Source organism: Sciurus carolinensis, chromosome 2 (genome assembly GCF_902686445.1).
Source record: "Sciurus carolinensis chromosome 2, mSciCar1.2, whole genome shotgun sequence".
NCBI classification, from domain to species: Eukaryota; Metazoa; Chordata; class Mammalia; order Rodentia; family Sciuridae; genus Sciurus; species Sciurus carolinensis.
Window position 1 is genome coordinate 27,080,430 of NC_062214.1, and position 127,890 is coordinate 27,208,319.

At 43.4% G+C, this 127,890-nt stretch overlaps 2 protein-coding genes and 1 pseudogene across 2 annotated transcripts; all 3 read right to left on the reverse strand.

Moving 5' to 3' along the window:
- Positions 1 to 4,690: 4,690 nt before the first annotated feature.
- On the reverse strand, positions 4,691 to 24,327 carry LOC124976915 (signal-regulatory protein beta-1-like). The gene is made up of 6 exons (XM_047539993.1): positions 24,258 to 24,327; positions 19,056 to 19,409; positions 7,376 to 7,696; positions 6,559 to 6,894; positions 6,032 to 6,145; positions 4,691 to 5,211 (listed from the first exon to the last, which is right to left on the reverse strand). Coding segments are annotated over exons 1-6 (1,197 nt in total). The 3' UTR covers positions 4,691 to 5,209.
- A 32,582-nt stretch (positions 24,328 to 56,909) lies between these two features.
- LOC124976912 (signal-regulatory protein beta-1-like) lies at positions 56,910 to 68,536 on the reverse strand (annotated as a pseudogene).
- On the reverse strand, positions 56,942 to 109,872 carry LOC124976914 (signal-regulatory protein beta-1-like). Its single transcript, XM_047539992.1, has 6 exons — positions 109,796 to 109,872; positions 104,556 to 104,909; positions 100,502 to 100,822; positions 99,685 to 100,020; positions 99,157 to 99,271; positions 56,942 to 57,040 (listed from the first exon to the last, which is right to left on the reverse strand). The coding sequence occupies exons 1-5, from the start codon at positions 109,866 to 109,868 to the stop codon at positions 99,159 to 99,161; spliced, it is 1,197 nt and encodes a 398-aa protein (XP_047395948.1). The 5' UTR covers positions 109,869 to 109,872; the 3' UTR covers positions 56,942 to 57,040; positions 99,157 to 99,158.
- Between the last annotated feature and the right edge of the window lie 18,018 nt (positions 109,873 to 127,890).

Here is a 127,890-nt window from a genome sequence, read left to right on the forward strand (position 1 = left end):
TGGGGTCTCAGGAGTTATCAGGATAAACATTGATCCTTCTGGAAAGGCATTTTGTGAGCTGAAATATTATAATAGGCAAGTATTTTTTGTCACTGATGTTTGAAGCATCAGCTGATGTGATGCCTCTGGTCCCAGCTGCAGGAGATGCATCCCAGACAATGCTCAGGACCCTTGGTCTGGGCTCCACATAATGCCCTGTGCTTGCCATTGCTGGCTGAGCCTGGGTTTCTCCTGAGCCCTTGGGAGTCCAAGGGCAGTGCTGTCTCAGGGTCAGGACAGAGGATTGTCCCAGACCATGCTCATTCACCTGGGAGTCCCAGCAGGAGGGTCAGCAGCAGGACACAAGGATGCTGGGACCAGGAAGCAGGAACAGACAGCATGGAGCCCAAAGGACCTGCTCTGTCCCAGTGTCTGTGCCGGGGAGATGCCAGAACTGACACCTGCCTCCCTTGTTGCAGGAGGAAGTGACTGTGACGGAGTGTTGAGCAATTCCTTCAAGACTGTGAAGCAGAAACCAGGGAGCACAGGCAGCGAAGGTGAGGAGTTGCTCATGCTGCTCCTCAGGAGGAACTGGATGGGCCTCCTTCCCCTGGACTGCACTGGTCCATTGGGGCCTGGTGGTTTCCTGGGCCTTAGTGAGTGTCTGTTTGGGAGTCAAAGGACAAGGAGGATGTGCCCCAGACTCCTGACCCTGAGACCATGGGAGTGGCTGGCTTTCACCTCACTCTGCAGCAGCCTCACTAAGAGCCACTCAGCAGAGGGAGAGGAGGGCTCCTGAGGCTGCTTAGTGTTGGGGGAGCTGGTCATTTCCTGCCAGGGCCGCCCGTTACGAATCTTTTTTTTTTTTTTTTTTTACTTTAAAAGAGTAAGTTACGCATAATATCTGAGTTCATTCTGATAAATCGTACGTGCGTGGAATTTGGATTCCTTTCCCCCTCCCCTCGTTTCCCTCTGGTCTTCGCGCCACGCCCTGCTGCTCCGTCCCTGTCTCACCTAGATCCTTGCTCATCTCTTTTTTGATTTTTGATTGGTTCTCTTAATTTATACCTGAAGGTTAAACTCCCTGTGGTGTGTTTATGTTTGTGTTATGGGGCGCAACTTAAGAACAGACCGATTACCACTGAGAAGTCCAAATTTGAGAGTCTTTATTAAGCTGGCCGGCTGACTGTCTCACACAATGCCCCAAGAAATGGCTATTGGGAGAACAGCCCCGACCACAGGGTTGTAGGTGTTCTTATACCAAAAATCATATTAATCATAAGTGTCTGTTGCTATGATTCGAAATTACACATTAACATCATGAGATCATCGACAGAGGGGGAAGTGGGTCAAAATGACCCTTACCTAGGTACAAACTAAAGAATGGTTACTAACATCCACACAATTACTGTCCACATGGTACATTATTTAGGAGCAATAGGAATCAAAAGAGAGCAATTCTTTACTACATAGGAATTGCCATTGTATATTATTAAACATGTCACACCAAGTAACTGATGATGGGCACAGAGGCGGGGTGTTCCCATGGGAGAAGCTTATTTCCTACATAACATGGAGTCTCAGAGAAAAATGGAGTCTGTTTAGTCATTTCCCTTAGAGTCTGGCCTACAACATTCTCACGGAGTCAGATCTGTCAGCCCATCACATTTGCATATGACATGATTTTAAGAATTCATCCTGCATTTCCTCACCTTTTCTGTTCCTCCTCTCTGACTCTTGATCCTTCTATTCTACTGACCTTTCCGCTATCTTAGTTACATACTATCCTCCACTCCTTCTTTCCTTTATTGAACTGTGGTTTCCACAGATGGGAGAAAACATTTTTTTTCTTTTTTTGTTTTTTTAAATAATCTATTTATTATTTATTTTTAATAATTTATTTATGATTCATTGTAAACAAATGGGGTACAACTCATTTCTCTGGTTGTACATGAAGTAGAGTCATACGATTTGTGTAATCATACATAGGGAAATGATGTTTGTCTCATTCTGTTATTTTTCCTCCCCCCACCCCTCCCACCACTCTTTTCCCTCTATATAATCCATCCTCCCCCATTCTTGCCTCCCTACCACCCCCCATTATGTATCATCATCCACTTACCAGAGAGATCATTCATCCTTTGGTTTTTTGGGATTGGCTTATCTCATTTAGGATGATATTCTCCAAGTTCATCCATTTGCCTGCAAATGCCACAATTTTATTCTTATTTATGGCTGAGTAATATTCCATTGTGTATATATATCACAGTTTCTTTATCCATTCATCAATTGAAGGGCATCTGGATGATTCCACAATCTAGCTATTGTGAATTGAGCAGCTATGAACAGTGATGTGGCTGTATCTCTGTAGTATGCTGATTTTAAGTCCTTTGGATATAGGTCAAGGAGTGGGATAACTGGGTCAAATGGTGGTTCCATTCCAAGTTTTCTAAGGAGTCTCCACACTGCTTTCCAGAGTGGCTGCACTAATTTGCAACCCCACCAGCAATGTATGAGTGTACCTTTTTCTCCACATTCTCACCAACACCTATTGTTGCTTGTATTCTTGATAATCACCATTCTAATTGGGGTGAGATGGAATCTTAGGATGGTTTTGATTTGCAATTCTCTTATTATTAAAGATGGTGAACATTTTTTCGTATGTTTGTTGATTGAGTGTAGATCTTCTTCTGTGAAGTGTCTGTTCATATCCTTAGCCCATTTGTTGATTGGTTTATTTGTATTCTTGGTGTTAAGGTTTTTTGAGTTCTTTATAGATTCTGGAGATTAGAGCTTTATCTGAAGTATGAGTGGCAAAGATTTTCTCCCACTCTGTAGGCTCTCTCTTCACATTGCTGATCGTTTCCTTTGCTGAGAGAAAGCTTTTTAGTTTGAATCTATCCCAATTATTGATTCTGGCTTTTATTTTTTGTGCTTTGGGAGTCATGTTAAGGAAGTCTGATCCTAAGCTGACATGATGAAGATTTGGACATAATTTTTCTTGTATAAGGTCCAGGCTCTCTGGTCTGATTCCAAGGTCCTTGATCCATTTTGAGAACACTAAAGAAAGAAATTAAGGAAAACCTTAGGAGATGGAAAGATCTCTCAATTCTTGGATAGGCAGAATTAATATTGTTAAAATGGCCATACTACCAAAAGTGCCATAGAAATTCAGTGCAATTTCAATTAAAATCCCAATGACCTACCACATAGAGATAGAGCAAGTAACGTGAAATTCATTTGGAAGAATAAGAGACCCAGAATAGCTAAAGCAATCCTTAGCAGGAAGAGTGAAGCACGGGTATCACAATACCACAACTTCAACTATACTACAGAGCAATAGTAACAAAAATGGTATGGTATTGGCACCAAAATAGACAGGTAGATTAATGGTACAGAATAGAGGACACAGGGACAAACCCAAATAAATACAGTTTCCTCATACTACACAAAGGTGCCAAAAATATACAATGGAGAAAAAATAGCCTCTTCAACAAATGGTACTGGGAAAACTGGAAATCTATATGCAGCAGAATGAAACTAAACCCTTATCTCTCACTCTGAAAAAATTCAACTCAAAAGGGAGAAAACTTTTGACCTTTGATTTTCTGAGTTAGCTTATTTCACTTAGCATGATGCTCTCCATTTATTTTTTTGAGAGTGGGATGGTTGGCTGATTTCTCCCTTGACTGAATCCGTGTTGGAGTATAGGAAAGCAATTGATTTATGGTTGTAGATCTTGTGTCCCATTCCTTTGCTGAACTGATTTATAATCTCTAGAAATCTCTGTTGAAGAGTTTTGGGACTTCTAGTTATAGGATCATGTCATTTGCAAGCAGATGACTTCTTTTCCTGTTTGTAGCCCTTAATTTCCATGTCTTGCTTGATAGCTCTGACTAGTGTTTCAAGAAGTATACTGCACAGGAGAGGTGCGAGTGGACAACCTTGATTGTACTTTGATAGAGAGTGCATTTGATTTTTCTCCACTCAGTATGATGCCAGCTGTGACTTTGTCATTCACAGCTTTTATAATGCTGAGGTCAGGTTCTTCCATCTGAAGCTCCTCCAGCATTTTTAACCTGAATGGATGCAGGAGTTTATGAAAGGCCTTTTCTGCACATATTGAGAAGTTCCTGGGATTCCTGTCCCTGATTCTAAGTGGTGAATAACATTTATTGATTTGTGACTGCTGAACCAACTTAGCATTCCTGGGATAAAACCCACTTGATCGTGGTGTATTACCACCTTGATGAGTTTTTCATGCAGTTTGGAAAAATTTCATCAAGTATTTTTGCATCTATGTCCATCAGGGCCATTGACCTGAAGTTTCATTACTTGCTGTGTATTTTTCTGGTTTTGGCAGAAGGATTATACCGGTTTCATGGAATATGTTAGGGAGTGTTCCCTCCCTTTCAATTTCATGGTGTATATAGAGAAAGACTGGTGATAGTTCTTCTGTAAATGTTGGTAGAAACCATGATGTTACCCACATACCCCAGGGGCATGGTAGTGCCCAGAGGGTGATGGTATGAAAGGGGGCTGAGCCTTCACCAAGGTAGAAAGGATGTTTGCTCCACATCTTCCGTTAATAAGACCTAGATCCATGTGTTTCAGACGCCTCTGGATAAGATTTTGCAAAGCAATAAAACACTAATGCTCGGTGTTTCCAGTGGTTCAAATCACTGTGCACTAAGCACTCATTTTATTATAGTTTATGTTTCCCTATATATTTAAACTGACATTTAACAGATCCATGGAGTGTTTTTAATATTTTGACAGACACTGAAGAGGTGGAAGAACGATCATTTATTTTCATGATCACCATGGAGATGGCATCCCAGGGTTTCAGTTTGCAGGTCATTTTACAGTTTTGCTCTTCCGTGGCGAGCGATGACTGTCTTTATGCAGGACAATACTGATGTTTGTAAGTGCTAAGGAGAAAATCATTCAGGTTAGGGGAACCTTATGTTTTTTTTCTGGGTTTGAGGCATTGGACACTTAGGTAAAGAAAAACGAGAATAATTCTTCTTATTCAAACAGAATGAGTTCCTTTTGAGATCCTCAGAAGGCAGGGGAGGAGGGATAGGCAACAAAAAAGGCAGAGGACATGGGGTGCTTGATGGCCACCCAAAGGCAGTGGAGGAGAGCCATCCTGACGTGTTCAGTTTTGCTTCTTCATCACCTTCTGAGGAGGGGTCAGGAGCTGCTGCCCAGAGGCAGGTCCCAGGGCTCCTGCCCAGGAAGTGAGTGCAGACTCAACCGTGGGACATCAAGGACTGGCCAGAGGAGCAACAGGGGCCTGTGGGCTGTGGGTGTCCTGGGAGGGAGGCATTAGGAGCAGAGTCTACAGAGGCTTGTCCACAACTTCTTCTCTCAGGCTGAGCACCAAGGAACAGGAAGAAGGTGGCAGAGACTGAGGGTCACAGGTAGCAGGGAGTGAGGAAGGATCTGTGGGAAACACGTCCTCATTCAATTATCTGCTCTCCATTCATGACACGTCTCCTCAGAGCTATGAGGCACTGGTGTGGCCATCCTGGGGTGCCCGTCGTGAGTGGACCAACATCCCCAAGCCAGGGCTCTGAGCTCAGCCTCTCCTGTGTCCTGACTCCCCTTCCCTCTCCCTTCAGCTTGACCACACTGAGGGTCAGAGTGGAGCAGCCCTAAGAGCAGCCCACCTAGCCCTTCTCAACATTGCTGGACACCATGGAATCTTCTGGACTATGGAGGCCTAGCAGTGGACTAATGTAGAGGTGGCCTCCAAGGGACACACTCAATCTGTTTCCCCTTGTGGCACCCCTGGCTCTTCATCTCTGGAGCTCCTTGGACTCACTGGACACCCATTAGCAGCCCTTGACCAACTTATCTCCTGACTACCCACACAATTCCTGAGAATGGGGATCACACTGACGTTGCTTGAGAACCTGAGGGTGCTCAGGGATGTGTGCCTGCTGTCTAGACCCCACTGACTTCTGCTGTGCCCAGGTGGCTGGCCCCCCACTGGCCCTGCCCCTCTGCAGCAGCCTGCTGCCCACCCTCCCCCCTCAGGACTTACAGTCAGACTTCTGCTTCCTGTGGATGTAGATGGCAGAGATACCAACTGCCAGTAGGATCTTGGGGCCCAGGAACAGGGCTATGAGATATGAAGCAAGTGTAGACTTCACTGTTCCTGAGAATCAAGGGACAGGAGGAGATATTAGAGGGACTCCTAAGAGTCCATTTCTGGCAGCCTGCACTTGCTCCAGCTGAGGCTACTGGGGCTCAAAAAAGTTGTGAAGCTTTTCAACACACACCCTGTCCTGGCTGCCCTAGGCAAGCGTGAGGCTGACATCAGGGTCTAGAGATCCCTTATTCCCAGCCTCAGGCCCCACCATGTCCTCGCTGAGGGAAGGTGAAACGTGTGCTGCGTGCACACTGCCCACCCAACCATGGTGGTTCCCTGGGAGCAGCTGACTTCAGGACGCTGTGCTGCAGGCCTCTGGACTGCCCCCGAGAAGGAGGGGTCACGCTGTTAACATCACAACAGAGAAAAAACCAAGATCAAGTTCAAAAGCACTCGGTCAGCCAGGGTGGAGGCCTCACCAGAGGGGGCGTGGTCCAGGCCATGCTCCTTGGAGCCTGCAGAGACCTGCAGGGTGCAGTTTCTGGTGGTGGCCGGCTGCCCATCATGCTCCACCCGGCAGGTGAAGGTCACGTCCTCCCTGTGCACAGACGGGTTCACCAGCAGCCAGCTGATCAGGTTGTAGGTCCCGTCCTTGTTCTCTGAGAGGGTCGAGGCCGTTTCTGTCCGGGACACGTTTCCATTCTCCACCCAGGTCAGCTGTAGGCTCCGGGGGTAGAACTTCTTCACCTGGCAGGTGACGTTCACCTGATTCCCTGCCATTGTGGGCAGTGGGGTGACCTCCACAGTGGGTGGAACTGAAACAGCACAGGCAGAAGCTGTGACCTTATGGCACAGAGAGCTGAGCTCCTGCCAGCTCAGCAAGGGCCTCCCTCAGGACAGGGCCAGGCATGCAGCAGGAGCTCAAACATTGAGGGTTCACAGAGCCTGCCACACCCTAGGGGTCAGTGACCAGTGACTCCCCTTGGGGTAAAAGTGAGTGAACTGACCAGTCCAACTCCTGGCCTGCAGAAAGTTTAGCAAAGTACCTGGACCCACCCCGCTACCCTGGCACGCTGATGCTCGGCTCTGGTAGGAGCTCAGCAGGGGTAGTTGCTGCTGGCCAATGAAGTGAAGCCACAGCACATGCCGGCCACAGGGCAGGAGTCCCCATGTGCATGGCAGGTGGGCAGCCCTGCTGGGAAGTAGAGCCCAGGCCAGTGAGGTCCTGAGCAAAGGCCCCTGGGGAGCAGGCTGGGTGGCCAGCTGTGGGCTGGGGCGGGGATCAGGGTCCTGTACCTCGGATGGTGTCAGACAAGTTGGCAGTCCCACGAAGAGGAGGCCCCCCCTGCAGGGTGACGTGGGCCACCTCGCAGATGACCTGAGAGTGGACGTCCCCGGGGGCCAGGGTCACCTGGGCTGTGCTGGACACCCTGTAGGACACGCTTTCTCCTGCGGGGTCCACGCTGGTCTGGATGTGGGAGAGCTCGTTCCCATTTTTGAACCACTTCAGGGTGATGCTGCGGGGGGAGAAGCCGTGGGACTCGCAGGTGAAGCTCACTGTCTGCCCAGGTGTGGCCCTGGTCGCAGGACCCGACACCTCGGGGGGAGAAGGTCTGGCTGTGAGGGAGCAGTGACAGACAATCAGGTGATGGAGCCCACCTCCGACCACGCCCAGTGACACTGAAGAACCGTCCTACAGGTTGTTGTTGTTATTTGCTGTGCTGGCGACGACCTAGCTGCAGGCCAAGCACATGCTCTGTCACTGGGTTGCACCCTAAACCAGGACAATCTGGACTCAGGGAGGAACTTGCAGACCTGCCTCACTCTTTTTAATATTTTTCTGCTCACTGACCTGCCAACCTTGCCTCCAAGGTAACTATTTAGAAGACGATGCAGGGATACCCAGCACCAATACACCTAACTGAACAGGGAGCAAGGGTTCTCATTTCATACACAGGTATGAAACCCGTTGCTCGGCACCTTCTTCCCAGGCCACACTGAGCACAGCTGGCTGTGGATTCACAGAGCTGCTGCTGGACACTCAGCAAGCAGCTGGGCGTGTTGCTCATGCCTATGATCCTAGCCATTGGGGAGGCTGAGGCAGGAGGACCGCAATTTCAAGGCTAGGCTGGGAAGCTTAGCAACATCCTGCCTCAAAATAAAAAAGAACAAGAGCTGGGGTGGTAGCTCGGTGGTTAAGTGCCCCTGCCGCTGGGTTGAATCCCCAGAACTAAAAAGAACAAAAACATAAAACACACCCGACCACACCCGGCAAACCCAGGTCCATCCACGTCACAGACTTTATTCTGTGCAGACTCTTCCACAGGTATTATGAATTCGTGCCAATTTTCTTCTTTCCACAAACATGCCCTAGATCCTGGGCCAAGGCCTGAATTTGAGAGGAAGTGGATGAAGGGCCCTTTTCTGAATCTGGGCTTCCCTGGGTCACTTTTGCTTTGGAGTCACAGGTCACTGATTGCTGAGCAAGCCACAGGGCTAGTGCATAACTTACAGCTCGTTCCAATAGATGCAAACCCAGGCCCCTTAGCTGGTCCTGAGGACACAGGTGAGGGGATCAGGGGGCCGGGTGCCTGTGGACGGGTCCTCAGAGGGTCCTTTGGTGTCTACACATTGCTCCTCAGCACCCAGCACCTTCTAGGACAGTCGCCAGGCAGCAAATACCATGAGTGTTTGTAGGAGCAAATACTGACCTCACTGCCTGACCCAGATCCAACACTCAGAGGCCACACGATGGAGGGTGTCACTGAAGAAGTGGAGTCACCCAGACCCCAGCAGCCTGGAAGTCCCTACAGGGGTTAGGGTCTCTGATCAGTGGCCACATGTCAAGAGCTGCTCAGTGTCCTGACCCTGGTCTGAGCTCTCAGAAGCCCTCAGCTCTTGAATCCCCACTTGCCCCATGAGGGGGTCCTAGTGAGAGCCCCTTGTGGGATAAGGCTCAGAGAGGGGCGTGGCCGGGCAAGGGCACAGGCTGGGGGGGAGGGGAGGAGAGCAGACTCCACTCATCTGCACAGGACCATTAATGTTACCCCTGCTCCTTCTCTGCTGAGCCTCAGTGTCCCCTTCTGTAGAGAGTGATTGAGATCACCACCCTGCAGGATGAGGGGGAGGGCAAGGCACAGGCTGGCATGCAGTAGGAGCCTAATAAATGACTCCGGTGCCTGCTAGTGTCACTCCTTCTGAAACCACACATTCGTTCTTTAGTAACCAGAAGGAGCAACAAATGCAGTGGGGACCCAGGAACAGCCTCCGTCCTGCTCCTGCAGCTGCCAGAACCCCAGTGAGAGGAGGAGCAGAAATCCCCAGATGAGGCTCCGCCGGTTTCCTGCCCCAGCCAGGTACTGAGAATCTCACCCAGGGCCTGAGGCAGCTGGGCAGGCGTCCCCCACTGAGCTGCACGCTGGCCCTCCCCTTGTTTTCTTAATAATCCCCACTGGAAACAAGGTGGCCACGGGCTTCTCACACCATGAACAGCATTGCAGGGGTCTCCTGCAGACATGTCTCAAGACAGTGGGGCTCTGTGAAGGGACAAGGACAGATTCCTGAGTGCCAATGGCAGGGAGGGCTGTGTGCGGAAGAGCCAGGCCTCGGTGGCTCTCCCTCCTGTTCAGAGGCAGATACGTATCAGATGGGGTCTTGGGCTGGCTCTGGATCTGAGCGGGCGCTGTTGGGAGACCCCTCCATGGGTCCCAGGGAGCTGAGCCCAGCACAGGCTGTTCTGAAAAGTCCACACCCTAAATGGCTCCCATGCTCTCTTCATTGCCAGATGAAACCCCCAACTTCCCTCTGTGTCTTCAGGACCTCTACCTCACAGGATGTCAGCCCTAGAGGTGTGCCAGAATCTTCTGGAATAAGTAAAAACTTCACAGGCCCTGATCCATGTCAGACCTATTAAAGCAAAATTTCTAGGTGGACTCTGGGTCTGGAAGGTGATGTCTTCAGCTTCCCACGTGAATTCGATGCCCAGCCAGTGAGGACCTCCCGACTCCATCCACCACAACAGTAAGAACAACTGTACCATTATGATAGGAAGAGCATTTTGCCCTTGTTTAAAAAGCAAAGCAGCTCTGTGTGTCTTTTCTTTTCTTTTTTTTTTTTTTCTTTTTTTTTTTTTTTTGCTATTTCTGTTCCCTATTCTCTCCTCCTGATTGGTAGTTTACTGTTGGCTTCATGCAGCCCCCAATTTCCCACAGCACCCAGATTTCTTGTAGCCCTATCCCCTACAGTTCTTTTTTTTTTAAATTCATTTTTATTGTAAACAAAAGGGATTCATCTTGTTTCTCTGTTTGTACATGAAGTAAAGGCATAACATTTGTGAAATCATACATCTACACAGGGTAATGGTGTTTGATTCATTCTGTTATTTTTTCCTTCCCCCCACTCCTCCCACCCCTCTTTTCCCTCTATACAGTCCCTCCTTCCTCCATTCTTAACCCCTCCCACCCCCATTATGTGTCATCATCCACTTATCAGAGAAATCATTCGTCCTTTGGTTTTTTGAGATTGGCTCATCTCACATAGCAAGATATTCTCCAATTTCATCCATTTGCCTGCAAATGTCATAGTTTTATTCTTCTTTATAGTTGAGTAATATTCCATTGTATATATATACCACAGTTTCTTTATCCATTCATCAATTGAAGGGCATCTACGTTGGTTCCACAGTCTGGCTACTGTGAATTGAGCAGCTATGAACATTGATATGGCTGCATATCTGTAGTATGCTGATTTTAAGTCCTTTGGGTACAGGCCGAGGAGTTGGATAGCTGGGTCAAATGGGGGGTCTATTCCAAGCTTTCTGAGGAATCTCCACACCGCTTTCCAGAGTGGCTGCATGCGGGGGTGTCTGGAATTCCATCCAGTGCTTGACAAAGATCCTCTGGAGGATGTTTGCAAAGGCTCATCCTAAAAGGAATTGCCGGAGCATGGTGTTTTTTCTGCTGTGTTTTCTGATAATATATTACTCATTTCAGTCTGAACGGATTGCTTAAGGGGATGAGGGGAATACAACAAAAATTCCAGAAAATATTACCTACAATCTGAAAAACAATGGGTCTTTACCACTAACAAAATTAAAAATAATTTTACAACTGTGCAATGAGTCCCTGAAAGCCTCTGGAGAAAATAGTTATACATCTGCCTTTGTCTCCAACAGGCTGGTTAAATTCTAACAATGGTGGTGGGGTAAAAGAATAAGGTTTCACAACATTCCTTCCTTCCTACAAAGAATAGGTCACCCCTATAATAAATGTTGGTGCACAATGCCCTGTTCTGGAAAAAAAGAGCCACATAAGACAAGGTAATCTATTCAGAAAAAAAAACTTGGCCACGAGAACCAATGCGACCGCTGCCCTCCTGTAGCCCTTAACTCAGCAATTTAGATATTAACCAGATGGACCTAGTAGAGATGGTCACATGAGATTACTTGTCTATCGCTTTAACCGCGAGAATAATAAGAATAGTCTTAGGTCACATAGAGTTTAGATATTAAGGAAATAAACATTGTATTAACTCATCGACGTAGTTAGATATTCTTAAAATAATTGTGATTAGGTAGGGATAATCTGTAAGGTTACTGTTTTCTCATAATTTTTCTGTTCCTTGTTAAAAACAATTTCTGCCTATGCTTTGGAAACTTCTTTAATATTAACCACAAGACTGCCATTATAGCCTGAAGAAAAATGTATATAAACCCAGCCTTCCCCAGAATAAAGTGGGATTGATTGCACCAGAACTAGAGTCTGTGTCTTTCAATCTCCATCCATCGCCGACGCTGTCTCCCCGCACCCCGTTTACCTGTGTGGAAACCATGGACTCCTGCTAGGGCTGGACCCCGGGAGCTGCACTAATTTGCAACCCCACCAGCAATGTATGAGTGTACCTTTTTCCCCACATCCTCGCCAACACCTATTGTTGCTTGTATTCTTGATAATCGCCATTCTAATTGGGGTGAGAAGGAAGCTTAGGGTAGTTTTGATTTGCATTTCTCTTATTACTAGAGATGTTGAACATTTTTTCATGTCTGATGATTGCTTGTAGATCTTCCTCTGTGAAGGGTCTGTTCATTTCCTTAGCCCAATTGTTGATTGGATTATTTGTATTACTGGTGTAGAGTTTTTTGAGTTCTTTGTATATTCTGGAAATTAGTGCTTTATCTGAAGTATGCATGGCAAAGATTTTCTTCAACTCTGTAGGTTCTCTCTTCACATTGCTGATAGTTTCCTTTGTTGAGAAAAAGCTTTTTAGTTTGAATCTATCCCAGTTATTGATTCTTGCTTTTATTTCTTGTGCTATGGGAGTCCTGTTAAGGAAGTCTGATCCTAAGCTGACATGTTGAAGATTTGGACCTTCTTTTTCTTGTATACGATGAAGGGTCTCTGGTCTGATTTCAAGGTCCTTGATCCATTTTGAGTTGAGTTTTGTGCAGGGTGAGAGATAGGGGTTTAGTTTCATTCTGCTGCATATGGATTTCCAGTTTTCCCAGCACCATTTGTTGAAAAGGATATCTTTTCTCCATTGCATATTTTTGGCACCTTTGCCTAGTATGGGAAAATTGTATTTATTTGGGTTTGTGCCTGTGTCCTCTATTCTGTACCATTGATCTACCTGTCTATATTGGTACCAATACCATTCCATTTTTGTTACTATTACTTTGTAGTATAGTTGAAGTTCTGGTATTGCAATACCCCCTGTTTCATTCTTCCTGCTAAGGATTGCTTTAGCTATTCTGGGTTTCCTATTCCTCCAGATGAATTTCATGATTGCTTGCTCTATTTCTGTACGGTACATCATTGGGATTTTTATTGGAATTGCATTGAATCTGTATAGCACTTTTGGTAGTATGGCCATTATGACAATATTAATTCTGCCTATCCAAGAACATGGGAGATCTTTCCATCTTCTAAGGTCTTCCTCAATTTCTTTCTTCAATGTTTTGTAGTTTTCATTGTAGAGATCTTTTACCTCTTTGGTTAGATTGATTCCCAAGTATTTTATTTTTTGAGGCTATTGCAAATGGAGTTGTTTTCCTCATTTCCCTTTCAGATGTTTCATCGCTTGTGTACAAAAATGCTTTAGATTTATGCATGTTGATTTTATAGCCTGCTATTTTGCTGAATTCATTGATGAGGTCTAGAAGTTTTCTGGAGGAGTTTTTGGATCCTCTAAATATAGAATCATGTCATCTGCAAATAGTGACAGCTTAAGTTCCTCTTTTCCTATTCGTATCCCTTTAATTTCTTTGGTCTGCCTAATTGCTCTGGCTAGAGTTTCGAGGACAATTTTGAATAGAAGTGGTGAAAGAGGACATCCCTGTCTTGTTCCTGTTTTTAAAGGGAATGGTTTCAGTTTTCCTCCATTAAGAATGATGTTTGCCATGGGCTTAGCATAAATAGCCTTTACAATGTTCAGGTATGTTCCTACTATCCCTATTTTTTCTAGTGTTTTGAGCATGAAGCGGTGTTGTATTTTGTCAAACACTTTTTCCGCATCAATGGAAATAACCATATGATTCTTATCCTTAAGTCTATTGACATGATGGATTATGTTTATTGATTTATGGATATTAAACCATCCTTGCATTCCAGGGATGAACCCCACTTGAATGTTGTGCACAATTTTCTTAATATGCTTTTGGATACGCTTTGCCAGTATTTTGTTAAGGATCTTTGCATCTATATTCATCAAGGATATTGGTCTAAAATTTTCTTTCCTTGATGTGTCTTTGCCTGGTTTGGGTATGAGGGTGATATTAGCTTCATAGAATGAGTTTGGTAGGGTACCCTCCTTTTCTATTTCCTGGAATACTTTGAGAAGTATTGGAATGAGTTCTTCTTTGAAGGTCTTATAGAACTTGGCTGAGAATCCGTCTGGTCCTGGGCTTTTCTTGGATGGTAGGATTTTAATGGCTTCTTCAATTTCATTGCTTGATATTGATCTGTTTAAATTGTGTATGTCCTCCTGGTTCAGCTTGGGAGGAGCATATGTCTCTAGAAATTTGTCAATGTCTTCGGTAGTTTCTATTTTGTTGGAATACAGATTTTCAAAGTAGCGTCTCATTATGTTCTGTATCTCAGTGGTGTCTGTCGTGATATTTCCTTTTGCATCATGTATTTTAGTAATTTGAGTTTTCTCTCTCCATCTCTTTGTTAGTGTGGCTAAGGGTTTGTCTATTTTGTGTACTTTCTCAAAGAACCAACTTTTTGTTTTGTCAATTTTTTGAATAGTTTCTTTTGTTTCCATTTCATTGATTTCAGCTCTGATTTTAATTATTTCCTGTCTTCTACTACTTTTGCTGTTATTCTGTTCTTCTTTTTCTAGGGCTTTGAGCTTAATGTTAGGTCATTTAGTTGTTGACTTTTCATTCTTTTCTTAAATGTGCTTCATGCAATGAATTTTCCTCTTGGTACTGCTGTCACAGTGTCCCAGAGATTTTGATATGTAGTATCATCGTTCTCATTGACCTCTAAGAATTTTTTTATCTCCTCCCTGATGTTTTTTGTTATTCATGTTTCATTCAATAGCATATTATTTAGTCTCCAGGTGTTGGAGTAATTTTTGTTCTTTATTTTGTCATTGATTTCTACTCTCAGTCCATTATGATATGATAGAACACAAGGCAGTATCTCTATTTTTTTGCATTTCCTAAGGGCTGCTTTGTGGCATAACATCTCGTTTATTTTTGAGAAGTTTCCATGTGCTGCTGAGAAGAAAGTGAATCCACTAATTGATGGATGGAATATTCTATATATGTCTATTAAGTCTAGGTTATTGATTGTGTTATTGAGTTCTATGGTTTCTTTGTTTGGTTTTATTTGGAAGATCTATCCAGGGGTGACAGCAGTGTTAAAGTCACCCAGAATTATTGTGTTGTGGTCTATTTGATTCCTGAAATTGAGAAGGATTTGTTTGATGTACAGGGATGCACCATTGTTTGGGCATAAATATTTACTATTGTTATGTGTTCCTGATTTATGGTTCCCTTAAGCAGTATGAAATGTCCTTCTTTATCCCTTCTGACTAACATTGGCTTGAAGTCCACTTTATCTGATATAAGAATGGAAACCCCCGCTATTTTTCATGTGCGTGGTAGGTTTTTTCCCATCCTTTCACCTTTAGTCTGTGGATGTCTTTTTCTATGAGATGAGTGTCTTGCAGGCAGCATATTGTTGGGTCTTTCTTTTTAATCCATTCTGCCAGTCTATGTCTTTTTGATTGATGAGTTTAGACCATTAACGATCAGAATTATTATTGAGTTAAGATTTTTATTCCCAGTTATTTGGGCTTATTTTTGGTTTTTAACTTAGCTTGGTTTCTCCTTTGAGTGGATTTTTCTCTAATGTAGTTCCTCTCTTTGCTGACCTCCATTGTTGTTTTTCATTTCCTCCTCATGGAATATTTTCTTGAGAATATTCTGTAGTGCAGATTTTCTATTTGTAAATTCTTTTAATTTTTGTTTATCAGGGAAGGACTTTATTTCATCTTCAAATCTGAAGGTTAGTTTTGCTGGGTATAGGATTCTTGGATGGCAACCATGTTCTTTCAGTGCTTGAAATATGTTGTTCCAAGCCCTTCTAGCTTTTAGAGTCTGGGTTAAGAAGTCTGCCGCTATCTGTATTAGTTTCCCCCTATAGTAATCTGATGCTTTTCTCTTGCAGCCTTCAAAATCCTATCTTTATTTTGAATGTTAGGCATTTTCATTATAATGTGCCTTGGTGTGGATCTGTTGTGATTTTGTGCATCTGGTGTTCTGTAAGCCTCTTGTATTTGATTTTCCATTTCATTCTTCAGATTTGGGAAATTTTCTGATATTATTTCATTGAATAGGTTGTTCATTCCTTTGGTTGGTATCTCTGTGCCTTCCTCAATCCCAGTAATTCTTAAATTTGGTCTTTTCATGATGTCCCATAGTTCTTGGAGATTCTGTTCATGATTTCTTACCATCTTCTCTGTTTGGTCAACTTTATTTTCAAGATTAAATATTTTGTCCTCATTGTCTGAGGTTCTGTTTTCCAAGTGGTCTAGTCTTTTGGTGATGCTTACCATTGAGTTTTTTATTTGGTTTATTGTTTCCTTCATTTCAAGGATTTCCATTTGGTTTTTTTTTTTTTTTTTTGATAATCTCTATCTCTTTGTTGAAATGATCTTTTGCTTCCTGCAGTTGCTCTTTCAACTGCTTATTGGTATTATCATTCATTGCCTGCATTTGCTCTCTTATCTCATCCTTTGCTTCGTGAATCATCTTAATCATGTATAATCCAAAGTCCTTTTCTGACATTTCCTCTACCATACTGTCATTGGATTGTATTAATATAGAATCTAGATTTGTTTGGATCATTTTCTTCCCTTGTTTTTTCATGTTGTTCATGTATCTTCCCCTGTAGCAGTGAAGATCTGGGGTATTGCAGATTCCCCCCTATAGGCTTATAGTGGCCCTATAGGTTTCCAAAACCCTTTCTTTAAGGGGAGATCAATATTAGCAGAGCCCAATTCAGACACTATGCAATCCTAGACCAAATAGCCTGTAGAGAACATTAACAATATTGTCATAATAAACAGAATGAGTTCAAACATTATCTTCAGTATAAAAAACAGATTTGCAATAACATTTGCAGTTTCTAATGGAAGACAAAGAGGATGTAGAGGGAAGTAGGATGTAGTTATTAGTGGGACAAAAAAAGAATATATAGAAGTTCTAGATAATAGAAAGTGTGAGAGTATAATTAAAAGAAATTGGAAGTTAGCATGCAAAAAGGGAGAAAGAGACTCTGAGGGAACAAGTAAACAAAAGGAAAAGAGAGCAAGAAAAGTAAAGAAATAAAAATTAAAAATTTTCAATACAGAGAAAAAAGAAAATCTACACTATAAAAATCATATAGTAATAAAAATCCCAGTCTTCAGTAGCCTGATGCATGAGAGGTACCTGACAATGAGCTCAGGTCTCCAGCAGGCGTCTCAGGATGGGATTTGCCAACCTAAAGATCAGAGCTACAGCTTCCAGGATTATCCAAGATGGCTGCTCTGGCTTCCAAATGTGTTGGCAAATGGAGAGCTGCAGCTCAGGGTGTGGACTTGTTCGGTTGGAGGTCCTGGCAGTGGGGTGTGGTTGGTCAGGCAGGGGTCCTAGGGATTGGGTGTGTTTTGTGTGTTTGCAGGATCCTGGAGGTCGGGTGCAATCTATTGTTCTAGGGTCCTGGTGATAGGGCGCAGTCAGTCGGTCTGGGGTCCTGAAGGGAGCAGTCAGTCAATGTGAGGGCCCCGAAGGCAGGGAGTGATCAGTTAGACTGAGGGATCCTGGAGACGGGGCTCAGTCAGTCGGGCCCGGGGTCCTATGGGGTCCAGCTGTTGTCTTAAAATGGTGGCAGCCACGTGTAACCAAACCTGCAGGTACTGTAACAGTGAACTTCTAGGCAACAGCAGGCAGTGGTTGCTCCACTGGTGGTCAGCGATCAGTTTGCTGACTGTTGTTGGACGATTGGGAGGTGAATCTCACGTGGTGGGTGATGGATAGGTGTAAGGCAGGCAATGGACAGGCAAGAGGCAGGCAAATGGCAGATGATAGGCGCCAGACAGTGAGCAATCTGCACTCAAAAATAGCGTCAATATGCTGGCAGACTGCAGGTGGTCACAGTAGACAAATGGGGTAAACAGCAGGGGATTGACAAGCAGCAAAAACTGCCTCACCAAGAAACATATCCTCTGCTTGAAACCAGAGTTACGGAGCGTCAAGGAACGCAGCCTCCCTCTAGTCCGCCATCTTGGATCTCCTCAGCTTTGTGTGTCTTGATGTGGAATCTTCCTATGGAAGGTGATTGTGGCTGACGTTTGAGAGAGGTTTTTCATTCACTAATGGGATTCAGGGTATGAATGTGATGGCTTCCTGAACTTGTGGGAGACAGATGAGGAGCAGAAACACTGGATCACTGCTCAGCAGTTCAGGCCAGGATCTTTACTGAGCACCTACTGTGCCCTGCCATTCCCAGGGCAGCAAGAAGCCTGTGCTGGACTTGGATCTGGGCTCTGTTCCCCATGCTGGCATTAATGAGCTGTGTGCAAGAGGCCTGCCTGGTCCTCTGCTCCCCAGGAGTCAACAGGGCTGGGCAGGTGTGAAGATGCACAGTGTGCTGAGGACCTCAGACTCATGCCTTAGGAAGAGCATGCAGGCCTCATGAGGAAACACCATGAGCACCCGTGCTTCCTGACCTGGAACCCTATGTCACCCACAGGGGAGTGCTCCAGGGTGAGTGACCCAGCTCTCCTCCTACCCCGCACTGCCCGGGAGGGCTAGTTCATGAGACACAGGGATTTTCAGCAGGCCTAGGAGAAGAGCCCAAACTCATGGCAGCCTGTCTACCAGGACCTCCAGTTCTACAGGGAAGCGGAGCCTCTCATAATCCTCTCAGCGTGCTTCTGGAGAATAGGGAGTGAGGAAAGCATGCCCTGCCCCCTCCTGCTCAGGAGCACCTGGTTGATAGGGGAGGCACAGGGACATTATCTTGTTGGGAGAAGAACCTTAGCCTGCGCTGCCCCTGCTGTTTCCAGAGCATCCAGAGTGCAGGTTGGAACTCAGTAGGCCCCAGGTGCCTGTGACACAGGGAGAAGACTCACCACAGGGGGACGTGCTCTCTGAAGCCAGCAGACTTGGTCTGGCTCTGTGACTGGCAAGTCCCTCAAACCCTCAGAGCCCTCAGCTATGGAGCCACAGGGCTGGGCCAGACTGGAAAAGGTCAGAGCTGAGGAGCAGGCAGGTGAGGGGTGCAGATGGCCCCCATTTACCAGCCGTGGAGCCTGGATGAAGGAGCATGGCCTTCATCGGCCTCCCTGACCTGCAGAACGGGTGACAGCAGATCATGACAGGAGCACCCAGTGCAGGTCTTACTACTTCGTGTGGCTCCCAGAATGGAAGGTGTTACCCTGAACTCTTGTCATACTCCAGGGATGAGGAGTCAGCTGTACTCACCTCGCACAGACAGTTCGGTGCCTGGTCCAGACTGAACCTCCTTGTTTTCATTGCTGGTTTTCTGGAACTTCACACAGTAGTAGGTGCCAGCATCTGCTGGGGTGACGTTCCTGATGCAGATGGAAAAGTCCCTGTTTTCCCTCAGTGTGATATCTGAGACTTTTGTGACTCGGGGGAAGTGGCCTTGTTTGAACTTGTAGATTGTCTCCCGGTCTGGTCCTGACCCCTTAAACCACTCAATGGGCCCCACGGGGAGCAGGGAGGTCACAGTGCAGTGCAGAGTGGCCGACTCTCCAGCAGCGACAGACACTGACGTCTCAGGCTGAATCACCTGCAGCTCTGGTTCAGCTGCTCCTGGAGGGAGACACAGGGTGGTCACTGTTCATCCTCGTGGGAGCTTTTGGTTTATCACGTGTCATCAGCAGTGCCTGTCACTGACAGTGCTCACAGAGTGGCCGTGGGCTCAGCACAGGCATGTGTCCTCACACTGAGCACCACCATGGCCTGCTCCTCCCACTGTGAAGCACCTGCTCTTGAGCCCAGAGCCCTGAGCAAGCTGGAGGGAGGGACTGAGGGCCTGAGCCTCCCCTGACTCTCAGGTGTCTCCAACTATTTGTTCCTCTTCCCTTTCTGACCACAAGGTGTCTGGCTCTTCATGGACATGACATTGGGAGGGTCATGTGGCTCTTGAGACTCCTGAGCTGTGGGGAGTGGTGGGTGCAGTTAGTGGGACACACATTGGACTCTGAGTCTCTGGCTCAGCCTCCCTGTTCCACGAGACCCCAGCTCATGATGGGTTCCCTCCCTCAGCCTGGAGAGGTCATGGTGCACACGACAGTGAGCGAGCAGCTCAGATAAGAAACGAAACATGCTGAGACTCCAGCGTATTCCCACAGTATGATCACTTTGTTACAGTTTTCTAATGCTGCTGTGACAAATGACTGCAAGCCTAGTGCCCAAAACACCAGAAATCCATCATGTTATGTTGTGAACATCAGAAGCCCAATGTGCCGTCACTGGCGTCCTCCTAGGGTCGTGGGAATTGGTGCATGAGGAGGCTCTGTGCCTGGCTCTGCACATCCAGGGGCTCCTAAGCTGCTTCCTCTTGTTTCCTGTCCCCCTCTTACTCCACCCTCCTGCCTCCCCATCCCACGTCCTCCTGCCTCCTTCTCTTCAGGACCCTAATGATCTACTGGGTCCAACCTGACAAGAGACCAGCACTGTGAAGCAGCTGCCTCAACCACATGCCAGGATAAAAGTAGCAAAGGAAATATGGAATGTGGTATTCAAATTGAGAACATCAACAGAGAGAGAGAAAGAGAGAGAGAGAGAGAGAGGGAAAGGATATAAGGAACTAAAGAGGAATTTGTGTGTTGATAAACTGTATTAATTCAGATGTACACTGTGGATTCCGTGAACGGTTTGGACAGACAGCTAAAAATATCAGAAAATGTAGAGCAGGAACCGTCCACATAGCTGAGTCTACAATTCAGAACAACAAAAAAAGAAAAAAAATGATCCACATAGCTGAATCTACAATACAGAACAACAAAAAAAGAAAAAAATGATCTAAAAAGAACCTAAAGACCATTCAGAATACCAGCAAGTTCATTGACACATATATGAGAACCCCAGAAGAGGAGAAAGAAAAAGAAAGGCAAAAGTTTATTTGAACAAGAAATGTGCTCCACAATCCTGAATGTGGTAGGCGTATGAATGTGTGAATTCAAGATGCTCAACACACTCCTGGTATCATCTACTGGAGCAGAGCCACCCTGAGCCACCTTGTAACCAACCTGCTAAAGCTGAAGTAAGAGAGACAAAGCTGAAGCAGACAATGAGGCATGTTCAGCATATTCAGCAGATCCTCCTATAGGGTTTATCAAGTTCTTAATGATGGAAACCAGAGGCCGAATGATGATTTCTCTAAGTGCTGAAAGGAGAAAAATAAAATCCAAGAATTCTATTCCTGGCACATCTGTCCTTCCAACCTGAATGAGAAATGAAGATTTTCCAAGATAATCAAAAACCAAGCAGGTCCCTCCCTTGGACTTTGAAGTGCTGCTATCTTCAGCAGGATAAGCATCTCTTCCTTACATTTAAATGTTCACAAATAAAGAATTTAAAAGACACAATTGAGACAACTACTGCTCCACTGGATGATGACCTCAGCCCCTCTCCATTAGTCAAGTTTGCATTGCTGTGATCAAACACCTGACAAGAACAACTTAGAGGAGGAAAGCTTATTTCAGGCTCTCAGTTTCAAATGTCAGTCCACTGTCATCTGGCACCAAGGAGGGTTTCTGGTGGACAGCTAGCTGCTCAGTTCATGGCAATCAGCACCAGGAACCAGAGAGATGGGGTAAGAGGGAGAGAGAGAAAGAGGGAGCAGTGGATGGAGGGTTAGGGAGAGAGAGAGAGGGAGAGAGAGAGGGGATGGGAGAGAGGTGGAGTTGGTGGGAAGAGCAAGAGCACATGAGGATCCAGGGACACAATGCTATCCTCAGGGACAGGCCAAGTGACCTGTTTCCTTCAACCTGCGCACACCTGCCTATAGTTACCAACACATTTGAACCCATCTCATTCCCATCTGAATAGAATAGGAATAGACGTTCCTTGGATTTGACAAAGAGGAAGGGAGACTGACAGAATGAATCGGACATAACCCTCCAATATTCATATAAGAATACATGACCAGAGTAACTCCACAGCATGTACAACCACAAGAATGGGAAGTTATCCTCCATGCATGTATAACATGTCAAATACACTCTACTGTCATGTCTATCTAAAAAGAACAAATAAAAAAATTGAAAAATTCCAAACAGACACCACTGATATTTCCTTCTATCAATAAAAACCAAATTCCTCATGGAGTGTCTAGACCACTCACAAAAACCATAAACTGTCCCATGGGTTCAGGCCAACATCTGCCCCTCATGGCCTGTCCACATGTAACAAAAGCAGAAGATGCCTGGTGACCCCTTGGCTCTCTAGGACTTAGATGCACTGTGGACACTGATCACCTCAATGGCTCTCCAAGCTACCACAGCATCATCAGGACAGAACAGAGCACACCCAGACCCCTGGAGTGTCCCACCTGCAAGATGGCATGGCTTCCCCATGCTTCACCCCTTAGACGAAGCTGGGTATCTGAGGGGTCACCTCCCTCCTGGCCCCTTGACTGGCTGGAACCCTCAGCATTAAACTAGTGAGCAGTAATGGAGTCTGGGGACTGTAGGAAAGGCACAGCCACCCATCAGGCACCCTGGACTCCATGGGACCTGCCTGCCTTCCACCCTTAACCTGAATCTCCCTTTGAACCATGGGAACCAAGGAAAACACCCCTTGCCAACGCCCAGGCAGTCTCCTGAGCCCAGGGTCACCTCTCTGTTCCAAGCCTGGGAGTGGCTCCATTTCCATCATAGTGAGAGGAACACCCTTAACACAGCAGGGACAGCCACTGTCGTGGCCTTTGCACATGCAGAGTCCCTGTCCTGAAGTGTTGCTGCCAGAGGACCTCATGGCTACTCCTGCACCTCCCCTTCATCTGTGCTCAGATCCCTTCTCAGGGAGGCCCACCCAGACACCCCATTATCAGAACCTCTCTCCCCCAGGTTCTCCAGCTCCCTTATCCAGCTGATGGTTTCCACTTCACACTGGTCACTGTTCAATGTGTAATATGACCTCTTTGGCTGGGTGTTGACCACCGTACTTGTCCCTAGAATGATCTTAGTTAAACAGAGTCGCTTCTTTTCCTCTTTTATACTCAAAGCAATGTAAGTTCCTGTGACAGTTCCTGGCACACAGTAGGTGTCCAGTAATGTGTGCCTAATGTGTGAATTGCTCAGTGCAAAACCCGTTGTATTACAGAAGTGTATTTGAAGTGGAGAAATTTGGCAAAAATTGTCACAAGTTGATTTCCCACAGAGAGTACTTTGCTGAACAAGAGCTATTTGCCAAATACAGGCAGGAAGCAGAAGCGCCCTGGAGAAGAACACCACACACCCTCTTCCCCTTCCTCCACCATTCTCTACACCCATTGGCAGAAGCTGCAGAAAGCTCATAAATCAGGCAACACATTCCTCATTTACTAATTTCACATACAAATGAGGACCAGGCGCAGTTTTATTACCTTCCCAGAGAAATGAAAAAAAAAAAAAAAAGATGAAAATTGAAATCCTGGAGTCTCTAGACCCTCATGATAATCATATGATCCCCCAGGGCTCTGAGGGAAAAACCTGCCCCCCATGGTCTTGTGCTACACACCATTAAAACAGACGTCTCTTCAAAATAGAATCAGGGCCACAATTTCATGAGAAGAGTGGTTGAGCCAGAAGCTCCCATCAGACCCTCTGCATTTCTCCAGAGCCCTGGCACTGCCATTGGTCGACCCCGGGGCTCTTGGTACTTCTATTTTCTCATCTGTAACATGGGATGGCCAGAGTGCTTTGGGCATCATGATCACATAATGAGAGCTCTACAGTCTTTCAAGCAGGGTCGAGCCCCTGGTGAGTGTTCAAGAAATTCCAAGTTTTGCTCAGTATATTTCCTGAAGCCTGGAACCTTCAAGCACTGGCATCTGTGATGGAGATGAGGGTGTGGTCATCATCAAAGCTTGTGTCAGTCATTTTTTCATTACTGCAAGAAATACCTGAGACAAATCCACTTATGAAGAGAAAAGGATGATGACAGCTCAGAGTTTTAGAGGTTTCAGTCCAGCATTGATTGGCCCCATGGTTATTGGGTCTGCGGAAGGCAGGAAATCATGGTGGGGAAGGCAAGATGGAACAAAGCCATGTACCTCAAGGCCAGAGTATGAGAGAAAGAAAGAGAAGGGGGAGTGGAGAGAGAGAGAAGAGCTCCCTCCATGGCCCTGAGGAGAATGCCTCACTTCTTGGGTTCCCAGGATTTACCAGGATGTGAACACTGATCCTTTTAAAAAGATTTTTTGTGCACTAAAATGTACAATATGCAACTAATTCTTCCTATCGTTTCAAGCCTCAGATGTGATGCCTCTGACCCCAGCTACAGGGGATGCATCCCAAAGACAGTGCCCAGGACCCTTGGCCTGGCATCCACATAATGCCCTGTCCTGGCACTGCTGGCTGAGCCTGTGTGTGTCGTCAGTCTCTGGGCATCCAAGGGCAGAACTGACCCAGGACCCAGGACAGAGGATTCTCCCAGACAATGCTCACTCACCTGCGAGTCCCAGCAGGAGGGTCAGCAGCAGGACACAAGGATACTGGGACCAGGAGGTAGAAACAGACATCATGGAGCCCAAAAGACCCACTCTGTCCTGTGTCTGTGCCGGGGAGATGCCAGACTCTGTGGAGAGAACTGACACCCTGCCTCCCTTGTTGCAAGAGGAAGTGACTATGACGGAGTGACGAGCAATTTCCTTCAAGAGTGTGAAGCAGAAACCAGGGAGCACAGGCAGTGACGGTGAGGAGTTGCTCATGCTGCTCCTCAGGAGGAATTGGAGAGACCTCGAGGAACAGGACAAGCCTCCTTCCCCTGGGTCTGTGGTGGTCCACTGGGCCCCTGGTGGTTTCCTGGGACTCAATGACTATGTATCTGGGAGTCCCAGGACAAGGAGGATGTTCCTGAGTCTCGTGACCCTGAGACCCATGGTGTGGCTGGCTTTGGCCTCATCTGCAGCAGCCTCACGAAGAGCCACTCAGCAGAGGGAGAGGAGGGCTTCTGAGGCTGCTCAGTGTTGGGGGGGATCTGGTCATTTCCTGCAAGAACCACGCATTACAAATCATTTTTTCCTTCAGAGGATTATAGTTAGTGATAATAGTTGGTTCATCCTGACAAAACCAGACATGCGAGGAATTTGGTTTCAGTTTTGGATCTCCCTTTCCTCACCCCGTACCTCCTACTTCTGCATCTCAACTAGATCTCCTTTTGCACATCTCTGTAATGATTTTTGATTGGTTGTTTTGATTCATACATACATTTGACATTCCCTCTGCACTTAACAAGATTTTCTAAGAATTTCTTCTGCATTCCCTCCTCTATCCCTCCCTCCTCTCTGACTCTTGGTCTCCTTCTATTCCACCAACCTTTCCTGAATCTCCATTATACACAGCCCTCCTCACCTTCTTTCCTGTATTTAACTCTAGCCTCCACAGGTGAGAGAAAACATTCCAATTTTCACTTTCTGAGTCTGGCTTATTTCACTTAACATGATATTCTCCATTTCCATCCATTTACCAGCAGTTGCCATAACGTCATTCTTCTTTTTGCATGAGGAGGATTCCTTCATTTGTAGAAAACAGTTTCTTAATCCATTCATCTATTGTCAGTCTCCTGGTTTGATTCCATAATCTAGATATTGTGCATTGTTCTGCTATAAAACTTTAGGGGGTTGCATCTCTGTAGTATACTGATCTTAGATCTTTTGGAAAAATATCAAGGAGTGGGATAGTTGGGTCATGTGGTGGTTCCATTCCTGGTTCTTTGTGGATTCTCCTGCTGCCTTCCAGAGTGGCTGACCTCATTTGTAGTCCCAGCAAAAATATATGAGTGTACATTTCCCCACATGCTTACCATGCTTATTATTTGTGATCTTGGCATTTTTCCTCTGATTCGAATGAGATGAAATCTTGGGGTGGTTTTGATTTGCATTTCCCTGAGTTTGAGGAGTGATGACAATTTTTTCATAGACATATTGACCCTCTGTGTTTCCTCTTTTGAGAAGTTTCTGTTTCGTTTTCTTGCCCATTTATTAGTTGGGTTATTATTATGGTTATTTTTTTTGTTTGAGTTTATTTAACTTCTTTGCATATACTGAGTACTAATCCCCTGTAGGAGTGACTGGCGATGATCTTGGCCCCCTTTTTTTAAGATCTGTCTTCATTCCTGTAATCATTTCCTTCCTGTGCACAAGATTTTAGCTGATGGCATCCTACTTATTTATTCTTGGTTTTCTCTCTTGCCCTTTGGAGGTTTTATTAGGGAAGTTGTCACCAGCATTTACATGATAGAGTGTTGGCCCTCGGTTTTCTTCTAGTGGTTGTAATCTTTTTGAATTAATTCTTGTGTCTTTGATCCATTTTGATTTGACTTTTGTGCAGGATAACAGATATGGATCTAGTTTCATTTTCCTACAGATAGCTAGCTGCCCAGTTTTCCCAGCACCATTTGGTGAAGAGGCTGTCTTTTTTCCAAAGTGTATTTTCAGCACTCTTGGTCAAATATCAGGTAGCTGTGAGTATGTGGGTTTGTCCCATGTCTTCTGTCCTTTTCCATGGGTCTTCATGTCTTTTGTTGTCAATACCATCTTGTTTTTCTTACTATAGATCTCTAGCATAATTTCAGATCATATGGATGTCCCCTGCATCATTTTCTCTTTCAGTACCGATTTATCTCTACTGGGATTTGATTCTTGCAAATGAATTTAAGAATTGCTATTAATTCTGTGAAGAATTCTATTGTCATTTGGATGGTGCGTGCATTGAATCTGCATATTGCTTTTGGTAGTATGACCTTTTGGATAATGTTAATTCTGCCTATGCAAGAACATGGATGTCATTCCATCTTCTACCGTTTTCTTCCATTTTCCAGTGTCTTCTAGATTTTCCAGTATTTTTTAATCAAAATTTGCAAGATAGATTCCAATGTTCCTCTGGATTTTGGAAGAGTCTGCAGTAGTATTTCCTTTTCATCGCTAATTTGATTGACTTGGTCTTCTCCTCTTTCTTTTGGTTATTTGACTGAGTGTTTTTAATTTTATTTATCTTTTAAAAGAATTACCTCTTCCTTGCATTGATCCTCTATATCATTTTCATTCTCAATTTCATTAATTTTCTACTCTGATCTTAGTTATTCCCTATATTCTACTGTTTTTGGAATTAGATTTTCTTAATTTTCCAAGTCCTTGAGGTGCAGCATAAACTTATTTCTTTGAGAGCTCTTCATTATTTGAAGGTAGGCACTCGATGCTATAGAAGTTCCTTAGAACTGCTTTCATAGTGTCCCAGAGATTTAGATATGTTGTATGTGTGTTCTCATTTGCTTGGAAGAGTTTCTTGACTTCTACTCTAATCCTCTTTGATCTATTCCAATATTTTAAGAATAGGCCACAGGGATAAGAGCTGTGAAGACAGGAGAGGGGACAATGCTGGAAGTGAGATCAGACTGGACACAAGTGGGTCAGAACAGAAGAAACTACCCATGGTGTGTCATCATGGATCCCATGTGGGGACTTTTTTCTGGAAGACAGAGGAACCTGGTGAAAGAGAAATTACCCGCATATCCAAGTAGCCTGGTGGTGCCCTGTAGGGTGATGGTGTCAAAGGGGGCTGAGCTTCACCAAGGCAGAAAGGAGAGTTGTTCTGCATCTTCAGTTAATGTGAAGAAGTTCAACAGGATTCAGGCACCTCAGCGTAAGTTTTTACAAAGGAATAAAACACAAACCCTTGGTGTTTCTAATATTTCAAATCACTATGCACAAAGTACACATTTTATTATTGTTTACATTTCTTTAAATGTTCAAAATGACATTTAACTGATACATTGAGTGTTTTTAATATTTTGACAGACACTGTAAAGGTGGAAGAATGATCATTATTTTCTTTTCTTTTTTCTTCTTTTTTATTGTAAACAAATGGGATACATGTTGTTTCTCTGTTTGTACATGGCGTAAAGGCATACCATTTGTGTAATCATAAATTTACATAGGGTAATGTTGTTTGATTCATTCTGTTATTTTTTCCCTTCCCCCCACCCCTCCCACTCCTCTTTTCCCTCTAAACAGTCCTTCCTTCCTCCATTCTGGCCCCCCTCCCTAACCCTAACTCTAACCCTAATACTAACCCCTCCCACCCCCATTATGTGTCATCATCCACTTATTAGCGATATCATTTGTCCTTTGGTTTTTTTGAGATTGGCTTATCTCACTTAGCTTGATATTCTCCAATTTCACTCATTTGCTGCAAATGCCATAATTTTATCATTCTTTATGGCTGAGTAATATTCCATTGTATATATATATACACCACAGTTTCTTTATCCATTCATCAATTGAAGGACATCTAGGTTGGTTCCACAATCTGGCTATTGTGAACTGAGCAGCTATGAACATTGACGTGGCTGTATCTCTGTAGTATGCTGATTTTAAGTCCTTTGGGTATAGGCCAAGGAGTGGGATAGCTGGGTCAAACGGTGGTTCCATTCCAAGTTTTCTAAGGAATCTCCACACTGCTTTCAGAGTGGCTGCACTAATTTGCAGTCCCACCAGCAATGTATGAGTGTACCTTTTCCCGCACATCCCCTCCAACACCTGTTGTTGCTTGTATTCTTGATAATCGCCATTCTAATTGGGGTGAGATGGAATCTTAGGGTGGTTTTGATTTGCATTTCTCTTATTACTAGAGATGTTGAACATTTTTCCATATGTTTGTTGATTGCTTGTAGATCTTCTTCTGTGAAGTGTCTCTTCATTTCCTTAACCCATTTGTCGATTGGATTATTTGCATTCTTGGTGTAGAGATTTTTGAGTTCTTTATAGACTCTGGAGATTAGTGCTCTATCTGAAGTATGATTGGCAAAGATTTTCTCATACTCTGTAGGCTCTTTCTTCGCATTGCTGATAGTTTCTTTTGCTGAGAGAAAGCTATATAGTTTGAATCTATCCCAGTTATTGATTCTTGCTTTTATTTCTTGTGCTATGGGAGTCCTGTTAAGGAAGTCTGGTCCTAAGCCGACATGTTGAAGATTTGGACCTTCTTTTTCTTCTATAAGATGAAGGGTCTCTGGTCTGATTCCGAGGTCCTTAATCCATTTTGAGTTTAGTTTTCGTGCATGGTGAGAGATAGGGGTTTAGTTTCATTCTGTTGCATATGGATTTCCAATTCTCCCAGCACCATTTGTTGAAGAGGCTATCTTTTCTCCATTGCATATTTTTGGCACCTTTGTCTAGTATGAGAAAATTGTATTTATTTGGGTTTGTGTCCATTTCCTCTATTCTGTACCATTGATCTACCTGTCGATTTTGGTACCAATACCATTCTATTTTTGTTACTATTGCTTTGTAATATAGTTGAAGTTCTGGTATTGCGATACCCCCTGCTTCACTCTTCCTGCTAAGGATTGCTTTAGTTATTCTGGGTTTCTTATTCTTCCAGATGAATTTCATGATTGCTTGCTCTTTTTCTGTAAGGTACGTCATTGGGATTTTAATTGGAATTGCATTGAATCTGTATAGCACTTTTGGTAGTATGGCCATTATGACAATATTAATTCTTCCTATCCAAGAACATGGGAGATCTTTCCATCTTCTAAGGTTTTATTTAGTGTTCTGTAGTTCTCATTGTAGATGTCTTTCAGCTCTTTTGTGAGATTCATTCCCAAGTATTTTATTTTTTCGAGGCTATTGTGAATGGGGTAGTTTTCCTAATTATTCTTTCCAAAGATTCATCACTTATGTATAAAAATGCATTAGATTTATGTGCATTGATCTTATATTCGCTACTTTTCTGAATTCACTTATGAGTTCTAAAAGTTTTCTGGTGGAATTTCCTGGTTCCTCTAAGTATATAATCATATCATCAGCAAATAGGGATAGTTTGAGTTCTTCTTTTCCTATTCGTATCCCTTTAATTTCTTTGCTAGAGTTTCAAGGATGATATTGAATAGAAGTGGTGAAAGAGGGCATCCCTGCCTTGTTCCAGTTTTTGGGGGGAATGCTTTCAGTTTTTCACCATTTAGAATGATATTAGCCATGGGCTTAGCATAGATGGCCTTTATAATGTCATGGAATATTCCCAATATCTTCTATTTTTTCTAGTGTTTTGAGCATGAAGGGGTGCTGTATTTTATCAAATGCTTTTTCTGCATCTATTGAAATAATCATGTGATTCTTGACTTTAAGTCTATTGATATGGTGATTACATTTATTGATTTCCTGATGTTGAACCAACCTTGCACCTCTGGGATGAAACCCACTTGATCGTGGTGCACTATCTTTTTAAATATTTTTGTATGCGATTTGCTAAAATTTTGTTGAGAATTTTTGCGTCGATAGTTCATTAAGGATATTGGTCTGAAATTTTCTTTCCTCGATGTGTCTGTCTGGTTTAGGTATCAGGGTAATATTGGCTTCATAGAATGAGTTTGGGAAGGTTCCCTCCGCTTCTATTTTATGGAATACTTTGAGAAGTATTGGAATGAGCTCTTCTTTAAAGGTTTTATAGAACTCGGCTGAGAACCCATCTGGTCCCAGACTTTTCTTTGTTGGTAGGCTTTTGATGACTTCTTCTATTTCATTACTTGAAATTGGTCTATTTAAATTGTGTATGTCCTCGTTCAGTTTAGGCAATTCATATGTCTCTAGAAACCTGTTGATGTCTTCGAAATTTTCTATTTTGTTGGAGTATAGATTTTCAAAATAGCTCCTAATTATGTTTTGTATTTCAATCGTGTCTGTTGTGATATTTCCTTGTTCATTCCGATTTTAGTGATTTGGGTTTTCTCTGGTCTTCTCTTTGTAAGTGTGGCTAAAGGTTTATCAATTTTGTTTATTTTTTCAAAGAACCAACTATTTATTTTGTCAATTTTTTGTATTGTTTCTTTTGTTTCAATTTCGTTGATTTCAGCTCTGAGTTTAACTATTTCCTGTCTTCTACTACTTTTGGTGTTGATCTGTTCTTTTTCTAGGGCTTTGAGCTGTAGTGTTAGGTCATTTATTCGTTGAGTTTTACTTCTTTTATTGAATGCACTCCATGAAATAAATTTTCCTCTAAGTACTGCTTTTATAGTGTCCCAGAGATTTTGATATGATGTTTCTTTGTTCTCATTTACCTCTAAGAATTTTTTAATTTCCTTCCTAATATCTTCTGTTATCCATTCATCATATAATAGCATATTGTTTAATCTCCAGGTGTGGGAGTAATTTCTGTTTTTCACTCTTTCATTTATTTCTAACTTCAATCCATTATGATCTGATAGAATACAAGGTAGTGTCTCTATCTTCTTGTATTTGCTAACATTAGTTTTGTGGCATAATATATGGTCTATTTTAGAGAAGGATCCATGTGCTGCTGAGAAGAAAGTGTATTCGCTCTTGGTTGGTTGGTATATTCTATAAATGTCTGTTAAGTCTAAATTATTGATTGTGTTATTGAGATCTATGGTTTCTTTGTTCAATTTTTGATTGGAAGATCTGTCCAGTGGTGAGAGAGGGGTGTTAAAATCACCTAGTATTATTGTGTTATGGTCTATTTGGTTTCTGAAATTGAGAAGGATTTGTTTGACATACATGGATGAGCCACTGTTTGGGGCATAGATGTTTATGATTGTTATGTCTTGCTGATTTATGCTTCCCTTAAGCAGTATGAAATGTCCTTCTTTATCCCTTCTGACTAACTTTGGCTTGAAGTCCACATTATCTGAAATGAGCATGGATACTCCGGCTTTTTTGCTGAGTCCATGTTCATGGTATGTTTTTCCCCATCCTTTCACCTTTAGTCTATGGGTATCTCTTTCTATGAGGTGAGTCTCTTGCAGGCAGCATATTGTTGGATATTTCTTTTTAATCCAATCTGCCAGTCTGTGTCTTTTGATTGATGAATTCAGGCCATTAACATTCAGGGTTATTATTGAGATATGATTTGTATTCCTGGCCATTTGGTTCATTTTTTAAATTTTATTTATTTATTTATTTTTTTGACACGACTTGGTTCCTCCTTTATTTGACAATTCCTTTAGGGTAATTCCTCCCTTTGCTGATTTGCTTCTTTGTTTTTCATCTCTTCCTCATGGAATATTTTGATGAGAATGTTCTGTAATGTTGGCTTTCTTTTTGTACATTCTTTTTAGCTTTTGTTTATCATGGAATGATTTTATTTCATCGTCAAATTTGAAGGTAAGTTTTGCTGGGTATAAGATTCTTGGTTGGCATCTATTTTCTTTCAGAGCTTGAAAAATGTTGTTCCAGGCCCTTCTAGTTTTTAGGGTCTGGATTGAAAAATCTGCTGATATCCGTATTGGTTTCCCCCTGAATGTAATTTGGTTCTTTTCTCTCACAGCCTTTAAAATTCTGTCTTTATTTTGTATGTTAGGTATTTTCATTATAATGTGCCTTGGTGTGGGTCTGTTGTAACTTTGTGTATTTGGAGTCCTATAAGCCTCTTGAAATTGATTTTCCATTTCATTCTTCAGATTTGGGAAATTTTCTGATATTATTTCTTCAAATAGATTGTTCATTCCTTTGGTTTATTTCTCTAAGCCTTCCTCATTCCCAATAATTCTTAAATTTGGCCTTTTCATGATATCCCATAGTTCTTGGAGATTCTGTTCATGATTTCTTACCATCTTCTCTGTTTGTTCAACTTTGTTTTCAAGGTTAAATATTTTGTCTTCAATATCTGAGGTTCTGTCTTCCAGGTGTTCTATCCTATTGGTTGTGCTTTCTATGGAGTTCTTAATTTGGTTTATTGTTTCCTTCATTTCAAGGATTTCTGTTTGATTTTCTTTCAATATCTCTAACTCTTTATTGAAATGATCTTTTGTTTCCTGTATTTGCTCTTTTAACTGTCGATTGGTATGATCATTCAATGCCTGCCTCCTAGGTCCTGGGACCCTGCTCTGCACCTAATTCCCTGGTTATGCGGCCCCTCCTCTGAGCAGCCACCTGGAGCTCCGTACAGTCGCTCCGAGTCCCAGCGACCCACCGCACGCCTCTTCCTCCGGACAGCCGCACGGTTTTCCGGTGTGGTCACTAGTAGTCCAGGCAACTCACTGTGTGCCTCCTCCTCCTGCCAACCGCCTGTAGCTCAGGGCAGTCACTCCGAGTCCAATTGACCCACTCTGTTCCTCCTCCTCTTCTGGGCAGCCCCCTTGGGTGTTCAGGAGCAGTCGCTCTGAGTCCAAACAACTCACCACTCACCTCCTCTGATCAGCCGCCTGGAGCTCTGATGCAGTCACTCCGTGTCCAAGCGACCCGCCGCACTCCTCCTCCTCCTCTGGGCAGCCCCCCCGGTGTTCAGGAGCAGTTACTCCGAGTCCAAACAGCTCGCTGTGCAGCTCCTCCTCTGGCAACCACCTGTAGCTTTGGTGCAGTCACTCCGAGTCCAAGCAACCCGCCGTGCCCCTCCTCCTCCTCCGGCAGCCCCCCAGTGTTCATGAGTGGTCGCTCTGAGTCCAAGTAGCCTGCCGCGCAGCTCCTCCTCTGGGCAGCCGCACGGAGCCCCAGTGGTTGCTCCGAGTCCAAGCGCTGTGCTGAGCAGCCTCCTCTATGATGCTTCCAGTTGTCCGAGTTCACTGCTCCAGTGAGGGGAGGGGTGTCTCGGTCAACTCTACTTCACAAAATTCCTTGCGTTCCGGGACTACTGCCCCATCTGGGATGCCTCCCCAATGGGAGAGACTCACCTGGCAGCTTTGAGTTGGTCCCAAGTCTCTCAATATCTCCTCTTTTGAATCCTGAGTCCTGGAGCAACATGAAATGCAGCCACCCCCTAGTCCGCCATCTTGAAAAACCCCGATCATTGTTTTTCATGAACACTATGGAGATGGTATTTCAGGGTTTCAGTTTGGAGGGTCATTTTTACAATCCTGCTATTCTATGGAGATGAATGGCTACCTATATCCAGGACAGTACTGATGTTTGTAAATGCCAAGTAAGAAAATCACTCATTTTTTTTTGTTTCATTTGAGTCATAGAATAGTTATGTAAAGAGAAATGAGAATAATTATTCTTATTAAACCAGATTGAGTTTCATTTGAGAACTTCAAGATGGCTGGGGAGGAGAGGTAGGCAGGAGAAAGAAGGCAGGATGACCCTTGAGAGTGAGGACATGGGGTGCTTGATGGCCACCCCAAGGCAGTGGAGGAGAGCCATCTTGACATGTTCAAAGGGGCTGGTCATCACATTCTGAGGGAGGGTCATGAGTTGCTGTCCAGAGGCAGGTCCTAGGGCCCCAGCCCAGAAAATGAGTACAGACTCAGTCTTGGGGCATCAAGGACTGGCCAGAGGAGCAACAGGAGCTTGTTGGCTGTGGGTGTCCACGGAGGGAGGCATTTGGAACAGAGTCTACAGAGGCTTCTTGAAGGCTCTTTCTCTCAGGCTGAGCACCAAGGAGCAGGAAGAAGGTGGCAGAGACTGAGGGTCACAGGTAGCAGGGAGTGAGGAAGGATCTATGGGAAGCCTGTCCCCATGCAATAATCTGCTCAACATTCATGACACATTTCCTGAGAGCTATGAAGTCCTGGTGTGGCCATCCTGGGGTGCCCATCATGAGTGGACCAACAAGCCCGAGACAGAGCACTGAGCTCGGCCTCTCCTGTGTCCTGACTCCCCTTCCCTCTCCCTTCAGATTGGCCACACTGAGTGTCAGAGGGGAGCAGCCCTGAGAAGAACCAACCTAGAGCTTCTCAACATTGCTTGATACCATGGAATCTTGAGGACTATGGAGGCCTAGCAGTGGACTAACCTGGAGACACACTCAATCTACTGCCCTTCATCACACCCCCTGGATCTGTCATCTCTGGAGCCCTTAGGCCTCAGTGCACACCCATTGCAAACCCTTGACCTGCTCATCTCCTGCACACCCCACACACTTCCTAAGAACTGGGGACACCACAGAAGTTGCATGAGAACCTGAGAGTGCCGAGGATTGTGTGCCTGTTCTCCAGACTCTACTGACTCTGCTGCTATGCCCAGGTGGGCTGGCCTCCCACTGACCCTGCCCCTCTGCAGCAGTCTGTGTCCCACCCTCCCTCCTCAGGACTTATGGTCAGGACTTCTGCTTCCTGTGAATGAGGATGGCAGAGACACCGACTGCCAGTAAAATCTTGGGGTCAAGGAACACACAACGCAAGTGTAGACTTCACTGCTCCTGAAAATCAAGGGACAGGAGGAGCCATTAGAAGGGCTCCCAGGGACACACACCTTGTCCTGGCTGCCCTGGTCAAGTCTGAGGTAGAAGCCAGGGTCAAGAGATTCCGTATTCCCACTCACCCAGCCTCAGGTCCCAGGGTGTCCTCACTGGGTAACTTGAAAATGTGTGTCCATGTATGTTGTCTAGTCAGTCATGCTGGGTCCCTACTTGATCCTCACCATCCCATGTAGCCACATTATAATCATGTCCTGCTAGGGAAACAGATCTGAAGAATTTAAGGGGGTCACAGCTTAGTGGAATCCTAACCCAGACAAGTTCCTCCCTGGAGTCCTATATGGTGATTCCTGAGACCACGGATTTGGACCAAGACAATGATCCAAGAATTCTATTCCTGGCACATCTGTCCTTCCAACATGAATGAGAAATGAAGATATTCCCAGAAAAACAAAAAACCAAGCAGGTCACTACCTCTAGAAATGTTCTCCATGAAAGTCTAAAGGAGGCCATGAGGTTGAAATGAAAGGAGGATGTTAGATAATAAAGCCAAGGTGTACCAGGCAAAAAAGATCTATTGTGTCACAAGTGTTCCAAACTTCCTGAAGCCTCAATCCCCACAGCTTAGGTGAACACACCATTCAGTCAACAGGTGTCAATGCAATAGACTGCTCTTGGCCTCGTGTTATTCTGATTATTCTGGGCTCACAGTTTCAGAGGTCAGTCCACTGTCAACTGGCACCAAGGAGGGCTTGTGGTGGACAGCTGCTCAGTCCATCACAATCAGCACCAGGAACCAGAGAAAGAAGAAAAGAGGGAGAGAGAGAAAGAGGGAAGGAAGGGGAGACAGGGAGAAGGAGAGGGAGAGAAAGAGAGAATGGAAGACAGGCAGTTTTATTGGGAAGAGTGAGTGCACACAAGGATCCATGGACACAATGCCATCCTCAGGGACGGGGCTCCGTGACCTGCTTCCCTCCTGCCTACAGTTTCCACCTAATGCTGATTCCATCTCACTTCCATCAGAATGGCAACCATCAAGAATGCAGACTCTATCTAAATGGTGATGAGGATGTGGGGAAAAGGGAACTCTCACTCACTGTTAGAGAAAATGTCCCTTAGGAAACCCACTATGGAAATCAGGGTGGAGGTTCCTCAGGAAACTAAAAATAGAACTGCTGTGTGATCAATTCTACCACTGCTTGGCATTTATCTTAAAGAATTAAAGTCAAGTGTACAGTAGAGAACTGCAGAGGTACCTGCATACCTATTGTTATGGTTCAGACATGAGGTGTCCCTCACAAGCTCATGCAAGGAATTTTATGGTAAAATGATTGGGTGTGAGAGCCTTAGCCTAATCAGTGTCTTAATTCCCTAATAGGGATTAACTCAGTAGTGATACTAGACAGGTTCGGTGTGGATGGAAGAGATGGGCCCGTGGAGGCGTGCCTTTGGGGTCTATATTTGTTCAGAGAAGGGAGCTTTCTCTCCCCTCCTCCCTTTCTCTCACTTTCTCTCTGCTTCCTGGTGACCATTTTCTGAGGGGCTTATTCTGCCCCACATTTCTGTTATGAGGAAGGGAGTCTGTGGACTGAGACCTCTGACACTGTGAGCCCTCCTAATTAATCTTTTCCTACTCTAATTACTTTTGTCATCATTTTGGGTCACAGCAGAAAAAAGATAACTAAAACACCCATGTTTATAACGGCACAATAACCAAGCTGTGGAATCACCTAAGTGTCCCCCAACAGATGAACGAATAAGAAAATGTGCTCTGTGTACACAATGGAATTTTACTCCACCATAAAGAAAAAGGAAATGACAACATTTTCAGGCATATCATCGTATCAAGCAAAATAGGACCAACTCAGAGAGACAAGCATAGTTTTCTTCTGTATGTGGAAGATAGAAGAGGAAAACCAGAGTATCATGAAAGCAGAAGGGAGGAAGGGGAACCAGGGAGGAGGGAAGGAGGGGCAGAGAGGCATGAGGGGACCAGGAAGGGAATTTGGTCATATTACGGTCTATGCATGTGCGACTAGGCCACAAGGAAATCCATTACTGTAAAACTCCTATGTCCTCCCACCACCATGAAAAGAAAACAGTAAAGGAGAAAGAGGAAGGAAGCCCCCTGGCCTCGTCCAGGCTGCCTCCAGGCAGAGGAGGTGGGACTCCCTTTGCAGAGCAGTGGTGAGGGAAGGTCCAAGCTAGGTCAGCACCATGGCCCCTGGAAAGCCTCACAGTCCACACAGGCTTGCAGCCAGTTAGGGAGCAGCCCAGAGTGTCCACAGTAGCTGTGTCTTGGAAGAGGATCTCAGGTCACCTCCCTACACACCCCAGAGCCCAGGCTGCTGGAGCTGGTGCCATCTTAAGGAGCGAGGTACCGTCTGAGTTTGTACTGCTAAAGGGATCAAAACCCACTGTCTGTCCCCACTCTGGTACCCCACAGCTGACAACGTAATACTGGAATGTAATTGGAAATCAATGTAAAATAAAATATAGAAGCTTCACTAACACCCGGAGAATGAATAATACATTATTGAATGACAAATGATATTTTAAAAATCATTTTTACAGACTGCATTTTGATTCATTGTACACAAATGGGATGCAACTGTTCATTTCTATTGTTGTGCACAATGTAGATTCACACCATTCATGTAGTCATACATGTACATAGGGTAATGATCTTTGTGTCAGTCCACTATCTTTTATACCCCTGTCCTTTCCTCCCTCTCATTTCTCTCTACATAATCCAAAGTTTCTCCATTCTTCTCTTACCCCCCACACTCCCACTATGAATCATCATCCACTTATCAGGGGAAACATTTGGCCTTTGGTGTTTTTGATTGGCTTATTTCACTTAGCATGATATTCTCCAATTCCATCCAATTATCTGCAAATGCCATAATATTATTCTCCTTTATGGCTGAAAAATATTCAATTGTGTATTTGTAGAAGAAATCAGGAATAAAATAAAAAAATACATAGGGGTAAATGAAAATAGTGCTACAACATATTATAATCTCTGAGACACTACAAAGCCGATTCTAAGAGGAAGTTCATTGCATTGAGTTCATTGTTTTTTAATTTTTATTTTATTTGTTTTAATTAATTGTACATGACAGTAGAATGCATTATACAATTTGATAGCTCCTATATAAATAGAGTGTGATCTCTGACTTGTGTGATTATACATATTGCAGGATCACATCAGTACTGCAGTCATACACGTACATGAGGTTGTAATGTTTAAAAGAAGGGAAAGTCACAGAAAATAACCTGATTACTCTCAAAGCCCTAGAAAAAGAAGAACAAATCGACATCAAAAGCAGTAGGAGATAGCAAATATTTAATATCAGAACTGAGATCAATAAAATTGAAACAAACACACAAAAAAAGTGAAGCACAAAGTTGGTTCTTTGAAAAAAAAAATAGAAATGAAATGGATAAACCACTATCCAAGCTAACAAAGACAAAGAGAGAGAACACTCGAATAACTAAAAACTGTGATGAAAGAAAATCATCACCATGGACACGATCAAAATACCAAAGATATTCAGAAACTATTTTTTTAATCTTTTTTTTTGTAAACAAATGGGATACATGTTGTTTATGTTGTTTCTCTGTTCGTACATGGCGTAAAGGCATACCATTTGTGTAATCATAAATTTACATAGGGTAATGTTGTTTGATTCATTCTGTTATTTTTTCCCTTCCCCCCACCCCTCCCACTCCTCCTTTTCCCTCTATACAGTCCTTTCTTCCTCCATTCTTGCCTCCCTCCTTAACCCTAACACTAACTCTAACCCTAACACTAAGCCCTCCCAACCCCCATTATGTGTCATCATCCACTTATTAGCGATATCATTCATCCTTTGGTTTTTTGAGATTGGTTTATCTCACTTAGCACAGAAACTATTTTGAATATTTATACTCAAATAGAAAACCTTGAAGACAATGGCAAATTTCTAGAGACATATGACCTACTCAAGTTAATCATGAGGACATAGAAAATTTAAAAATATGTAGTTAAGCAAGGAAATTGAAGATGTCATCTAAAGCCTACCAAGAAAGGAAGGTCCAGGACCAGATGGATTTTCAGCCAAGATCTACCAGATCTTCAAAGAAAAACTAACACCAACCCTCCCAAAATTATTCCATGAAATAGAAAAAGAAGGAACCCTTCCAAATTCATTGCATGAAGCTACTACCACCCTGACACCAAAACCAGACAAAGGACACATCAAGGAAAGAAAACTTCAGCCCATATCCCTCAGCAACACAGGTGCAAAATACTTAATAAAATTCTGGTAAATCACATGCAAAAACATATGAAAAACATAGTGAACCACAGTCAAGTGGGGTTCATCTCAGCATTGCAAGTTGATTCAATATATGGAAATCAATATATGTAATTCATCACATCAGTAGACTTAAAGAAGAAACACAGAATTATCTCAATAGACGCAGAAAAAGCCTTTGGGAAATTTTAGCATCCATCGATGCTCAAAACACTAGGAAAACTAGGGATAGTAAGAACATACCTCAACATTGCAAAAGCTATAGATGTTAAATCCCAGGGTAACATCATTCTATATAGAGAAAAATGGAGAGCTTTCCCTCTAAAAATGGGGCAAGACAGGGATGTTCTGTTTCACCACTTCTGTTCAACATAGTCCAGGAAATGCTTGCCATGGCAATTAGACAAAAGAAAGAAATTTAAGGGATAGGAATAAGAATAGAATAACTCAAACTATTCCAATTTGTTGATGACATGATTCTACATTCAGAAGACGCCAAAACTCCCCCAGAAAACATCTAGAACTCAAAAATGAATTCAGCAAAGAATAAAGATATAAAATCGACACCCAAAAACCAATTGCTTTCCTATACATCAGTGATGAATCAACTGAAAGAGAAATTAGGAAAACTATCCCATTCATGACAGCCTCAAAAAAGAAAATTGGGAATCAATCTAAAGAAGAGGTGGAAGACCTGTACAATGAAAACTACAGAACACTAAAGAAATAAATTCAACAAGACCCCAGAAAATGGAAAGATCTCTCATGTTCTTGGATAGGCAGAATTAATATTGTCAAAATGACCATACTACCAAAAGTACTATGCAGATTTAATAAAATTATGAAACAATTCTAATGATGTTCTTCACAGAAATAGAAAAAGCAGTCATGGAATACATTTGGAAGAATAAGAGGCCCAGAATAGACAAAATAATCCAAGCATGAAAAGTGAAGCAGGAGGCATCACAATACCAGAACTTATATTATACTACAGAGCTATAGTAACAAAAAGAGCATGGTATTGGCACCAAAGGAGACATGCAGACCAATGGTACAGAATAGAAGACACAGAGACAACCCACATAAATACAGTTATCTCATACTAGACGAAGGCACCCTGAACATACATTCGAGAAAATATAGCCTCTTCAGCACATGCTGCTGGGAAAACTGGAAATCTACATGCAGGAAAATGAAATTAAGCACCTATTTCTCACACTGCCCAAACCACAACTCAAAGTGGACCAAGAACCTAGGCTTTACACTGGGGCTGTCTGCCTACTAGAAGAACATGTAGGCCCAACTCTCCATCATGTCAGCTTAGGAACCAACTTCCTTAATGACACTTCTAAAACTCAAGAAGTAAAAAGAAGAATCAACAAATGGGATGGTATCAAACTAACAAACTTCTTCACAGCAAGGAAAAGATCAAGAATGTGAACAGAGAGAGCCTATAGGAAGGGAGAAAATATTTGCCCCCTAAATTCAGATAGAGCAATAATCTACAGGGTATAGATATAATTCTAGAAATATTAACACCCTCCTATAAAACCCCATGAATAACCTAATAAAAGTGGTCAAAGAAACTGAACAGGCACATCACAGAAGAAAAAATATGAATGGTCATCAAATATAGGAAGAAATGTCCAACATCTCTAGCAATTAGAGAAGTGCAAATTAATGCTATACTCAGATTTTGTCTCACTCCAGTCAGAATAGCAATTATCAAGAATAGAACTAGCAATAAAATGTTGGCAAGGATGTGGGGAAATAGGATCATTCATACATTGCTGGTGGGACTGCAAATTGTTGCAACCACTCTGGAAAGCACTATGGAGATTCCTCAGAAAACTTGGAATGGAACCAGCCTTTGACCCAGCTCTTCCACTCTTTAGCATATACCTAAGGGGCTTAAAATCAGCATAGCACACTGATGTGAACACATCAATGTTTATAGTAGCTCAATCCACAAAATGAACCAACTTCAGTGCCCTTTAACACATGAATGAATAAAGAAAATGTGGTATACTGAGATACAGAACATAATGAGAAGCTACTTTGAAAATCTGTATTCCAACAAAATAGAAACTACCAAAGACATTAACAAATTTCTAGAGACATATGCTCCTCCCAAACTGAACCAGGAGGACATACAATTTAAACAGATCAAGCAATGAAATAGAAGAAGCCATTAAAAATCTACCTTCCAAGAAAAGTCCAGGATCAGACAGATTGTCAGCCGAGTTCTACAAGACCTTCAAAGAAGAACTCATTCCAATACTTCTCAAAGTATTCCAGGAAATAGAAAAGGAGGGTACCCTACCAAACTCATTCTATGAAGCTAATATCACCCTCATACCCAAACCAGGAAAAGACTCATCAAGAAAGAAAATTTTAGACCAATATCCTTGATGAACGTAGATGCAAAGATCCTTAACAAAATATTGGCAAAGCGTATCCAAAAACACATTAAGAAAATTGTGCACCACAATCAAGAGGGGTTCTTCCATGGAATGCAAGGATAGTTCAACATTCGTAAATCAATAAACGCAATCCATCATGTCAATAGACTTAAGGATAAGAATCATATGGTTATTTCAATTGATGCAGAAAAAACATTCAACAAAATACAACACCCCTTCATGCTCAAAACACTAGAAAAAATAAGGATAGTAGGAACATACCTGAATATTGTAAAGGCTATTTATACTAAGCCCATGGCCAACATCATTCTGAATGGAGAAAAACTGAAACCATTCCCTTTAAAAATGGAACAAGACAGAGATGTCCTCTTACACCACTTCTATTCAACATTGTCCTCGAAACTCTAGCCAGAGCAATTAGACAGACCAAAGAAATTAAAGGGATACGAATAGGAAAAGAGGAACTTAAGCTGTCACTATTTGTTGATGACATGATTCTATATTTAGAGGATCCAAAAACCTCCTCCAGAAAACTTCTAGACCTCATAAATGAATTCAGCAAAATAGCAGGCTATAAAATCAACACATATAAATCTAAAGCATTTTTATACGCAAGCGACGAAACAGCTAAAAGGGAAATGAGGAAAACAACTCCATTTGCAATAGCCTCAAAAAAATAAAATTCTTGGGAATCAATCTAACCAAAGAGGTAAAAGATCTCTACAATGAAAACTACAAAACACTGAAGAAAGAAATTGAGGAAGACCTTAGAAGATGGAAAGATCTCCCATGTTCTTGGACAGGCAGAATTAATATTGTCATAATGGCCATACTACCAAAAGTGCTACACAGATTCAATGCAATTCCAATAACAATCCCAATGATGTACCTTACAGAAATAGAGCAAGCAATCATGAAATTCATCTGGAAGAATAAGAAAGCCAGAATAGCTAATAGCAATCCTTAGCAGGAAGAATGAAATAGGGGGTATTGCAATACCAGAACTTCAACTATACTACAAAGCAATAGTAACAAAAACGGCATGGTATTGGCACCAAAATAGACAGGTAGATCAATGGTACAGAATAGAGGATACAGACACAAACCCAAATAAATACAATTTTCTCATACTAGACAAAGGTGCCAAAAATATACAATGGAGAAAAGATAGCCTCTTCAACAAATGGTGCTTGGAAAACTGGAAATCCATATGCAACAGGATGAAACTAAACCCCTATCTCTCACCCTGCACAAAAATCAACTAATGATGGATCAAGGACCTTGAAATCAGACCAGAGACCCTGCATCTTATAGAAGAAAAAGTCGGTCCAAATCTTCAACTTGTTGGCTTAGGATCAGACTTCCTTAACAGGACTCCCATAGCACAAGAAATAAAAGCAAGAATCATTAACTGGGATAGATTCAAACGAAGTAGCTTTCTCGCAGCAAAGGAAACTATCAGCAATGAGAAGAGAGAGCCTACAGAGTGGGAGAATATCTTTGCCACTCATACTTCAGATAGAGCACTAATTTCCAGAATATATAAAGAACTCAAAAAACTCTACATGAAGAATACAAATAACCCAATCAATAAATGGGCTAAGGATATGAACAGACACTTCACAGAAGAAGATCTACAAGCAATCAACAAACATATGAAAAAATGTTCCCCATCTTTAGTAATAAAAGAAATGCAAATCAAAACCACCCTAAGATTCCATCTCACCCCAATTAGAATGGCAATTATCACGAATACAAGCACCAATAGGTGTTGGAGAGGATGTGGGGAAAAAGGTACACTCATACATTGCTGGTGGGGCTGCAAATTAGTGCAGTCACTCTGGAAAGCAGTGTGGATATTCCTTAGAAAACTTGGAATGGCCCTACCACTTGACCCAGCTATCCCACTCCTTGGCCTATACCCAAAGGTCTTAAAATCAGCATACTACAGAGATACAGCCACATCAATGTTCATAACTGCTCAATTCTCAATAGCCGGACTGTGGAACCAACCTAGATGCCCTTCAATTGATGAATGGATAAAGAAACTGTGGTATATATACATACAATGGAATATTACTCAGCTATAAAGAATAATAAAATTATGGCATTTGCAGGCAAAAGGATGAAATTGGATAATATCATGTTAAGTGAGATAAGCCAATCTTAAAAATCTAAAAGACAAATGATCTCACTGATAAGTGGATGATGACTCATAATGGGGGTTGGGAGGGGGGCAATAATGGAGGAAGGAGGGACTCTATAGAGGGAAAAGAGAGGTGGGAGGGTTGGGGGGGAGGAAAAAATAACGGAATGAATCAAACATCATTACCCTATGTAAATGTATGATTATGCAAATGGTATGCTGTTACTCCATGTACAAACAGAAACAACATGTATCCCATTTGTTTATAATAAAAATAAATTAAAAAAAAAACTAAAAAAAATGTGGTATGCATACACAAAGTACTGTTACTAAGCCATAAAGAGGAATGACATTATGACATTTGCCAGTAAAAGGATGGAACTAGAGACTATCATGCTTAAATCAAATGGGCCAATCCCAAAACCCAAGCGCTGAATTTTCTCTCTGATATGTGGATGCTAACACACAATAAGGGAGGGTACGGAGGGATGAATAGAAGTTCATTGGATTAGACAAAGGGGAATGAAGGGAGGGGAGAGGGATGAGAATAGGAAAGACAGAATGAATCAGACATAACTTTCCCATGTTGATATATGAATACACAACCAGGGTAACTCCGTAGATGTACAAACACATGAATGGGAAGTCCTCCATGCATGTATAACATGTCAAATACACTCTACTGTCATGTCTATCTAAAAAGAACAAATAAAAAAATCGAAAAAATCAAAACAGACACCACTGATATTTCCTTCTACCAATAGAAATCAAATTCCTCATGGAGTGTCTAGATCACTCACAAAATCCATAAACTGACCCGTGGGTTGAGGCCAACATCTGCCCCTCATGGCCTGTCTACATGTAATGAAAGCAGCAGATGCCTTCTGACCTCTTGGCTCTCTAGGACTAAGATGCTCCATGAACACTGATCACCTCAGTGGCTCTCCAAGCTAACACAGCATCATCAGGACAGGACAGAGCACACCCAGACCCCTGGAGAGTCCCACCTGCAGGATGTCATGGCTTCCCCGTGCTTCACCCCTTAGACGAAGCTTGGGTATCTGAGGGGTCACCTCCCTCCTGGCTCCTTGACTGGCTGGAACCCTCAGCATTAACCTAGTGAGCAGTAATGGAGTCTGGGGACTGTAGGAAAGGCACAGCCACCCATCAGGCACCCTGGACTCCATGGGACCTGCCTGCTTCCACCCTTAACCTGAATCTCCCTTTGAACCATGGGAACCAAGGAAAACACCCCTTGCCAAAGCCCAGGCAGTCTCCTGAGCCCAGGGCAGGTCACCTCTCTGTTCCAAGCCTGGGAGTGGCTCCATTTCCATCATAGTGAGAGGAACACCCTTAACACAGCAGGGACAGCCACTGTCGTGGCCTTTGCACATGCAGAGTCCCTGTCCTGAAGTCCTGCTGCCAGAGGACCTCATGGCTACTCCTGCACCTCCCCTTCATCTGTGCTCAGATCCCTTCTCAGGGAGACCCACCCAGACACCCCATTATCAGAACCTCCCTCCTCAGGTTCTCCAGCTCCCTTATCCAGCTGATGGTTTCCACTTCACACTGGTCACTGTTCAATGTGTGCTGTGATTCACCTCTTGGTTGTGCGTTGACCACCATCCTTGTCCCTAGAATGATTTTAGTTAATCAGGGTCACTTCTTTGCCTCTTTTATGCCCAAAGCACTGCAAGTTCCTGTGACAGTTCCTGGCACACAGTAGGTGTCCAGTAATGTGTGCCTAATGTGTGAATTGCTCAGTGCAAAACCCGTTGTATTGCAGAAGTGTATTTGAAGTGGAGAAATTTGGCAAAAAATGCCACGAGTTGATTTCCCACAGAGAGTACTTTGCTGAACAAGAGGTATTTGCCAAATACAGGCAGGAAGCAGAAGCGCCCTGGAGAAGAACACCACACACCCTCTTCCCCTTCGTCCACCATTCTCTACACCCATTGGCAGAAGCTGCAGAAAGCTCATAAATCGGGCAACACATTCCTCATTTACTAATTTCACATACCTCTTAAAACCAAAATGCACCCCTCTGACTACTTTCAAAAAAAACACCAAGAAGGAGACAAAATAAATTTCCTCCTGGTGTCCCTAGACCACTCAGGATGACCATAGATGCCCCAGGGCTTCAGAAGCAAAAATCTGCCACCTGCCCATGGTTTGTACTACACACCAATAAAACAGATGTCTGGCCACATAAAGGATCAGGGCCACAATGTTTGAGGAGTGATTGAACCAGGAGCTCCCATCTGACCACCTGCATTCAAACCATAGAACTAGCACTGCCATTAAATGACCCTGGTGCTCCTGCTGCTTCTGTTTCCTCATCTGTAAGGTGGGGTGGCCAGAGTGTCTGCTTTGGGCATCATGGTCACATGACATAAGAGTTGTACAGTCTTCCAAGAGTGTCTGGTCCACGGTGAATGTTGAAGAAATTCTAAGTTTTATTCAGTATATTTCCTGAGGCCTGGAACCTTCCACTGGCATCTGTGATGGAGATGAGGGTGTGGTCATCATCAAAGCTTCTGTCAGTCAGCTTTTCATTACTGTAAGAAATACCTGAGACAAATCCACTTATGAAGAGAAAAGGATACTGACAGCTCAGAGTTTTAGAGGTTTCAGTCCAGCATTGGTTGGCCTCATGGGTATTGGGCCTGTGGGAGGCAGGAAGTCATGGTGGGGAAGGCAAGAAGGAACCAAGCCATGTACCTCAAGGACAGAGTATGAGAGAAAGAGAGGGAGGGAGAGAGAGAGAGAGAATGGAACTCACTCCCTACATGGACTTGATCAGGTGGACTTGCCTCTTTGGATGCAGGAATTATCAGGATATAAACATTGATCCTTCTGGAAAGGCATTTTGTGAGCTGAAATATTATAATAGGCAAGTATTTTTTGTCACTGATGTTTGAAGCATCAGCTGATGTGATGCCTCTGGTCCCAGCTGCAAGGAGATGCATCCCAGACAATGCTCAGAACCCTTGGTCTGGGTTCCACATAATGCCCTGTGCTTGCCATTGCTGGCTGAGCCTGGGTTTTTCCTGAGTCCCTGGGAGTTCAAGGGCAGTGCTGTCTCAGGCCCAGGACAGAGGATTCCCCCCAGACAATGCTCATTCACCTGCGAGTCCCAGCAGGAGGGTCAGCAGCAGGACACAAGGATGCTGGGACCAGGAGACAGGAACAGACATCATGGAGCCCAAAGGACCTGCTCTGTCCCAGCGTCTGTGCCGGGGAGATGCCAGACTCTGCTCTGTGGAGAGAACTGACACCTGCCCCCCTTGTTGCAAGAGGAAGTGACTGTGACGGAGTGACGAGCAATTTCCTTTAAGAGTGTGAAGCAGAAACCAGGGAGCACAGGCAGCGACGGTGAAGAGTTTCTCATGCTGCTCCTCAGGACGAACTGGACGGGCCTCCTTCTCCTGGGCCTGCTCTGGTCCACTGGAGCCTTTCCTTCTTTCCTTTGTTTATCTCTAATTTCAACAGATGGGAGAAAACATGTGACCTTTGATTCTCTGAGTGTGACTTATTTCACTTAGCACGATGTCCTCCATTTCCATCCATTTACCGGCAAATACCGTAAGTTCATTCTTCTTTGTGGTTGAGAACTATGTTGTCTACATAAACCACAGATTCATAATCCATTCATCTACTGTCAAGCACCTGGGTTGATTCCATAATTCAGCTATTGTGAATTGTGCTGCTATAAACATTTAGGTGGCTGTGTCACTGTGCTATGCTGATCTTACAACTTTTGGCAAAATACCAAGGAGTGGAATAGCTGCATCAGGTGGTGGTTCCTTTCCTGGTCCTTTGAGGATTCTCCATGGTGCTTTCCAGAGTGGTTGACCTCATTTGCAGTCCCACCAACAACAAGTGAGTGCACATTTTCCCCTCATCCTCGCCAACACTTATTATTATTTGTTATCTTGGCATTTGTTGTCCGACTGGAGTTTGATGAAACCTTAGTGTAGTTTTGATTGGTCTTTCCATGATTATGAGGAATGTGGAAAATTTTTAAGTATACTTATTGGCCTTTTGTGTTTCTTCTTTGGAGAAGTTATTTTTTATTTTTTATTTTTTTGCTCATTTGTTGATTGGTTAATTCTTATTATTGGTTTTAAGGTATTTGAATCCTTTACATATTCTGAATATTTATTCCCTTTTGAAGGAGTGGCTGGCAATGCTCTTCCATTCTGTAGGTTCTTGCTTCATTTCCTTTGCCATGCACAAGATTTTAAATGATGGCATTCCACTTACTGATTCTTGGTTTTCTTTCTTGCCTTCGGGGGTTTCATTAAGGAAGTTGTTGCTAGCACCCACATGATAGAGTGTTGTCCCTCTGTTTCCTTCTAGTGATTGTAGGGTTTTTGGAGTAATTCCTATGTATTTCATCCATTTTGTTTCGACTTTTGTGCCAGGTGAGAGATATTGATCTAGTTTCAGTTCTCTGCGTATGGCTCTCCAGTTTTCCCAGTGCCATTAGTTAAAGAGGCTGTCTTTTGCCCCAAGTGTCTTTTTGGCTCCCTTGATGAATATCCGGTAGCTGTGAGTGTGTGGATTTGTCTCTGCTCCTTCTGTTCCTTTCCGTTGGGCTTCATGTCTATTTCGTTGCCAATACCACACTGCTTTTGCTCCTATAGCTCAGGTCAGGTATAGTGATGCCCCTGCACCACTTTCCTTGCTCAGTTTTGCTTTGCTTATTCTGTTTCTTATTTTGTTAAATGCATTTAAGAATTGTTTTATTCCAATTTTGTTGAGAATGTTATTGGCATTATGATGGGGATTGCTTTGAATCTGCATATTCCTTTTGGTAGTACGTCCTTTTGTGATATTAATTCTGCCTATGCAAGAACATGGGATGTCATTCCATCTTCTACAGTTTTCTTCAATTTCTTTCTTCAGCATTCTATAAATTTCACCTCCTTGGTTAGATTACTTCCCACAATCTTTATTTTTTTTTTGAGGTTTTTGTGAGTGGGATGGTTTGCTGATTTCTCCCTTGGTTGATTCCCTGTTGGAGTATAGGAAAGCAATTGATTTATGGGTGTAGACCTTGTGTCCTGCTCCTTTGCTGAAATAATTTATAATTGCTAGAAATCTTCTCTTGGTGATTTTTTGGGTCTTCTAGTTATAGGATCACATCATTTGCAAGCAGATGATTTCTTCTGTTCCTGTTTGAATCCCTTGATTTCCATGTCTTGCCTGATTGTTCTGTCTAGTGTTTCTAGAACTATTGCATAGGAGTGGTGAAGGTGGACAACCTTGTTTTTACACTGAGAGAAAGTGCATTTGATTTTCCTCCACTCCGTATGATGTTACCTGTGGCTTTGTCATTCACAGTCTTTATAATGCTGAGGTCAAGTTCTTCCATGTGAAGTTTCTCCATTATTTTTAATGTGAATGGATGGTGGAATTTATGAAAGGCCTTTTCTGTACCTATTGAGATGGTACAGTGATTCCTGTCCTTAATTCTGTCTAAATGGTGAATACCATTTATTGCTTTGTGAATACTGAACCTAGCATCCTTGGGATAAATCCCACCTGATCATGTTGTATTATCACCTTGAAGTGTTTTTCATGCAGTTTGGTGATATTTCATTAAGTACTTTTGTATCTAAGTCCATCAGCGCTATTGACCTGAAGTTTCATTACTTTATGTGTCTTTGTCTGGTTTGGGCATAAGGATTATACTGGTTTCACAGAATGTATTAGGGGATGTTCCCTCCCTTTCAATTTCATGGCATAACTAGAGAAAGACTGGTGATAGTTCTTCTGTAAAGTTGTGGTAGAACTCGGCTGAGAATCCATGTGGTCCTGGGTTTTCTTTGTTGAAAGACTTAATTGCTGTTTGAATTCCATTCCTTGATATTGGTCTGTTTAGGTATTTTTTAAATTTATTTTTATTATAAACAAACGGGATACATGTTGTTTCTGTTTGTACATGAAGCAAAAGCATACCATTTGTGTAATCATACATTTACAAAGGGTAATGGTGTCTGATTCATTCTGTTATTTTCTCCTCCCCCCCACCCTCCCACCCCACTTTTCCCTCTATACAGTCCCTCCTTCCTCCATTCTTCCCCCCTCTGATCCCCCATAATGTATCATCATCCGCTTATCAGTGAGATCATTCATCCTTTGGTTTTTTGAGATTAGCTTATCACATGTAGCATGATAGTCTCCAATTTCATCCATTTGCCTGCAAATGCCATCATTTTATTATTCTTTATGACTGAATAATATTCCATTGTATGTGTATATATACACATACAATGGATATATATATATATATATATATATATATATATACATACAATGGATATATATATATATATATCTCACAGTTTCTTTATCCATTCATCAATTGAAGGACATCTAGGTTGGTTCCACAGTCTGGCTATTGAGAATTCAGCATCTATGAACATTGATGTGGCTGTATCTCTGTAGTATGCTGATTTTAAGTCCTTTGGGTATAGGCCGAGGAGTGGGATAGCTGGGTCAAATAGTGGGTCCATTCCAAGTTTTCTAAGGAATCTCCACACTGCTTTCCAGAGTGACTGCACTAATTTGCAGCCCCACCAGCAATGTATGAGTGTACCTTTTTCCCCACATCCTCTCCAACACCTATTGGTGCTTCTATTCCTGATAATCGCCTTTCTAATTGGGGTGAGAAGGAATCTTAGTGTAGTTTTGATTTGCATTTCTCTTATTACTAAAGATGGTGAACATTTTTTCATATGTTTGTTGATTGCTTGTAGATCTTCTTCTGTGAAGTGTCTGTTCATATCCTTAACCCATTTATTGATTGGGTTATTTGTATTCTTCATGTAGAGTTTTTTGAGTTCTTTATATATTCTGGAAATTAGTGCTCTATCTGAAGTATGAGTGGCAAAGATATTCTCCCACTCTGTAGGCTCTCTCTTCTCATTGCTGTTAGTTTCCTTTGCTGAGAGAAAGCTATATAGTTTGAATCTATCCCAGTTAATGATTCTTGCTTTTATTTCTTGTGCTATGGGAGTCCTGTTAAGGAAGTCTGATCCTAAGCTGACATGTTGAAGATTTAGACCTACTTTTTCTTCTATATGATGAAGGGTCTCTGGTCTAATTTCGAGGTTCTTGATCCATTGTTAGTTGATTTTTGTGCAGGGTGAGAGAGAGGGGTTTAGTTTCATTCTGCTGCATATGGATTTCCAGTTTTCCCAGCACCATTTGTTGAAGAGGTTATCTTTTCTCCATTGCATATTTTTGGCCCCTTTGCCTAGTATTTGAAAATTGTATTTATTTGGGTTTGTGCCTGTGTCCTCTATTCTGTACCATTGATCAACCAGTCTGTTTTGGTGCCAATACCATTCCATTTGTGTTACTATTGCTTTGTAGTATAGTTGAAGTTCTGGTATTGCAATACCCCCTGTTTCATTCTTCCTGCTAAGGATTGCTTTAGCTATTCTGGGTTTCTTATTCCTCCAGATGAATTTCATGATTGCTTGCTCTATTTCTGTAAGGTACATCATTGGGATTTTTATTGGAATTGCATTGAATCTGTATAGCACTTTTGGTAGTATGGCCATTATGACAATATTAATTCTGCCTATCCAAGAACATGGGAGATCTTTCCATCTTCTAAGATCTTCCTCAATTTCTTTCTTCAATGTTTTGTAGTTTTCATTGTAGAGATCTTTTACCTCTTTGGTTAGATTGATTCCCAAGAATTTTATTTTTTTGAGGCTATTGCAAATGGAGTTGTTTTCCTCATTTCCTTTTAGCTGTTTCATCGCTTGTGTACAAAAATGCTTTAGATTTATATGTGTTGATTTTATAGCCTGCTATTTTGCTGAATTCATTGATGAGGTCTAGAAGTTTTCTGGAGGAGTTTTTTGGATCCTCTAAATATAGAATCATGTCATCAACAAATAGTGACAGCTTAAGTTCCTCTTTTCCTATTCGTATCCCTTTAATTTCTTTGGTCTGCCTAATTGCTCTGACTAGAGTTTCGAGAACAATTTTGAATAGAATTGGTGAAAGAGGACATCCCTGTCTTGTCCCGTTTTTAAAGGGAATGGTTTCAGTTTTTCTCCATTAAGAATAATGTTGGCCATGAGCTTAGCATAAATAGCCTTTACAATGTTCAGGTATGTTCCTACTATCCCTATTTTTTCTAGTGTTTTGAGCATGAAGTGGTGTTGTATTTTGTCAAATGCTTTTTCTGCATCAATTGAAATAACCATATGATTCTTATCCTTAAGTCTATTGACATGATGGATTATGTTTATTGATTTATGGATGTTAAACCTCCTTACATTACAGGGATGAACCCCACTTGATTGTGGTGCATGATTTTCTTAATATGTTTTTGGATACGCTTTGCCAGTATTTTGTTAAGGATCTTTGCATCTATATTCATGAAGGATATTGGTCTAAAATTTGAGAAGTATTGGAATGAGATCTTCTTTGGAGGTCTTGTAGAAATCGGCTGACAATCTGTCTGGTCCTGGGCTTTTCTTGGATGGTAAGTTTTTAATGTTCTTCTATTTCATTGCTTGATATTGATCTGTTTAAATTGTGTATGTCCTCCTGGTTCAGTTTGGGAGGAGCATATGTCTCTAGAAATTTGTTAATGTCTTCGGTAGTTTCTATTTTGTTGGAATACAGATTTTCAAAGTAGCTTCTCTTTATATTATGTATCTCAGTGATGCCTGTCATGATATTTCCTTTTTCATCATGAATTTTAATAATTTGAGTTTTCTCTCTCCATCTCTTTGTTAGTGTGGCTAAGGGTTTGTCTATTCTGTTTACTTTTTCAAAGAACCAACTTTTTGTTTTTTGAATTTTTTTAATTGTTTCTTTTGTTTCCATTTCATTGATTTCAGCTCTGATTTTAATTATTTCCTGTCTTCTACTACTTTTGCTGTTATTCTGTTCTTCTTTTTCTAGGGCTTTGAGCTTAATGTTAGGTCATTTAGTTGTTGAGTTTTCATTCTTTTCTTAAATGCGCTCCATGCAATGCATTTACCTCTTAGGACTGCTTTCATAGTGTCCCAGAGATTTTGATATGTAGTATCATCGTTCTCATTGACCTCTAAGAATTTTTTTTATCTCCTCCCTGATGTTTTCTGTTATCCATGTTTCATTCAATAGCATATTATTTAGTCTCCAGGTGTTGGAGTAATTTCTGTTTTTTATTTTGTCATTTCTATTCTCAGTCCATTATGATCTGATAGAACACAAGGCAGTATCTCTATTTTTTGCATTTCCTAAGGGCTGCTTTGTGACATAACACATGGTCTATTTTCAAGAAGGTTCCATGTGCTGCCGAGAAAAAAGTGAATTCGCTCATTGATCGATGAAATATTCTATATATGTCTATTAAGTCTAGGTTATTGATTGTGTTATTGAGTTCTGTTTTCTTTGTTTGGTTTTTGTTTGGAAGATCTATCCAGTGGTGACAGCGGTGCATTAAAGTCACCCAGAATTATTGTGTTGTGGTCTATTTGATTCCTGAAATTGAGAAGGATTTCTTTGATGTACAGGGATGCACCGTTGTTTGGGGCATAAATATTTACTATCGTTAAGTCTTCCTGATTTATGGTTCCCTTAAGCCATATGAAATGTCCTTCTTTATCCCTTCTGACTAATGTTGGCTCAAAGTCCACTTTATCTGATATAAGATGTAAACCCCCGCTTTTTTACTGAGTCCTTGTGCGTTGTAGGTTTTTTCCCATCCTTTCTCCTTTAGTCTGTGGATGTCTTTTTCTATGAGATGAGTGTCTTGCAGGCAGCATATTGTTGGGTCTTTCTTTTTAATCCATTCTGCCAATCTATGTCTTTTGATTGATGAGTTCAGGTCATTAATGTTCAGGGTTATTATTGAGATATGATTTGTATTCCCAGTCATTTGGCTTATTTTTGGTTTTTAAGTTGGCTTGGTTTCTCCTTTGAGTGGTTTTTCTCTAAGGTAGTTCCTCCCTTTGCTGACCTCCATTGTTGTTTTTCATTTCCTCCTCATGCGATATTTTGTTGAGAATATTCTGTAGTGCAGGCTTTCTATTTGTAAATTCTTTTAACTTTTGTATATCATGGAAGGACTTTATTTCATCTTCCAATCTGAAGGTTAGTTTTGCTGGGTATAGGATTCTTGATGGCAACCATGTTCTTTCAGAGCTTGAAATATGTTGTTCCAGGCCCTTCTAGCTTTTAGAGTCTGGGTTGAGAAGTCGGCTGCTATCCGTATTGGTATCCCCCTATATGTAATCTGATGCTTTTCTCTTGCAGCCTTCAAAATCCTATCTTTGTTTTGAATGTTAGGCATTTTCATTATAATGTGCCTTGGTGTGGATCTGTTGTGATTTTGTGCATCTGGTGTTCTGTAAGCCTCTTGTATTTGATTTTCCATTTCATTCTTCAGGTTTGGGAAATTTTCTGATATTATTTCATTGAATAGGTTGTTCATTCCTTTGGTTGGTATCTCTGTGCCTTCCTCAATCCCAGTAATTCTTAAATTTGGTCTTTTCATGATGTCCCATAGTTCTTGGAGATTCTGTTCATGATTTCTTACCATCTTCTCTTTTTGGGCAACTTTATTTTCAAGATTAAATATTTTGTCTTCATTGTCTGAGGTTCTGTCTTCCAAGTGGTCTAGTCTTTTGGTGATGCTTACCATTGAGTTTTTTATTTGGTTTATTGTTTCCTTCATTTCAAGGATTTCCGTTTGGTTTTTTTTTTTTGAGAATCTCTATCTCTTTGTTGAAATGATCTTTTGCTTCCTGTTGTTTCTCTTTCAACTGCTTTTTAGTATGATCATTCATTGCCTGTATTTGGTCTCTTATCTCATCCTTTGCTTCACAAATCATCATAATCATGTATAATCTTCAGATACATATTATTCAGTCCTTTTCTGACATTTCTTCTACCATACTGTCATTGGATTCTTTAATATAGACTTTAGATTTGTTTGGATCATTTTCTTTCCTTGTTTTTTCATGTTGTTCATGTATCTTCTCCTCTAGCAGAGCAGATCTGGGGTATTGCAGATTCCCCCCATAGGCTTAGGTGGGCCCTATAGGTTTCCAAAACCTTTTCTTTAAGGGGAGGTCAATATTAGCAGTGTCCAATTTAGACACTATGCAATCCTAGACCAAATAACTCCTATGAGAACATTAATAATATTGTCATAATAAACAGAATGAGTTCAAATATTATCTTCAGTATAAAAAACAGATTTGCAATAAGGTCTGCAGGTTCTAATGGAGGACAAAGAGGATGCAGAGGGATGTAGGATGTAACTGTTAATGGGATAAGAAAAGAATATACAGAAGTTCTAGATAATAGAAAGTGTGGGGGTATAATCAAAAGAAATTGGATGGTAGCATGCAAAAAGGGAGAAAGAGACTCTGAGGGAACAGGTAAACAAAAGGAAAAGAGAGCAAGAAAAGTAAAGAAATAAAAACTTAAAATTGTTCAATAAGGAGAAGAAAGAAATCTACAGTATAACAGTCATATAGTATTCAAACCTCACAGTCTTCAGTAGCCTCTGTTTAGGTTTTCTTTGTCTTTTGGATTCAATGCTGGCAGGTCATGTTTGTCCAGAAATTTGCCAGTGTCTTCTGGCTTTTCCAGTATTTTTCAGTCAAAATTTGCAATATAGATTCTAGTGTTCCTCTGGATTTCAAAGTGTCTGCAGTGATATTTCTTTTGCATCACTAATTTTATTGATATGGGTCTTCTCTTTCTCTTGGTTATTTGACTGAGTTTTTTCAATCTTATTTATCTTTTAAAAGAACCCTTCTCTGCATTGATCCTCGGTGTCATTTTTATTCTCAATTTCATTAAATCAGCTCTGATCTTAGTTATTTCCTATCTTCTACTATTTTTTGAATTAGTTTGTTCTTAATTTTCTAAGAACAATGGTTCTTACACTACTTATTTCTTTGAGATCTCTTTATTTTTTAAAGGTAGGCATCCAATGCTATGGATGTTCCTCTTAGAACTGCCTTCACAGTGTCCCAGAGAGTTAGATATGTTGTATGTGTGTTCTCATTTGCTTGGAAGAGTTTCTTGATTTCTACTCTAATCCTCCTTACTCCATTCCGTATTTTAAGAATAGGTCACAGAGATGAGAACTCAGTGAGGATAGGATAGGGGACAATGCTGGAAGTGAGATTAAACTGGACGGAAGTGGGTCAGAAGAGAAGAAGCTGATCTGGTGTGTGGACACAGATCCCACAAGGGGACTGCCCTTGGCAGACAGAGGAACCTCATGATGGTGACATTACCCACATACCTGAGGGACTTGGCGGTGCCCAAAGGTTGAGGGTGTGGAAGGAGGCTGAGCTTCCCCAAGGTAGAGAGGAGACTTGCTCCACATCTTCAGTTAATACAAACAAGGTCGGTAGGGTTCAGACTCCTCTGGGTAAGTTTTTCCAAAGCAATAAAACGCTAACACTCAGTGTCTCTAATGGTTCAAACCACTGTGCACTAAGCACTCCTGTTATTATTGTTTACGTTTTCTTATATGTTTAAGCCTACATTTAACTCATGAGATTTTTAATATTTCCACAGACACTGTACAGGTGGAGGAACGGTCGTTACTTTTCATGATCACTGTGTAGATGGTGTCCCAGGGATTCAGTTTGCAATCCTGCTCTTCCATGGAGATGGATGGCTGCCTTTATCCAGGAAAGTACTGATGTTAGTAGGTGCTAAGGAACAAAATCACTCAGGTTCAGGAGAAACTTTTTGAGTGTGTGTGTGTGTTTTTTTTTTTTTTTTCTTTTTCTTTTCTGGGCTTGAGGCATCAGACACTTAGGTAAAGAGGAAGAAGAATAATTATTTTTATTAAACCAAGGTGATTTTTCATTGAGAACCTGAGGAAGGCTGGGGAGAAGGAGTATGCAGGAGAAAGAAGGCAGTATGATTCTTGAGAGTGAGGCCATGGGGTGCTTGAAGGTCACCCCAAGGCAGTGGAGGAGAGCCATCCTGACGTGTTCAATGGGACTGGTCATCACATTCTGAGGAGGGGTCAGGAGCTGCTGCCCAGAGGCAGGTCCCAGGGCTCCTGCCTAGGAAGTGAGTGCAGACTCAGTCTTGGGGCATCAAGGACTGGCCAGAGGAGCAACAGGGGCCTGTGGGCTGTGGGTGTCCAGGGAGGGAGGCATTTGGAGCAGAGTCTACAGAGGCTTGTCCACAACTTCTTCTCTCAGGCTGAGCACCATGGAGCAGGAAGAAGGTGGCAGAGACTGAGGGTCACAGGTAGCAGGGAGAGCTGAAGGATCTGTGGGAAACACGTCCTCCTTCAATTATCTGCTCTCCATTCATGACACGTCTCCTCAGAGCTATGAGGCACTGGTGTGGCCATCCTGGGGTGCCGTCGTGAGTGGACCAACATCCCCAAGCCAGGGCTCTGAGCTCAGCCTCTCCTGTGTCCTGACTCCCCTTCCCTCTCCCTTCAGCTTGACCACACTGAGGGTCAGAGTGGAGCAGCCCTAAGAGCAACCCACCTAGCCCTTCTCAACATTGCTGGACACTATGGAATCTTCTGGACTATGGAGGCCTAACAGTGGACTAATATAGAGGTGGCCTCCAAGGGAACACCCAATCTGCTGTCCCCTCATGACTCCCTGGGCCATCATCTCATCATCACCCTAGGACTCATGGACACCCATTACCAATACTGACCTGCTCATCTCCTGCACACCCCACACAATTCATGGCAGCTGGGGACCCCACAGAAGTTGCATGAGATCCTGAGGGTGCTGAGGAATATGTACCTGTTCTCTAGACCCCACTGACTTCTGCTGTGCCCAGGTGGCTGGCCCCCCACTGGCCCTGCCCCTCTGCAGCAGCCTGCTGCCCACCCTCCCTCCTCAGGACTTACAGTCAGACTTCTGCTTCCTGTGGATGTAGATGGCAGAGATACCAACTGCCAGTAGGATCTTGGGGCCCAGGAACAGGGCTATGAGATATGAAGCAAGTGTAGACTTCACTGTTCCTGAGAATCAAGGGACAGGAGGAGATATTAGAGGGACTCCTAAGAGTCCACTTCCAGCAGGCTGCACTTGCCCCATCTGAGGCTACCTGGGCCCAGCAAGTTATGAAGCTTTAGTACACACACTCTGTCCTGGCTGCCCTGGTCGAGTGCTGACTCCTGAGTCAAGAGATCCCTTATTCCCAGTCACCCAGCCTCAGGCCCCACCATGTCCTCGCTGAGGGAAGGTGAAACGTGTGCTGCGTGCACACTGCCCACCCAACCATGGTGGTTCCCTGGGAGCAGCTGACTTCAGGACGCTGTGCTGCAGGCCTCTGGAGTGCCCCGAGAAGGAGGGGTCACGCTGTTAACATCACAACAGAGAAAAAACCAAGATCAAGTTCAAAAGCACTCGGTCAGCCAGGGTGGAGGCCTCACCAGAGGGGGCGTGGTCCAGGCCATGCTCCTTGGAGCCTGCAGAGACCTGCAGGGTGCAGTTTCTGGTGGTGGCCGGCTGCCCATCATGCTCCACCCGGCAGGTGAAGGTCACGTCCTCCCTGTGCACAGACAGGTTCACCAGCAGCCAGCTGGTCAGGTTGTAGGTCCCGTCCTTGTTCTCTGAGAGGGTTGAGGCCGTTTCTGTCCGGGACACATTTCCATTCTCCACCCAGGTCAGCTGTAGGCTCCGGGGGTAGAACTTCTTCACCTGGCAGGTGACATTCACCTGGCTCCCTGCCATTGTGGTCAGTGGGGTGACCTCCACAGTGGGCGGAACTGAGACAGCACAGGCAGAAGCTGTGACCTTATGGCACAGAGAGCTGAGCTCTCTGTGAGCTCAGCAAGGGCCTCCCTCAGGACAGGGCCAGGCATGCAGCAGGTGCTCAAACATTGAGGGTTCACAGAGCCTGCCACACCCTAGGGGCCAGTGACCAGTGACTCCCCTTGGGGTAAAAGTGAGTGAACTGACCAGTCCAACTCCTGGCCTGCAGAAAGTTTAGCAAAGTACCTGGACCCACCCCGCTACCCTGGCACGCTGATGCTCGGCTCTGGTAGGAGCTCAGCAGGGGCAGTTGCTGCTGGCCAATGAAGTGAAGCCATAGCACATACTGGCCACAGGGCAGGAGTCCCCATGTGCATGGCAGGTGGGCAGCCCTGCTGGGAAGTAGAGCCCAGGCCAGTGAGGTCCTGAGCAAAGGCCCCTGGGGAGCAGGCTGGGTGGCCAGCTGTGGGCTGGGGCGGGGATCAGGGTCCTGTACCTCGGATGGTGTCAGACAAGTTGGCAGTCCCACGAAGAGGAGGCCCCCCCTGCAGGGTGACGTGGGCCACCTCGCAGATGACCTGAGAGTGGACGTCCCCGGGGGCCAGGGTCACCTGGGCTGTGCTGGACACCCTTGTAGGACACGCTTTCTCCTACGGGGTCCACGCTGGTCTGGATGTGGGAGAGCTCGTTCCCATTTTTGAACCAGGTCAGGATGATGCTGCGGGGGGAGAAGCCGTGGGACTAGCAGGTGAAGCTCACTGTCTGCCCAGGTGTGGCCCTGGTCGCAGGACCCGACACCTCGGGGGGAGAAGGTCTGGCTGTGAAGGAGCGTGACAATCAGGTGATGGAGCCCACCTCCGACCACGCCCAGTGACACTGAAGAACCGTCCTAGAGGTTGTTGTTCTTGCTGTCATTTTTGTTTGTTGTCCTGGGGAACAACTCCAGGTGCAAGCCAAGCACTTGCTCTGTCACTGGGCTACACCCAAATCCATGGCAAGACTTTATTTCTCCAATCCTCCTAATGAAGCTCTCTGGGTGCTGTGCTTATCCCGGCGTGGCGTCCCTACCTTCCTGTCTCTAGGTGAGCCCAGTTGTCCAGCCAAACAGTAGGACCTGCAGCCCAGGTACTGCTCCAGGCCTGAGGGTCACGCCTTCCTCCCTACCCCAGGGCATTGCTACCAACCTGGGCTAATGGAGGAACTCAGGCCGTGTCTCACTCTTTGTTATCAACTGTGTCCTCCTGGTCAACCTGGAAACCTTGACACCAGGGTAGCCAGTTATTGAAGCAAATGCAGGGACAAATGGCAACTGGGCACCACCATGAACATGGCAACCAGGCTCACCCGCTGAGACACGGCCCAGCACCACATCTGTGCGGTAGGGTGGTTGGTGCGTCTTTCCCAGGCCACACTGAGCACAGGAGGCTTTGGATCACACAGAGCTGCATCTGGAAACCCAGCAAGATGGTAGGGCCTGTTGGTCTTCATGTGTCATCCCAGGGACTGGGGAGGCTAAGGCAGAGGGGTCACAAGTTCAAGGTCAACCTGGAAAAATACCCTGAGCTCCTGCCTCAAAATAAAAAGTCAAAAAGGCTGGGGATGTATCTCAGTGGTAAAGAGCCCTAGGTCAATCCTAGTACCCAAAACAAACTAATCAAACCTGGGAAACCAGATCCATCCTCCCAGAATACTCTGTGCATGGTCGACCACAGATGGTTATAAATTCACCCCCATTTTTCTTCTTTCCAAAAATATGCCACAGTTCTGACCTGGGCCATGTCCCTACTGTAAAAGAGACAGGGTGAGGGGCACTTTTCTGAATCTGGGCTTCCCTGGTCACTTTTGCATTGGAGTCACAGGTCACTGAGTGCTGAGGAAGTCACAATTTAGTTCATAACTGATGGTTAATTCCAAGAGATGCAGACCCAGGTCCCTGAGCTGGCACTGAGGACACAGAGGTTAACAGCTCAGGAGGCTGTTTACCTGTGGACAGGTCCTCAGAGGGGTCCTTTGAAGTCACTAGATTGCTCCTCAGGACTCAGCACCTACTACATGAGTCACCAGGCAGCAAATTCCAAGAGTGTTTGTATGACCTCACTGCCTGACCCAGGTCCAATACTCAGAGGCCACAAGATGGAGGGTGTCACTGAAGAAGTGGAGTCACCCAGACCCCAGCAGCCTGGAAGTTCCTACAGGAGTTAGGGTCTTTGATCAGTGGTCACTTGTCAAGAGCTGCTCAGCATCTTGACACTGGTCTGACCCTCAGAGACATCCAGCTCTTGAATCCCCACCTGCCCCATGAGGGGGTCCTAGTGAGAGCCCCTTGTGGGATAAGGTCAGAGAGGGGCGTGGCCGGGCAAGGGGAGAGGGGAGGAGAGCAGGTCCTCTCATCCACACAGGACCATTAATGTTACCCCTGCTCCTTCTCTGCTGAGCCTCAGTGTCCCCTTCTGTAGAGAGTGATTGAGATCACCACCCTGCAGGATGAGGGGGAGGGCAAGGCACAGGCTGGCATGCAGTAGGAGCCTAATAAATGACTCCTGTTCCTGCTATGCTCACTCCTTCTGAAATCACACATTCATTCTTTAGTAGCCAGAAAGAGCAACAAATGCAGTGGGGACCCCAGGAACAGCCTCCCTCCTGCTCCTGCAGCTGCCAGGAGATCCCCAGTGAGAGGAGGAGCAGAAGCCCCCAGATGAGGCTCCGCCGGTTTCCTGCCCCAGCCAGGTAGGGAGAGTCTCACCCAGGGCCTGAGGCAGCTGGGCAGGCGTCAGTCACTGAACTGAACCCCGACCTTCCCTCTGTTTTCTTAATAATCCCAACACTGCAAGCAAGGTGGGCCAGAGCTCTCACACCATAAAGGCTTCACAGGGGTATCCTCCAGAGAAGCAGGTTCTAGAAAATGGGGCTCTGTGAAGGGACAAGGGACACATTCCTGAGTGACATTTTGTGTCTTCAAGGCAGAGGGAGTCTGTGTGCTCAAGAACCAGGTCTCGCTGGCTCCTGCTCCTGTTCAGAGGCTGACACGTATCAGATGGGGTTCTGGGGCTTTTGCTGGATCTGAGCAGCTCCGTTAGCAGAGCCCTGCCGTGAGACCAGAGAGCTGAGCCCAGCACAGGCTGTTCTGAAGCGTCCACACCCTGAAGGGCTCCCGTGTCTCCTCCCCGGGGACCAGCTTTGTCAGAGAAAGAACCTTCCACTTTTCTCCTGTCACTTCAGGACATCGACTGAGGGGTCATCAGCCCTGGCTGTGCAATAGAAACTTCTGGAGTTCCTAAAATCTGCATTTTAAACAAAACGTCGGTGGAGTCTGCATCTGTAAGTTGAAGTCTTCAGGTTCCCGCGTGATTCCTACGCACAGCCAGTGGGGAGCCCCCGACCCGCCCACCACAGTAAGAACAACCATAACATTTTCACAGGAAGAAGGATTTTGCCCTCGTTCAAACAATGGAGCAGCTCTGTGTGTCTTGCTATATTATCTCCCTATGGAAGGAGATCATGGACATTTGGGAGAAGTTTTCCAGTCACTGTGGGATTCAGGGTATGAATCAGGTGTCCTGAGTCTGAGGGAGACAGATGAGGAGCAGAAACACTGGATCCCTGCTCAGGGGTTCAGGCCAGAATCTTTATTGAGCACCTACTGTGCCCTGGCTCCGCTGTGGAGATGGGGTCCATTCCCAGGCATCAAGGACCCTGGGCTGGACTCGGATCTGGGCCCTGCTCCCCATGCTGGCATTAATGAGCTGTGTGCAAGAGGCCTGCCTGGTCCTCCAGCTCCCCAGGGTCAACAGGGCCAGGCAGGTGTGAGGATCCACAGTGTGCTGAGGACCTCAGACTCATGCCTTAGGAAGAGCATGCAGGCCTCGTGAGGAAACACCATGAGCACCTGTGCTTCCTGACCTGGGAATTTGTGGGTCACATACATGGGAAATGTCCCTGGTGAAGTGACCCAGCTCTTTCGAAACTGCAGTGCTTGTGAGGGCTAGTCCCTGAGACACAGGGATTTCCAAACAGTCCCAGGGCAAAGGCCCTACCTCTTGGCAACTCCTCTACCAGGGCCTCAAGGACTATAGAGTGCACTGCCGCCTCCCTGCTCTGGAGGCCTGGAAGAAGAACTTGGCCCTACTGATTCCATAGAATTCAGAGCACAGTTTGGCACACAGGAGGCCCTGGGGTCTGTGGCAAAAAGAGACGACTCACCACAGGGGGACGTGCTCTCTGAAGCCAGCAGACTTGGTCTGGCTCTGTGACTGGCAAGTCCCTCAAACCCTCAGAGCCCTCAGCTATGGAGCCACAGGGTGGGCCAGACTGGAAAGGTCAGAGCTGTGGAGCAGGCAGGTGAGGGGTGCAGATGGCCCCCATTTACCAGCCGTGGAGCCTGGATGAAGGAGCATGGCCTCCACAGGTCTCGGCCTCCCTGACCTGCAGAACGGGTGACAGCAGATCATGACAGGAGCACCCAGTGCAGGTCTTGCTACTTAGCGTGGCTCCCAGAATGGAAGATGTTACCCTGACCTCTTGTCACATTCCTGGGATGAGGAGTCAGCTGTACTCACCTCGCACAGACAGCGCGGTGCCTGGTCCAGACTGAACCTCCTTGTTTTCATTGCTGGTTTTCTGGTACTTCACACAGTAGTAGGTGCCGGCATCTGCTGGGGTGACGTTCCTGATGCGGATGGAAAAGTCCCTGTTGTCCCTCTGTGTGGTATCTGAGAGATTTGTGACTCGGGGGAAGTGGCCTTGTTTGAACTTATAGATTGTCTCCCGGTCTGGTCCTGACCCCTTAAACCACTCGATGGGCCCCACGGGGAGCAGGGTGGTCACAGTGCAGTGCAGAGTGGCCGACTCTCCAGCAGCGACAGACACTGACGTCTCAGGCTGAATCACCTGCAGCTCTGGTTCAGCTGCTCCTGGACGGAGACACAGGGTGGTCCCTGTTCATCCTGGTGGGAGCCTCTTGGTTTATCACGTGTCATCAGCAGTGCCTGTCACTGACAGTGCTCACAGAGTGGCCGTGGGCTCAGCACAGGCGTGTGTCCTCACACTGAGCAGCACCATGGCCTGCACCTCCCACTGTGAAGCACCTGCTCCTGAGCCCAGAGCCCTGAGCAAGCTGGAGGGAGGGACTGAGGGCCTGAGCCTCCCCTGACTCTCAGGTGTCTCCAACTATTTGTTCCTCTTCCCTTTCTGACCACAAGGTGTCTGGCTCTTCATGGACATGACATTGGGAGGGTCATGTGGCTCTTGAGACTCCTGAGCTGTGGGGAGTGGTGGGTGCAGTTAGTGGGACACGCATTGGACTCTGAGTCTCTGGCTCAGCCTCCCTGTTCCACGAGACCCCAGCCCATGATGGGTTCCCTCCCTCAGCCTGGAGAGGTCATGGTGCACACGACAGTGAGTGTGCAGCTCAGATAAGAAACGAAACATGCTGAGACTCCAGCGTATTCCCACAGTATGATCACTTTGTTACAGTTTTCTAATGCTGCTGTGACAAATGACTGCAAGCCTAGTGCCCAAAACACCAGAAATCCATCATGTTATGTTGTGAACATCAGAAGCCCAATGTGCCGTCACTGGCGTCCTCCTGGGGTCGTGGGAATTGGTGCATGAGGAGGCTCTGTGCCTGGCTCTGCACATCCAGGGGCTCCTAAGCTGCTTCCTCTTGTTTCCTGTCCCCCTCTTACTCCACCCTCCTGCCTCCCCATCCCACGTCCTCCTGCTTCCTTCTCTTCAGGACCCTAATGATCTACTGGGTCCAACCTGACAAGAGACCAGCACTGTGAAGAAGCTGCCTCAACCACACGCCAGGATAATATGGTCAAAGTAGCAAAGGAAATATGGAATGTGGTCATCAAATTGAGAACATCAACAGAGAGAGAGAGAGAGAGAGAGAGAGAGAGAGAGAGAGAGAGAGAGAGAGGGAAAGGATATAAGGAACTAAAGAGGAATTTGTGTGTTGATAAGCTGTATTAATTCAGATGTACACTGTTGATTCCATGAACGGTTTGGACAGACAGCTAAAAATATCACAAAATGTAGAGCAGGAACCGTCCACATAGCTGAGTCTACAATTCAGAACAACAAAAAAAGAAAATAATGATTCACATAGCTGAATCTACAATTCAGAACAACAAAAAAACAAAATGAAAAAAACAAAAAGAAAAAAAATGATCTAAAAAGAACCTAAAGACCATTCAGAATACCAGCAAGTTCATTGACACATATATGAGAACCCCAGAAGAGGAGAAAGAAAAAGAAAGGCAAAAGTTTATTTGAACAAGAAATGTGCTCCACAATCCTGAATGTGATAGGCGTATGAATGTGTGAATTCAAGATGCTCAACACACTCCTGGTATCATCTACTGGAGCAGAGCCACCCTGAGCCACCTTGTAACCAACCTGCCAAAGCTGAAGTAAGAGAGACAAAGCTGAAGCAGAAAGTGAGGCATGTTCAGCATATTCAGCAGATCCTCCTATAGGGTTTATCAAGTTCTTAATGATGGAAACCAGAGGCCGAATGATGATTTCTCTAAAGTGCTGAAAGGAGAAAAATAAAATCCAAGAATTCTATTCCTGGCACATCTGTCCTTCCAACCTGAATGAGAAATGAAGATTTTCCAAGATAATCAAAAACCAAGCAGGTCCCTCCCTTGGACTTTGAAGTGCTGCTATCTTCAGCAGGCTAAGCATCTCTTCCTTACATTTAAATGTTCACAAATAAAGAATTTAAAAGACACAATTGAGACAACTACTGCTCCACTGGATGATGACCTCAGCCCCTCTCCATTAGTCAAGTTTGCATTGCTGTGATCAAACACCTGACAAGAACAACTTAGAGGAGGAAAGCTTATTTCAGGCTCTCAGTTTCAAATGTCAGTCCACTGTCAGCTGGCACCAAGGAGGGCTTCTGGTGGACAGCTAGCTGCTCAGTCCATGGCAATCAGCACCAGGAACCAGAGAGATGGGGTAAGAGGGAGAGAGAGAAAGAGGGAGCAGTGGATGGAGGGTTAGGGAGAGAGAGAGGGAGAGAGAGAGAGGATGGGAGAGAGGTGGAGTTGGTGGGAAGAGCAAGAGCACATGAGGATCCAGGGACACAATGCTATCCTCAGGGACAGGCCAAGTGACCTGTTTCCTTCAACCTGTGCACACCTGCCTATAGTTACCAACACATTTGAACCCATCTCATTCCCATCTGAATAGAATAGGAATAGACGTTCCTTGGATTTGACAAAGAGGAAGGGAGACTGACAGAATGAATCGGACATAACCCTCCAATATTCATATAAGAACACATGACCAGAGTAACTCCACAGCATGTACAACCACAAGAATGGGAAGTTATCCTCCATGCATGTATAACATGTCAAATACACTCTACTGTCATGTCTATCTAAAAAGAACAAATAAAAAAATTGAAAAATTCCAAACAGACACCACTGATATTTCCTTCTATCAATAAAAACCAAATTCCTCATGGAGTGTCTAGACCACTCACAAAAACCATAAACTGTCCCATGGGTTCAGGCCAACATCTGCCCCTCAGCCTGTCCACATGTAACAAAAGCAGCAGATGCCTGCTGACCCCTTGGCTCTCTAGGACTTAGATGCACTGTGGACACTGATCACCTCAATGGCTCTCCAAGCTACCACAGCATCATCAGGACAGGACAGAGCACACCCAGACCCCTGGAGTGTCCCACCTGCAAGATGGCATGGCTTCCCCATGCTTCACTCCATAAATGAAGCCTGGGTATCTGAGGGGTCACCTCCCTCCTGGCTCCTTGACTGGCTGGAACCCTCAGCATTAACCTAGTGAGCAGTAATGGAGTCTGGGGACTGTAGGAAAGGCACAGCCACCCATCAGGCACCCTGGACTCCATGGGACCTGCCTGCCTTCCACCCTTAACCTGAATCTCCCTTTGAACCATGGGAACCAAGGAAAACACCCCTTGCCAAAGCCCAGGCAGTCTCCTGAGCCCAGGGTCACCTCTCTGTTCCAAGCCTGGGAGTGGCTCCATTTCCATCATAGTGAGAGGAACACCCTTAACACAGCAGGGACAGCCACTGTCGTGGCCTTTGCACATGCAGAGTCCCTGTCCTGAAGTCCTGCTGCCAGAGGACCTCATGGCTACTCCTGCACCTCCCCTTCATCTGTGCTTAGATCCCTTCTCAGGGAGGACCCACCCAGACACCCCATTATCAGAACCTCTCTCCCCCAGGTTCTCCAGCTCCCTTATCCAGCTGATGGTTTCTGCTTCACACTGGTCACTGTTCAATGTGTAATATGACCTCTTTGACTGGGTGTTGACCACCGTACTTGTCCCTAGAATGATCTTAGTTAAACAGAGTCGCTTCTTTTCCTCTTTTATACTGAAAGCACTGCAAGTTCCTGTGACAGTTCCTAGCACACAGTAGGTGTCCAGTAATGTGTGCCTAATGTGTGAATTGCTCAGTGCAAAACCCATTGTATTACAGAAGTGTATTTGAAGTGGAGAAATTTGGCAAAAATTGCCACGAGTTGATTTCCCACAGAGAGTACTTTGCTGAACAAGAGCTATTTGCCAAATACAGGCAGGAAGCAGAAGCGCCCTGGAGAAGAACACCACACACCCTCTTCCCCTTCCTCCACCATTCTCTACACCCATTGGCAGAAGCTGCAGAAAGCTCATAAATCAGGCAACACATTCCTCATTTACTAATTTCACATACAAATGAGGACCAGGCGCAGTTTTATTACCTTCCCAGAGAAATGAAAAAAAAAAAAAGATGAAAATTGAAATCCTCTGGGAGTCTCTAGACCCTCATGATAATCATATGATCCCCCAGGGCTCTGAGGGAAAAACCTGCCCCCCATGGTCTTGTGCTACACACCATTAAAACAGACGTCTCTTCAAAATAGAATCAGGGCCACAATTTCATGAGAAGAGTGGTTGAGCCAGAAGCTCCCATCAGACCCTCTGCATTTCTCCAGAGCCCTGGCACTGCCATTGGTCGACCCCGGGGCTCTTGGTACTTCTATTTTCTCATCTGTAACGTGGGATGGCCAGAGTGCTTTGGGCATCATGATCACATAACATGGGAGCTCTACAGTCTTTCAAGCAAGTCGAACCCCTGGTGAGTGTTCAAGAAATTCCAAGTTTTGCTCAGTATATTTCCTGAAGCCTGGAACCTTCCACTGGCATCTGTGATGGAGATGAGGGTGTGGTCATCATCAAAGCTTGTGTCAGTCATTTTTTCATTACTGCAAGAAATACCTGAGACAAATCCACTTATGAAGAGAAAAGGATGATGACAGCTCAGAGTTTTAGAGGTTTCAGTCCAGCATTGATTGGCCCCATGGTTATTGGGTCTGCGGAAGGCAGGAAATCATGGTGGGGAAGGCAAGATGGAACAAAGCCATGTACCTCAAGGCCAGAGTATGAGAGAAAGAAAGAGAAGGGGGAGTGGACAGAGAGAGAAGAGCTCCCTCCATGGCCCTGAGGAGAATGCCTCACTTCTTGGGTTCCCAGGATTTACCAGGATGTGAACACTGATCCTTTTAAAAAGATTTTTTGTTCACTAAAATGTACAATATGCAACTAATTCTTCCTATCGTTTCAAGCCTCAGATGTGATGCCTCTGACCCCAGCTACAGGGGATGCATCCCAAAGACAGTGCCCAGGACCCTTGGCCTGGCATCCACATAGTGCCCTGTCCTGGCACTGCTGGCTGAGCCTGTGTGTGTCATCAGTCTCTGGGCATCCAAGGGCAGAGCTGACCCAGGACCCAGGACAGAGGATTCTCCCAGACAATGCTCACTCACCTGCGAGTCCCAGCAGGAGGGTCAGCAGCAGGACACAAGGATGCTGGGGCCAGGAGGCAGAAACAGACATCATGGAGCCCAAAAGACCCGCTCTGTCCCGTGTCTGTGCCGGGGAGATGCCAGACTCTGTGGAGAGAACTGACACCCTGACTCCCTTGTTGCAAGAGGAAGTGACTATGACGGAGTGACAAGCAATTTCCTTCAAGAGTGTGAAGCAGAAACCAGGGAGCACAGGCAGCGACGGTGAGGAGTTGCTCATGCTGCTCCTCAGGAGGAATTGGAGAGACCTCGAGGAACAGGACAAGCCTCCTTCCCCTGGGTCTGTGGTGGTCCACTGGGCCCCTGGTGGTTTCCTGGGACTCAATGACTATGTATCTGGGAGTCCCAGGACAAGGAGGATGTTCCTGAGTCTCGTGACCCTGAGACCCAGGGCGTGGCTGGCTTTGGCCTCATCTGCAGCAGCCTCACCAAGAGCCACTCAGCAGAGGGAGAGGAGGGCTTCTGAGGCTGCTCAGTGTTGGGGGGATCTGGTCATTTCCTGCAAGAACCACGCATTACAAATCATTTTTTCCTTCAGAGGATTATAGTTAGTGATAATAGTTGGTTCATCCTGACAAAACCAGACATGCGAGGAATTTGGTTTCAGTTCTGGATCTCCCTTTCCTCACCCCGTACCTCCTACTTCTGCATCTCAACTAGATCTCCTTTTGCACAATCTCTGTAATGATTTTTGATTGGTTGTTTTGATTCATACATACATTTGACATTCCCTCTGCACTTAACAAGATTTTCTAAGAATTTCTTCTGCATTCCCTCCTCTATCCCTCCCTCCTCTCTGACTCTTGGTCTCCTTCTATTCCACCAACCTTTCCTGTATCTCCATTATACACAGCCCTCCTCACCTTCTTTCCTGTATTTAACTCTAGCCTCCACAGGTGAGAGAAAACATTCCAATTTTCACTTTCTGAGTCTGGCTTATTTCACTTAACATGATATTCTCCATTTCCATCCATTTACCAGCAGTTGCCATAACGTCATTCTTCTTTGTGCATGAGGAGGACTCCTTCATTTGTAGAAAACAGTTTCTTAATCCATTCATCTATTGTCAGTCTCCTGGTTTGATTCCATAATCTAGATATTGTGCATTGTTCTGCTATAAAACTTTAGGGGGCTGCATCTCTGTAGTATACTGATCTTAGATCTTTTGGAAAAATATCAAGGAGTGGGATAGCTGGGTCATGTGGTGGTTCCATTCCTGGTTCTTTGTGGATTCTCCATGCTGCCTTCCAGAGTGGCTGACCTCATTTGTAGTCCCAGCAAAAATATATGAGTGTACATTTCCCCACATGCTTACCAACACTTTTTATTATTTGTGATCTTGGCATTTTTCCTCTGATTCGAATGAGATGAAACCTTGGGGTAGTTTTGATTTGCATTTCCCTGAGTTTGAGGAGTGATGACAATTTTTTCATAGACATATTGACCCTCTGTGTTTCCTCTTTTGAGAAGTTTCTGTTTCGTTTTCTTGCCCATTTGTTGGTTGGGTTATTATTATGGTTATTTTTTTGTTTGAGTTTATTTAACTTCTTTGCATATACTGAGTACTAATCCCCTGTAGGAGTGACTGGCGATGATCTTGGCCCCCTTTTTTAAAGATCTGTCTTCATTCCTGTAATCATTTCCTTCCTGTGCACAAGATTTTAGCTGATGGCATCCTACTTATTTATTCTTGGTTTTCTCTCTTGCCCTTTGGAGGTTTTATTAGGGAAGTTGTCACCAGCATTTACATGATAGAGTGTTGGCCCTCTGTTTTCTTCTAGTGGTTGTAATCTTTTTGCATTAATTCTTGTGTCTTTGATCCATTTTGATTTGACTTTTGTGCAGGATGACAGATATGGATCTAGTTTCATTTTCCTACAGATAGCTAGCTGCCCAGTTTTCCCAGCACCATTTGGTGAAGAGGCTGCCTTTTTTCCAAAGTGTATTTTCAGCACTCTTGGTCAAATATCAGGTAGCTGTGAGTATGTGGGTTTGTCCCATGTCTTCTGTCCTTTTCCATGGGTCTTCATGTCTTTTGTTGTCAATACCATCTTGTTTTTCTTACTATAGATCTCTAGCATAATTTCAGATCATATGGATGTCCCCTGCATCATTTTCTCTTTCAGTAATGATTTATCTCTACTGGGATTTGATTCTTGCAAATGAATTTAAGAATTGCTTATTAATTCTGTGAAGAATTCTATTGTCATTTGGATGGTGCTTGCATTGAATCTGCATATTGCTTTTGGTAGTATGGCCTTATGGATAATGTTAATTCTGCCTATGCAAGAACATGGATGTCAGTCCATCTTCTACCGTTTTCTTCCATTTTCCAGTGTCTTCTAGATTTTCCAGTATTTTTTAATCAAAATTTGCAAGATAGATTCCAATGTTCCTCTGGATTTTGGAAGAGTCCGCAGTAGTATTTCCTTTTCATTGCTAATTTGATTGACTTGGTCTTCTCCTCTTTCTTTTGGTTATTTGACTGAGTGTTTTTAATCTTATTTATCTTTTAAAAGAATTACCTCTTCCTTGTATTGATCCTCTATATCATTTTCATTCTCAATTTCATTAATTTTCTACTCTGATCTTAGTTATTCCCTATATTCTACTGTTTTTGGAATTAGATTTTCTTAATTTTCTAAGTCCTTGAGGTGCAGCATAAACTTATTCCTTTGAGAGCTCTTCATTTTTTGAAGGTAGGCACTCGATGCTATAGAAGTTCCTTAGAACTGCTTTCATAGTGTCCCAGAGATTTAGATATGTTGTATGTGTGTTCTCATTTGCTTGGAAGAGTTTCTTGATTTCTACTCTAATCCTCTTTGATCTATTCCAATATTTTAAGAATAGGCCACAGGGATGAGAGCTGTCAGGACAGGAGAGGGGACAATGCTGGAAGTGAGATCAGACTGGACACAAGTGGGTCAGAACAGAAGAAACTACCCATGGTGTGTCATCATGGATCCCATGTGGGGACTTTTTTCTGGAAGACAGAGGAACCTGGTGAAAGAGAAATTACCCGCATACCCAAGGAGCCTGGTGGTGCCCCGTAGGGTGATGGTGTCAAAGGGGGCTGAGCTTCACCAAGGTAGAAAGGAGAGTTGTTCTGCATCTTCAGTTAATATGAAGAAGTTCAACAAGATTCAGACACCTCAGGGTAAGTTTTTACAAAGGAATAAAACACAAACCCTTGGTGTTTCTAATATTTCAAATCACTATGCACAAAGTACACATTTTATTATTGTTTACATTTCTTCAAATGTTCAAAATGACATTTAACTGATACATTGAGTGTTTTTAATATTTTGACAGACACTGTAAAGGTGGAAGAATGATCATTATTTTTCTTTTCTTTCTTTTTCTTTTTTTTATTGTAAACAAATGGGATGCATGTTGTTTCTCTGTTTGTACATGGCGTTAAAGCCATACCATTTGTGTAATCATAAATTTACATAGGGTAATGTTGTTTGATTCATTCTGTTATTTTTTCCCTTCCCCCCACCCCTCCCACCCCTCTTTTCCCTCTAAACAGTCCTTCCTTCCTCCATTCTGGCTCCCCTCCCTAACTCTAACTCTAAACCTAATACTAAGCCCTCCCACCCCCCATTATGTGTCATCATCCACTTATTAGCGATATCATTTGTCCTTTGGTTTTCTTGAGATTGGCTTATCTCACTTAGCTTGATATTCTCCAATTTCACTCATTTGCCTGCAAATGCCATAATTTTATCATTCTTTATGGCTGAGTAATATTCCATTGTATATATATACCACAGTTTCTTTATCCATTCATCAATTGAAGGGCATCTAGGTTGGTTCCACAATCTGGCTATTGTTAATTGAGCAGCTATGAACATTGATGTGGCTGTATCTCTGTAGTATGCTGATTTTAAGTCCTTTGGGTATAGGCCAAGGAGTGGGATAGCTGGGTCAAATGGTGGTTCCATTCCAAGTTTTCTAAGGAATCTCCACACTGCTTTTCAGAGTGGCTGCACTAATTTGCAGTCCCACCAGCAATGTATGAGTGTACCTTTTTCCCCACATCCTTTCCAACACCTGTTGTTGCTTGTATTCTTGATAATCGCCATTCTAATTGGGGTGAGATGGAATCTTAGGGTGGTTTTGATTTGCATTTCTCTTATTACTAGAGATGTTGAACATTTTTCCATATGTTTGTTGATTGCTTGTAGATCTTCTTCTGTGAAGTGTCTCTTCATTTCCTTAGCCCATTTGTCGATTGGATTATTTGCATTCTTGGTGTAGAGTTTTTTGAGTTCTTTATAGACTCTGGAGATTAGTGCTCTATCTGAAGTATGATTAGCAAAGATTTTCTCATACTCTAGGCTCTTTCTTTGCATTGCTGATAGTTTCCTTTGCTGAGAGAAAGCTTTTTAGTTTGAATCTATCCCAGTTATTGATTCTTGCTTTTATTTCTTGTGCTATGGGAGTCCTGTTGAAGAAGTCTGGTCCTAAGCCGACATGTTGAAGATTTGGACCTTCTTTTTCTTCTATAAGATGAAGGATCTCTGGTCTGATTCCTGAGGTCCTTAATCCATTTTGAGTTTAGTTTTCGTGCATGGTGAGAGATATGGGTTTAGTTTCATTCTGTTGCATATGGATTTCCAATTCTCCCAGCACCATTTGTTGAAGAGACTATCTTTTCTCCATTGCATATTTTTGGCACCTTTGTCTAGTATGTGAAAATTGTATTTATTTGGGTTTGTGTTCATTTCCTCTATTCTGTACCATTGATCTACCTGTCGATTTTGGTACCAATACCATTCCATTTTTGTTACAATTGCTTTGTAATATAGTTGAAGTTCTGGTATTGCGATACCCCCTGCTTCACTCTTCCTGCTAAGGATTGCTTTAGCTATTCTGGGTTTCTTATTCTTCCAGATGAATTTCATGATTGCTTGCTCTATTTCTGTAAGGTACATCATTGGGATTTTAATTGGAATTGCATTGAATCTGTATAGCACTTTTGGTAGTATGGCCATTTTGACAATATTAATTCTGCCTATCCAAGAACATGGGAGATCTTTCCATCTTCTAAGGTTTTCTTTAATTTCTTTAGTGTTCTGTAGTTCTCATTGTAGATGTCTTTCACCTCTTTTGTGAGATTGATTCCCAAGTATTTTATTTTTTCGAGGCTATCGTGAATGGGGCAGTTTTCCTAATTATTCTTTCCAAAGATTCATCACTTATGTATAAAAATGCATTAGATTTATGTGCATTGATCTTATATTCCGCTACTTTACTGAATTCACTTATGAGTTCTAAAAGTTTTCTGGTGGAATTTCCTGGTTCCTCTAAGTATATAATCATATCATCAGCAAATAGGGATAGTTTGAGTTCTTCTTTTCCTATTCATATCCCTTTAATTTCTTTGCTAGAGTTTCAAGGACGATATTGAATAGAAGTGGTGAAAGAGGGCATCCCTGCCTTGTTCCAGTTTTTAGGGGGAATGCTTTCAGTTTTTCACCATTTAGAATGATATTAGCCATGGGCTTAGCATAGATGGCCTTTACAATGTTATGGAATATTCCCAATATCCCTATTTTTTCTAGTGTTTTGAGCATGAAGGGGTGCTGTGTTTTATCAAATGCTTTTTCTGCATCTATTGAAATAATCATGTGATTCTTGACTTTAAGTCTATTGATATGGTGAATTACATTTATTGATTTCCTGATGCTGAACCAACCTTGCATCCCTGGGATGAAACCCACTTGATCATGGTGCACTATCTTTTTAATATATTTTTGTATGCGATTTGCTAAAATTTTGTTGAGAATTTTTGCGTCGATGTTCATTAAGGATATTGGTCTGAAATTTTCTTTCCTCGATGTGTCTCTGTCTGGTTTAGGTATCAGGGCGATATTGGCTTCATAGAATGAGTTTGGGAGGGTTCCCTCCTCTTCTATTTTATGGAATTCTTTGAGAAGTATTGGAATGAGCTCTTCTTTAAAGATTTTGTAGAACTCGGATGAGAACCCATCTGGTCCTGGACTTTTCTTTGTTGGTAGGCTTTTGATGACTTCTTCTATTTCATTACTTGAAATTGGTCTATTTAAATTGTGTATGTCCTCCTCGTTCAGTTTAGGCAATTCATATGTCTCTAGAAACCTGTTGATGTCTTCGAAATTTTCTATTTTGTTGGAGTATAGATTTTCAAAATAGCTTCTAATTATGTTTTGTATTTCAATTGTGTCTGTTGTGATATTTCCTTGTTCATTCTGAATTTTAGTGATTTGGGTTTTCTCTCGTCTTCTCTTTGGCTAAAGGTTTATCAATTTTGTTTATTTTTTCGAAGAACCAACTATTTATTTTGTCAATTTTTTGTATTGTTTCTTTGGTTTCAATTTCATTGATTTCAGCTCTGAGTTTAACTATTTCCTGTCTTCTACTACTTTTGGTGTTGGTCTGTTCTTTTTCTAGGACTTTGAGCTGTAGTGTTAGGTCATTTATTCGTTGAGTTTTACTTCTTTTATTGAATGCGCTCCATGAAATAAATTTTCCTCTAAGTACTGCTTTCATAGTGACCCAGAGATTTTGATATGATGTTTCTTTGTTCTCATTTACCTCTAAGAATTTTTTAATTTCCTTCCTAATATCTTCTGTTATCCATTCATCATATAATAGCATATTGTTTAATCTCCAGGTGTTGGAGTAGTTTCTGTTTTTCACTCTTTCATTTATTTCTAACTTCAATCCATTATGATCTGATAGAATACAAGGTAGTGTCTCTATCTTCTTGTATTTGCTAACATTAGCTTTGTGGCATAATATATGTTTATGATTGTTATGTCTTGCTGATTTATGGTTCCCTTAAGCAGTATGAAATGTCCTTCTTTATCCCTTCTGGCTAACTTTGGCTTGAAGTCCACATTATCTGAAATGAGGATGGATACTCCAGCTTTTTTGCTGAGTCCATGTGCAAACAACTCACCACTCGCCTCCTCTGATCAGATGCCCGGAGCTCTGATGCAGTCACTCCGAGTCCAAGCGACCCGCCGCACTCCTCCTCCTCCTCTGGGCAGCCCCCCCGGTGTTCAGGAGCGGTCGCTCTGAGTCCAAACAGCTCGCTGTGCAGCTCCACCTCTGGCAACCGCCTGTAGCTTTGGTTCAGTCACTCCGAGTCCAAGCGACCCGCCGTGCCCCTCCTCCTCCTCCTCCGGCAGCCCCCCAGTGTTCAGGAGTGGTCGCTCTGAGTCCAAATAGCTCGCCATGCAGCTCCTCCTCTGGGCAGCCGCACAGAGCCCCAGTGGTTGCTCCGAGTCCAAGCGCTGTGCTGAGCAACCTCCTCTACGATGCTTCCAGTTGTCCGAGTTCACTGCTCCAGTGGGGGGAGGGGTGTCTCGTTGGGCAACTCTACTTCACAAAGTTCCCTGCGTTCCAGGACTACTGCCCCATCCGGGACGACTCCCCAACGGGAGAGACTCACCTGGCAGCTTTGAGTTGGTCCCAAGTCTCTCAATAGCTCCTCTTTTGAATCCTGAGTCCTGGAGCAACATGAAATGCAGCCACCCTCTAGTCCGCCATCTTGAAAAACCCCGATTATTGATTTTCATGATCACTATGGAGATGGTATTTCAGAGTTTCAGTTTGGAGGATCATTTTTACAATCCTGCTCTTCCATGGAGATGAATGGCTACCTATATCCAGGACAGTACTGATGTTAGTAAGTGCCAAGGAGAAAATCACTCATTTTTTTTGTCTGCATTTGAGTCATAGAACACTTATGTAAAGAGAAATGAGAATAATTATTCTTATTAAACCAGATTGAGTTTCATTTGAGAAGTTCAAGACGGCTGGGGAGGAGAGGTAGGCAGGAGAAAGAAGGCAGGATGACCCTTGAGAGTGAGGACATGGGGTACTTGATGGCCACCCCAAGGCAGTGGAGGAGAGCCATCCTGACATGTTCAAAGGGGCTGGTCATCACATTCTGAGGGAGGGTCATGAGTTGCTGTCCAGAGGCAGGTCCTAGGGCCCCAGCCCAGAAAATGAGTACAGACTCAGTCTTGGGGCATCAAGGACTGGCCAGAGGAGCAACAGGAGCTTGTTGGCTGTGGGTTTCCAGGCAGGGAGGCATTTGGAACAGAGTCTACAAAGGCTTCTTGAAGGCTCTTTCTCTCAGGCTGAGCACCAAGGAGCAGGAAGAAGGTGGTAGAGACTGAGGGTCACAGGTAGCAGGGAGAGAGGAAGGAACTATGGGAAGCCTGTCCCCATTCAATAATCTGCTCAACATTCATGACACATTTCCTGAGAGCTATGATGTCCTGGTGTGGCCATCCTGGGGTGCCCGTCATGAGTGGACCAACCAGCCCGAGACAGAGCGCTGAGCTCGGCCTCTCCTGTGTCCTGACTCCCCTTACCTCTCCCCTCAGATTGGCCACACTGAGTGTCAGAGGGGAGCAGCCCTGAGAAGAACCAACCTAGAGCTTCTCAACATTGCTTGATACCATGGAATCTTGAGGACTATGGAGGCCTAGCAGTGGACTAACCTGGAGACACACTCAATCTACTGCCCTTCATCACACCCCCTGGATCTGTCATCTCTGGAGCCCTTAGGCCTCAGTGCACACCCAATGCAAACCCTTGACCTACTCATCTCCTGCACACCCCACACACTTCCTAAGAACTGGGGACACCACAGAAGTTGCATGAGAACCTGAGGGTGCCGAGGATTGTGTGCCTGTTCTCCAGACTCTACTGACTCTGCTGCTATGCCCAGGTGGGCTGGCCTCCCACTGACCCTGCCCCTCTGCAGCAGTCTGTGTCCCACCCTCCCTCCTCAGGACTTATGGTCAGGACTTCTGCTTCCTGTGAATGAGGATGGCAGAGACACTGACTGTCAGTAAAATCTTGGGGTCAAGGAACAGGGCTATGAGACACAACACAAGTGTAGACTTCACTGCTCCTGAGAATCAAGGGACAGGAGGAGCCATTAGAAGGGCTCCCGGGACACACACCTTGTCCTGGCTGCCCTGGTCAAGTCTGAGGTAGAAGCCAGGGTCAAGAGATTCCATATTCCCACTCACCCAGCCTCAGATCCCACGGTGTCCTCACTGGGGAACTTGAAAATGTGTGTCCATGTATGTTGTCTAGTCAGTCATGCTGGGTCCCTACTTGATCCTCACCATCCCATGTAGCGACATTATAATCATGTCCTCCTCAGGAAACAGATCTGAAGAATATAAGGGGGTCACAGCTTAGTGGAATCCTAACCCAGACAAGTTCCTCCCTGGAGTCCTATATGGTGATTCCTGAGACCACGGATTTGGACCAAGACAATGATCCAAGAATTCTATTCTTCCAACATGAATGAGAAATGAAGATATTCCCAGAAAAACAAAAAAACAAGCAGGTCACTACCTCTAGAAATGTTCTCCATGAAAGTCTAAAGGAGGCCATGAGGTTGAAATGAAAGGAGGATGTTAGATAATAAAGCCAAGGTGTACCAGGCAAAAAAGATCTATTGTGTCACAAGTGTTCCAAACTTCCTGAAGCCTCAATCCCCACAGCTTAGGTGAACACACCATTCAGTCAACAGGTGTCAATGCAATAGACTGCTCTTGGCCTCATGTTATTCTGATTATTCTGGGCTCACAGTTTCAGAGGTCAGTCCACTGTCATCTGGCACCAAGGAGGGCTTGTGGTGGACAGCTGCTCAGTCCATCACAATCAGCACCAGGAACCAGAGAGAGAGGAAAAGAGGGAGAGAGAGAAAGAGGGAAGGAAGGGGAGACAGGCAGAAGGAGAGGGAGAGAAAGAGAGAATGGAAGACAGGCAGTTTTGTTGGGAAGAGTGAGTGCACACAAGGATCTATGGACACAATGCCATCCTCAGGGACGGGGCTCCGTGACCTGCATCCCTCCTGCCTACAGTTTCCACCTAATGCTGATTCCATCTCACTTCCATCAGAATGGCAACCATCAAGAATGCAGACTCTATCTAAATGGTGATGAGGATGTGGGGAAAAGGTAACTCTCACTCACTGTTAGAGAAAATGTCCCTTAGGAAACCCACTATGGAAATCATGGTGGAGGTTCCTCAGGAAACTAAAAATAGAACTGCTGTGTGATCAATTCTACCACTGCTTGGCATTTATCTTAAAGAATTAAAGTCAAGTGTACAGTAGAGAACTGCAGAGGTACCTGCATACCTATTGTTATGGTTCAGACATGAGGTGTCCCTCACAAGCTCATGCAAGGAAGTTTATTGGTAAAATGATTGGGTGTGAGAGCCTTAGCCTAATCAGTGTCTTAATTCCCTAATAGGGATTAACTCAGTGGTGATGCTAGACAGGTTCGGTGTGGATGGAAGAGATGGGCCCGTGGAGGCGTGCCTTTGGGGTCTATATTTGTTCAGAGAAGGGAGCTTTCTCTCCCCTCCTCCCTTTCTCTCACTTTCTCTCTGCTTCCTGGTGACCATTTTCTGAGGGGCTTATTCTGCCCCACATTTCTGTTATGAGGAAGGGAGTCTGTGGACTGAGACCTCTGACACTGTGAGCCCTCCTAATTAATCTTTTCCTACTCTAATTACTTTTGTCATGATTTTAGGTCACAGCAGAAAAAAGATAACTAAAACACCCATGTTTATAACAGCACTACTCACAATAACCAATTTGTGGAATCACCTAAGTTTTCCCCAACAGATGAACGAATAAGAAAATGTGCTCTGTGTACACAATGGAATTTTACTCCACCATAAGAAAAAGGAAATGACAACATTTTCAGGCATATCATCGTATCAAGCAAAATAGGACCAACTCAGAGAGACAAGCATAGTTTTCTTCTGTATGTGGAAAATAGAAGAGGAAACCCAGAGTATCATGAAAGCAGAAGGGAGGAAGGGGAACCAGGGAGGAGGGAAGGAGGGGCAGAGAGGCATGAGGGGACCAGGAAGGGAATTTGGTCATATTATGGTCTATGCATGTGCGACTAGGCCACAAGGAAATCCATTACTGTAAAACTCCTATGTCCTCCCACCACCATGAAAAGAAAACAGTAAAGGAGAAAGAGGAAGGAAGCCCCCTGGCCTCGTCCAGGCTGCCTCCAGGCAGAGGAGGTGGGACTCCCCTTTGCAGAGCAGTGGTGAGGGAAGGTCCAAGCTAGGTCAGCACCATGGCCCCTGGAAAGCCTCACAGTCCACACAGGCTTGCAGCCAGTCAGGGAGCAGCCCAGAGTGTCCACAGTAGCTGTGTCTTGGAAGAGGATCTCAGGTCACCTCCCCACCCACCCCAGAGCCCAGGCTGCTGCAGCTGGTGCCATCGTAAGAAGTGAGGTACCGTCTGAGTTTGTACTGCTCAAGGGATCAAAACCCACTGTCTGTCCCCACTCTCGTACCCCACAGTTGACAACGTAATACTGGAATGTAATTGGAAATCAATGTAAAATAAAATATAGAAGCTTCACTAACACCTGGAGAATAAATAATACATTATTGAATGACAAATGATATTTTAAAAATCATTTTTACAGACTGCATTTTGATTCATGGTACACAAATGGGATGCAACTGTTCATTTCTATTGTTGTGCACGATGTAGATTCACACCATTCATGTAGTCATACATGTACATAGGGTAATGATCTCTGTGTCAGTCCACTATCTTTTATACCCCTGTCCTTTCCTCCCTCTCATTTCTCTCTACATAATCCAAAGTTCCTCCATTCTTCTCTTACCCCCCACACCCCCATTATGTATCATCATCCACTTATCAGGGGAAACATTTGGCCTTTGGTGTTTTGGGATTGGCTTATTTCACTTAGCATGATATTCTCCAATTCCATCCAATTATCTGCAAATGCCATAATATTATTCTCCTTTATGGCTGAAAAATATTCAATTGTGTATTTGTAGAAGAAATCAGGAATAAAATTTAAAAATACATAGGGGTAAATGAAAATAGTACTACAACATATTAAAATCTCTGGGACACTACAAAGCCGATTCTAAGAGGAAGTTCATTGCATTGAGTTCATTGTTTTTTTAATTTTTAATTTTATTTGTTTAATTAACTGTACATGACAGTAGAATGCATTATACAATTTGATAGCTCCTATATAAATAGAGTGTGATCTCTGACTTGTGTGATTATACATATTGCAGGATCACATCAGTACTGCAGTCATACACGTACATGAGGTTGTAATGTTTAAAAGAAGGGAAAGTCACAGAAAATAACCTGATTACTCTCAAAGCCCTAGAAAAAGAAGAAGAAATCGACATCAAAAGCAGTAGGAGATAGCAAATATTTAATATCAGAACTGAGATCAATAAAATTGAAACAAACACACACAAAAAAGTGAAGCACAAAGTTGGTTCTTTGAAAAAAAATAGAAATGAAATGGATAAACCACTATCCAAGCTAACAAAGACAAAGAGAGAGAGAACACTCGAATAACTAAAAATTGTGATGAAAGAAAATCATCACCATGGACACGATCAAAATACCAAAGATATTCAGAAACTATTTTTTTAATCTTTTTTTTTGTAAACAAATGGGATACATGTTGTTTATGTTGTTTCTCTGTTCGTACATGGCGTAAAGGCATACCATTTGTGTAATCATAAATTTACATAGGGTAATGTTGTTTGATTCATTCTGTTATTTTTTCCCCTCCCCCCACCCCTCCCACTCCGCTTTTCCCTCTATACAGTCCTTTCTTCCTCCATTCTTGCCTCCCTCCTTAACCCTAACACTAACTCTAACCCTAACACTAAGCCCTCCCAACCCCCATTATGTTCATCATCCACTTATTAGCGATATCATTCATCCTTTGGTTTTTTGAGATTGGTTTATCTCACTTAGCACAGAAACTATTTTGAAAATTTATACTCAAATAGAAAACCTTGAAGACAATGGCAAATTTCTAGAGACATATGACCTACTCAAGTTAATCATGAGGACATAGAAAATTTAAAAATATGTAGTTAAGCAAGGAAATTGAAGATGTCATCTAAAGCCTACCAAGAAAGGAAAGTCCAGGACCAGATGGATTTTCAGCCAAGATCTACCAGATCTTCAAAGAAAAACTAACACCAACCCTCCCAAAATTATTCCATGAAATAGAAAAAGAAGGAACCCTTCCAAATTCATTGCATGAAGCTACTACCACCCTGACACCAAAACCAGACAAAGGCACATCAAGGAAAGAAAACTTCAGCCCATATCCCTCAGCAACACAGGTGCAAAATACTTAATAAAATTCTGGTAAATCACATGCAAAAACATATGAAAAACATAGTGAACCACAGTCAAGTGGGGTTCATCTCAGCATTGCAAGTTGATTCAATATATGGAAATCAATATATGTAATTCATCACATCAGTAGACTTAAAGAAGAAACACAGAATTATCTCAATACATGCAGAAAAAGCCTTTGGGAAATTTTAGCATCCATCGATGCTCAAAACACTAGGAAAACTAGGGATAGTAAGAACATACCTCAACATTGCAAAAGCTATAGATGTTAAATCCCAGGGTAACATCATTCTATATAGAGAAAAATGGAGAGCTTTCCCTCTAAAAATGGGGCAAGACAGGGATGTTCTGTTTCACCACTTCTATTCAACATAGTCCAGGAAATGCTTGCCATGGCAATTAGACAAAAGAAAGAAATTTAAAGGATAGGAATAAGAATAGAATAACTCAAACTATTCCAATTTGTTGATGACATGATTCTACATTCAGAAGACGCCAAAACTCCCCCAGAAAACATCTAGAACTCAAAAATGAATTCAGCAAAGAATAAAGATATAAAATCGACACCCAAAAACCAATTGCTTTCCTATACATCAGTGATGAATCAACTGAAAGAGAAATTAGGAAAACTATCCCATTCATGACAGCCTCAAAAAAGAAAATTGGGAATCAATCTAAAGAAGAGGTGGAAGACCTGTACAATGAAAACTACAGAACACTAAAGAAATAAATTCAACAAGACCCCAGAAAATGGAAAGATCTCTCATGTTCTTGGATAGGCAGAATTAATATTGTCAAAATGACCATACTACCAAAAGTACTATGCAGATTTAAAAAAATTATGAAACAATTCTAATGATGTTCTTCACAAAAATGGAAAAAGCAGTCATGGAATACATTTGGAAGAATAAGAGGCCCAGAATAGACAAAATAATCCAAGCATGAAAAGTGAAGCAGGAGGCATCACAATACCAGAACTTATATTATACTACAGAGCTATAGTAACAAAAAGAGCATGGTATTGGCACCAAAGGAGACAAGCAGACCAATGGTACAGAATAGAAGACACAGAGACAACCCACATAAATACAGATATCTCATACTAGACGAAGGCACCCTGAACATACATTCGAGAAAATATAGCCTCTTCAGCACATGCTGCTGGGAAAACTGGAAATCTACATGCAGGAAAATGAAATTAAGCACCTATTTCTCACACTGCCCAAACCACAACTCAAAGTGGACCAAGAACCTAGGCTTTACACTGGGGCCTTCTGCCTACTAGAAGAACATGTAGGCCCAACTCTCCATCATGTCAGCTTAGGAACCAACTTCCTTAATGACACTTCTAAAACTCAAGAAGTAAAATGAAGAATCAACAAGTGGGATGGTATCAAACTAACAAACTTCTTCACAGCAAGGAAAGGATCAAGAATGTGAACAGAGAGAGCCTATAGGAAGGGAGAAAATATTTGCCCCCTAAATCTCAGATAGAGCAATAATCTACAGGGTATAGAAATAATTCTAGAAATATTAACACCCTCCTATAAAACCCCTGAATAACCTAATAAAAGTGGTCAAAGAAACTGAACAGGCACATCACAGAAGAAAAAATATGAATGGTCATCAAATATAGGAAGAAATCTCCAACATCTCTAGCAATTAGAGAAGTGCAAATTAATGCTATACTCAGATTTCATCTCACTCCAGTCAGAATAGCAATTATCTAGAATAGAACTAGCAATAAAATGTTGGCAAGGATGTGGGGAAATAGGATCACTCATACATTGCTGGTGGGACTGCAAATTGGTGCAACCACTCTGGAAAGCACTATGGAGATTCCTCAGAAAACTTGGAATGGAACCAGCCTTTGACCCAGCTCTTCCACTCTTTAGCATATACCTAAGGGGCTTAAAATCAGCATAGCACAGTGATGTGAACACATCAATGTTTATAGTAGCTCAATCCACAAAACGAACCAACTTCAGTGCCCTTCAAACATGAGTGAATAAAGAAAATGTGGTATACTGAGATACAGAACATAATGAGAAGCTACTTTGAAAATCTGTATTCCAACAAAATAGAAACTACCGAAGACATTAACAAATTTCTAGAGACATATGCTCCTCCCAAACTGAACCAGGAGGACATACACAATTTAAACAGATCAAGCAATGAAATAGAAGAAGCCATTAAAAATTTACCTTCCAAGAAAAGTCCAGGACCAGACAGATTGTCAGCCGAGTTCTACAAGACCTTCAAAGAAGAACTCATTCCAATACTTCTCAAAGTATTCCAGGAAATAGAAAGGGAGGGTACCCTAACAAACTCATTCTATGAAGTTAATATCACCCTCATACCCAAACCAGGAAAAGACACATCAAGGAAAGAAAATTTTAGACCAATACCCTTGATGAACGTAGATGCAAAGATCCTTAACAAAATATTGGCAAAGCGTATCCAAAAACACATTAAGAAAATTGTGCACCACAATCAAGAGGGGTTCATCCATGGAATGCAAGGATAGTTCAACATTCGTAAATCAATAAACGCAATCCATCATGTCAATAGACTTAAGGATTAGAATCATATGGTTATTTCAATTGACACAGAAAAAACATTCAACAAAATACAACACCCCTTCATGCTCAAAACACTAGAAAAAATAAGGATAGTAGGAACATACCTGAATATTGTAAAGGCTATTTATACTAAGCCCATGGCCAACATCATTCTGAATGGAGAAAAACTGAAACTATTCCCTTTAAAAATGGGAACAAGACAGGGATGTCCTCTTACACCACTTCTATTGAACATTGTCCTCGAAACTCTAGCCAGAGCAATTAGACAGACCAAAGAAATTAAAGGGATACAAATAGGAAAAGAGGAACTTAAGCTGTCACTATTTGTTGATGACATGATTCTATATTTAGAGGATCCAAAAAACTCCTCCAGAAAACTTCTAGACCTCATAAATGAATTCAGCAAAATACCAGGCTATAAAATCAACACATATAAATCTAAAGCATTTTTATACACAAGCGACGAAACAGCTAAAAGGGAAATGAGGAAAACAACTCCATTTGCAATAGCCTCAAAAAAATAAAATTCTTGGGAATCAATCTAACCAAAGAGGTAAAAGATCTCTACAATGAAAACTACAAAACATTGAAGAAAGAAATTGAGGAAGACCTTAGAAGATGGAAAGATCTCCCATGCTCTTGGACAGGCAGAATTAATATTGTCATAATGGCCATACTACAAAAAGTGCTACACAGATTCAATGCAATTCCAATAAAAATCCCAATGATGTACCTTACAGAAATAGAGCGAGCAATCATGAAATTCATCTGGAAGAATAAGAAAGCCAGAATAGCAATAGCAATCCTTAGCAGGAAGAATGAAACAGGGGGTATTGCAATACCAGAACTTCAACTATACTACAAAGCAATAGGAACAAAAACGGCATGGTATTGGCACCAAAATAGACAGGTAGATCAATGGTACAGAATAGAGGATACAGACACAAACCCAAATAAATACAATTTTCTCACACTAGGCAAAGGTGCCAAAAATATACAATGGAGAAAAGATAGCCTCTTCAACAAATGGTGCTTGGAAAACTGGAAATCCATATGCAACAGGATGAAATTAAACCCCTATCTCTCACCCTGCACAAAAATCAACTAACGATGGATCAAGGACCTTGAAATCAGACCAGAGACCCTGCATCTTATAGAAGAAACAGTAGGTCCAAATCTTCAACTTGTTGGCTTAGGATCAGACTTCCTTAACAGGACTCCCATAGCACAAGAAATAAAAGCAGGAATCAATAACTGAGATAGATTCAAACTAAGTAGCTTTCTCGCAACAAAGGAAACTATCAGCAATGTGAAGAGTGAACCTACAGAGTGGGAGAAAATCTTTGCCACTCATACTTCAGATAGAGCACTAATTTCCAGAATCTATAAAAAACTCAAAAAACTCTACACGAAGAATACAAATAACCCAATCAATAAATGGGCTAAGGATATGAACAGATGCTTCACAGAAGAAGATCTACAAGCAATCAACAAACATATGAAAAAACGTTCCCCATCTTTAGTAATAAGAGAAATGCAGAGGGGGCAACATGGCGGACTAGAGGGCGGCTGCATTTCACGTTGCTCCAGGACGCAAGATTCAAAAGAGGAGATAGTGAGAGACTTGGGACCAACTCAAAGCCGCCGGGTGAGTCTCTCCTGTTGGGGAGGCGTCCCGGATGGGGCGGTAGCCCCGGAACATAGGGAACTTTGTGAGGTAGAGTTGCTCGGCGAGACGCCCCTCCCCCCGCTGGAGTGGTAAACACTGACAACTGGGATCATCGTAGAGGAGGCAGCTCAGCACAGCGCTTGGACTCGGAGCAACCACTGGGGCTCTGGGCGGCTGCCTGAGGAGGGGCTGCGTGGCGAGCTGTTTGGACTCAGAACGACCGCTTCTGAACACCGGGGGTTGCCCAGAGGAAGAGGAGGAGCACGGCGGGTCGCTTGGTCTGGGAGTGACTGCATCAGAGCCGCGGGTGGTTGCCAGAGGAGGAGCTGCGTGGTGAGCTGTTTGAACTCAGAGCGAGCGCTCCTGAACACCGGGGGACTGCCCGGAGGAAGAGAAGGAGCGCGGCGGGACGCTTGGTCTAGGAGTGACTGCATCAGAGCCACGGGCAGTTGCCAGAGGAGGAGCTGCGTGGCGAGCTGTTTGAACTCAGAACAACTGCTCCAGAACACTGGTGGCCTGCCTGGAGGAGGAGAGCGGTGGGACGCTTGGTCTGGGAGTGACTGCATCAGGGCAGCAGGTGGTTGCCAGAGGAGGAGGCGAGTGGTGAGTTGATTGGACTAGAGGCGACTGCTCCTGAACACCAGTGGCCTGCCTGGAGGAGGAGCGTGGTGAGTCGCTTGGTCTCGGAGCCACCACTCCTGAACACCCGGGGGGCTACCCCGAGGAGGAGGAGGAGGAACGGGGCGGGTCACTTGGACTTGGAGTGACTACCTGGAGCTGCGGGTGGTTGGCGGGAGGAGGAGACCCGAAGTGGGTTGTTTGGACTCCTGGTGACTGCGTCGGAGACCGGGCGGCTGTCCGGAGGAGGAGGTGTGTGGCGGGTCTCTGGGTCTCGGAGCTATTGTGCGGGGCTCCAGGTGGTGGCTCAGGGGAGGGGCTGCATAGCCAGGCTATTGGTGCAGAGCAGGGTCCCAGGAGCTAGGTGGCTTCTTGCTGGAGGAGCCGCACAGAGACGCACCTAGGGGCGGGGCAAAGTTTCCAGGGTGGCGGGCAGATTCTCTGGGAGAGGCAGCCTAAGGATACTCGCCTGCGAAGGGTGAGGCTCCCAGGCCCAGGACGTAGGTCCGGGCCCCTGGGATCGTTGCAGAGGAAGACAGCCCAGCCCAGGTGGTAGTTGTAGATTGAGGGGAACCTCTAGGAGGGCACCTGACCAGCGAGACGTCCCCACCGAGTGAGTCTTCCCGGCCGGGGGAGGTTTTCCCACAGGGACGGTAAAACCAGAGACACAGGCACAAACAAGCCTTGCCTCAGCCCGCAGTCTAGTTCCCCATTGGATGACCATTGGTCAACAAGTGGAGGCACCTCTGCCCACTAGCAGGGAATATACGCCACCTGAGGGTCACCACCCCTAGAGAGGCAGCTTCTTCGTGGAGCTCTGCATTATCAACCTCCTCCAAGACTTCAGGCTACTGAAGGATAAGAGGGGATATACTAGCAATCTTCAGGGACATTATAACTTGATAGAGGAAATCTGCAATATCTTAATGACCCACTGATTCCTGAACAATATGAGAAAACAAGGGAAGAAAATGCCCCAAACAAATCTAGATGTTACATCAATAAAATCCAACGACAGCATGGCAGAAGAAATGACAGAAAGGGAGTTCAGAATGTACATAATTAAAATGATTAGGGAAGCAAACGATGAGATGAAAGAGCAAATGCAGGCATTGAACGATCGCACCAATCGACAGTTAACAGAGCAAATTCAGGAAGCAAAAGATCATTTCAATAAAGAGTTAGAGATATTGAAAAAAAACCAAACAGAAATCCTTGAAATGAAGGAAACAATAAACCAAATTAAGAACTCCATAGAAAGCATAACCAATAGGATAGAACACCTGGAAGACAGAACTTCAGATATTGAAGACAAAATATTTAACCTCGAAAACAAAGTTGAACAAACAGAGAGGATGGTGAGAAATCATGAACAGAATCTCCAAGAACTATGGGATATCATGAAAAGGTCACATTTGAGAATTATTGGGATTGAGGAAGGCTTAGAGAAATAAACCAAAGGAATGAACAATCTATTTGAAGAAATAATATCAGAAAATTTCCCAAATCTGAAGAATGAAATGGAAAATCAAGTCCAAGAGGCTTATAGGACTCCAAATACACAAAATTACAACAGACCCACACCAAGGCACATTATAATGAAAATACCTAACATACAAAATAAAGACAGAATTTTAAAGGCTGTGAGAGAAAAGAACCAAATTACATTCAGGGGGAAACCAATACGGATATCAGCAGATTTTTCAATCCAGACCCTAAAAGCTAGAAGGGCCTGGAACAACATTTTTCAAGCTCTGAAAGAAAATGGATGCCAACCAAGAATCTTATACCCAGCAAAACTTACCTTCAAATTTGACGATGAAATAAAATCATTCCATGATAAACAAAAACTAAAAGAATTTACAAAAAGAAAGCCAGCATTACAGAATATTCTCAGCAAAATATTTCATGAGGAAGAGACAAAAAACAAAGAAGCAAATCAGCAAAGGGAGGAATTATCCTAAAGGAACTGTCAAATAAAGGAGGAACCAAGATGTGTCAAAAATTTTAAATATGAACCAAATGACTGGGAATACAAATCATATCTCAATAATAACCCTGAATGTTAATGGCCTGAATTCATCAATCAAAAGACATAGACTGGCAGATTGGATTAAAAAGAAAGATCCAACAATATGTTGCCTGCAAGAGACTCACCTCATAGAAAGAGATACCCATAGAATAAAGGTGAAAGGATGGGGAAAAACATACCATGCACATGGACTCAGCAAAAAAGCTGGAGTATCCATCCTCATTTCAGATAATGTGGACTTCAAGCCAATGTTAGTCAGAAGGGATAAAGAAGGACATTTCATACTGCTTAAGGGAACCATAAATCAGCAAGATATAACAATCATAAACATCTATGCCCCAAACAGTGGCTCATCCATGTATGTTAAACAAATCCTTCTCAATTTTAGAAACCAAATAGACCATAACACAATAATACTAGGTGATTTTAACACGGCTCTTTCACCACTGGACAGATCTTCCAAACAAAAATTGAACAAAGAAACCATAGATCTCAATAACACAATCAATAATTTAGACTTAACAGACATTTATAGAATATACCATCCAACCAAGAGCGAACACACTTTCTTCTCAGCAGCACATGGATCCTTCTCTAAAATAGACCATGTATTATGCCACAAAGCTAATGTCAGCAAATACAAGAAGATAGAGACACTACCTTGTATTCTATCAGATCATAATGGATTGAAGTTACAAATTGATGAAAGAGTAAGAAACAGAAACTACTCCAACACCTGGAGATTAAACAATATGCTACTATATGATGAATGGATAACAGAAGATATTAGGAAGGAAATTAAAAAATTCTTAGAGGTAAACGAGAACAAAGAAACATCATATCAAAATCTCTGGGACACTATGAAAGCAGTACTTAGAGGAAGATTTATTTCATGGAGCGCATTTAATAAAAGAAGTAAAACTCAAAAAATAAATGACCTAACACTACAGCTCAAAGCCCTAGAAAAAGAAGAACAAACCAACACCAAAAGTAGTAGAAGACAGGAAATAGTTAAACTGAGAGCTGAAATCAACGAAATTGAAACCAAAGAAACAATACAAAAAATTGACAAAATAAATAGTTGGTTCTTCGAAAAAATAAACAAAATTGATAAACCTTTGGCCACACTAACAAAGAGAAGACGAGAGAAAACCCAAATCACTAAAATTTGGAATGAACAAGGAAATATCACAACAGACACAATTGAAATACAAAACATAATTAGAAGCTATTTTGAAAATCTATACTCCAACAAAATAGAAAATTTCGAAGACATCAACAGGTTTCTAGAGACATATGAATTGCCTAAACTGAACGAGGAGGACATACACAATTTAAATAGACCAATTTCAAGTAATGAAATAGAAGAAGTCATCAAAAGCCTACCAACAAAGAAAAGTCCGGGACCAGATGGGTTCTCAGCCGAGTTCTACAAAACTTTTAAAGAAGAGCTCATTCCAATACTTCTCAAAGTATTCCAGAAAATAGAAGAGGAGGGAACTCTCCCAAACTCATTCTATGAAGCCAATATTACCCTGATTCCTAAACCAGACAGAGACACATCAAGGAAAGAAAATTTCAGACCAATATCCTTAATGAACATCGACGCAAAAATTCTAAACAAAATTTTAGCAAATCGCATACAAAAACATATTAAAAAGATAGTGCACCATGATCAAGTGGGTTTCATCCCAGGGATGCAAGGTTGGTTCAACATCAGGAAATCAATAAATGTCATTCACCATATCAATAGACTTAAAGTCAAGAATCACATGATTATTTCGATAGATGCAGGAAAAGCATTTGATAAAATACAGCACCCCTTCATGCTCAAAACACTAGAAAAAATAGGGATAGTGGGAACATTCCTTAACATTGTAAAGGCCATCTATGCTAAACCCATGGCTAATATCATTCTAAATGGTGAAAAACTGAAAGCATTCCCTCTAAAAACTGGAACAAGGCAGGGATGCCCTCTTTCACCACGTCTATTCAATATTGTCCTTGAAACTCTAGCCAGAGTAATTAGACAGACCAAAGAAATTAAAGGGATACGAATAGGAAAAGAAGAACTCAAACTCTCCCTATTTGCTGATGATATGATGGTATACTTAGAGGAACCAGGAAATTCCACCAGAAAACTTTTAGATCTCATAAGTGAATTCAGTAAAGTAGCGGGATATAAGATCAATGCACATAAATCTAAGGCATTTTTATACATAAGCGATGAATCTTCAGAAAGAGAAATTAGGAAAACTACCCCATTCACAATAGTTTCGAAAAAAATAAAGTATTTGGGAATCAATCTCACAAAAGAGGTGAAAGACCTCTACAATGAGAACTACAGAACACTAAAGAAAGAAATTCAAGAAAACCTTAGAAGATGGAAAGATCTCCCATGTTCTTGGATAGGAAGAATTAATATTGTCAAAATGGCCATACTACCAAAAGTGCTATACAAATTCAATGCAATTCCAATTAAAATCCCAATGATGTACCTTACAGAAATAGAGCAAGAAATTATGAAATTCATCTGGAAGAATAAAAAACCCAGAATAGCTAAAGCAATCCTTGGCAGAAAGAGTGAAGCAGGGGGTATCGCAATACCAGATCTTCAACTCTACTACAAAGCAATAGTAACAAAAACGGAATGGTATTGGTACCAAAATAGAAAGATGGATCAATGGTACAGAATAGAGGACACGGACACAACATATGCAACAGAATGAAACTAAACCCATATCTCTCACCATGCACGAAACTAAACTCAAAATGGATTAAAGATCTCGGAATCAGACCAGAGACCTTGCATCTTATAGAAGAAAAAGTAGGTCCAGAGCTTCAACATGTCAGCTTAGGACCAGACTTCCTCAACAGGACTCCCATAGCACAAGAAATAAAAGCAAGAATTAATAACTGGGATAGATTCAAACTAAATAGCTTTCTCTCAGCAAAGGAAACTATCAGCAATGCGAAGAAAGAGCCTACAGAGTGGGAGAAAATCTTTGCCAATCATACTTCAGATAGAGCGCTAATCTCCAGAATCTATAAAGAACTCAAAAAACTCTACACCAAGAATGTAAATAATCCAATTGACAAATGGGCTAAAGAAATGAAAAGACACTTCACAGAAGAAGATATACAAGCAATCAACAAACATATGGAAAAATGTTCAACATCTCTAGTAATAAGAGAAATGCAAATCAAAACCACCCTAAGATTCCATCTCACCCCAATTAGAATGGCGATTATCAAGAATACAAGCAAAAACAGGTTTAACATTGATGTGGCTGTATCTCTGTAGTATGCTGATTTTAAGTCCTTTGGGTATAGGCCAAGGAGTGGGATAGCTGGGTCAAATGGTGGGTCCATTCCAAGTTTTCTAAGGAATCTCCACACTGCTTTCCAGAGTGGCTGCACTAATTTGCAGCCCCACCAGCAATGTATGAGTGTACCTTTTTCCCCACATCCTCTCCAACACCTATTGGTGCTTCTATTCCTGATAATCGCCTTTCTAATTGGGGTGAGAAGGAATCTTAGTGTAGTTTTGATTTGCATTTCTCTTATTACTAAAGATGGTGAACATTTTTTCATATGTTTGTTGATTGCTTGTAGATCTTCTTCTGTGAAGTGTCTGTTCATATCCTTAGCCCATTTATTGATTGGGTTATTTGTATTCTTCATGTAGAGTTTTTTGAGTTCTTTATATATTCTGGAAATTAGTGCTCTATCTGAAGTATGAGTGGCAAAGATTTTCTCCCACTCTGTAGGCTCTCTCTTCTCATTGCTGTTAGTTTCCTTTGCTGAGAGAAAGCTATATAGTTTGAATCTATCCCAGTTAATGATTCTTGCTTTTATTTCTTGTGCTATGGGAGTCCTGTTAAGGAAGTCTGATCCTAAACTGACATGTTGAAGATTTAGACCTACTTTTTCTTCTATATGATGAAGGGTCTCTGGTCTAATTTCGAGGTTCTTGATCCATTGTTAGTTGATTTTTGTGCAGGGTGAGAGAGAGGGGTTTAGTTTCATTCTGCTGCATATGGATTTCCAGTTTTCCCAGCACCATTTGTTGAAGAGGCTATCTTTTCTCCATTGCATATTTTTGGCCCCTTTGCCTAGTATGAGAAAATTGTATTTATTTGGGTTTGTGCCTGTGTCCTCTATTCTGTACCATTGATCAACCAGTCTATTTTGGTGCCAATACCATTCCATTTGTGTTACTATTGCTTTGTAGTATAGTTGAAGTTCTGGTATTGCAATACCCCCTGTTTCATTCTTCCGGCTAACGATTGCTTTAGCTATTCTGGGTTTCTTATTCCTCCAGATGAATTTCATGATTGCTTGCTCTATTTCTGTAAGGTACATCATTGGGATTTTTATTGGAATTGCATTGAATCTGTATAGCACTTTTGGTAGTATGGCCATTATGACAATATTAATTCTGCCTATCCAAGAACATGGGAGATCTTTCCATCTTCTAAGATCTTCCTCAATTTCTTTCTTCAATGTTTTGTAGTTTTCATTGTAGAGATCTTTTACCTCTTTGGTTAGATTGATTCCCAAGAATTTTATTTTTTTGAGGCTATTGCAAATGGAGTTGTTTTCCTCATTTCCTTTTAGCTGTTTCATCGCTTGTGTACAAAAATGCTTTAGATTTATGTGTTGATTTTATAGCCTGCTATATTGCTGAATTCATTGATGAGGTCTAGAAGTTTTCTGGAGGAGTTTTTTGGATCCTCTAAATATAGAATCATGTCATCAACAAATAGTGACAGCTTAAGTTCCTCTTTTCCTATTCGTATCCCTTTAATTTCTTTGGTCTGCCTAATTGCTCTGGCTAGAGTTTCGAGAACAATTTTGAATAGAATTGGTGAAAGAGGACATCCCTGTCTTGTCCCGTTTTTAAAGGGAATGGTTTCAGTTTTTCTCCATTCAGAATGATGTTGGCCATGGGCTTAGCATAAATAGCCTTTACAATGTTCAGTTATGTTCCTACTATCCCTATTTTTTCTAGTGTTTTGAGCATGAAGGGTTGTTGTATTTTGTCAAACGCTTTTTCTGCATCAATTGAAATAACCATATGATTCTTATCCTTAAGTCTATTGACATGATGGATTATGTTTATTGATTTATGGATGTTAAACCTCCTTGCATTACAGGGATGAACCCCACTTGATTGTGGTGCATGATTTTCTTAATATGTTTTTGGATACGCTTTGCCAGTATTTTGTTAAGGATCTTTGCATCTATATTCATGAAGGATATTGGTCTAAATTTGAGAAGTATTGGAATGAGATCTTCTTTGGAGGTCTTGTAGAAATCGGCTGACAATCTGTCTGGTCCTGGGCTTTTCTTGGATGGTAAGTTTTTAATGTTCTTCTATTTCATTGCTTGATATTGATCTGTTTAAATTGTGTATGTCCTCCTGGTTCAGTTTGGGAGGAGCATATGTCTCTAGAAATTTGTCAATGTGTTCGGTAGTTTCTATTTTGTTGGAATACAAATTTTCAAAGTAGCTTCTAATTATGTTATGTATGTCAGTGGTGCCTGTCATGATATTTCCTTTTTCATCATGAATTTTAGTAATTTGAGTTTTCTCTCTCCTTCTCTTTGTTAGTGTGGCTAAGGGTTTGTCTATTCTGTTTACTTTTTCAAAGAACCAACTTTTTGTTTTGTGAATTTTTTGAATAGTTTCTTTTGTTTCCATTTCATTGATTTCAGCTCTGTTTTAAATTATTTCCTGTCTTCTACTACTTTTGCTGTTATTCTGTTCTTTTTCTAGGGCTTTGAGCTGTAATGTTAGGTCATTTAGTTGTTGACTTTTCATTCTTTTCTGGAATGTGCTCCGTGCAATGAATTTTCCTCTTGGTACCACTTTCACAGTGTCCCAGAGATTTTGATATGTAGTATCACCGTTATCATTGACCTCTAAGAATTTTTTTTTATCTCCTCCCTGATGTTTTCTGTTATCCATGTTTCATTCAATAGCATATTATTTAGTCTCCAGGTGTTGGAGTAATTTCTGTTTTTTATTTTGTCATTTCTATTCTCAGTCCATTATGATCTGATAGAACACAAGGCAGTATCTCTATTTTTTTGCATTTCCTAAGGGCTGCTTTGTGACATAAACCATGGTCTATTTTCAAGAAGGTTCCATGTGCTGCCGAGAAAAAAGTGAATTCGCTCATTGATCGATGAAATATTCTATATATGTCTATTAAGTCTAGGTTATTGATTGTGTTATTGAGTTCTGTTTTCTTTGTTTGGTTTTTGTTTGGAAGATCTATCCAGTGGTGACAGCGGTGCATTAAAGTCACCCAGAATTATTGTGTTGTGGTCTATTTGATTCCTGAAATTGAGAAGGATTTCTTTGATGTACAGGGATGCACCGTTGTTTGGGGCATAAATATTTACTATCGTTAAGTCTTCCTGATTTATGGTTCCCTTAAGCCATATGAAATGTCCTTCTTTATCCCTTCTGACTAATGTTGGCTCAAAGTCCACTTTATCTGATATAAAGATGTAAACCCCCGCTTTTTTACTGAGTCCTTGTGCGTTGTAGGTTTTTTCCCATCCTTTCTCCTTTAGTCTGTGGATGTCTTTTTCTATGAGATGAGTGTCTTGCAGGCAGCATATTGTTGGGTCTTTCTTTTTAATCCATTCTGCCAATCTATGTCTTTTGATTGATGAGTTCAGGTCATTAATGTTCAGGGTTATTATTGAGATATGATTTGTATTCCCAGTCATTTGGCTTATTTTTGGTTTTTAAGTTGGCTTGGTTTCTCCTTTGAGTGGTTTTTCGCTAAGGTAGTTCCTCCCTTTGCTGACCTCCATTGTTGTTTTTCATTTCCTCCTCATGGGATATTTTGTTGAGAATATTCTGTAGTGCAGGCTTTCTATTTGTAAATTCTTTTAACTTTTGTTCATCATGGAAGGACTTTATTTCATCTTCCAATCTGAAGGTTAGTTTTGCTGGGTATAGGATTCTGGGATGGCAACCATGTTCTTTCAGAGCTTGAAATATGTTGTTCCAGGCCCTTCTAGCTTTTAGAGTCTGGGTTGAGAAGTCGGCTGCTATCCGTATTGGTATCCCCCTATATGTAATCTGATGCTTTTCTCCTGCAGCCTTCAAAATCCTATCTTTGTTTTGAATGTTAGGCATTTTCTTTATAATGTGCCTTGGTGTGGATCTGTTGTGATTTTGTGCATCTGGTGTTCTGTAAGCCTCTTGTATTTGATTTTCCATTTCATTCTTCAGGTTTGGGAAATTTTCTGATATTATTTCATTGAATAGGTTGTTCATTCCTTTGGTTGGTATCTCTGTGCCTTCCTCAATCCCAGTAATTCTTAAATTTGGTCTTTTCATGATGTCCCATAGTTCTTGGAGATTCTGTTCATGATTTCTTACCATCTTCTCTGTTTGGTCAACTTTACTTTCAAGATTAAATATTTTGTCTTCATTGTCTGAGGTTCTGTCTTCCAAGTGGTCTAGTCTTTTGGTGATGCTTACCATTGAGTTTTTTATTTGGTTTATTGTTTCCTTCATTTCAAGGATTTCCGTTTGCGTTTTTTTTTTTTATAATCTCTATCTCTTTGTTGAAATTATCTTTTGCTTCCTGCCATTTCTCTTTCAACTGCTTTTTGGTATGATCAATATTTGCCTGTATTTGGTCTCTTATCTCATCCTTTGCTTCATGAATCATCATAATCATGTATAATCTGAAGTCCTTTTCTGACATTTCTTCTACCATACTGTCATTGGATTCTTTTAATATAGACTTTAGATTTGTTTGGATCATTTTCTTCCCTTGGTTTTTCATGTTGTTCATGTATCTTCCCCTCTAGCAGTGCAGATCTGGGGTATTGCAGATTCCCCCCATAGGCTTAGGTGGTCCTATAGGTTTCCAAAACCTTTTCTTTAAGGGGAGGTCAATATTAGCAGTGCCCAATTCAGACACTATGCAATCCTAGACCAAATAACTCTTATGAGAACATTAATAATATTGTCATAATAAACAGAATGAGTTCAAATATTATCTTCAGTATAAAAAACAGATTTGCAATAAGGTCTGCAGTTTCTAATGGAGGACAAAGAGGATGCAGAGGGATGTAGGATGTAACTGTTAATGGGATAAGAAAAGAATATACAGAAGTTCTAGATAATAGAAAGTGTGGGGGTATAATCAAAAGAAATTGGATGTTAGCATGCAAAAACGGAGAAAGAGACTCTGAGGGAACAGGTAAACAAAAGGAAAAGAGAGCAAGAAAAGTAAAGAAATAAAAACTTAAAATTGTTCAATAAGGAGAAAAAAGAAAATCTACAGTATAACAGTCATATAGTATTCAAATCTCACAGTCTTCAGTAGCCTCTGTTTAGGTTTTCTTTATCTTTTGAATTCAATGCTGGCAGGTCATGTTTGTCCAGGAATTTGCCAGTGTCTTCTGGCTTTTCCAGTATTTTTCAGTCAAAATTTGCAATATAGATTCTAGTGTTCCTCTGGATTTCAAAAGTGTCTGCAGTGATATTTCTTTTTCATCACTAATTTTATTGATATGGGTCTTCTCTTTCTTTTGGTTATTTGACTGAGTTTTTTCAATCTTATTTATCTTTTAAAAGAACCCTTCTCTGCATTGATCCTCGGTGTCATTTTTATTCTCAATTTCATTAAATCAGCTCTGATCTTAGTTATTTCCTATCTTCTACTATTTCTTGAATTAGTTTGTTCTTAATTTTCTAAGAACAATGGTTCTTACACTACTTATTTCTTTGAGATCTCTTTATTTTTTAAAGGTAGGCATCCAATGCTATGGATGTTCCTCTTAGAACTGCTTTCACAGTGTCCCAGAGAGTTAGATATGTTGTATGTGTGTTCTCATTTGCTTGGAAGAGTTTCTTGATTTCTACTCTAATCCTCCTTACTCCATTCCGTATTTTAAGAATAGGTCACAGAGATGAGAACTCAGTGAGGATAGGATAGGGGACAATGCTGGACGTGAGATTAAACTGGACAGAAGTGGGTCAGAAGAGAAGAAGCTGATCTGGTGTGTGGACACGGATCCCACAAGGGGACTGCCCTTGGCAGACAGAGGAACCTCATGATGGTGACATTACCCACAAACCTGAGGGACTTGGCGGTGCCCAAAGGGTGAGGGTGTGAAAGGAGGTTGAGCTTCCCCAAGGTAGAGAGGAGACTTGCTCCACATCTTCAGTTAATACAAACAAGGTCGGTAGGGTTCAGACTCCTCTGGGTAAGTTTTTCCAAAGCAATAAAACCCTAACACTCAGTGTCTCTAATGGTTCAAACCACTGTGCACTAAGCACTCCTGTTATTATTGTTTACGTTTTCTTATATGTTTAAACCTACATTTAACTCATGAGATTTTTAATATTTCCACAGACACTGTACAGGTGGAGGAACGGTCTTTACTTTTCATGATCACTGTGTAGATGGTGTCCCAGGGATTCAGTTTGCAATCCTGCTCTTCCATGGAGATGGATGGCTGCCTTTATCCAGGAAAGTACTGATGTTAGTAGGTGCTAAGGAACAAAATCATTCAGGTTCAGGAGAAACTTTTTGAGTGTGTGTGTGTGTTTTTTTTTTTTATTCTTTTTCTTTTCTGGGCTTGAGGCATCAGACACTTAGGTAAAGAGGAAGAAGAATAATTATTTTTATTAAACCAAGGTGATTTTTCATTGAGAACCTGAGGAAGACTGGGGAGAAGGAGTATGCAGGAGAAAGAAGGCAGTATGATTCTTGAGAGTGAGGACATGGGGTGCTTGAAGGTCACCCCAAGGCAGTGGAGGAGAGCCATCCTGACGTGTTCAATGGGACTGGTCATCACATTCTGAGGAGGGGTCAGGAGCTGCTGCCCAGAGGCAGGTCCCAGGGCTCCTGCCTAGGAAGTGAGTGCAGACTCAGTCTTGGGGCATCAAGGACTGGCCAGAGGAGCAACAGGGGCCTGTGGGCTGTGGGTGTCCAGGGAGGGAGGCATTTGGAGCAGAGTCTACAGAGGCTTGTCCACAACTTCTTCTCTCAGGCTGAGCACCATGGAGCAGGAAGAAGTTGGCAGAGACTGAGGGTCACAGGTAGTAGGGAGAGATGAAGGATCTGTGGGAAACACGTCCTCCTTCAATTATCTGCTCTGCATTCATGACACGTCTCCTCAGAGCTATGAGGCACTGGTGTGGCCATCCTGGGGTGCCGTCGTGAGTGGACCAACATCCCCAAGCCAGGGCTCTGAGCTCAGCCTCTCCTGTGTCCTGACTCCCCTTCCCTCTCCCTTCAGCTTGTCCACACTGAGGGTCAGAGTGGAGCAGCCCTAAGAGCAACCCACCTAGCCCTTCTCAACATTGCTGGACACTATGGAATCCTCTGGACTATGGAGGCCTAACAGTGGACTAATATAGAGGTGGCCTCCAAGGGAACACCCAATCTGCTGTCCCTCATGACTCCCTGGGCCATCATCTCTGGAGCCCCTAGGACTCATGGACACCCATTACCAACACTGACCTGCTCATCTCCTGCACACCCCACACAATTCATGGCAGCTGGGGACCCCACAGAAGTTGCATGAGATCCTGAGGGTGCTGAGGAATATGTACCTGTTCTCTAGACCCCACTGACTCTGCTGCTGTGCCCAGGTGGCTGGCCCCCCACTGGCCCAGCCCCTCTGCAGCAGCCTGCTGCCCACCTCCCCCCTCAGGACTTACAGTCAGGACTTCTGCTTCCTGTGGATGTAGATGGCAGAGACACCGACTGCCAGTAGGATCTTGGGGCCAAGGAACAGGGCTATGAGATATGAAGCAAGTGTAGACTTCACTGTTCCTGAGAATCAAGGGACAGGAGGAGATATTAGAGGGACTCCTAAGAGTCCACTTCCAGCAGGCTGCACTTGCCCCATCTGAGGCTACCTGGGCCCACCAAGTTATGAAGCTTTAGTACACACACTCTGTCCTGGCTGCCCTGGTCGAGTGCTGACTCCTGAGTCAAGAGATCCCTTATTCCCAGTCACCCAGCCTCAGGCCCCACCATGTCCTCGCTGAGGGAAGGTGAAACGTGTGCTGCGTGCACACTGCCCACCCAACCATGGTGGTTCCCTGGGAGCAGCTGACTTCAGGACGCTGTGCTGCAGGCCTCTGGACTGCCCCGAGAAGGAGGGGTCACGCTGTTAACATCACAACAGAGACAAAACCACATCAAGTTCAAAAGCACTCGGTCAGCCAGGGTGGAGGCCTCACCAGAGGGGGCGTGGTCCAGGCCATGCTCCTTGGAGCCTGCAGAGACCTGCAGGGTGCAGTTTCTGGTGGTGGCCGGCTGCCCATCATGCTCCACCCGGCAGGTGAAGGTCACGTCCTCCCTGTGCACAGACGGGTTCACCAGGAGGCAGCTGGTCAGGTCGTAGGTCCCGTCCTTGTTCTCTGAGAGGGTCGAGGCCATTTCTGTCCGGGACACGTTTCCATTCTCCACCCAGGTCAGCTGTAGGCTCCGGGGGTAGAACTTCTTCACCTGGCAGGTGACGTTCACCTGGCTCCCTGCCATTGTGGTCAGTGGGGTGACCTCCACAGTGGGCGGAACTGAGACAGCACAGGCAGAAGCTGTGACCTTATGGCACAGAGAGCTGAGCTCCTGCCAGCTCAGCAAGGGCCTCCCTCAGGACAGGGCTGGGCATGCAGCAGGCACTGAAACATTGAGGGTTCACAGAGCCTGCCACACCCTAGGGGCCAGTGACCAGTGACTCCCCTTGGGGTAAAAGTGAGTGAACTGACCAGTCCAACTCCTGGCCTGCAGAAAGTTTAGCAAAGTACCTGGACCCACCCCGCTACCCTGGCACGCTGATGCTCGGCTCTGGTAGGAGCTCAGCAGGGGTAGTTGCTGCTGGCCAATGAAGTGAAGCCACAGCACATACTGGCCACAGGGCAGGAGTCCCCATGTGCATGGCAGGTGGGCAGCCCTGCTGGGAAGTAGAGCCCAGGCCAGTGAGGTCCTGAGTAAAGGCCCCTGGGGAGCAGGCTGGGTGGCCAGCTGTGGGCTGGGGCGGGGATCAGGGTCCTGTACCTCGGATGGTGTCAGACAAGTTGGCAGTCCCACGAAGAGGAGGCCCCCCCTGCAGGGTGACGTGGGCCACCTCGCAGATGACCTGAGAGTGGACGTCCCCGGGGGCCAGGGTCACCTGGGCTGTGCTGGACACCCTGTAGGACACGCTTTCTCCTGCGGGGTCCACGCTGGTCTGGATGTGGGAGAGCTCGTTCCCATTTTTGAACCAGGTCAGGGTGATGCTGCGGGGGGAGAAGCCGTGGGACTCGCAGGTGAAGCTCACTGTCTGCCCAGGTGTGGCCCTGGTCGCAGGACCCGACACCTCAGGGGGAGAAGGTCTGGCTGTGAAGGAGCGTGACAATCAGGTGATGGAGCCCACCTCCGACCACGCCCAGTGACACTGAAGAACCGTCCTAGAGGTTGTTGTTCTTGCTGTCATTTTTGTTTGTTGTCCTGGGGAACAACTCCAGGTGCAAGCCAAGCACTTGCTCTGTCACTGGGCTACACCCAAATCCATGGCAAGACTTTATTTCTCCAATCCTCCTAATGAAGCTCTCTGGGTGCTGTGCTTATCCCGGCGTGGCGTCCCTACCCTCCTGTCTCTAGGTGAGCCCAGTTGTCCAGCCAGACAGTAGGACCTGCAGCCCAGGTACTGCTCCAGGCCTGAGGGTCACGCCTTCCTCCCTACCCCAAGGCATTGCTACCAACCTGGGCTAATGGAGGAACTCAGGCCGTGTCTCACTCTTTGTTATCAACTGTGTCCTCCTGGTCAACCTGGAAACCTTGACACCAGGGTAGCCAGTTATTGAAGCAAATGCAGGGACAAATGGCAACTGGGCACCACCATGAACATGGCAACCAGGCTCACCCGCTGAGACACGGCCCAGCACCACATCTGTGCGGTAGGGTGGTTGGTGCGTCTTTCCCAGGCCACACTGAGCACAGGAGGCTTTGAATCACACAGAGCTGCATCTGGAAACCCAGCAAGATGGTAGGGCCTGTTGGTCTTCATGTGTCATCCCAGGGACTGGGGAGGCTAAGGCAGAGGGGTCACAAGTTCAAGGTCAACCTGGAAAAATACCCTGAGCTCCTGCCTCAAAATAAAAAGTCAAAAAGGCTGGGATGTATCTCAGTGGTAAAGAGCCCTAGGTCAATCCTAGTACCCAAAACAAACTAATCAAACCTGGGAAACCAGATCCATCCTCCCGGAATACCCTGTGCATGGTTGACCACAGATGGTTATAAATTCACCCCCATTTTTCTTCTTTCCAAAAATATGCCACAGTTCTGACCTGGGCCATGTCCCTACTGTAAAAGAGACAGGGTGAGGGGCACTTTTCTGAATCTGGGCTTCCCTGGTCACTTTTGCATTGGAGTCACAGGTCACTGAGTGCTGAGGAAGTCACAATTTAGTTCATAACTGATGGTTAATTCCAAGAGATGCAGACCCAGGTCCCTGAGCTGGCACTGAGGGCACAGAGGTAACAGCTCAGGAGGCTGTTTACCTGTGGACAGGTCCTCAGAGGGGTCCTTTGAAGTCACTAGATTGCTCCTCAGGACTCAGCACCTACTACATGAGTCACCAGGCAGCAAATTCCAAGAGTGTTTGTATGACCTCACTGCCTGACCCAGGTCCAATACTCAGAGGCCACAAGATGGAGGGTGTCACTGAAGAAGTGGAGTCACCCAGACCCCAGCAGCCTGGAAGTTCCTACAGGAGTTAGGGTCTTTGATCAGTGGTCACTTGTCAAGAGCTGCTCAGCATCTTGACACTGGTCTGACCCTCAGAGACCTCCAGCTCTTGAATCCCCACCTGTCCTGTGAGGGGGTCCTAGTAAGAGCCCATTGTGGGATAAGGGTCAGAGAGGGGCGTGGCCGGGCAAGGGGAGAGGGGAGGAGAGCAGGTCCTCTCATCCACACAGGACCATTAATGTTACCCCTGCTCCTTCTCTGCTGAGCCTCAGTGTCCCCTTCTGTAGAGAGTGATTGAGATCACCACCCTGCAGGATGAGGAGGAGGGCAAGGCACAGGCTGGCATGCAGTAGGAGCCTAATAAATGACTCCTGTTCCTGCTATGCTCACTCCTTCTGAAATCACACATTCATTCTTTAGTAGCCAGAAGGAGAAACAAATGCAGTAGGGACCCAGGAACAGCCTCCCTCCTGCTCCTGCAGCTGCCAGATCCCCAGTGAGAGGAGGAGCAGAAACCCCCTGATGAGGCTCCGCCTGTTTCCTGCCCCAGCCAGGTACTGAGAGTCTCACCCAGGGCCTGAGGCAGCTGGGCAGGCGTCAGTCACTGAACTGAACCCCGCCTTCCCTCTGTTTTCTTAATAATCCCCACTGCAAGCAAGGTGGGCCAGAGCTCTCACACCACAAAGGCTTCACAGGGGTTTCCTCCAGAGAAGCAGGTTCTAGAAAATGGGGCTCTGTGAAGGGACAAGGGACAGATTCCTGAGTGACATTTTGTGTCTTCAAGGCAGAGGGAGTCTGTGTGCTCAAGAACCAGGTCTGGCTGGCTCCTGCTCCTGTTCAGAGGCTGACACGTATCAGATGGGGTTCTGGGGCTTTTGCTGGATCTGAGCAGCTCTGTTAGCAGAGCGCTGCCGTGAGACTAGAGAGCTGAGCCCAGCACAGGCTGTTCTGAAGCGTCCACACCCTGAAGGGCTCCCGTGTCTCCTCCACGGGGACCAGCTTTGTCAGAGAAAGAACCTTCCACTTTTCTCCTGTCACTTCAGGACATCGACTGAGGGGTCATCAGCCCTGGCTGTGCAATAGAAACTTCTGGAGTTCCTAAAATCTGCATTTTAAACAAAACGTCGGTGGAGTCTGCATCTGTAAGTTGAAGTCATCAGGTTCCCGCGTGATTCCTATGCACAGCCAGTGGGGAGCCCCCGACTCGCCCACCACAGTAAGAACAAACATAACATTTTCACAGGAAGAAGGATTTTGCCCTCGTTCAAACAATGGAGCAGCTCTGTGTGTCTTGCTATATTATCTCCCTATGGAAGGAGATCATGGACATTTGGGAGAAGTTTTCCAGTCACTGTGGGATTCAGGGTATGAATGTGATGGTGTCCTGAGCCTGAGGGAGACAGATGAGGAGCAGAAACACTGGATCCCTGCACAGGGGTTCAAGCCAGAATCTTTATTGAGCACCTACTGTGCCCTGGCTCCGCTGTGGAGATGGGGTCCATTCCCAGGCATCAAGGACCCTGGGCTGGACTCGGATCTGGGCCCTGCTCCCCATGCTGGCATTAATGAGCTGTGTGCAAGAGGCCTGCCTGGTCCTCCAGCTCCCCAGGGTCAACAGGGCCAGGCAGGTGTGAGGATCCAGAGTGTGCTGAGGACCTCAGACTCATGCCTTAGGAAGAGCATGCAGGCCTCGTGAGGAAACACCATGAGCACCTGTGCTTCCTGACCTGGGAATTTGTGGGTCACATACATGGGAAATGTCCCTGGTGAAGTGACCCAGCTCTTTCGAAACTGCAGTGCTTGTGAGGGCTAGTCCCTGAGACACAGGGATTTCCAAACAGTCCCAGGGCAAAGGCCCTACCTCTTGGCAACTCCTCTACCAGGGCCTCAAGGACTATAGAGTGCACTGCCGCCTCCCTGCTCTGGAGGCCTAGAAGAAGAACTTGGCCCTACTGATTCCATAGAATTCAGAGCACAGTTTGGCACACAGGAGGCCCTGGGGTCTGTGGCAAAAAGAGACGACTCACCACAGGGGGAGGTGCTCTCTGAAGCCAGCAGACTTAGTCTGGCTCTGTGACTGGCAAGTCCCTCAAACCCTCAGAGCCCTCAGCTGTGGAGCCACAGGGTGGGCCAGACTGGAAAGGTCAGAGCTGTGGAGCAGGCAGGTGAGGGGTGCAGATGGCCCCGATTTACCAGCCGTGGAGCCTGGATGAAGGAGCATGGCCTCCACAGGTCTCGGCCACCCTGACCTGCAGAACGGGTGACAGCAGATCATGACAGGAGCACCCAGTGCAGGTCTTGCTACTTAGCGTGGCTCCCAGAATGGAAGATGTTACCCTGACCTCTTGTCACATTCCTGGGATGAGGAGTCAGCTGTACTCACCTCGCACAGACAGCTCGGTGCCTGGTCCAGACTGAACCTCCTTGTTTTCATTGCTGGTTTTCTGGTACTTCACACAGTAGTAGGTGCCGGCATCTGCTGGGGTGACGTTCCTGATGCGGATGGAAAAGTCCCTGTTTTCCCTCAGTGTGGTATCTGAGAGATCTGTGACTCGGGGGAAGTGGCCTTGTTTGAACTTGTAGATTGTCTCCCGGTCTGGTCCTGACCCCTTAAACCACTCGATGGGCCCCACGGGGTGCAGGGTGGTCACAGTGCAGTGCAGAGTGGCCGACTCTCCAGCAGCGACAGACACTGACGTCTCAGGCTGAATCACCTGCAGCTCTGGTTCAGCTGCTCCTGGAGGGAGACACAGGGTGGTCCCTGTTCATCCTGGTGGGAGCCTCTTGGTTTATCACGTGTCATCAGCAGTGCCTGTCACTGACAGTGCTCACAGAGTGGCCGTGGGCTCAGCACAGGCGTGTGTCCTCACACTGAGCACCACCATGGCCTGCTCCTCCCACTGTGAAGCACCTGCTCCTGAGCCCAGAGCCCTGAGCAAGCTGGAGGGAGGGACTGAGGGCCTGAGCCTCCCCTGACTCTCAGGTATCTCCAACTATTTGTTCCTCTTCCCTTTCTGACCACAAGGTGTCTGGCTCTTCATGGACATGACATTGGGAGGGTCATGTGGCTCTTGAGACTCCTGAGCTGTGGGGAGTGGTGGGTGCAGTTAGTGGGACACGCATTGGACTCTGAGTCTCTGGCTCAGCCTCCCTGTTCCACGAGACCCCAGCTCATGATGGGTTCCCTCCCTCAGCCTGGAGAGGTCATGGTGCACACGACAGTGAGCATGCAGCTCAGATAAGAAACGAAACATGCTGAGACTCCAGCGTATTCCCACAGTATGATCACTTTGTTACAGTTTTCTAATGCTGCTGTGACAAATGACTGCAAGCCTAGTGCCCAAAACACCAGAAATCCATCATGTTATGTTGTGAACATCAGAAGCCCAATGTGCCGTCACTGGCGTCCTCCTGGGGTCGTGGGAATTGGTGCATGAGGAGGCTCTGTGCCTGGCTCTGCACATCCAGGGGCTCCTAAGCTGCTTCCTCTTGTTTCCTGTCCCCCTCTTACTCCACCCTCCTGCCTCCCCATCCCACGTCCTCCTGCCTCCTTCTCTTCAGGACCCTAATGATCTACTGGGTCCAACCTGACAAGAGACCAGCACTGTGAAGCAGCTGCCTCAACCACATGCCAGGATAATATGGTCAATGTAGCAAAGGAAATATGGAATGTGGTCATCAAATTGAGAACATCAACAGAGAGAGAGAGAGAGAGAGAGAGAGAGAGAGAGAGAGAGAGAGAGAAAGAGAGAGAGAGAGAGAGAGGGAAAGGATATAAGGAACTAAAGAGGAATTTGTGTGTTGATAAACTGTATTAATTCAGATGTACACTGTGGATTCCGTGAACGGTTTGGACAGACAGCTAAAAATATCAGAAAATGTAGAGCAGGAACCGTCCACATAGCTGAGTCTACAATTCAGAACAACAAAAAAAGAAAAAAATGATTCACATAGCTGAATCTACAATTCAGAACAACAAAAAAAGAAAAAAATGATCTAAAAAGAACCTAAAGACCATTCAGAATACCAGCAAGTTCATTGACACATATATGAGAACCCCAGAAGAGGAGAAAGAAAAAGAAAGGCAAAAGTTTATTTGAACAAGAAATGTGCTCCACAATCCTGAATGTGGTAGGCGTATGAATGTGTGAATTCAAGATGCTCAACACACTCCTGGTATCATCTACTGGAGCAGAGCCACCCTGAGCCACCTTGTAACCAACCTGCCAAAGCTGAAGTAAGAGAGACAAAGCTGAAGCAGAAAGTGAGGCATGTTCAGCATATTCAGCAGATCCTCCTATAGGGTTTATCAAGTTCTTAATGATGGAAACCAGAGGCCGAATGATGATTTCTCTAAAGTGCTGAAAGGAGAAAAATAAAATCCAAGAATTCTATTCCTGGCACATCTGTCCTTCCAACCTGAATGAGAAATGAAGATTTTCCAAGATAATCAAAAACCAAGCAGGTCCCTCCCTTGGACTTTGAAGTGCTGCTATCTTCAGCAGGCTAAGCATCTCTTCCTTACATTTAAATGTTCACAAATAAAGAATTTAAAAGACACAATTGAGACAACTACTGCTCCACTGGATGATGACCTCAGCCCCTCTCCATTAGTCAAGTTTGCATTGCTGTGATCAAACACCTGACAAGAACAACTTAGAGGAGGAAAGCTTATTTCAGGCTCTCAGTTTCAAATGTCAGTCACTGTCAGCTGGCACCAAGGAGGGCTTCTGGTGGGCAGCTGCTCAGTTCATGGCAATCAGCACCAGGAACCAGAGAGATGGGGTAAGAGGGAGAGAGAGAAAGAGGGAGCAGTGGATGGAGGGTTAGGGAGAGAGAGAGGGAGAGAGAGAGAGGATGGGAGAGAGGTGGAGTTGGTGGGAAGACCAAGAGCACATGAGGATCCAGGGACACAATGCTATCCTCAGGGACAGGCCAAGTGACCTGTTTCCTTCAACCTGTGCACACCTGCCTATAGTTACCAACACATTTGAACCCATCTCATTCCCATCTGAATAGAATAGGAATAGACGTTCCTTGGATTTGACAAAGAGGAAGGGAGACTGACAGAATGAATCGGACATAACCCTCCAATATTCATATAAGAATACATGACCAGAGTAACTCCACAGCATGTACAACCACAAGAATGGGAAGTTATCCTCCATGCATGTATAACATGTCAAATACACTCTACTGTCATGTCTATCTAAAAAGAACAAATAAAAAAATTGAAAAATTCCAAACAGACACCACTGATATTTCCTTCTATCAATAAAAACCAAATTCCTCATGGAGTGTCTAGACCACTCACAAAAACCATAAACTGTCCCATGGGTTCAGGCCAACATCTGCCCCTCATGGCCTGTCCACATGTAACAAAAGCAGCAGATGCCTGGTGACCCCTTGGCTCTCTAGGACTTAGATGCACTGTGGACACTGATCACCTCAATGGCTCTCCAAGCTACCACAGCATCATCAGGACAGAACAGAGCACACCCAGACCCCTGGAGTGTCCCACCTGCAAGATGGCATGGCTTCCCCATGCTTCACCCCTTAGACGAAGCTTGGGTATCTGAGGGGTCACCTCCCTCCTGGCCCCTTGACTGGCTGGAACCCTCAGCATTAAACTAGTGAGCAGTAATGGAGTCTGGGGACTGTAGGAAAGGCACAGCCACCCATCAGGCACCCTGGACTCCATGGGACCTGCCTGCCTTCCACCCTTAACCTGAATCTCCCTTTGAACCATGGGAACCAAGGAAAACACCCCTTGCCAACGCCCAGGCAGTCACCTGAGCCCAGGGTCACCTCTCTGTTCCAAGCCTGGGAGTGGCTCCATTTCCATCATAGTGAGAGGAACACCCTTAACACAGCAGGGACAGCCACTGTCGTGGCCTTTGCACATGCAGAGTCCCTGTCCTGAAGTGTTGCTGCCAGAGGACCTCATGGCTACTCCTGCACCTCCCCTTCATCTGTGCTCAGATCCCTTCTCAGGGAGGCCCACCCAGACACCCCATTATCAGAACCTCTCTTCCCCAGGTTCTCCAGCTCCCTTATCCAGCTGATGGTTTCTGCTTCACACTGGTCACTGTTCAATGTGTAATATGACCTCTTTGGCTGGGTGTTGACCACCGTACTTGTCCCTAGAATGATCTTAGTTAAACAGAGTCGCTTCTTTTCCTCTTTTATACTCAAAGCACTGCAAGTTCCTGTGACAGTTCCTAGCACACAGTAGGTATCCAGTAATGTGTGCCTAATGTGTGAATTGCTCAGTGCAAAACCCGTTGTATTACAGAAGTGTATTTGAAGTGGAGAAATTTGGCAAAAATTGTCACAAGTTGATTTCCCACAGAGAGTACTTTGCTGAACAAGAGCTATTTGCCAAATACAGGCAGGAAGCAGAAGCGCCCTGGAGAAGAACACCACACACCCTCTTCCCCTTCCTCCACCATTCTCTACACCCATTGGCAGAAGCTGCAGAAAGCTCATAAATCAGGCAACATATTCCTCATTTACTAATTTCACATACAAATGAGGACCAGGCGCAGTTTTATTACCTTCCCAAAGACATGAAAAAAAAAAAAAAGATGAAAATTGAAATCCTCTGGGAGTCTCTAGACCCTCATGATAATCATATGATCCCCCAGGGCTCTGAGGGGAAAACCTGCCCCCCATGGTCTTGTGCTACACACCATTAAAACAGACGTCTCTTCAAAATAGAATCAGGGCCACAATTTCATGAGAAGAGTGGTTGAGCCAGAAGCTCCCATCAGACCCTCTGCATTTCTCCAGAGCCCTGGCACTGCCATTGGTCGACCCCGGGGCTCTTGGTACTTCTATTTTCTCATCTGTAACGTGGGATGGCCAGAGTGCTTTGGGCATCATGATCACATAACATGGGAGCTCTACAGTCTTTCAAGCAAGTCGAACCCCTGGTGAGTGTTCAAGAAATTCCAAGTTTTGCTCAGTATATTTCCTGAAGCCTGGAACCTTCCACTGGCATCTGTGATGGAGATGAGGGTGTGGTCATCATCAAAGCTTGTGTCAGTCATTTTTTCATTACTGCAAGAAATACCTGAGACAAATCCACTTATGAAGAGAAAAGGATGATGACAGCTCAGAGTTTTAGAGGTTTCAGTCCAGCATTGATTGGCCCCATGGTTATTGGGTCTGCGGAAGGCAGGAAATCATGGTGGGGAAGGCAAGATGGAACAAAGCCATGTACCTCAAGGCCAGAGTATGAGAGAAAGAAAGAGAAGGGGGAGTGGACAGAGAGAGAAGAGCTCCCTCCATGGCCCTGAGGAGAATGCCTCACTTCTTGGGTTCCCAGGATTTACCAGGATGTGAACACTGATCCTTTTAAAAAGATTTTTTGTTCACTAAAATGTACAATATGCAACTAATTCTTCCTATCGTTTCAAGCCTCAGATGTGATGCCTTTGACCCCAGCTACAGGGGATGCATCCCAAAGACAGTGCCCAGGACCCTTGGCCTGGCATCCACATAATGCCCTGTCCTGGCACTGCTGGCTGAGCCTGTGTGTGTCGTCAGTCTCTGGGCATCCAAGGGCAGAACTGACCCAGGACCCAGGACAGAGGATTCTCCCAGACAGTGCTCACTCACCTGCGAGTCCCAGCAGGAGGGTCAGCAGCAGGACACAAGGATGCTGGGACCAGGAGGTAGAAACAGACATCATGGAGCCCAAAGGACCTGCTCTGTCCTGTGTCTGTGCCAGGGAGATGCCAGACTCTGTGGAGAGAACTGACACCCTGCCTCCCTTGTTGCAAGAGGAAGTGACTATGACGGAGTGACAAGCAATTTCCTTCAAGAGTGTGAAGCAGAAACCAGTGAGCACAGGCAGCAACGGTGAGGAGTTGCTCATGCTGCTCCTCAGGAGGAATTGGAGAGACCTTGAGGAACAGGACAAGCCTCCTTCCCCTGGGTCTGTGGTGGTCCACTGGGCCCCTGGTGGTTTCCTGGGACTCAATGACTATGTATCTGGGAGTCCCAGGACAAGGAGGATGTTCCTGAGTCTCGTGACCCTGAGACCCATGGTGTGGCTGGCTTTGGCCTCATCTGCAGCAGCCTCACGAAGAGCCACTCAGCAGAGGGAGAGGAGGGCTTCTGAGGCTGCTCAGTGTTGGGGGGGATCTGGTCATTTCCTGCAAGAACCACACATTACAAATCATTTTTTCCTTCAGAGGATTATAGTTAGTGATAATAGTTGGTTCATCCTGACAAAACCAGACATGCAAGGAATTTGGTTTCAGTTCTGGATCTCCCTTTCCTCACCCCGTACCTCCTACTTCTGCATCTCAACTAGATCTCCTTTTGCACATCTCTGTAATGATTTTTGATTGGTTGTTTTGATTCATACATACATTTGACATTCCCTCTGCACTTAACAAGATTTTCTAAGAATTTCTTCTGCATTCCCTCCTCTATCCCTCCCTCCTCTCTGACTCTTGGTCTCCTTCTATTCCACCAACCTTTCCTGTATCTCCATTATACACAGCCCTCCTCACCTTTCCTGTATTTAACTCTAGCCTCCACAGGTGAGAGAAAACATTCCAATTTTCACTTTTTGAGTCTGGCTTATTTCACTTAACATGATATTCTCCATTTCCATCCATTTACCAGCAGTTGCCATAACGTCATTCTTCTTTGTGCATGAGGAGGATTCCTTCATTTGTAGAAAACAGTTTCTTAATCCATTCATCTATTGTCAGTCTCCTGGTTTGATTCCATAATCTAGATATTGTGCATTGTTCTGCTATAAAACTTTAGGGGGCTGCATCTCTGTAGCATACTGATCTTAGATCTTTTGGAAAAATATCAAGGAGTGGGATAGTTGGGTCATGTGGTGGTTCCATTCCTGGTTCTTTGTGGATTCTCCTGCTGCCTTCCAGAGTGGCTGACCTCATTTGTAGTCCCAGCAAAAATATATGAGTGTACATTTCCCCACATGCTTACCATGCTTATTATTTGTGATCTTGGCATTTTTCCTCTGATTCGAGTGAGATGAAATCTTGGGGTGGTTTTGATTTGCATTTCCCTGAGTTTGAGGAGGGATGACAATTTTTTCATAGACATATTGACCCTCTGTGTTTCCTCTTTTGAGAATTTTCTGTTTCGTTTTCTTGCCCATTTGTTAGTTGGGTTATTATTATGGTTATTTTTTGTTTGAGTTTATTTAACTTCTTTGCATATACTGAGTACTAATCCCCTGTAGGAGTGACTGGCGATGATCTTGGCCCCCTTTTTTTAAGATCTGTCTTCATTCCTGTAATCATTTCCTTCCTGTGCACAAGATTTTAGCTGATGGCATCCTACTTATTTATTCTTGGTTTTCTCTCTTGCCCTTTGGAGGTTTTATTAGGGAAGTTGTCACCAGCATTTACATGATAGAGTGTTGGCCCTCTGTTTTCTTCTAGTGGTTGTAATCTTTTTGAATTAATTCTTGTGTCTTTGATCCATTTTGATTTGACTTTTGTGCAGGATGACAGATATGGATCTAGTTTCATTTTCCTACAGATAGCTAGCTGCCCAGTTTTCCCAGCACCATTTGGTGAAGAGGCTGTCTTTTTTCCAAAGTGTATTTTCAGCACTCTTGGTCAAATATCAGGTAGCTGTGAGTATGTGGGTTTGTCCCATGTCTTCTGTCCTTTTCCATGGGTCTTCATGTCTTTTGTTGTCAATACCATCTTGTTTTTCTTACTATAGATCTCTAGCATAATTTCAGATCATATGGATGTCCCCTGCATCATTTTCTCTTTCAGTACCGATTTATCTCTACTGGGATTTGATTCTTGCAAATGAATTTAAGAATTGCTATTAATTCTGTGAAGAATTCTATTGTCATTTGGATGGTGCGTGCATTGAATCTGCATATTGCTTTTGGTAGTATGACCTTTGGATAATGTTAATTCTGCCTATGCAAGAACATGGATGTCATTCCATCTTCTACCGTTTTCTTCCATTTTCCAGTGTCTTCTAGATTTTCCGGTATTTTTTAATCAAAATTTGCAAGACAGATTCCAATGTTCCTCTGGATTTTGGAAGAGTCTGCAGTAGTATTTCCTTTTCATCGCTAATTTGATTGACTTGGTCTTCTCCTCTTTCTTTTGGTTATTTGACTGAGTGTTTTTAATCTTATTTATCTTTTAAAAGAATTACCTCTTCCTTGCATTGATCCTCTATATCATTTTCATTCTCAATTTCATTAATTTTCTACTCTGATCTTAGTTATTCCCTATATTCTACTGTTTTTGGAATTAGATTTTCTTAATTTTCCAAGTCCTTGAGGTGCAGCATAAACTTATTTCTTTGAGAGCTCTTCATTTTTTGAAGGTAGGCACTCGATGCTATAGAAGTTCCTTAGAACTGCTTTCATAGTGTCCCAGAGATTTAGATATGTTGTATGTGTGTTCTCATTTGCTTGGAAGAGTTTCTTGACTTCTACTCTAATCCTCTTTGATCTATTCCAATATTTTAAGAATAGGCCACAGGGATAAGAGCTGTGAAGACAGGAGAGGGGACAATGCTGGAAGTGAGATCAGACTGGACACAAGTGGGTCAGAACAGAAGAAACTACCCATGGTGTGTCATCATGGATCCCATGTGGGGACTTTTTTCTGGAAGACAGAGGAACCTGGTGAAAGAGAAATTACCCACATACCCAAGGAGCCTGGTGGTGCCCCGTAGGGTGATGGTGTCAAAGGGGGCTGAGCTTCACCAAGGCAGAAAGGAGAGTTGTTCTGCATCTTCAGTTAATGTGAAGAAGTTCAACAGGATTCAGGCACCTCAGCGTAAGTTTTTACAAAGGAATAAAACACAAACCCTTGGTGTTTCTAATATTTCAAATCACTATGCACAAAGTACACATTTTATTATTGTTTACATTTCTTTAAATGTTCAAAATGACATTTAACTGATACATTGAGTGTTTTTAATATTTTGACAGACACTGTAAAGGTGGAAGAATGATCATTATTTTTCTTTTCTTTTTTTTTTCTTCTTTTTATTGTAAACAAATGGGATGCATGTTGTTTCTCTGTTTGTACATGGCGTAAAGGCATACCATTTGTGTAATCATAAATTTACATAGGGTAATGTTGTTTGATTCATTCTGTTATTTTTTCCCTTCCCCCCACCCCTCCCACTCCTCTTTTCCCTCTAAACAGTCCTTCCTTCCTCCATTCTGGCCCCCCTCCCTAACCCTAACTCTAACCCTAATACTAACCCCTCCCACCCCCCATTATGTGTCATCATCCACTTATTAGCGATATCATTTGTCCTTTGGTTTTTTTGAGATTGGCTTATCTCACTTAGCTTGATATTCTCCAGTTTCACTCATTTGCTGCAAATGCCATAATTTTATCATTCTTTATGGCTGAGTAATATTCCATTGTATATATATATACCACAGTTTCTTTATCCATTCATCAATTGAAGGACATCTAGGTTGGTTCCACAATCTGGCTATTGTGAACTGAGCAGCTATGAACATTGACGTGGCTGTATCTCTGTAGTATGCTGATTTTAAGTCCTTTGGGTATAGGCCAAGGAGTGGGATAGCTGGGTCAAACGGTGGTTCCATTCCAAGTTTTCTAAGGAATCTCCACACTGCTTTTCAGAGTGGCTGCACTAATTTGCAGTCCCACCAGCAATGTATGAGTGTATCTTTTCCCGCACATCCCCTCCAACACCTGTTGTTGCTTGTATTCTTGATAATCGCCATTCTAATTGGGGTGAGATGGAATCTTAGGGTGGTTTTGATTTGCATTTCTCTTATTACTAGAGATGTTGAACATTTTTCCATATGTTTGTTGATTGCTTGTAGATCTTCTTCTGTGAAGTGTCTCTTCATTTCCTTAGCCCATTTGTCGATTGGATTATTTGCATTCTTGGTGTAGAGATTTTTGAGTTCTTTATAGACTCTGGAGATTAGTGCTCTATCTGAAGTATGATTGGCAAAGATTTTCTCATACTCTGTAGGCTCTTTCTTCGCATTGCTGATAGTTTCTTTTGCTGAGAGAAAGCTTTTTAGTTTGAATCTATCCCAGTTATTGATTCTTGCTTTTATTTCTTGTGCTATGGGAGTCCTGTTAAGGAAGTCTGGTCCTAAGCCGACATGTTGAAGATTTGGACCTTCTTTTTCTTCTATAAGATGAAGGGTCTCTGGTCTGATTCCGAGGTCCTTAATCCATTTTGAGTTTAGTTTTCGTGCATGGTGAGAGATATGGGTTTAGTTTCATTCTGTTGCATATGGATTTCCAATTCTCCCAGCACCATTTGTTGAAGAGGCTATCTTTTCTCCATTGCATATTTTTGGCACCTTTGTCTAGTATGAGAAAATTGTATTTATTTGGTTTTGTGTCCATTTCCTCTATTCTGTACCATTGATCTACCTGTCGATTTTGGTACCAATACCATTCCATTTTTGTTACAATTGCTTTGTAATATAGTTGAAGTTCTGGTATTGCGATACCCCCTGCTTCACTCTTCCTGCTAAGGATTGCTTTAGTTATTCTGGGTTTCTTATTCTTCCAGATGAATTTCATGATTGCTTGCTCTTTTTCTGTAAGGTACGTCATTGGGATTTTAATTGGAATTGCATTGAATCTGTATAGCACTTTTTGTAGTATGGCCATTTTGACAATATTAATTCTTCCTATCCAAGAACATGGGAGATCTTTCCATCTTCTAAGGTTTTCTTTAGTGTTCTGTAGTTCTCATTGTAGATGTCTTTCACCTCTTTGTGAGATTGATTCCCAAGTATTTTATTTTTTTGAGGCTATTGTGAATGGGGTAGTTTTCCTAATTATTCTTTCCAAAGATTCATCACTTATGTATAAAAATGCATTAGATTTATGTGCATTGATCTTATATTTCGCTACTTTTCTGAATTCACTTATGAGTTCTAAAAGTTTTCTGGTGGAATTTCCTGGTTCCTCTAAGTATATAATCATATCATCAGCAAATAGGGATAGTTTGAGTTCTTCTTTTCCTATTCGTATCCCTTTAATTTCTTTGCTAGAGTTTCAAGGATGATATTGAATAGAAGTGGTGAAAGAGGGCATCCCTGCCTTGTTCCAGTTTTTGGGGGGAATGCTTTCAGTTTTTCACCATTTAGAATGATATTAGCCATGGGCTTAGCGTAGATGGCCTTTATAATGTCATGGAATATTCCCAATATCTTCTATTTTTTCTAGTGTTTTGAGCATGAAGGGATGCTGTATTTTATCAAATGCTTTTTCTGCATCTATTGAAATAATCATGGGATTCTTGACTTTAAGTCTATTGATATGGTGATTTACATTTATTGATTTCCTGATGTTGAACCAACCTTGCACCTCTGGGATGAAACCCACTTGGTCGTGGTGCACTATCTTTTTAAAATATTTTTGTATGCGATTTGCTAAAATTTTGTTGAGAATTTTTGCGTCGATATTCATTAAGGATATTGGTCTGAAATTTTCTTTCCTCGATGTGTCTCTGTCTGGTTTAGGTATCAGGGTGATATTGGCTTCATAGAATGAGTTTGGGAGGGTTCCCTCCTCTTCTATTTTATGGAATACTTTGAGAAGTATTGGAATGAGCTCTTCTTTAAAGGTTTTGTAGAACTCGGCTGAGAACCCATCTGGTCCGGGACTTTTCTTTGTTGGTAGGCTTTTGATGACTTCTTCTATTTCATTACTTGAAATTGGTCTATTTAAATTGTGTATGTCCTCCTCGTTCAGTTTAGGCAATTCATATGTCTCTAGAAACCTGTTGATGTCTTCGAAATTTTCTATTTTGTTGGAGTATAGATTTTCAAAATAGCTTCTAATTATGTTTTGTATTTCAATCATGTCTGCTGTGATATTTCCTTGTTCATTCCGATTTTAGTGATTTGGGTTTTCTCTGGTCTTCTCTTTGTAAGTGTGGCTAAAGGTTTATCAATTTTGTTTATTTTTTCAAAGAACCAACTATTTATTTTGTCAATTTTTTGTATTGTTTCTTTTGTTTCAATTTCGTTGATTTCAGCTCTGAGTTTAACTATTTCCTGTCTTCTACTACTTTTGGTGTTGGTCTGTTCTTTTTCTAGGGCTTTGAGCTGTAGTGTTAGGTCATTTATTCGTTGAGTTTTACTTCTTTTATTGAATGCGCTCCATGAAATAAATTTTCCTCTAAGTACTGCTTTCATAGTGTCCCAGAGATTTTGATATGATGTTTCTTTGTTCTCATTTACCTCTAAGAATTTTTAAATTTCCTTCCTAATATCTTCTGTTATCCATTCATCATATAATAGCATATTGTTTAATCTCCAGGTGTGGGAGTAATTTCTGTTTTTCACTCTTTCATTTTTTTCTAACTTCAATCCATTATGATCTGATAGAATACAAGGTAGTGTTTCTATCTTCTTGTATTTGCTAACATTAGCTTTGTGGCATAATATATGGTCTATTTTAGAGAAGGATCCATGTGCCGCTGAGAAGAAAGTGTATTCGCTCTTGGTTGGATGGTATATTCTATAAATGTCTGTTAAGTCTAAATTATTGATTGTGTTATTGAGATCTATGGTTTCTTTGTTCAATTTTTGTTTGGAAGATCTGTCCAGTGGTGAGAGAGGGGTGTTAAAATCACCTAGTATTATTGTGTTATGGTCTATTTGGTTTCTGAAATTGAGAAGGATTTGTTTGACATACATGGATGAGCCACTGTTTGGGGCATAGATATTTATGATTGTTATGTCTTGCTGATTTATGGTTCCCTTAAGCAGTATGAAATGTCCTTCTTTATCCCTTCTGACTAACTTTGGCTTGAAGTCCACATTATCTGAAATGAGGATGGATACTCCGGCTTTTTTGCTGAGTCTATGTGCATGGTATGTTTTTCCCCATCCTTTCACCTTTAGTCTATGGGTATCTCTTTCTATGAGGTGAGTCTCTTGCAGGCAACATATTGTTGGATCTTTCTTTTTAATCCAATCTGCCAGTCTATGTCTTTTGATTGATGAATTCAGGCCATTAACATTCAGGGTTATTATTGAGATATGATTTGTATTCCCAGCCATTTGGTTCATTTTTTAAATTTTATTTATTTATTTATTTTTTTTGACACGACATGGTTCCTCCTTTATTTGACAATTCCTTTAGGATAATTCCTCCCTTTGCTGATTTGCTTCTTTGTTTTTCATCTCTTCCTCATGGAATATTTTGCTGAGAATGTTCTGTAATGCTGGCTTTCTTTTTGTACATTCTTTTTAGCTTTTGTTTATCATGGAATGATTTTATTTCATCGTCAAATTTGAAGGTAAGTTTTGCTGGGTATAAGATTCTTGGTTGGCATCCATTTTCTTTCAGAGCTTGAAAAATGTTGTTCCAGGCCCTTCTAGTTTTTAGGGTCTGGATTGAAAAATCTGCTGATATCCATATTGGTTTCCCCCTGAATGTAATTTGGTTCTTTTCTCTCACAGCCTTTAAAATTCTGTCTTTATTTTGTATGTTAGGTATTTTCATTATAATGTGCCTTGGTGTGGGTCTGTTGTAATTTTGTGTATTTGGAGTCCTATAAGCCTCTTGAACTTGATTTTCCATTTCATTCTTCAGATTTGGGAAATTTTCTGTTATTATTTCATTGAATAGATTGTTCATTCCTTTGGTTTGTTTCTCTAAGCCTTCCTCAATCCCAATAATTCTCAAATTTGGCCTTTTCATGATATCCCATAGTTCTTGGAGATTCTGTTCATGATTTCTTACCATCTTCTCTGTTTGTTCAACTTTGTTTTCAAGGTTAAATATTTTGTCTTCAATATCTGAGGTTCTGTCTTCCAGGTGTTCTATCCTATTGGTTATGCTTTCTATGGAGTTCTTAATTTGGTTTATTGTTTCCTTCATTTCAAGGATTTCTGTTTGATTTTCTTTCAATATCTCTAACTCTTTATTGAAATGATCTTTTGTTTCCTGTATTTGCTCTTTTAACTGTCGATTGGTATGATCATTCAATGCCTGCCTCCTAGATCCTGGGACCCTGCTCTGCACCTAATTGCCTGGCTATGCGGCCCCTCCTCTGAGCCGCCACCTGGAGCTCCGTACAGTCGCTCCGAGTCCCAGCGACCCGCCGCACGCCTCTTCCTCCGGACAGCCGCACGGTGTTCCGGTGCGGTCACTAGTAGTCCAAGCAACTCACTGTGCGCCTCCTCCTCCTGCCAACCGCCTGTAGCTCTGGGCAGTCACTCCGAGTCCAAGTGACCCACTCTGTTCCTCCTCCTCCTCTGGGCAGCCCCCTTGGGTGTTCAGGAGCAGTCGCTTTGAGTCCAAACAACTCACCACTCACCTCCTCTGATCAGCCGCCTGGAGCTCTGATGCAGTCACTCCGAGTCCAAGCGACCCGCCGCACTCCTCCTCCTCCTCTGGGCAGCCCCCCAGTGTTCAGGAGCGCTTGCTCCAAGTCCAAACAGCTCGCTGTGCAGCTCCTCCTCTGGCAACCGCCTGTAGCTTTGGTGCAGTCACTCCGAGTCCAAGTGACCCGCCGTGCCCCTCCTCCTCCTCCGAGCAGGCCCCCAGTGTTCAGGAGTGGTCGCTCTGAGTCCAAATAGCCTGCCGCGCAGCTCCTCCTCTGGGCAGCCGCACGGAGCCCCAGTGGTTACTCTGAGTCCAAGCGCTGTGCTGAGCAGCCTCCTCTACGATGCTTCCACTTGTCCAAGTTCACTGCTCCAGTGTGGGGAGGGGTGTCTCGTTGGGCAACTCTACTTCACAGAGTTACCTGCGTTCCGGGACTACTGCCCCATCTGGGATGCCTCCCCAATGGGAGAGACTCACCTGGCAGCTTTGAGTTGGTCCCAAGTCTCTCAATATCTCCTCTTTTGAATCCTGAGTCCTGGAGCAACATGAAATGCAGCCACCCTCTAGTCTGCCATCTTGAAAAACCCCGATCATTGTTTTTCATAATCACTATGGAGATGGTATTTCAGGGTTTCAGTTTGGAGGGTCATTTTTACAATCTTGCTATTCCATGGAGATGAATGGCTACCTATATCCAGGACAGTACTGATGTTAGTAAGTGCCAAGGAAGAAAATCACTCATTTTTTTTTGTCTGCATTTGAGTCATAGAACACTTATGTAAAGAGAAATGAGAATAATTATTCTTATTAAACCAGATTGAGTTTCATTTGAGAACTTCAAGATGGCTGGGGAGGAGAGGTAGGCAAGAGAAAGAAGGCAGGATGACCCTTGAGAGTGAGGACATGGGGTGCTTGATGGCCACCCCAAGGCAGTGGAGGAGAGCCATCTTGACATGTTCAAAGGGGCTGGTCATCACATTCTGAGGGAGGGTCATGAGTTGCTGTCCAGAGGCAGGTCCTAGGGCCCCAGCCCAGAAAATGAGTACAGACTCAGTCTTGGGGCATCAAGGACTGGCCAGAGGAGCAGCAGGGACTTGTTGGCTGTGGGTGTCCAGGCAGGGAGGCATTTGGAACAGAGTCTACAGAGGCTTCTTGAAGGCTCTTTCTCTCAGGCTGAGCACCAAGGAGCAGGAAGAAGGTGGAAGAGACTGAGGGTCACAGGTAGCAGGGAGTGAGGAAGGATCTATGGGAAGCCTGTCCCCATGCAATAATCTGCTCAACATTCATGACACATTTCCTGAGAGCTATGATGTCCTGGTGTGGCCATCCTGGGGTGCCCATCATGAGTGGACCAACAAGCCCGAGACAGAGCACTGAGCTCAGCCTCTCCTGTATCCTGACTCCCCTTCCCTCTCCCTTCAGATTGGCCACACTGAGTGTCAGAGGGGAGCAGCCCTGAGAAGAATCAACCTAGAGCTTCTCAACATTGCTTGATACCATGGAATCTTGTGAACTGTGGAGGCCTAGCAGTGGACTAACCTGGAGACACACTCAATCTACTGCCCTTCATCACACCCCCTGGATCTGTCATCTCTGGAGCCCTTAGGCCTCAGTGCACACCCATTGCAAACCCTTGACCTACTCATCTCCTGCACACCCCACACACTTCCTAAGAACTGGGGACACCACAGAAGTTGCATGAGAACCTGAGGGTGCCGAGGATTGTGTGCCTGTTCTCCAGACTCTACTGACTCTGCTGCTGTGCCCAGGTGGGCTGGCCTCCCACTGACCCTGCCCCTCTGCAGCAGTCTGTGTCCCACCCTCCCTCCTCAGGACTTATGGTCAGGACTTCTGCTTCCTGTGAATGAGGATGGCAGAGACACTGACTGCCAGTAAAATCTTGGGGTCAAGGAACAGGGCTATGAGACACAACACAAGCGTAGACTTCACTGCTCCTGAGAATCAAGGGACAGGAGGAGCCATTAGAAGGGCTCCCGGGACACACACCTTGTCCTGGCTGCCCTGGTCAAGTCTGAGGTAGAAGCCAGGGTCAAGAGATTCCATATTCCCACTCACCCAGCCTCAGTTCCCACGGTGTCCTCACTGGGGAACTTGAAAATGTGTGTCCATGCATGTTGTCTAGTCAGTCATGCTGGGTCCCTACTTGATCCTCACCATCCCATGTAGCGACATTATAATCATGTCCTCCTCAGGAAACAGATCTGAAGAATATAAGGGGGTCACAGCTTAGTGGAATCCTAACCCAGACAAGTTCCTCCCTGGAGTCCTATATGGTGATTCCTGAGACCACGGATTTGGACCAAGACAATGATCCAAGGATTCTATTCTTCCAACATGAATGAGAAATGAAGATATTCCCAGAAAAACAAAAAAACAAGCAGGTCACTACCTCTAGAAATGTTCTCCATGAAAGTCTAAAGGAGGCCATGAGGTTGAAATGAAAGGAGGATGTTAGATAATAAAGCCAAGGTGTACCAGGCAAAAAAGATCTATTGTGTCACAAGTGTTCCAAACTTCCTGAAGCCTCAATCCCCACAGCTTAGGTGAACACACCATTCAGTCAACAGGTGTCAATGCAATAGACTGCTCTTGGCCTCGTGTTATTCTGATTATTCTGGGCTCACAGTTTCAGAGGTCAGTCCACTGTCAACTGGCACCAAGGAGGGCTTGTGGTGGACAGCTGCTCAGTCCATCACAATCAGCACCAGGAACCAGAGAGAGAGGAAAAGAGGGAGAGAGAGAAAGAGGGAAGGAAGGGGAGACAGGGAGAAGGAGAGGGAGAGAAAGAGAGAATGGAAGACAGGCAGTTTTATTGGGAAGAGTGAGTGCACACAAGGATCCAGGGACACAATGCCATCCTCAGGGACGGGGCTCCGTGACCTGCTTCCCTCCTGCCTACAGTTTCCACCTAATTCTGATTCCATCTCACTTTCATCAGAATGGCAACCATCAAGAATGCAGACTCTATCTAAATGGTGATGAGGATGTGGGGAAAAGGGAACTCTCACTCACTGTTAGAGAAAATGTCCCTTAGGAAACCCACTATGGAAATCATGGTGGAGGTTCCTCAGGAAACTAAAATAGAACTGCTGTGTGATCAATTCTACCACTGCTTGGCATTTATCTTAAAGAATTAAAGTCAAGTGTACAGTAGAGAACTGCAGAGGTACCTGCATACCTATTGTTATGGTTCAGACATGAGGTGTCCCTCACAAGCTCATGCAAGGAAGTTTATGGGTAAAATGATTGGGTGTGAGAGCCTTAGCCTAATCAGTGTCTTAATTCCCTAATAGGGATTAACTCAGTGGTGATGCTAGACAGGTTCGGTGTGGATGGAAGAGATGGGCCCGTGGGTGGAGGCGTGCCTTTGGGGTCTATATTTGTTCAGAGAAGGGAGCTTTCTCTCCCCTCCTCCCTTTCTCTCACTTTCTCTCTGCTTCCTGGTGACCATTTTCTGAGGGGCTTATTCTGCCCCACATTTCTGTTATGAGGAAGGGAGTCTGTGAACTGAGACCTCTGACACTGTGAGCCCTCCTAATTAATCTTTTCCTACTCTAATTACTTTTGTCATGATTTTAGGTCACAGCAGAAAAAAGATAACTAAAACACCCATGTTTATAACGGCACAATAACCAAGCTGTGGAATCACCTAACTGTCCCCCAACAGATGAACGAATAAGAAAATGTGCTCTGTGTACACAATGGAATTTTACTCCACCATAAAGAAAAAGGAAATGACAACATTTTCAGGCATATCATCGTATCAAGCAAAATAGGACCAACTCAGAGAGACAAGCATAGTTTTCTTCTGTATGTGGAAGATAGAAGAGGAAACCAGAGTATCATGAAAGCAGAAGGGAGGAAAGGGAACCAGGGAGGAGGGAAGGAGGGGCAGAGAGGCATGAGGGGACCAGGAAGGGAATTTGGTCATATTACGGTCTATGCATGTGCGACTAGGCCACAAGGAAATCCATTACTGTAAAACTCCTATGTCCTCCCACCACCATGAAAACAAAACAGTAAAGGAGAAAGAGGAAGGAAGCCCCCTGGCCTCGTCCAGGCTGCCTCCAGGCAGAGGAGGTGGGACTCCCTTTGCAGAGCAGTGGTGAGGGAAGGTCCAAGCTAGGTCAGCACCGTGGCCCCTGAAGAGCCTCACAGTCCACACAGGCTTGCAGCCAGTCAGGGAGCAGCCCGGAGTGTCCGCAGTAGCTGTGTCTTGGAAGAGGATCTCAGGTCACCTCCCCACCCACCCCAGAGCCCAGGCTGCTGGAGCTGGTGCCATCGTAAGAAGTGAGGTACCATCTGAGATTGTACTGCTCAAGGGATCAAAACCCACTGTCTGTCCCCACTCTCGTACCCCACAGTTGACAACGTAATACTGGAATGTAATTGGAAATCAATGTAAAATAAAATATAGAAGCTTCACTAACACCTGGAGAATAAATAATACATTATTGAATGACAAATGATATTTTAAAAATCATTTTTACAGACTGCATTTTGATTCATGGTACACAAATGGGATGCAACTGTTCATTTCTATTGTTGTGCACGATGTAGATTCACACCATTCATGTAGTCATACATGTACATAGGGTAATGATCTCTGTGTCAGTCCACTATCTTTATACCCCTGTCCTTTCCTCCCTCTCATTTCTCTCTACATAATCCAAAGTTCCTCCATTCTTCTCTTACCCCCCACACCCCCATTATGTATCATCATCCACTTATCAGGGGAAACATTTGGCCTTTGGTATTTTTGATTGGCTTATTTCACTTAGCATGATATTCTCCAATTCCATCCAATTATCTGCAAATGCCATAATATTATTCTCCTTTATGGCTAAAAAATATTCAATTGTGTATTTGTAGAAGAAATCAGGAATAAAATTTAAAAATACATAGGGGTAAATGAAAATAGTACTACAACATATTAAAATCTCTGGGACACTACAAAGCCGATTCTAAGAGGAACTTCATTGCATTGAGTTCATTGTTTTTTAATTTTTAATTTTATTTGTTTTAATTAATTGTACATGAAAGTAGAATGCATTATACAATTTGATAGCTCCTATATAAATAGAGTGTGATTTCTGACTTGTGTGATTATACATATTGCAGGATCACATCAGTACTGCAGTCATACATGTACATGAGGTTGTAATGTTTAAAAGAAGGGAAAGTCACAGAAAATAACCTGATTACTCTCAAAGCCCTAGAAAAAGAAGAAGAAATCGACATCAAAAGCAGTAGGAGATAGCAAATATTTAATATCAGAACTGAGATCAATAAAATTGAAACAAACACACAAAAAAAGTGAAGCACAAAGTTGGTTCTTTGAAAAAAAATAGAAATGAAATGGATAAACCACTATCCAAGCTAACAAAGACAAAGAGAGAGAGAACACTCGAATAACTAAAAATTGTGATGAAAGAAAATCATCACCATGGACACGATCAAAATACCAAAGATATTCAGAAACTATTTTTTTAATCTTTTTTTTTTGTAAACAAATGGGATACATGTGTTTATGTTGTTTCTCTGTTCGTACATGTCGTAAAGGCATACCATTTGTGTAATCATAAATTTACATAGGGTAATGTTGTTTGATTCATTCTGTTATTTTTTCCCTTCCCCCCACCCCTCCCACTCCTCTTTTCCCTCTATACAGTCCTTTCTTCCTCCATTCTTGCCTCCCTCCTTAACCCTAACACTAACTCTAACCCTAACACTAAGCCCTCCCAACCCCCATTATGTTCATCATCCACTTATTAGCGATATCATTCATCCTTTCGTTTTTTGAGATTGGTTTATCTCACTTAGCACAGAAACTATTTTGAAAATTTATATTCAAATAGAAAATCTTGAAGACAATGGCAAATTTCTAGAGACATATGACCTACTCAAGTTAATCATGAGGACATAGAAAATTTAAAAATATGTAGTTAAGCAAGGAAATTGAAGATGTCATCTAAAGCCTACCAAGAAAGGAAAGTCCAGGACCAGATGGATTTTCAGCCAAGATCTACCAGATCTTCAAAGAAAAACTAACACCAACCCTCCCAAATTATTCCATGAAATAGAAAAAGAAGGAACCCTTCCAAATTCATTGCATGAAGCTACTACCACCCTGACACCAAAACCAGACAAAGGCACATCAAGGAAAGAAAACTTCAGCCCATATCCCTCAGCAACACAGGTGCAAATACTTAATAAAATTCTGGTAAATCACATGCAAAAACATATGAAAAACATAGTGAACCACAGTCAAGTGGGGTTCATCTCAGCATTGCAAGTTGATTCAATATATGGAAATCAATATATGTAATTCATCACATCAGTAGACTTAAAGAAGAAACACAGAATTATCTCAATACATGCAGAAAAAGCCTTTGGGAAATTTTAGCATCCATCGATGCTCAAAACACTAGGAAAACTAGGGATAGTAAGAACATACCTCAACATTGCAAAAGCTATAGATGTTAAATCCCAGGGTAACATCATTCTATATAGAGAAAAATGGAGAGCTTTCCCTCTAAAAATGGGGCAAGACAGGGATGTTCTGTTTCACCACTTCTGTTCAACATAGTCCAGGAAATGCTTGCCATGGCAATTAGACAAAAGAAAGAAATTTAAAGGATAGGAATAAGAATAGAATAACTCAAACTATTCCAATTTGTTGATGACATGATTCTACATTCAGAAGACGCCAAAAACTCCCCCAGAAAACATCTAGAACTCAAAAATGAATTCAGCAAAGAATAAAGATATAAAATCGACACCCAAAACCAATTGCTTTCCTATACATCAGTGATGAATCAACTGAAGAGAAATTAGGGAAAACTATCCCATTCATGACAGTCTCAAAAAAGAAAATTGGGAATCAATCTAAAGAAGAGGTGGAAGACCTGTACAATGAAACTACAGAACACTAAAGAAATAAATTCAACAAGACCCCAGAAAATGGAAAGATCTCTCATGTTCTTGGATAGGCAGAATTAATATTGTCAAAATGACCATACTACCAAAAGTACTATGCAGATTAAAAAAATTATGAAACAATTCTAATGATGTTCTTCACAAAAATGGAAAAAGCAGTCATGGAATACATTTGGAAGAATAAGAGGCCCAGAATAGACAAAATAATCCAAGCATGAAAAGTGAAGCAGGAGGCATCACAATACCAGAACTTATATTATACTACAGAGCTATAGTAACAAGAAGAGCATGGTATTGGCACCAAAGGAGACAAGCAGACCAATGGTACAGAATAGAAGACACAGAGACAACCCACATAAATACAGATATCTCATACAGGACAAAGGCACCCTGAACATACATTCGAGAAAATATAGCCTCTTCAGCACATGCTGCTGGGAAAACTGGAAATCTACATGCAGGAAAATGAAATTAAGCACCTATTTCTCACACTGCCCAAACCACAACTCAAAGTGGACCAAGAACCTAGGCTTTACACTGGGGCCTTCTGCCTACTAGAAGAACATGTAGGCCCAACTCTCCATCATGTCAGCTTAGGAACCAACTTCCTTAATGACACTTCTAAAACTCAGAAGTAAAATGAAGAATCAACAAGTGGATGGTATCAAACTAACAACTTCTTCACAGCAAGGAAAAGATCAAGAATGTGAACAGAGAGAGCCTATAGGAAGGGAGAAAATATTTGCCCCCTAAATCTCAGATAGAGCAATAATCTACAGGGTATAGAAATAATTCTAGAAATATTAACACCTCCTATAAAACCCCTGAATAACCTAATAAAAGTGGTCAAAGAAACTGAACAGGCACATCACAGAAGAAAAAATATGAATGGTCATCAAATATAGGAAGAAATCTCCAACATCTCTAGCAATTAGAGAAGTGCAAATTAATGCTATACTCAGATTTGTCTCACTCCAGTCAGAATAGCAATTATCAAGAATAAACTAGCAATAAAATGTTGGCCAGGATGTGGGGAAATAGGATCATTCATAATTGCTGGTGGGACTGCAAATTGTTGCAACCACTCTGGAAAGCACTATGGAGATTCCTCAGAAACTTGGAATGGAACCACCTTTGACCCAGCTCTTCCACTCTTTAGCATATACCTAAGGGGCTTAAAATCAGCATAGCACACTGATGTGAACAACATCATGTTTATAGTAGCTCAATCCACAAAATGAACCAACTTCAGTGCCCTTTAAACACATGAATGAATAAAGAAAATGTGGTATACTGAGATACAGAACATAATGAGAAGCTACTTTGAAAATCGGTATTCCAACAAAATAGAAACTACCGAAGACATTAACAAATTTCTAGAGACATATGCTCCTCCCAAACTGAACCAGGAGGACATACACAATTTAACAGACATCAAGCAATGAAATAGAAGAAGCCATTAAAAATTTACCTTCCAAGAAAAGTCCAGGACCAGACAGATTGTCAGCCGAGTTCTACAAGACCTTCAAAAAGAACTCATTCCAATACTTCTCAAAGTATTCCAGGAAATAGAAAGGGAGGGTACCCTACCAAACTCATTCTATGAAGTTAATATCACCCTCATACCCAAACCAGGAAAAGACACATCAAGGAAAGAAAATTTTAGACCAATATCCTTGATGAACGTAGATGCAAAGATCCTTAACAAAATATTGGCAAAGCGTATCCAAAAACACATTAAGAAAATTGTGCACCACAATCAAGAGGGGTTCATCCATGGAATGCAAGGATAGTTCAACATTCGTAAATCAATAAACGTAATCCATCATGTCAATAGACTTAAGGATAAGAATCATATGGTTATTTCAATTGACACAGAAAAACATTCAACAAAATACAACACCCCTTCATGCTCAAAACACTAGAAAAAATAAGGATAGTAGGAACATACCTGAATATTGTAAAGGCTATTTACTAAGCCCATGGCCAACATCATTCTGAATGGAGAAAAACTGAAACCATTCCCTTTAAAAAAAAGACAGGGATGTCCTCTTACACCACTTCTATTGAACATTGTCCTCGAAACTCTAGCCAGAGCAATTAGACAGACCAAAGAAATTAAAGGGATACAAATAGGAAAAGAGGAACTTAAGCTGTCACTATTTGGATGACATGATTCTATATTTAGAGGATCCAAAAAACTCCTCCAGAAAACTTCTAGACCTCATCAATGAATTCAGCAAAATAGCAAGCTATAAAATCAACACATATAAATCTAAAGCATTTTTATACACAAGCAACGAAACAGCTAAAAGGGAAATGAGGAAAACAACTCCATTTGCAATAGTCTCAAAAAAAATAAAATTCTTGGGAATCAATCTAACCAAAGAGGTAAAAGATCTCTACAATGAAAACTACAAACATTGAAGA

What these genes read in the sequence shown, in the direction of transcription:
- LOC124976915 (XM_047539993.1), bottom strand. Translation starts at nt 24,327, where the DNA reads ATGTCTGTTTCTACCTCCTGGTCCCAGTATCCTTGTGTCCTGCTGCTG. An exon ending in CCTCCTGCTGGGACTCGCAG is followed by an intron (nt 19,410 to 24,257) that starts GTGAGTGAGCAT and finishes GTCTCCCTCCAG; the next exon opens with GAGCAGCTGAACCAGAGCTG. An exon ending in CTTGTCTGACACCATCCGAG is followed by an intron (nt 6,895 to 7,375) that starts GTACAGGACCCT and finishes GTGCTGTTTCAG; the next exon opens with TTCCACCCACTGTGGAGGTC.
- LOC124976914 (XM_047539992.1), bottom strand. Translation starts at nt 109,868, where the DNA reads ATGATGTCTGTTTCTACCTCCTGGTCCCAGCATCCTTGTGTCCTGCTG. An exon ending in CACCGAGCTGTCTGTGCGAG is followed by an intron (nt 100,823 to 104,555) that starts GTGAGTACAGCT and finishes GCTCCTTCACAG; the next exon opens with CCAGACCTTCTCCCCCTGAG. An exon ending in CCTGGACCACGCCCCCTCTG is followed by an intron (nt 99,272 to 99,684) that starts GTGAGGCCTCCA and finishes CTTGATTCTCAG; the next exon opens with GAACAGTGAAGTCTACACTT.